A 144,179-nucleotide genomic window follows, 5' to 3' on the forward strand; every position below is an offset into this window, starting at 1 on the left:
TGACTGCTGCAAACAAAACTGAAACTTCACCCTACCTTTAACACAGTCATTTTAAAGGATGTGGGGAACATTTGAAGCATGTCTGAATCTGGCAATCTTTTCCATACTTTTTGTTTTATTCTGCATTTTCATGTTTAAAAATGATTTCTTCTGCAGGAGTGGTTTGGGGACAGCTTGCACTCCAGTAATAGCAGTCCTTGTTGGTATTCAGCTATAATCAGTTTTTAGGTGCTTAAAGAAGGGGGCAACAGTCCTACAGTGTAGACTTCAAATGTGAAGCAATGAAACAGTTTGTTGCTGAAGGTGGAAGAAAAAGTTAACACACAGAGACGAAGTATTATTCTGTTGAGTTCTAAGGTGCAAAAGGAATAGTGCTGTATCATACTTCTTCATTCACTCTTTCTGTAGTATAAAATGCCCTAACTGCTTCTCTTCTTTTTGGAAAGTATAAAAAGAAGAACAACAAATGATTAAAAGAGCCCTGGTGCACTAAATAAATGTCAAAAAATCCCAAATCAAAACAAAAAGCCCAACAACAATGAAAACAAAACAAACAAGAAAAAAAACCCAAAACCCAAACCAAGCCGAACTAAAAAACCCCCACCAAAATCAAACCAAACCAGACCAAACCAAACAAATAAAGAAACCCAAACCAACAAAACAAAAAAACCCCAAAACCCAAAACCCAAACCAACCAACCAACCAAAAAAGTAAAAATCTGACACACTAGGATTGTTAGGAGATTTTATGCTGCCTGCCTTAACATTATGAATACCAATACTTTCTGAATACATAGAGAAAGGCTAGTTACCTTCTTGTTCAAGTAATTACACAAGAAGCCTTTTGATTTGGCTGGATACTTAGGGTATTTCAGTCTTCCTGTTCTTAAGTGAAGAGAGTCATACACGGATCCTGAGAATTCAATGAAAAAATAAAGTTTGGGGTGACGATCTGGATTGTAAATTAAATCTGGAGTACCTGAAGAGTGAAAGTCTTGAGAGAAGCAGAAAAGCTGAATAAGCACACTGATTTCAGTCAGTAAATTTGTTTCTCATAAACACAGTCTTTAATACACTTTTCAATAGAGAGTGACTTCACATTAATGTCCCTCATCCTACTGTTCCTTTGCTTTATTAGTAGATGGTCTAGTCAGCTGTATTAATGCAGTAATTAATATCTTGTGTCTCTTGAGCCTGATCAAGCCTTTAGCACAGGGACTAAAACATCCAAAACACAATTCTTCCCTTCTGCTTGGCCCAAATACAGTCCTTTCCCATATCATCAGAAAGACTAGCTCAGTCCTCCTTTAGGAGTCTGGTCTTTGGGCTGTGTCCTCTTTCCCTGCAGCACTTTGCTTCCTGCAGTCCTGGTGAGTTAAAGGTTATGTATCTCAGTGAACCAGTGTAACTAGTGGCAAAACCCTTCTTAATAGAAAAATTGTCAAGCTGACAATAGGGTGATGCACCTGCTGCCTTGTGAACAATAAAAGATTTGTTCATTCATGTCATGTATTTTAGTCAGAAGACCTTTTTTAAAATGAAGTAATTAAAATGTAATAATTCCAACATGAAATTTCATTCAGAAATAGTGGTGTCCTTAGGAGACTTGTGGCTCCTAACCAAGGGTCATAATAGCAAAGAGGGTAACTGATCACAGAACTCAGTAGAAAGTTGGAACAGGCTGTGTATTATCAGGCTGAGAAATTGAAAGGTGAAGTATCCATAACTAATAAGGAGTTGGCAGTTAGAGATATGCCCTACTGTTGCAACCTCTCACTACTTCTAAGATGAGGAACATTTTGATCAGGTGTTTTCAAAATATAATTAATTCATTGGCAAAACTTCTCTCTGAAGGAATACAGGTGGCTTGGGCAGATGGGTGTATTTTAGCATACACTGGGAAGAGGGAAGATGCCTCCTCCACATCAGGTTTAGTTGAGACAGTGCTCTGCCTGAACAGGGCTGGGATGGAATCTTACTCCACGTGGGAAAGACAGTGAAGAAGTGGTCTGTAGACACCTGTAGCCATGGAAGAACAACTCAAAATGAATAGGCAAGTAAGAAAGACATTTTCTAGAAGAAAAGCATGGGTTCAGAAGAAGCACAGAAAAATTGAAGAAAAAAGTGGAAAGGGCATGTCTCCCTCAGCATTGGTATAGTGAACAGTTAGTAAGAGGAGAGAGGTATGCAATGAGCTCTGAATAAAATTCAGGTTTGGCTTTGCCAACATCCTGTGTGTAATAACACCCAAATAATTTAATCTTTCCTGTGTTTTTTTTTTTTTTTTTCCTTCACACTATGGTGATGTCTCTTGCTCCAGGTTTGCATGCGTCCTGGTTCCAGCCAGGATATAGTTAATTTTTTGCAGTAACTGTAATGGGGTATAGGTGGAACACAGAGGTTATTCCATACCATCTCATGTCATTGCCAGGAGCAGGGGAAAGGAACTCTCACTTCCAGAGAGAAGGGGTTGCTTCTAGTCAAGAAAACGTGGTGGAGGGAGATGTACAGTATTTTCTATTACTGAGGATGCTTGTCCATGTGAATACCTTATTTTCTTATAGCCTTTGTTAATAATATTTTTGCTGTTACTATTTGTTTTCTTATCTCATTGCTGTTTCCAGTAAATTGTTCTTATCTCATTCAGCCCATGACCTTTGCCTTTTGTGCCTCCAGTAGGAGCAGCATATGGTTGGGAGAGTCTCCATGGTGCACTGAACTGGGAAGTACCATTCCTAAGCCACAGCAGCATGGTTCCAGCACAGGAGAGCCTCAGGTTTCCTGGGGCCTCCAGAAACCATGGCAGTGAAATATTACCTTACTGAAACAGAAGTAACAGAAAGGAGGCCAGGTCCAAGTACAGGCCTGGAAAATGAACGTGGTAAAGCAGAAGAAAAACATAAAATGTCCAGAACCTTTTCTAGGAAGGAGGAGTGCTCATGGCCCCTGAAATGTCTGGATCTTCTTTTGTCCATCTTTTCCTTTTTGTCATTCCCCTTGTATTGTGCCTTCATTTTAAAGTTATCAGCCAACATCCAGCAGCTAAAATCTGCATGTGTTATTCTCAACTAAGACTCGCATGCTGCTAAAAACTACCTCTCTGTTTCCATGGAAATGAAAGCTAGCAGCATGACAATAAAATAGGAGAAAACTATCAAAAGAGAGCAGTTGAATACCTTTATCTTACTTTTATTTAGTAGTAGGAAGAAGGCAAATGCTTTCCATCTAGAGCAATTTCCCGTGTTGGATGTCAAAATTCTTTCCAAGAGTAACTACAGCTAACCTCAAAATGACAGTGAGGAAATAGTCCTCTCATTTCCTAATGGACAAACAGGCTTTTTGGGCTCCCTTCCCATGCAGGTGTGAACATCCTTGTTTGAGACTGGGCCTTTCACACACTACATAGCAATGTCATACAGCATGTGACATGACAGGACTATATTAATATGATCAGGAATAGATTCCTATATGAGATGCCTATCTCATCACATCACTTTCCCTCAAGAACAATCTTCTTCCTAGGTGCAGAAGGAAGCAAAATGGCCTTTCCTGGCTTTGTGGGAATACAAATTGAAATTAAATACCACCAAAAATAACACGTGAGGTGTCTGACTTTTATTCCCACCACAATTTTCAAACAAAAATTAGATCAGGGAATAATAAAGCCTTTCAAGCTCCTTTAAAACAATTGCCTATACCATATGCCTGACCTTCTTTCTCCCATTTCCATGGAAACAGAGCAGAAAAAATGCAATAGAATAGGACAGAGGACAGTTATGCCAAATATATGTAATAATTCTCACTAATAATTCTCACTGCAATTTCAGATTGGGAGCATTTTAAGGAAGGGGAAAGTTAAAATTGGATGGGTTTCTGAAGGTGGATCACTCACCAATACAAATCTTATGCATTTAGTCAAATCTCTTTACTTTGTCATTCACATCACATTAAACTTTATTGCACTGATGTGAGAGTGATTGAACACTGGAACACGAGGCCCACAGAGGCTGTAGAGTCTCCTTATCTGGAGGTATTAAAAATTTTCTAGGCACAGTCCTAAGTAATGTGGTCTAGGGGACTCTACTTGAGCAGGGAGGTTGGTCTAGATGACTTCCAAGGGCTCCTTTCAACTTTAACCATTCCGTGATTGATAGATCTCTTCAACTTAGTTCTTGTTTGCACCAAACTTGGCCTTGTGGAACAAATGTATTAGAATAGTCACAAATAAACACCACGTCTTCATTTTCTGTGTTCCCTAGTGCTATGCTGAAGCTTTGCAGAGCTTATCTGTGTTTTTCACTCACTGCATTACTTCTTATCATATTATGGGGACATAATAATTTCTGCATCTGAACAAGCAAAACATTAAATCCCCTCACTTTGGTGTTATTTCATCTCACTGCATTACAGCCAGAAGAAGGGATTTACTCACAGTTGCAGATGATCTTAGTAGCAGAGTGTGGAACAGACACCAGATCTTTTGAGTCACAACCCAACTAAAACTATTTTGGTAATCTAGCTCAATGCAAAAACTGTACAGCCCTGCTGATAAGATTACTGATGAATGTTTGGAAGCAAAAGGTAATATTTGGAAAACTGAACAACATTTCCAAGGTTACATTCCTGAGCTCATAAGCAGAAAAGTCAAAGTAATAGGGCTGCAATTATATCTTTTTAAGGAGATGATCCCACACCCACATCCACCATAGTCTGATAGCTGTGATTTCTGAGCAGGGCCATCACTGGTGCCACCTCCCAGCAGGACCACTCCACACTGAACCACATCAGTCTGGAGACACTGCACCATAGAGGAATTAGAACTGGGCTGGTCTCGGGGACAAAGAGACAGCACTGGAAACAGCTCCTGGGATCCTGAGATCCAGGGATAAGCAGGACTCTCTGTAAGTAGCCAACTCCCTCTTCAAAAGACCCAAAGGATTTCCTGGAAAAAAACCACTTGACTTCCAAAACTGAGTCAAGCAAAAACACCTTCAACTTTGCCATACCTCACTCCTCTGTATGCCTTCTTTGATGTTTTGGTGGATTAATTTCAGGTCATTAGAAGAAAGCAAGAACTTATGTCTGAGAATTTTCTGAGAAAGGGACCTGTCATAGGTTCCCAGAATCATGTGCAAGGCACAAGTGCAGAGTGACCTAGTGGGCCACGAGCAGCCTCACTTTGTACACAGAACCCACTGCAGGATACCCCTTCCCCACAGGAGTGGACCTGAAGTTGTCCATGGCAAAGAAGTTCATGCTCTCCTAAACCATAAGAGACACCACCATCTAGGTCTGAAGGTAAGTACTGCACCTGAGTATTAAGGGAAAAGAAAGCCCATAAGGGTGAACATCAGCCCTCCTCCCTGCGGTACTGGACTCCCTGCACTTTCCTCCTAAGACAGCTGGGAGACAAGTGACTGGGAAACCACTGCTGGCCCATGAAACAGTAAGTATTTAACTGAAAAATGGACATAGAGCCAGGAGTGGGGAAGTGGAAGCTGAGAAGCAGAGGAGTTATCATCAGCCACCCACCCTCATCTCTCATACATGAAGAATCTTTGTTACCAGACTTAAAATAGCACAGGTGGTGGGGGGAGCTACATATTCAATTCTGCGGTGAGTGTGGGGTACAACAACAAAGGAGGCCAATGTACAGGAGAGCTGTAATAATGGGAGGAGGATTAATATGAGCTATGCAGGCTGAAAGGCCACATAGAGAGCCTCAAGTACAAACTGGATCTGAAGGGGTGTTCTGGGGGGAGCTGTCCCTCACAGACATATAGGCAGGTCTAGCAGGCTAGAGGCAGTTAGCCATGGCAATCAGACCAAGAGCAAAGTTTTGTCTTCCCTTTCTCAGAAGCAGCAGACTGCTCTGGGTGGCCTGGCTTTCCAGGCAAAAGCTGTTTGATTTGCTATGATCTCACTTTATTGCAAAGTTAGATGGGGCAGAAAGTAAAGCTTTCCTAAACAGTTTGAAGAGGAAATGAATTTTAATGCTGCACTTCTTTTTTTTTTTTTTTTAAACCAACCTTGCTCTGACTGATTCCTAGCACCAAAGGTAAGGCTCTCCCAGGACAGCAGTTCTTTTTCTGTGCAGTATCTTAGGTTAAATAAATTAGCCAGCAGTTCCTGCTTTCCTTTGCTGGACTGAAAGGACACCATCACTTAACAGCTCTCTTCAGTTCAGATCAACCTTGCAAAAACATCTCACCTTTGTCAGTAAAGATACATCTGCTTTACTTTGTCTAAACTCAGAGTTTTCTGAGTAAAGTTCAAGGAGAGTTGAACTGGGTCTATTCAAGCCAAAGTGAGATACAGACTTTTAATTGTACAGGTAAGCAACTGACAAGGTTTCTTATAAAGGGTCAGAGCTAGTCATGTGGTTGTTTCAGAGGCACATCTGAATTATATCTTTGTGTAATGTAATCTTTGTCAAATGCCCTTGGGCAGGAAGCCACTGTAATCAAGTTGACTAATTTACCTTGTCCCTTTATCAAAATGCCTTACCTAAGTAACCAGTTCTGAATTTACCTGTGAGGTCTGTGAAGAAATACAAAGTGGGCTACAAAGATAAACAGACTTTTTAATCATCCAGGTAGAAAGAGTAATTCATGGTTAATAACTTATCCAGTTAAATCATCCTGTTTGTCTGCTTCCAGAATATCCATAATGAGACCACAGCTCCGCCTCACTTATTCTGTTTGCATTTTCCCAATGTATGTTGCAAAACTATACTCAGTGACCTGCTCCCTTCCTCCTCCTGCCAGGAGACTCTTTGTAAGAGCCTTAAATAGCTCTTCTTTCCCCAAGACTCTGCATCTTATGTCCCCAGCAACTCCCCTTTTCTCACTGAAATCCTCAGTCTCCTTTTCGGACTAATATTGGGTATTTTAACAAGAGACTTTGGAGCCTGCTACTGGCCTCAGGGCATTTTTACCTCTATTTTCTGACTGAATGGTCCATAGCGAGGACAGAAGAGAGTATGAAGTTGCTCTGAAGCAGCTACAATGAAGAATTAAAGCATCTTAGAAATTTTTTTGTTTAAGGTCACCCGGTCTTCTTGCTCAAACTCTTTCAAGATAGTGAGAGTCTGTTTAGGTGGGTGAAGTCCTAACAGTCCATCTCCTCCTCTTCCTCTGTGTATGATCATGTGGTTTTCTGGAGAATATACCTCTTTTAGGAGGGTTTAATTGGAAAACTCTTGACTAGTTTAACTTGTAAAAGGATGCCCACGTGCAAACTTCTGAGCCCAAACAGACCTTCACAACAGTCAGACCATGCAGATGTCAGACCTCATACACCTGCAGGACCACCTCCATGCCAGAATGACATCAAAAAGCTCTGGAAGGTTTTCCCTTCTTTTTTTCCTAATGTCAGTTTGATCTATTTAAAATATTACACCAGTATATTAATGACTACTCTGGAATTTTTTGCTGCTTCTGTAAGTGACACAAAATAAACAAGCGTGTGTGAATCCATGATCACCAGTTTCTCCTCATCTCTCTACCAAAAAAAGTAGGAAGTTGAATGTATTTTGCACCAGAAGCTAAAATCTAGAGCCTGCTGCCTCCCATGGAATGTTGATGGATGCACAGATTGTCATTTGTGTATATTTCACCAACAGGAAAAATGTTGCTGTGTTCCCATTAAGCTGCGGTACCATCCAGAATGATTAATATAATTCATTAAAGCATTTATATCCTCCAGAAAGCAAAGAGAATTATATGGAATTTGGCATATGAAATCAATGCTACAGGCTTGACCTCATGTGGAAACACAGAAGTGCACAGGTATTGCAAAAGTGCATGGACCCACAAATAGATAGACAGGCTTATTTCCAGTATGTCTGAGACTTTTTTTAAGGCTGTCACAACCTTCTAGAAAATTCCATCTAGTCTTTCAGCTACCTGGAGCCTGTTGAAATGTTTTAGCATTTATCAGATCATGCTAATATTTAAATTTGTTATGAAAAAGCTGTATCGTTATATAGTTGTAATTATAAACATAGGTTGCCGTTTTAAGATAGTTTAAACCTCAATAGTTTATATATGCATATAGCTCTATACAAGCATAACTGGAGAATCACACACTCTCTTAGATGTGTATATCTGTTTCTTTCTGTTATAAAGGAGTGAAGACCAGTATAATATTCTAGGATAATATATATATTCTAGTATATTAAAAGTCTTAACTGAAAAAAACCCCAAACAAACACAAAATCAGCTCAGGTTTAACTCTCTGCCTTTCTAAAGGTGGTAGAAATTAACCAATCTACTCAAAACATACTGAAGAGACAGCAGACCAACAACATAATCTTCATTACTTTAGAAAACCAAGCCAAAACTCAAGCTTAGACTTCCAAAGACTTTTATAGTGCTCACACTCTACCATTTGAATAAGTAATTATTTTAAAACAATTCTACAGAAAAAATGCTCTATCAGTTTGTTTACCTTTCTACACTCTAACTTCACTAGATTATTTATTGTGCTTCTCACACTTGTCTCCAAACCTCTGCCCCTTTACTTTTTACTGTTCAAAACAACTTATGAAAGAGCCCGTTAAAAGTCAGCATAGCCTCAGACTCAGGTTAGTGATACATTTGATCAGCTCTTCCCTATTTAGCAGCTTTATCTTGGTTTACAAGCAATTTTTAAATTAAGCTTGTCCACCTGGCTGGTCAGTGACTATACCCATCCTGTGAACTGATTATATACAGGTCCTAAAGAGACCTTATGTGTTTCCACATGTTTTGATGGATGTCTGTGTGCTGAGTCTCTCAGCTGCTGCTGTGTCTATACAAATGTCCTTGGCCTCTGACCATTGCTGCATCCAGCTCCTTGGTCTGTAGTATGGTCTCAAACATGACATCTCATTTTGGAAAGACTGCCTGATACAGGACTCAGCTTTAAATGAACAGCTTCTCAGTTGTCTTTCAGACAATACCGAGAATAATGGAATTATAAAGTTTGGAAAAGACTGCTAAGATCATCAAGTCCTAACATACAATAGTCAGTAAGGCCTTTCCTTACATTGCCCCAAAAATCCACCAAAGAGTACCATGAAAGTTGAGCACATAAATACACAAAAAGAGATTGTCAGAAACAATGAAGAATATGGGAAAAGGGCAAAATCATTAAATTATTATATTGTCCTGTTTTGTTTTGACACAGAGTGTTTATTTCTTCTAATTAATCCTAATTTCAGAACTATATTGCATTATTATCTACATGGGATAATTAAGTTTTTTTGTATTCTGAAGAAAAATGTGGACATATTACTTGCTGCCACTGAGGAAGCTTATCCCCAAATTCTTGCTCAGATTCTCTGTGAAAGGAACCAGAACTGTTCCCTCAGCTCTCCAACCCTGGACTGCTAGCACATTTTCAGCAGTGGTCATAGGACTGACTGCATTTTCTGGGGACATTCTCACTAAAGAGATACCTAGTAGTGTTACTTCTCCATTTGAAATTTTTATGGACATAACTCCCAAAAGTGGCCAAAGATGCAGGACTGAACTGTTACAGACAGACTGCTTGTCATCTTCATGTATTCCTGAGCACTATCCTTACCAAGGGCTCCAGCCTGACTCCAGTGATATTACAGAATATTGAAGGAATTCAGCACCTTGTATATATGGCTTGGCACAAATAAAGTATTTCATTGCCTTTGTATGAAGCAGTTTAAATTGACTTTTTTGGAGCATGAAAGACACACTCTAAACAGACTGCTAAAAATGATGCAATAGATACTAGACTAACTATGAAAACTGGGAAAAATTTTGTTTCAGAAGAATTTTATCATTTAAAATAAAAAAACCTTGAGGTATTAATGAAACTGTCAGTTTTGTATAACATTTTTTAGTGAACAGGGATTGAGAGTACCTATGGCCATTTTCAACAGGTTTATGTTTCTTGCTACCTCTCAACCACAGGAACCAGTGCAAAAGGTTCCTCTTAGTCCCATCCACACATGAGTACCCTTCCTTTCCTCCCTCCACTCCTCATCTGTGATCCTCATTATCAAATACAGTTTAATCTTCAAGGGCTTCTTATTCAGCAGCTACAATTCCAGAAATAGCTTCTGTTTTAGGTAGTTGCTTATATGCTGTGCAGGTACTGGCTTTTGGTCACATCTAAATCCTGTTGCAGCGGCATTTGTGCACTTTGCCTTGACTATGCCTCTTCTCTCCCTCTCCTCCAATATCCTGCCTCAACTCCAGTGAACACTGTATAATGACAGAAAACATAGAACTTACAAATATTTACAACACCTCACAATCTACTGTAGAACTAAAAAGACCAAGCACTTTGCTTGTTTTTTCCTGAATCCAATTTTTTTAGGTATTTCTGCTTTTTAAGTTACTTCTGTAAACTTACAGGGATAAAGATGGCTTTTCAATTCTGGTTTTGCATCTTGTTGATGTTAGTGGATCATGTTCTCAACAATTATATAGTAAATTGTTAGTGAGATGATAATGGTTTTATACACAATAGGACAAAATGAAGTTAAACAGTGCCAGCATGAAATAAATGTCATGATTTTTGGAGCTTAATGGTAATCTCTCATCCAAGTCATTAGTTGATCAGAACCACCAGAATAAATGAATTATCAGATTTTGTGGACTTCTCAGTGTTTCAGCGGCTATCCTGTCAACTGCAGAAAATGAACTTTTGCCTGAAGTTATTCAGTTACATAAAGAACCATTAACCCATCAGCATGCAGGCTGGACTACTGCAAAACCATGTGCCACCTTATTTTTGAGAGTATCTGCTTCTCTCATTCTCCTTGGTTGTACTACTAGTCCTCAATCTGACAACATTTTGTAATCCAGTCCCAAGGGGAAAAGCAAATAAGGATATTTTTACATCATACAATGTTGTGAATTCCTTTGTTATAGTCCTGTTTCTCCTTTTTACAAGAAGTCATCTGCTCTGATTCTGCTTATAAGCACCCATTTAAATAGAAGAAAACCCCCAGTGATCTCTAGATTCAGTTATGGCCTTTCCCATTATGTTCTGGAGGTGTTAGAGTATAGTTTATCTCCCTTTTATCTAGCTATGAGCCTATAGGGCAAAAATTTAACCATCTTTGAAATGTTGCGTGCTATTAGATGGATTTAGGACCACAATATTTAGCAAAATAAAGAATATCATATCAGATTATATAAACAGAGAATGAGGAAGGGGAGATGAGCACATTTTAACTTTGTAAAAGTGAAATACCTCAATCACTGTGTGGAATAGCACTCAATGGAATCAGCGTGCTGTTGAAGAATAATTTTTGCAGTGTAGCCTTAGCCTAAATACACTGTCCTGCTGCTGCAATCTGAATTGGCTGGACCCTGATTCTTCAAAGAAGATGAAACATTGTTCTCTCACAAATTTCACATTTATTAAAAGATTTCATCTTCCCCTGCGCTATGTTTGCATTGCAACACAAATCATCAACTTGCTTTGACCCTGACACCATTTTATAGGCTTAATAACAATAAATCTATGTCCTGAAATAGTTTCTGCAGATCACAGCAATCAATCAAAATTCAGGGAGCCTTAAACCATTAATGTCATTGGCAATGATCCAGCACCCTGGGAATCCATCTAAATCAGCCATTATTACTGAAAATGCTCCTTAAGAGCCTTAAGATAAAGGTAGTATTTGGGAGCATAAATTGCAGTTCTATTTTTATCAGCCACTGAGGGATGATTTTCATGGCAATGTTTTTTGTATCTGTTTAGAACAAGACAAAGCCAGAACAATTCCTTCTTTTGCCTCATGCAGCTCTTTTGGCTATTGTTACAGAAAAATAGAAGGCAATACATAGTAGATTGCTTTGCTTATGTGAAATGTGTTTGTTATGTAAAGGAGTCTCAGGATTTTTTGAAGGAAAAGGAAAGAGCTGCTGTCACAAGCCCTTGTTGTACTTCATGGAGACATTTCTGGTTCAAGGCAGAGTTCCTAAGAAAAGCTGTGCCCACTTCATGAGACTAAAGATATCTACAAGTCTGGTCATTTCATATTCTGAAGTTTTGTTATGCAGAGCAACAATGCAAGACTCCAGGACAACGCAATTTTTTCACTGAGAGATACATCTACAACTCTTTGTCTCAGGATTTTCTGTAGATGACCATTAGCAAAGTACCTGAAAACTTTTCATTTAAATCAATGGCAATTGTGTAACACTGCAGAACTCACATATATTTCTCTTTTATTGGTAAAACTGTTTACTTTCTACTTGGTGTGTAGATTTTTAAAAATAGTTTTCTTTTACCTGTTGTAACATGATTTTTAAAATATTGTTTTTTACTTAGCTGTTTCAATTGAGGGATTCTATTTAAAAAGAAGGGCCACATGTTTTGGAATAGGGTCTTTTGAAAGTGTCTAAACTGTGTCCTGCTTATTATTTTGCTTATTGTGCTCCGACAGCTTGTTCCCACTCAACTGTGAGCATACAATGCATCTCAAGCAAATCAATGGAGGCTCTGCGATCAGCATTGTTCTGAGAACAGCTACCATTTTATAAAGACCAACACTAGTGGGAATGGATTCAAGTCACCATTGAAGACTGGGCTGGGCTCACAGGTTTGTTAGAAACTGTCTGATTGCCCAGTAGCCTGACCCTAATGGACAGTGCTGAAGCAGTCTAGCAGTCTCCATGTTCAGCACACAGTCTGTCAGCAGAGATCCAGCCAGATAGCTATACAACATGCTAGCAAGCTAAAAGAAAAAATGTTTAAGTCATTTTGCAGAGGACAGGATTGTTAATCAGGTGATCAGACTGTCCCTAACATATGTCTGATAAGGAAACAGTTTTTCTTCCACTGATGGCCTAATTCATTCACAGGTACAGCTACACTGTTTCCTTGTTCATGACTTGAATAGAACAAACGTGAACTGCATGGACAATTTTGAATCTTCATATCAATGAAACAAAATAAAAGATCACAAATAAAATCCTGTGTTGGAAACCATGTTGTGTGAGACTCAATGAAAAGCACCTTAAATTTTTATCTAATTCAAAGGAAATATATCTATAGACACGTTTTAAGCTTCCCATTTCACAGTGAAAAGTGGAATATGTAAGGGAATAATCTTCTGGTTCCCCACTCCTGTCTGACTATTTTTACAACTGCTTTAATTCCTTGGTAAGAGGGCAGTTGAGTTTTGCACTTGAAATATGACATAGGTATTGTTGTCTAATAATGGTTCAAACCAAACTTCAAGGTGTCAAGGCAAAAAGATTTCCACAGCTGACCCATCCCCAGTGAGAAATCTCTAAACTTTGCTCCCAGTAACCAGGAGTTTACTGGGTCTATAAAATTCTGATCCCATCAGAAGTATGACAAGTTTCTCTACTTGAATCTGGATTATAGCTTGTGGAGTCTATGCAGTAGAGAAAGACAGTTGCAAGGAAAAAACAAACAAGTATTGTCCTTTCTCACCGGATCTGTAGTTAATGGAAGAATAGTCTATGAATATTATTACCTAAGGAGCATGCAGCTAAATCTCCTTCTCTGGTTCTTCCCTTAACCTTGTATTTCCTAAAATGGTACACTTGACCTTTTACATCTTTTAAATTTGATAGCAATATCTTTTAAAAACAGACAGGCAATTATGACCTTGTCAATGTCAAATAATTTTATCTACCATTAGATGCCAGCCCTTCTCATTTAACTGATTTACATTTGGGATTGCAGTTCTCCCTGAGCTAGGTGACTGTTAATGGGGCCTCTTGCTGTGGTTGGTGATGCAATGAGCTATAAATGCTACTTTTATCTAAGCTTTTACTATCCAAGTGGAACAAATTACTGGAAAAGCTGTTTGGTCAAATGGGTGACAAAGCCCTTCAACTGAACAGTGTAGCCCATCCTGCATCTGAAACTTTGCAACAGGCATTGCAGTTAGACAGCAAAGGTGGGGACTAAAAAGCCACAACTTCAAGATTTTGGAGATGGATAGCTGCTACTTTAATTGAACAGTAGAACAAGAGGCAAAGTTTTTGTTAGGTTATTTCTGAGGCAAATTTTCTAAATGCTTGAATGAAAGCACTGAATGAAAGCATTCAGCTAAAAAAAAGAGGTACATGAGAAGGAGAAATTTAATTTCTTGGAGTTCAAGGTAATGCCCAGTATCACAATTTTTGTCTGGTCTTGGTTATATCTCACAGCTGCTACCCACATGACAGGACAAATGCAGGTTTCTCTGTGTTCTTGCTCTTTTACATCTCTGTGTGTAACACCTATCAGGCTGTATGGGGTTTCTTCAGGCTCTGCTCTTCAGCTCTAACTAATGGTTGTGAAATCAGTATTTGAAGTGGTGCTGTGGTGTAGGAATGAGCCATAACAAATCCCCTGACAATGATGAAACCCATGGACCTAGGTAGTAACAGAGCTCAGGGATGTGCCAGGTAATGACCTAATCCTCAACTGACGGTAAAACTAGCTTCTTTCTGATTAGCATTTTATCTTCAGCACAGCAAGCAAAGACTAATGAAATCTGTATCTATCGTGCAAACAAATTTGGAGATTGAAAACCGTGGTAATTTTTGGGATGAACATTTGAACTCTGAACATCTAACACTTGACACAGTATCTCTGCTCTCAGAGGAGGGTTATTTTATCTAAAAGAAGTGTTAATTTGCACTGTGTTGTATTTCTATGCAATCTAAACAGGAAGAGGGTATTTCAGGACTGGGATGTCTGGTGTGTGTGGTCTCCCTGTACCTACAAATGTTTACTGTTTCACTTAATGTTTGACCTTCCAGTTCTGACTGTCTCGTTCTGGATGTCTGATCTATGAACTCCCATCTTTCCCCTAAACTGCAAATTAAGACATTGATACTACCACATCAAAGGAGAAAAGACGATCAGGATCACCTGCATGCAGAGTATCCTATATGGCATAGACGGTTTTTCTGGCAGCTAACTCAATTTCAGCAATTTGTAACCCTCTTGATTCTTTTAAGAAGCAGCCCAGATTCTGTCACAATGCAGTCTGGTGAAACTACATAAAGGAGATTTGCTGATGTAGTGACTGTGTTTATACTACAGTAGATAAATTAGATCATAATCTTACAAGTCTACATTTGATTTTGACAAATATGTACATGTATTCAAAAGAGAGTTCGTTGCACTTAGTTAACCATATGCATAAAATGTCTTTAAGAGCTGAACTTTAATTGTTGAATGTATTTCATCCTGTTCTACTTTCTCACAGATTTATACCATCAAGAAAGTGAAAAACTTGCAGTTGTGGGATACTCCTGAAGATTAATGAAGACAAATTAGTATAGAAAGACCTAGCTTTAAAGTATATATGTCTTTCTAAGTAAATCAAACATGATGTTTCTGACTTTGCATTAGCTCAATCTTAGCAGATTCCAACTTTCCCATTTACAAGTTTTACACTCCAGAAGACTAAAAATTGTTCTGTTGCTTCAAAGAGTTTTGGGGTTGTCCCAGTTCTGATGGTTCCAGTACCAATTAGAAGTTAAGCCGTAAGTGCACAGCCTTCAAGCGCACAGCCTAGTCTCATGTCTAGTGCAGGGTAAGAGGCTCCTTAGGAATATCAATTATCCTCTATAGCAGGAGTTAAGAGGCATGAAGTCTTAAGGAACTTGAAATAAAGAGTACAGATCAGAAATGGCACTGAGCTACCCAGTGATTGTTCCTGCCTACAGGAACTAGGTGTTTCAGATCTGCTACAGCTACAAAATAAAGCAATCAAGTGTACAAGTTGCCAGGGTGTGTTAAAGAGAAAATTAGAAAGTAGGAAATAAGCTAAGTATAGTCATGTGAAAATGTACATAGAAATAATCTTCAACATTTCTGGAGGCTTTTCTGCTCCTAATCGTCAAGCCTAAATCACGTCCTCAGTGAGCCGGTTCTCCCAGTACCTGTCTCAGTCCTTCAGATTATTTCCTCAGTGGATGAGGATCAGAGAGGAAAAGCAAAAGGTGGAGGCAGGGTGGTGATATAGGAGAGAGCAATACTTGCACTATTGGCTTCACTGAGAGGATATTTTAAGGATTAATGCTTACTGCTTATTGCGTTTGAGGCCATTTCTGAAGCTGAAGATGAAGGGAAGAATTATTATTTTAATTATTATTCTGCTAAATATTGTAGAGAGGCATTTAATAATCTCCAAATTGTCCATGAGGAGGTGCTGCTTCTCTCCAGATTTCCAGGAGATAAGGCAGGCTATCAGGTGTCTGTCTATTGTTTAAGACTTCCAAGGGATAGGGAAATTATGTAATGAACAGTAGGATTACAGCTCTTTTCCATTAAAAAAAAAAATGAAGATCTTACATTAAAAAGTTGTTAGAAGTGTCTCTGAGTCTTTCATTTCTGTGTAGCTATGGGCTGTCATTCTCATGGAGTCAAGTTGGAGTCTGGATGTGGCAAGAGAAAGCCGAGAATACAAAACAATCTTGTCTGCACAGTTGTAGAGCAATGGTCTACAGTTAGAAATTATTTCAAGTATTTCAGCTTGATGTTTTAGTGAGGATCAGTACATCCAAGGCCTAATGAGGCCTGTAGAACAGATTGGTCATAATAGACAAGAAGCTTTCAACATCTCTTTTTTCATCCACATTATTCTAGATATAATGGGAAACAACCTCAAGGAGTTACAGCTTTGAAGTGTCTAATAAAGACAAGTTTTTGCATCTTTGAGAAGAAATGTCAAGTGGAAGCATCTGTATTGAGGATGATAATTTCTGAGTGCAGTGAGTGAGCAGAGACCTGACAAATATGTAGTGAAGGGTTTCTGAAAACTAGCCATGGTTTTGAATCACCAATTGTACATTAAACTTATACATGGCCTGAAATTATGTGCAGCTCTTAGCAGAGGTGTAACAGAGAAATATTGAGCGTTTCCTCTTTTACACCTTGCCAGCTGTTGTGTAATTCCTAGTGGTGACAAAAGTCTTTGAATCCCAAGAAGTTAGAAGGATCAGTAGGTGCTCAGCATCTCTTCTCTGAGAGGACTGAATCAATAGGCTCACTGCAAATCAGAACCCAGGGCAGTGCTGGTAGAGAAGTGATAACCTGCTGGTGGGCAGAGGCTGAAATGTCTATAACTTCACTGATCAACACCTCTTCATTTAGGCTCAGATGCAGTCTTGAGACAATGCAGCAGTTTGGCTCTGTGTAATAGAGAGCTGGACTTGGCTGGACAGAGAATGTGTGATTGAAGTCCCATCCAACCATGGTGATCCTATGCATGCCAGCTACAAAACAAGTTTTCCAAAGTCTTCTTCGCTGCAGCATGACAAAATGTGCCACACTTCACTGGTTATCTAAGGATATGATATAAGGTCAGGACTAGAAATCTCACTGCGTAGAGCAAAGAGCAAGTAGTTTTTGCACCACATCTATATGACAGTTATGATCAAAACCTTCAGTTATTCACAAACCTTCAGGATCTGGCCTGATTATTTTGTTGGGCAGAAAAATCAATCTCCAGCATAAGTTTATCCTTTAATTTTGAACTCTGTTCCTGCTTCCCCAGAGATCCTGTTTCAGCTTGCTAAAAGGTAAAATTTTTCATTCCTATTAGCTCAAGCAATGCAAATCATGCAGTTCAAAGACTGCTATGTTAAGTTGCAGGCTAATATGCTCAAAAATTTGTTAGCTGTTCATATTTGGTTGGGAGGGTGGTGTAGGCTACAATTAATTGTACACCTTCAAACTTCACTTTGTTCTTAATGTAGTATAAATAAAACCAAGAAACAATATAGGCATAAATATGTTCCAAGATACTAAGTGTCACTGATATGTATGTATGCAGATAGATGTACATAAAGGTTCACTATCTAACTCCTCTAGCAACTTTCCAATGATATTCAAACAGTGATATGAGAGCCCACAAAAAAGCTACAAGATATAAGAGAGTTACTAAAATATTTGAAAGTTTCATCTGTGTACTGCACTGGGCTTTTCAATCACCCTAAGTTAACCTAGCTGCACCTTTTCTACTCCTAAAGAATGAAACACTCATGATCAAAGATACCTCTCCCTTATTGCTGACCTGTGATAAATGTCATTCATCTGACTTAATAGTCAGGGTAAATCAGATAGCTCTGTTTTGCTTGCTTGCTTTACACACGATAGATATTTTCCTATTGGTCCTAAAGAATAGAGCAGCTTGATGGAAGTAAACTTGTGCAGGGGTTTGCTTCCTGCTTTCTGATTTCAAAACCAAACTAAGAATCACACCTCAGTTGTCAAAGGATTTAGGATCATAAAGTCATAGAAAGGTTGGGATTAGAAAGGATCCTAAAAAATATCCTGTTGCAGCTCCCCTGCCATAGTCAGAGACAACTTTCAGCAGACCAGGTTGCTCAAAGCCCCATTTAGACTGGCTTTGAACACTTGCGGGAAAGGGGCAATATAAAGTTCACTGATTATCCTTCAAACTGAAGCTTTCCTTTGTGAGGCTAAAGAGAAAACGGAGCTCTTTGGCCCCACTCTGCAGCTCCTGCAGCTGCACAGACTGGCAGTGCCGCCCCAGCACTCCTGCCAGTCCCTGTCGTGCCTCCAGCTGCATCCTTCTCTGGGTCTCCACTCTGTGTCTGGCTTATCTGGGGCTTCCTCTGCACTTGGAGGATGTGTTGGGCAATGCAATCCTGTTTGGTGCCTCTGTTTGGGTGCTCACATAGCATCTGTGCCCATAATGTCCTACAGCCAAAAGGAAAGGAAGGGCTGTCCTCGCTCTGAGCTGGCCAGCCCTCGTGCCTGGACAGAGTGCCTTCCCTTGGCCTACCTGCTGCAAGGGGGCTCAGGAGGAAGGGCACACAGCCCTCATGCTCTGATGAGAAGGTATTCCTTGCCAATTAAGCCATGCTCTGTGTTGCAGCTGACTGCCACCTCGGTTTATGGACACATAACACAGGGCTTCAAAAAGCCAGGCCCAGTTAGCGCTGACCCTGGTTGCAGGAACAGGAGTTGCTTGGATGGTTTCCAGAAGCCCCCTGTGAGTGCAGAGCCTGCAAGGAATGCCAGGCGAGTCATGCTGGCCAACAGTGCTGGCATGCACCTGAGCTCAGAGGGCTCACTGCAAATTCAGTCACACCATCGCCTCGTCGCCACCACAGTCGGAGCATGCACCAGAAGCTTTCCTGCTGCACTGGGGACACGGCGTTGCTCGCCACCCCTGCAGCAAATTGACACTCTCAAGCATGGAAAGCTGCCACATCCTCAAGCTCCTTCCCACACAGTGTGTCTCCCCAGTTCAATCTAACCACTTGATGATTAGAGCTGCTCCAAACCACAGGTGGCTGCAGCCACAGGGCAGGACACAGTGCTGGCTGCTCTGTGTTGGCATCCAAGGCACAGGGCAGGGGGCTGGGAAGGGACAAATGAAATGCAGAAACAGCAACACAATTACCATCCATGAGACAGTCATTTCATGGCTGTCATTTCACAACCACACTGCTGTTTTTAAAAAGAGGATGTAAATAGAAGATCAATTCATGATTTATCCCAGAACGGAATTAGGTCTATTCCTTAGTTATAATGGCTCAGGAGGTCATCATGGCTTATGCCATATTCTCAATTTTTGTCTTCCTTGAAGAGATGCTCTATTGCAAATGAAGTGTCTAAAGTGCAGAATTTTATGTGATTATGACTGTGCATTTTTCCTGAGAGAGAAATGCAATGAACCTCTATTCTCTAAGTCCTTGCACTGCAAGGTTCTTGGTGCAGGGTTCCTCCCTCTCCACTCTCTCCCACCACCCAGCCTCCAAGAGAGTTTTAAAAAAACTACAAGAGGGGGCTTTTAACTGTTCTAATCACCCCTCATTTGTGCTGGAAGTAACTCATGGTCAGGGCTGCTTTACAGCAGGCCAAGCAGAGGTCAGGATCCCAAGCGAAGCATGGCTTACCTTTCCCTGGTGCTGTTACCTTTCTGAATATTCTGAGTTTCAGAATTCCCCTGCCCACTGCAACTATCATGATTTAAAATTTTGGAATTGCTAATGCTTTTCTTTTCAAAAGGAGAGCACTGCTACAAACCTAAGCCCCACCTGCAGCATAGCCTGACTTTGGCATGGTGTAACAACAGCTGAACAGCAACTGGCAGTGGTCTAACAATGAGCATGGTGATGGTGCCCATCACATGCACATGGACACCTTGTTCTTGTCCTCTGAAGGAATTGATTCCATGCACAAATCAGGAGAACAATTGCCACAGAGAATTTCACTGTCAGAGAAACAAAGCAGGGCTGTGAAGAGCCAGGGGCCCATGGAGGAGGGCAGGAAGAAGCTGGAATGTCAACACCTTGTGCATGGTCCCAGTTTCATCCCTGTAAAAGTAAGAAGCACTGGAAGCACTGAGGGCCTGGCAGGGCCCTGCAGTTTTGGACATCTGACTTGCCTGGTGTGGCAGGACTACTCTGGCAAAAGGCTCTCCACTGCTCAAATGAGTTCTTCTCAAAACTTAACTTACTCCCTGCCTCATTACACTAAAACTTAAATACTTCTTCGGGGGTTACTGAAGCCTGGGGCACAGTAACCACAGTAACTATTCTCTGATCACTTATTGGGACAATTTGACTGCCTTTTTTGCTCTCCCTTTTTGGTGATCTTTTAAAAAATTATTATTGTTTTTTAAATTTCTGTGCAGTTATAATGGTGGCAGATTGCCTAGTATTGGTACTGCTGCAAGCCCATTCCAAGTCTAATACTGATTTTGTGCCTCCCAGAGGTTTTTTTGACAGCTGATAGGGCTTGCTGTATCAGTGTTTCAGTTTCTGTTTGAGATAAACTGCAACCATAATACATTATTAAAACTAAGAAAAATATTTCCTAGTCCAAACTGGAATAATAATCCATATTTACAGAGCATTTCCTAAGGCATAGCTGGCCAAGCACCCTTTCCCATGAGAGAGACTCCTGCAGCAGCCCTTTGTGGTCCTGTATCCGTGCCTGGTCTCTTGTGCTCATACTCACATGATGTCCGCCTCAACACAGCCTTTGCCACCAGCAAATCTTCTTGAGTGCTTTCTTCAAAAATCTAACACAAAAATAATCCAGAACACTCTTTCAGTTTCTCCTATTAGTTATAGCTTTAAAATATCTAAGCAGTTTATTTTAAGCCACTCCTTCACCTAATTCCACGTCTCTAATCAAATTATCCTGCTGTTAGCTCTTCTCTCAGTAATCCTCAAAAAACTGATGTTTTTTTTCCCAGCTAAGCTGATTTGTAACAAAGTCTACTCCACAGGCCTTAGTACTGGGGACAGAGCTCTTGACTCCTCCACCCTGACCCAGAGCTTGTAATGGCTTGAATGTTTTCTCTTGGGTTTGTTTTCCCTGAACGAGTCGAGATGATGCCACACTGCTGAATTGCTCCCAGAAATAAAGCCCATTTCAGAGGACTTCAAAATCCATTTACAACAGTTCTTGACTTTGTGAGAAATGACTGCTCACTTTTAAAATTTTAAAAGGTCTATTAAACCGTAACAAAAAATACAACAAAAGGACTAAATAAGGAAAAATTACAGCACTGGGAGCCGAACTGAGCCCCACCCCACCCCTGTGACTACCAGCCACATGCTCATCTACAAAACAGATGCTCTGCCTTTTATACCCTTAGCCCCTCCCAAAGTTTTGTCAGTCAACTCCTTCTCTGCCGTCCATTGGTGCAGATCACTTTCTTACATCTTCATTGTAGGTCAGGTGTTGTTACGCCATGCCTCCTGGACACAAGCCAGCCTTCTCCAAATGTCCTGACTACTGAGGCTACTACAAAGGGAAGGGGAAAGGGGACTGTGGGAGGATATATTACCATAACATCACTATTCATTTAAACTTCCACCTAATATCTATCTCTTAATTGTGAGAGCCAACTGTTACATTACTCACCTATAACAACTTCCTTATATATTCCAGAAAAAAAGGTGACATGAGCAAACCTACCAGCTGGGATGCTTTGTTCTTGCCACAGGAGTGGCATTGTTGTTTGGTGGGGGAAAACCCAAGTGAAGGGAGAACAGTCTTCTGCTCACTAGAATGGCTAATTGCTAATGAGCTTCTGTCCCTGAGTCAGTTTAAAAATCAAAAAGCAGCTTGTCCACAACATAGTGGAGTACTCTCACCATGATGCAGCCACGTACTTGAAATAAGACTTTTCCAAATGAAAACTCTTGTTCGTATTATTAAAGTGCATAAATACTGTCTACTAGGGCTTATAAATTATTAAATGGGTGCTAGAGAAGGATCTTGAACCTTGTCTCCTATACCCCCAATGAGACATCTAGTTATTGTGCCATCATATACCTCCTAATTGCCTATCATTGCTCTGGGCCAGTGAATGTTTGATTATTTCCACAGAGAGGAATAAGTCCCACAAAAGAGACTGGTATTGGTGGAGTCTGGTAATGATATTGCTTTGCTAATCATGGTGTATGATTGTAATATAACAACACTCTTCTAGAAGTATTGTGTTTTTGGTCATTTCTCCCAGACATGGAAAGTGGAAGCTCTGCAGACACAGAGTCTGACCATAATGCTTCTTTTAAGAGGCTTTTTTTTACTTTTAATGTGTGTGTCAAATTTCTTACTTTTAATTTTCTATGGATTGAGTGTTCTCTCATGCCTTTCCTCCCCACTTCAAAGAAGCTTGTGGCAGAAAGCTAAGAGATAAGGCTCTGCTAAAACAGAGAAAAGAAAAAATGTGACCAATTGCAATAACAAGCTTGCACTGGGTAATTTAATACACACTCACATAAATTCTGCTTGCCTAATATGCTGTGTTAGTCAGTGCAGTAGTCAGATAGCCACAAGAAAAACAAAACAGAAGGAAAAAGAAAGAATTTGAGCAGGAAAGAACCCGCCCATACTCCCAGGGAGGGGTGAGTAAATTTTTAGTACCCAAATATTTTAGGTGAATTATGTAGCCTTCCCAGAGTCATCTAGATGAAAGGAGACAGGCTAATGAGAGTCATCAAGCTTTCCCAAGCAGCCTGGTCTGACAGAAAAGTGTCCTCCCAATTAACTTCTATTAACATAAGGCCAAAACCGAAGTATGGTGGCTCTAAGGCTACTGGGTGAGACTGAGGAATCAAGGGATAGACAGAGTTTAGCAGGCTCATGTAGCACAGTGGGTCCTCTGACAGAGATTTGTCTCATGCCTGGAATGAATTCCAGGTGTATCTGCATTCCACTGAACAGGAGGAATTGCAATATCTGCCTTGAAAATTATTCAGGATAATATAACTTTGTACTAGTATCTAAAAAGCTGGAGGGAAAAATTGGCTTGTCACTGTGTTAATCTGAAAGTTGTTACTTTTTTTTTTTTTTAGCTTTATCTAAATGAGGGTTTTTTTTAGTTTAATCTCTTTGTTATAGTTTTTTTGTTCATTTTGGTTTTTGGGCTTGTTTTGGGTTTTTTGTACCTGCAGTGTGTGGAAATAGAAGGAGATTCTATTTTCCTCATACTTGTTCAACTAATGAAGAGTAACAAAGGAGACAGAGGGCAGAAGGGAATAAAAAATTAGAAATTCATCAGGTGGAAACTCTGTGACTAAGCTATGATAATTCAGGGATTAATAGGTTTAATCCAGTATGATCCTAGGGCTTTTGTTTTATTTCCTTTCACTTCAAGACAAAACTTCCCCTTACAGCTAAACATAGGGAAATAATGAAAAAAAATCCTCTTATTTCTCCTACTTGATGAGTGTTTTCAAGAATGGAAAGGAGGAGGAAACCTTGTTTGAATGACTGAAAATTTAAAGGACTAAATTATCAGGAAAATGTTTCTAACCAAGTAAATGTTATTTTCATGCAGCATGAGTTCTGAATATATGGGCAGGCAAATACTAAATGTATTCTAGTCCAATCCATATTGGATGGCATCTAATGAACTCTTTGCTTCAACATGTTAGGATAGAGTAGTACCTTAATTCTTCTTCCCCTTCCTGTTAATGGGAAGAACAGCAGCTGGGAGGAACATTTGCTGTGGGCAGAGTGTAGACTGCATTAAGGATCAAACATTTAAGCAGAACATTTCAACAGGGATGCAGAACCCATTTAGATTTCAGCTGTGAACATGTTCCATCTTGTTTAAAACTGAGCCTCTTAGAATGCCTCTGCAAAAGCTGAGAAGTGTTAGAATTTAAGATTGTATTTACCCTTGAAGCAAAAGGTCATAAGAATGAAATAATAATATTGCCTTATTTCTTTATGTTAACAAGTATGTGGAGTGATTTTAGTACATGTAGTTACGGTACTGCACACTCCAGAGATTGAAAGTGAGTCTCACATCTCACAGTCTTGTAGAGATGGCATTCCTACAGATTTTTCCAGAACTTCTATTAAATTCTGGAAAAAAGGCAAAGCATAACAAGACCTGACATTTCTGAATGTAGAACTATGTGGAGTTAATAATCACAGGTGATGCTATATAGGGTCTAACTACCAAAACCTTAAAAAATTTGGCATCCAGGTCTGAATGATTTCAATATCTTTTTATTATATACTTGATTAGTCCCTGTAAATTAGCTTCTATGGTTTATCATTCCTTCAATTCTACCTGCAGCCTACAGATTTTACTACCTGTAATTGTAGCAGTAGTTTTTCATGCAGTTGTCTGGCTGTATTTGACTGCAATGAATTTGTCTATTCACCCCTCAGTATTCATGGTTTCCCAGGCTAAAGAATTTCATAGTTCATCTGTATATTATTTGTATTTGAGTGTTTTAAGTTTACCATTTGTTAAGTTTGTTTGATGCCCTTGTACCTTGTGTTCTAAGAAGCAGTAACTAAATTTTCTATTTGCCTTTTCTCTGTCTTTCAGAAGTGGTTGTACCTATCACACCTCCTCATCAGCTTCTTTGCTGAGCTAGAGGACCCTAGTCAAACTTATGTCCTCTTTCAGTGAAGCTATGCCACACCTTTGACCACATTTGTCATGCTATCTCTACTTTTGCAAACTTTTTCATCTGCTTTTCTTCTTGACAAAGAAGACAACAACCATACGTAGTCAAAGACTCCCACTGTCTTTGAAACAGCTGAGTTGTTTACCAACTTATGAACTGAGCCTCTTTGGGGTGGGTTCTATATAAGGGCTTTCTCACAGGTTCAAGTTTGATAAGGCAACACTGAAGTGTGAAGTTCCATGGTCAGCCCAAGAAAAAATAGGTGGGTCTGTACGGGTCTTCAGGCTGATTGTCGTCATGGTGCCAGGGAGGGCTCTAGCAGTGACATTTACCTATTCACTTGTCCTATGTGCCTGAATAAACACCTACAAAAAACCCACAAAAAACCCAAACTAAACAAACAAATAAGCACAACCAAAACCAAGCAGCTTTTAGAAGCATTGCCGTTTTAGAAGAGGAAAGGTACACCTCCCTTTGCCTTTATGACTAATGAAAAAAGCCACTTCCTCCCCACACCCCACCCCACGTATCTCCACAACGAAACAAGAGACAGAAAATGCTGAACCCTCCAAAATAAGGTAACCACCAAGAGAAAATGTTCTCACCACCCCCTGAAATTTGCTCTTATACCAACTGCTTGCCCCATCCTGAAAGAGTGGGGCTCCTAATGACTGGGTGAGACAAGCATCTGATCAGACTCTCAATTTGCACTCTCTCCCTCACTTCCACTAGTTTGTTTTTCAGACAGGGAGATGAACATGCAGAAGAACTTAAAAGGACAAAATCCACCTTGTGTGAACAATGTATAAAAAAAAATTATAGTTTAGATTCAAAGGACAAAGAGATTAAGAAACTTGATCACCTGTAAGAAGAGTCAAGCTTTCTAAATGGGAAAGACAAGTTCTCCATTGCAAATATTATTGAGGTGCAGTAGCTGCAATCAGTCAGGCACAGAAGGGGAAAAGGTTTCTATGACACTAGTACAAAAGCAGTCCACAGGAATTTGTGGCAGAAAAATTAGGTGAAACAGATAATTTACAAAAGCACTTACAAAAGCAGTATCATCAGATCTAGATAAATTATTGAAAAAGTTGTCAAATAAATAGCCTAATGGATATGATCACCATTTTGCTGGTTGAACAGCATTTGAACAAGTGCTCCTCCAATAATTTGTGAAAGGGATTGTCTGAGTAAAGTTTTAATGAGACTTTCCTTCTGCTAAACTTTTTAAAATTAATACCCCTGATGCAATTTTATCACTCACTCATAATTTTTGCACTTTGATACTGCTCCTGTGGAAGTGATAGAAGAAGACTTTCTCCTTAACAGACTATGCATGTTTTCAAGACTGGGAAGCCTGACCAGTGGTTTTATTTCAGTCACAATTAAAAATGTTGGTAAAGAAAGCAGAAACCATTTAAAAATATTCTGTGTAGCAGGTAGGCAGGGCTAATTAATCACTTCAATTTAACACCAAAAATAGTGACCTGAATGGCAGCCAGATCTACCTATAGGGTAGATCATTCTGGGGAGACAGTTTGTGCTGGGATTATATGGAATCAGTGAACCTAAAGAGATTTTTTGCACATGCAGCTCCATCATGTATATTTGTCCATTTCTAGTTCACACCAATTTCTGTTGTGATTGGAGTAGTCTTTAGGGAAGGGGTCTGAAACAAAGGGTCTTTTCTAACTTGTGTTTCCAATCAATGTAATAGTTAGTTATGCTTTATGGTTAGTCTTCTATGCAGCCATAAGAGATTCTAATGCATTCATTGGCCTTTTCTTTATTGCTGTGTTCAAATGTTTGTGTTTCTGATTGAAAAGACTAGGCAGCATTGAGTTTTTCAGTACAATGGAGCCAAACCATTGATTTCTGAATGGATAAGATATAATTATGAATATACCAGTCCAGTCAGGTTTCTGTGTTATACTCAAATCTAGCTAGGTTTGGTTTCCTGCTCTGTTTTTAAGTTATATATGTCCAAAGCAGCAGGTCTGTTGTTTCTACGATTGCATGAGATGGTTTCTCATGGTCGAAAAATCTCCCAGACTTTGATACTTTGGCATCCAAAGCCAGACTCACATTGCAGACAAATTAAGCCTTAAAATGTGGATATTGATCTAAAAATAGTTCTGATCCAGATATCACTTCTTGATCTGTAATACCCAGTAAAAACCAAAGAACTCAAACTGCCTATAGAAAAACATCACACCTTTATAACTATACAATTACCCATATCTACCCAAAGTCTGCCTAGTTTTCTTGCTCTAGACATGCAGTAGTCATTGAAGCAGGGATGTGAATTCAATCTTCCCTTTTATCTGCTGAGTGACAAAATAACCAGACCTTGTAATCAGTTTTCTTTATCCAAAGGAACATTTTTATTTTTTTTATTTTATTGGTGGGGTAAAAACCACCAATGAATTGAAACTATTTCTGTAGTGTGGTGCAAATTGCATAAAGCATTCCCCTAGAGCATCTTCTCTCTGACTTCAGCCTCTGCTCACTGAATACTCGCCTAGATCTCACATGTGCTAAGTGATTACTAGAATGGTCACTGTTGGTTAAGAGGCTTTATTAGATGGCAAATGAAGTCCTGCTTTTAGTTTTGAACCTCCATATGGGCCATTCACTTCAGAATTGGACTTGATGATCCTTGTGAATCCCTTTCAACTCAGAATATTCTGTGATTCTGTGATCTGTAAAGGAGTTCTGCTAAATTCATAACTCTTTTGAGGATTTCATATGAAATAAGTGACGATTTTAAAATAAGAATTTCCATGGAAGAATGTTTCTTGATCAACTCTAATTTGTGCACACTGAGCCTTTCCTTCCTAGGGTCTTTCAAGGTTCATGACTAAATTAGTTTCTAGGAAAGGACAGACAATGACCACATCTTGCTACAAAATGTGTCATTTATATGACACAGGCATATAACCTTGGATTATCAAATGCATCAGCACTAACAAATAACTTTGAATTGATAAAGATGTTGGGCTGGAAAACTTTATCCTCAATTATCTGCAGAGCAAAATCAAAAAGATAAGTCAGTCCAAGGTTTTAGAAGACTGTGTGTACACCTGGACATATTTTTGTGCCTTGACCCTTCTGCTTGTATTCAAGAAGATCCACCAGGAATATAATTCACTGCAAATGGGTAGCTCAGGAAAATACTGGAAGAAAACTTGTTTTTTCATGTCTTGTGGTCCTTCTCTCACAGTGGGAGCTAGTGCTCAGAGCTCCAGAGTTAGGTTTGCATCAGAAGCCTTAGAGGTGAAAATGTAGATAAACTTCAGATGTGAATTATGTGCTGAGACTCTGAAGATGTCAGTTCAAAGAAGAAATACATGTTGAATTGGGCATGAACACACACCAGTTAAGGGCTACATGTGTATTACCAGATGGGAGAGGATATTTTTTTTTTGTTTCTGGATTAGGCTTGTTTCTCACATGCATCCTGATTTCTTATTAGGGCATAAGTTAGCCACCACCTTCCCTCACAGCTCTGTTGCCACAGAAAAAAACCTAGGTGCATGGGTGGGAGTAGCTTTGGCTGCTTCAGGTGGTTTCCTGATCAGTGGCCAGAACACTAAAATTTGAGAACAGTCAAAAATAACACAGCCCTTGTTTTTTGACTGGAGATAAATAGATCAGATCTGATCTAGAAGTAATAAATAGTCATGGTTTGAAAGACAGGTGTCTTCCAAGGAAGGCGGGAACCTCCCTTGGAATGGAGAATATGAACCTCTTCCGTCCAAATTATTGTAAATTTGAAATTACAGGGCTTTCAGGCAATGATATGGAAAAGGAATGTATGTTTACTGGTATGTATGTGCATAAAAAAGGCAAACAAACAACAACAACAAACACAACCAGAAAACCCAATCAAGTCTCCTCCCTGCAGCTTAATCAGTTTCCCCTTTGGTGCAGTTCCGGTCACAGCCGGCAGGGGCGCTGCTGGCTCCCGGCCAGGCATGGGGTGCGGTGATTCCCCTGCGGCTGCAGGGGCCGCTGTGGCGCGGGCTCAGGGACCACACGGTAATGGCGGCTCGGCCCAGACAGGAAAGGATGGAAAAAAGGTTTTCTTTACAAATTCCCTGGGGCAGCCAATCCAGGTACCCCTCTGGATAGTGTAATAAGTTGTAGCAGGGACCTCGGAGCAGCAGCTGGAACGGCAGGAATGAGGAAAGTCCTGGAGAGGTAGACGAGATATATCAGAAACTCTGCAGCTGTAGCTGGAACCAAAGGAGGTCTCGTCAGGCACTAGGTGGGGGGCTACAGTGTAGTGGGAAAAAAAAACCTGGAGCAGTGGGCTGGGCAGTGGCAGCCTGGCTCCTGAACATGGCAGGGGGAGGTTCCCTTGGAGGGGGACGGGGCTCAGGGATCCCAGGGTGCCCGGAGGCACCCGAGCAGATAGCAGAGGGTCCCCTGTCTGGTGAGGTAGGGCATTAATAAAGTCCCAGTGCAATGGCTGCTCTTATGAGCAGAGTTCCACTCATGGTAGGAGGCAGCAGGAGACAGAATCCCACAGTGGTGGCGATTTTTTCTGACAGTGACCGCAGCCTCTTTTACCCCTGAATGCTGAGAGAGCAAGACAGAGCTAGGAGCTGCGCCCAGCCCTTTCCCCCAGCCCCAATCTTGTGGTATCTCTGCCCTTTCCAGGAGAATGTCCCTCAGCTACTATAGTAAAGCCAGCTGCACTCTTTCCCCTTCTCCACAGTTACTTCTTTTCTTTCTCCTAAGTACTGATTGTTATTTTTTAGCAAAAAATGGGAGAAAATGCCTTAAGAGAAAGAAAACAAAAAAGGAAAAATCCTCACCTCAAACAAATATGTACTATAGGAATAGGATCTATCAAGGATCTATCCATAGGTGTCTGTTCTGGAAAACCCCTACAGCAACATATGTAACTTGGGCAGCATAGTTACTTCTTCATAGTTACTGAGGCATTGACATGGATTTCTTGGCTTCCCCAGAGGCTTTTCCTCAATTTTATGCTAATTTCAAAAGATACTTGAATTTCAGAAATTTGGGAAGAGTGGCATTTTGAAAGGAAGACTATTCATTGGCATGGCCTGGCTAAACTGAACATATTTTCTGTAAGTTACCTTGTCTTCAGACCTGAGGTCATGTTATTGGGTGTATTCCACTAAGAAATGTCAGGTGAGCCTTAAGTCATGGACATTACAGTCACTGTGTCTCCAACAGAGAAATGTTGAAGGGAGCACGTGCATATACACTGGTATAGCAAAAATAAGGGAGAACTTGTTCATGTAATTGCCACAGCTAACCGCCTTCCCGAGTAAAAGGAGCTCTCTTCAAACATCTTAATAGAGGATGTGTTCTTCGGTATTTGACACCATAAGGAAAATTCTTACAATCAAAATGTTAATAGTACCCTTTGCTCCCTGTCTGCTCCCATATTCTGGAAATGGCTATTTGGAGTCAGGATTACTCAGGAGTTGCCTCACACAGCTGTCAGAAGGGCACACAGGCAAATTGTGTCTGGTCTCTGGCCACACCCTGCTGGAAGTACCTGGCCCAGCCAGATAAGAGGCATTTTTTCCACTGGAGAACCATGGACAAGACCTAGTTCATCCGTGCTTGCGAAGATTACAGTGCAAATTTGACAGGCCATGACAAGATTTCAGTTTTAGTAACACTATTATTACTAATGAAGATCAAGACATTTTGAAATATCAATGTCATTTAATTGTGTGTATTTGTATACAGGTAGCCTTTTTTTTTTTTCTTTAAATCAGTTTGTCCTCCCATTCTGTCTGAAATACTCACAGCCCTGCAGGACAGTGGCTGTACAAATTCACTCATTAACTAGGTCAGTCTGTTTTCACCTAGAAGCAATATGCGCTTGCCCACAGATCTGCAGTGTCTACCATAAAGAGGTGCAATGCTGTTAACCCACTCTGAGGATTTTACTGACGTATCCTGAGAAATCCTGGTGCTCAAGGGTTGTTTGTCAATCTCTGGCTTTCTTGTTTACATTGCCTCTTATCAGTAGAGCAACAGGCTGTTTGCATAGCAGCTTGTCTTCTTTCTTCTCAAGACTTCTAAAGCTTCTCCCCAAAATGCTCCTGCCTTTGACCTGACACTGGATCTGCTCTGGCCACTGAAGCTAGTCAAGGCCTGATCTTCCATTTCATTGGATGGGGAAACTCCCTAGGCTGTCTGCAGACTCTTCCCAGTAGAACACTCTGCTCTGGTTTGACTGGAGTAGGTATGCACACACTCATGTACCCAAAAACCACCATAGGACCTGCCATCTTGAATTTTTATGTAGTAGATGCCTGGGGGATTTCACACAGTTCTCTCGCCCTGAGATAGAACTCAGTCTGACTGGGAGGTAATTTGACTGAAGTCTTTCCTATCTTAGTTTTACTATCACAATACCCCACCCTCTGGTCTTGGCTATGAACCAACTGTAAGGAAAGAAAGTCAAGTTCCCTAGATTTCCCCTGAAAAAGAAAGGAAATATAGATGTGGTGACTAACAAACTGATCTTACTTGGAAAAAACAGCAGCATCTTCTTCAGCCATGTCGTTTCAGTGACCACATGGCTGGCAAGAGACCAAATTATTCCTTAAAAAACAGATCTATAGCCCTCACAAAGCCATGCTGTTGGGAGGTACTGATAAGCCAGGTCTGAGGAAGTGCCAGGGTTTGCCCTGAAGCAGTCAGAGGAGGTGGTAGTATCATTACTGCTTGTCTGGATTCCTCTGTGTGGAGTCCAGCATTACATCTCCAAGGAAGATATGGGCCAGCATGTCTTTGAACCTGTCTGTCACCCTTGCAATTATTATGAAAAACCCAAGTTCTATAAACCAATTGAAATTCCAGAGCAAAATTAATTGTCCTTTATCATTATGCCTAAGAGCAGAAGACAGTGCAGTTGCTACTGGAAAGACTAAAACTGAACTGCCTATCAGCAGGGAATAGACTGAGTTTGTCTAACCTTAGCCACATTAAAGGTGTATATCTAGCACAAGCTGTTTTCCTGTGCTCTCCTTCGAGTCAATGGAACAATTCCATGGAGTGAGTCACTGCATCCCAGGAATCGTGCCTGAGGTAGGTGGGGTGAATCACTCTGGGAAATTGCCTGGCTCTCTCTGAAGAGAGTTTTGCCAGACAGCTTTGATGACAAGCCTTTCTTTATGTGCCTAAAATTAGATGAGATTAATCCCACCTCTAAATGTTCAAACTCACTGTCTTTCTGAAACAATGAAGAGCTTCAAATTGCATGAGAATGCAAAAAGCTGATGTTCTAAAGTGACAGCCTTTACCCAAGGCCATCCTTGCATGGATTTCACAGGCAGGGTGGAAGGCAACTGGACGGTACAGTCTGGGTGAGAGGTGCTTGCTCAGTCTGCAGTAAGAGGTGCAAAGCTGCTCCTCTCACCTTTGCTCCCAGTCTGGCTCCAGTTCTGACACCTGCTGATTTGCATTCCTCTTGTATTTCCACATCATGCTCTATGAGGTCTCTACTCCCATTCAGCCTTACAACAAAAAGGCTATTAAGTGTTGCTCTACCTTTTAGATAGGTAAAGCTTATTGCTCATTGCTGTGAGTGCAGTGACAGGCCCATGAAAGCCATCACCTGTATGAACCACTGCCATGGGTACTGTGCAGGCAGGGGTAATGGATGACTCTGTCACACAAACAAGACACACAATTCCTGCGGAATTGACTCCAAACATTGACTCTCAGTGTGTCTGTTTCACCTAACACCCCATGGATGACTGCTGGAGGACTTCCACCAATTACAACATGAACAAAAATGCAAAAATTATGATTCCAGCAGTATTTATTTTATACTAAGCACAAGATTTTGGGGGGAAAAAGTAAACCATGTAGAAAACAAACATTATACAGGATGAAATGCTCTCAGGTATGAATTCATTATCTTTCTTCTCAGGCTATGGACTTCTAATGAGTTAGGAATACCAGACACAGGACAGTGAAATCATCATCTGAATTAACTATGTTCATGTCCAGTTTTGTCAGTATTTTTTGTTTCAAGACCTAAGAATGGTAGGCTTTATATCCTTTTATATGCTCCCTTTTAAATTTTACTCCTGTAAATATTTGCATATTTAAATCAGTAGCCCTAAATGCCTCCATTTTTAGTATGCAAAGGTAATTTCTTTGTAGAGGACAGAATGGCACAAGTGGTGTCCTTGCAATGCCATTCTGGCAGAAAACAAGCCCTGGAATAGCCATGGATAAAAGCCCGCTTTTTCAAACAAGGGCATTTCTAGTTATCTCATTGCTTGATCAGAGGTCAAAAGGCTTGTCCTGCAAAGATTATCCAAAGTTTAAATAGTGGCCGATCAATTAATATCCGTTTATCTAGAAGATCCCAACAGAATTTCTCTTTTTGGTGGTCTATGTGTTTGAGGACATAGGTCCTCAAAGAGATTAAAAGAGACACCAGAGCCATGTGGTGTTCCCACAGCTCCTGCTTTTTTGTTGTACCACAGGCAATAGGAAAGGCCTGGTGCCTCTTACACAGCCCACATCTGTCTGGAAGCGTGTCTGACCTCCCTCCCTTGCAAGCTGTCCAGCAGAGAAAGCAAAACCACTTATTTTTAGCCTTCTTTCCAGTCAGGGATGCTGGCAAGTCCCTGCTGTTTTCTATTTCCTCAGTTTGCACCCTCTAAATGAGGGAATGGGGCCCCTGTGGTAAATGTTAGGTGTATCCTAATGGCAATCACTTCAAAAGAGTCCATATGATCAAGAGCGGCTCTTCCCCCATGACAGCTGGGAGGGCCGTTATGAGCAGTGATAGGTGGCCCAGGGCTTCAGAAGAAGTGCTCTCCTTGCCCCTGCCCTTCTGTGCTCAGCTGCAGCCCTGGGAGCACCTGTTGGTCCATTCAGAGCCATGGAAATAGCAACAGTGAGTTTCAAAACTTCCCTCCCCTTTTTGGCTTCACAGCTCAAATAAAGGGATTTGTGTGAAGTTACTTGCACACAACTTTGCATGAATCAAGCAACTTTGGGAGAAAAATTCCCAACCCATGAGCATTCCCAGGCCTTTAAAAATATCACACCCATTTGTATCTGCACAAAAAAAAAGATTTAAGCAGTTTTCCTATGATTCTGTGACCATCAAAGTTTAGCAAGAAAGCAGAGAGGGAGAATGGGGGAGTATTTGTCTGCAGACAGTAAAAATAGAATGGCACTTTTGCAAATTACTTTTCTAGTCTGCCAAATGATTTCTATACAATGTATGATACTGGCAGGAAATCTGCCAGTCCATAGATTTTTCTGGATTATGATCCATCAATCTTAATTTCTCTCCAATAGATGATGATAGATAATTCACCACCTACCCCAACTTATTTTTTCAATGACAACTTTGTGGCTGCAGAAGCCTTTATGGACCCCAACATCGGAGTGAGATAAATTCAGTGTCAGTATGAAATAATCAGTCTTCTGAGAAAAACTGCAACAGATGCAAGTGCTGGAGGTCTAGCCCCACTTGTTATTAAGCAGGCTAAAAATACAGTAATAGCTGTTAGTCTTCTAAGGGCCAGTGACAATCTTGTGTGTTAAAAATTGTTCAAATCTGTGCTGAATATCTCAGTCCAGGGTATTTCCACATTAGTGAGAGAAATATGTAAGCAAATTTTAGAATGCAAACCTTGGACAGAATGGGAATAGGAATCTCTTTCTTCTTCCAGGGTACCTGGCTGACTTCCCTGCAGGAACTCTCTTGGAGCAAGATATGAATGAACTTGAAGAAGTCAGAGACCATATACCAATAATGAGGGGAAGCAAACAATATTCACAATTGCCCTTACCAAATCCCCTCGCCTCCCATACTTCCTCTCTCTTCTTCAGTCTTATGCTGGGTTTCACAATTAGATGCAGACAGGAAGCTGGTAAATGACTTTCAGTTGCAAATGCTGACAGGCTGGGTTCATGGAAATCAGTGACAAAACTCACACTCTTTTCAGAAGAATTATAACTTTATCTGCACTGCAAGAGACAGATCACAGACCGTGAGTATTTGTACTGTTTTTGCAATATTATGAGATGAGCAAAACTGTCATTTTGTCACTGTTTGACATGAGATTATTTTGGAGCTACTCAACTACCTCATTCAGTTCAAGACACAAAATGGCTGTGAGTCAGCTGAAATGATTTGCTCCCTAGTTCCTCTAATAATAAGAGCATTTGGGTATCATTTTCAAAGGCGGCTACATATAAACAGGAAGAGTTAAGCAAGGATGCTGGTAAATAGCTATCACAGTCCTTATTGAAGCCTCAACAACTGAACTGCAGTTTCAAAACAACCTTTATTCTGTTTAAAGACTTATTACAATTTTTAAAGCAACTCAAAAACAAGACACAGCTCCATCAACTCTACAGCTTGAACAAAATTTTAAGGAGGCATGTTTTCACTGTTGCCTTGTAAAGGCAATTTACAATCTGCTTTACCCTCCACCTCCTCAACGACAACTTTAAAACAAAGTAATCTTAATGTTTTAAAGACATGTAACAGAACAGAGCTTTATTTTCAAAAAACAAGAATAAAAAAAAAAATAGCAGCATCTTGGGCAGCTAATGCAATCTCATCAGGACAAGTGCAATGTAACCTTACCAACTCCTACAGTTTAGTCTCAACTGCAGTAAACAGAACATGACTCTACATAAAATGTTGCACTTTGTAACCTTGTCCCATGGGAGGCATTATGCTTTGAGCTGCCCATTTCTAAAGTGACCCTGAAAAAAAACAGTATCAGGATTCACTTTCCCAACTTTATACCATGCATAGCAAAAGCACTGTGTGAAAATCGGCAGTTTTCCCCATTAGAAGCATCTGAATGTTTTCCCAAGCATTATTATTTCATTGCCAATTACAAGACAAAGCCATTTTTTCACTACAGAACAGTTGACACCAAATAGAAAATCTGAAGATTTGGTTTTACAGATTGCTTGACAAGATAACGAAACCATACAGACAAGCTTTTTTTTTTGTTTGTTTTTTTTTTTCCTTTTTTTCTAAAAAGAAACTATCCAACAACACAGAAACTCAGTTTTCTAACTGTATCTGGAAACATGCTGCACCCACAAAGGTCTAGTGTGCATGTGTGCGTCTTTAAACAAAGTTAATGATATCACTTACTAAATTCAGTAAAATGATCATGTTCTGTAAAAATGCATCTATATTGGGAACTGTTCATACATAAACACAGCAAGTGTGTATGAGTATGCACAGATATGCATCCCAACCTGCAAATTAATATTTCAACTGAATTAAATCAGATACTCTTAATTTTGCCCGTGAGTTTTGGTTCTCTTTGCTATGTGTCATGCCTTTCAAAGGCATTGTGAAAGAGATGCTGCAGTGCAGCGTAACTCAGGGATTTAAAATAAAACAAAAAGTTATGCAAATCAAAAAAAGAAAAAAAAAGTAACAGAATAAAGCCCATTCATTTATTATATGTGATGAAAAAAATGATGCATCAATAGAAATACAGAAAAACACTGTGTTTCTTCAGATATATCCCCACGCTTTTTTTTTCTGTATATAGTAGTCTGAGATCAGATCAAAACTGGAGTGAACAATATGGTACATTAAAGACAAACAACTCTGCAGTGAATAGGGTCTTTGGCAGGACTTGGCTCTGTGCATTAAGGAGGAGAGAAATGCAGAGGCCACACAATAAGTAAGTACCAAAGAAAACCCACTCATGCCAATTTGAGGGCGTAAATGATCCCTGCAAATTGCACAGGCCCTGTGTAGGCAGAACATCCCCTTAAGAAGCCCTAAGCACTCATCCTTACAACATAGGGCTTATTTCTCATCGTTGCTTGTGCAAGGAAAGCAAGTGTCAAGTCTGCACACACACTATTTTTTTTCTGCTACAGCCACACACAAAGAGAAGTTGCGCAGCACACAGGAATTAATTATATTCCATACTGGGCTGGGCATGCTGAGGATATGGCCCACTGACATAGCAGGGGGTTTTCTTAATAAGAGGAAAATTAGATCCAAATGCTTTAACTATGATGAAATTTCTTGACAAATGCTACGTGAAACGTCATTTCAGATTACATATATTTTGCCTACAGAGAAAAAATATGATTTTACTCTTAAAATATTTACCATTCAGAAATTAATATATGTCTGAAGAATATCTTGGATTGCTATAAGCGTTAAACTGCTGTATATTGAACTAATCTGTAACTTCAAGCCCACTAGTATAACTGGCATGCTAGAGTAATTGTTGATGTTTCTTGTAGTATAAACCAGTTATTAGTATAACAGATTCACATGGTCCTACAGGCCTGAAAAAAGTGTGGAATGAGAAAAGGAAGGCATGAAGACTAAACTTCTATTCAGGAAAAATATTCAGAATAATTTTCTAAGTGATGGCTATCATGAAACAATATTTGCTGGATCTTGTTTCCTGATATAAATTCTAGTAAGAAAATACACCTATAGGAAAGCAAAGACAACCCACCCCCCCAAAAAAAAAAATAGACCACAAAGTCAAAATAAAATCAAAAGCCTTACAGCCTCAGAACTAAAGTAACAATGTGAAAATGAAAAGATAATATAAAGATTATTGGAGATTGGCAAATTTTTACTATTATTTCCAATGGCTTATAAAGCACTGCTTACTTAGAAATAAAACACAAGGATCTCTAACCAGAGCTATTTTGAGAGAACTCCACGGGTCTCATTCTTTTGATTGTGTGTGCAACTCTCTTTAATAGTAATAGATCTTATCTTTTGCATCTTGGGGGGAGAATAACTTCATAAGTTCACTTAGTCAAATCTTTTTCAAGATTTCTCTGAATGTCACTACTTTATTGATTTGCAATGTGTGAATTTCCTCAATGGTCAGGACAATAGATAAGCACTGCAAAGAATTGAACTATCTCAGGATTACAGGTAACTCTGTTTTAGTGAGATTTATGTATTTGTTTCCCTTAATTGAAACATGATTTTGTAAGTCTATGGTGCCCTGAAATTATGGAAGTGTTCGCTTTGATACTGCCTCAGCCTACAGACTTTTGAAAATACATATCATAGCCTAATCATTTAAAAAAAAAGATATCTTCCAGTCTTAATTAGTTCTATATTGTATCCAAATGTTCTCAGTAGAGGTGGAAGCTTTTTTTTTTCCACAATACTAATACAAAAAACAAACCTAGGCAACAGATTAGAGAAACTTCCTTCATGTGAAATGAAAATACCTTTACAGACTGACAAAAATTCTGCCACAGGAGGTCAAGAAGTAATTTATTTACTGTGAAGGTGGATTCATTCTGAGATCCAAACTATCTACACTCTACACTGCAGTAGCAAAATATCCCCATTCGTTTCTGCAGTCACTATCAAAGAAGGATACACTATTTTTCTTGTCTTCTACATATAAAGACAGTCATGATAGAAGTTCAAAATGCTTCAAGAAGCAAATGTAGCATGGTACCATATTCTAAAGATATCTCCGAAACAGTATTGTTGGACTCAGTGATATTTTGTAATGTTTATATAATTTTATTGACTTAAGCAGCTTTGACGCTTATCAGGCACTGCCCAACAAAGTATTTAGTAAAAAAAAAAAATTATGAACTTTTTAAACTTTGAGCTAGTAGCTCAATATTCTCTACAATGAAAATTGTAAAATATCTCATAGTTTAAATTTTCAAGCCAACTCTTGCTGGCTCATTGTACATTAAAACAAAACAAAACAAAACAAAAAAAAACCAAAACAAAAAAAAAAAACAAACAAGAAAATTATTAACAAAAAGTAATCACCTGGAAAAATATCATTAGGGAAAAGAAATTTTAAAAAATGAAGAAAAAAAAAACAAGGAAAACAAGCTTTATCTGTAGATATGCTTGAGAGAAGACTACAGCCTAAAGAAAATTCAGTATTGCATAGCATAGTCTAAAAATTCAGCTTTCACCAAACAGAAAAGGAAAAAACAAAGCAGTTTGGTATTGACAGTTTCCATCAATGACACTTAAGTCATCCAGTACTATGTACATTATTATACACTGTATGCCATTGAAAATCCTATTTTCTTCAGTCTTAAATATATTCTTAAAACAGGATTTTTAATCATCTAAACAAAACACTTCCTGGCACTTTGCTATTACAATTATTCTGAACAACATGCTGTAACTGAAGTCCTTTTAAAGTGTCCCTTAGAAATGAAAGTGCCACTCTGCTACATATCATTCACCAGAAACCAAAAGAGAACCACAATGCTGTATGTCTGGATCCACTGAGTGCAGCAACACCATTCCAAGTCAGACTGTGACCACAAAATTCCAATAACTGAATGACACAGACCTCTTATACCTTGTGTCCAGATAATCCAATGTTCGAGCTGGTAAAGCTTCAGAAGTGGTTGTAAACAAGCACCATGCTTAAAGGCCTCTATGTGCCTGCAGGGAGATCAGGTTTGGATTTTTCTCTTGTGTTTTTCTTTGATAATTACAAAAAAAAAAAAAAAAAAAAAAAGCACTTCAGATTACAAACATACATTCACAGCATAACACTGTGAGCTCTCCCACTGCAGTTGTGAAGGAAATCTTTAGTCCCATCTGAAGACAAATAGCTTTGATACTGCAAATTCTTGAGTAAAGCTGAAAGGAGCCTTTTCTCTCCAGAGGCCTCAATGTTGCCAAATCCTTTCTTTAAAAAAACCAACAAACAACCCAGAGGATTACAATCTTCATCGCCTCTGCTGTGCATATACTGGGTAGGCTAGCGTGACATTGAGAGAGTCATTGTGCTGCACAAGTGACGTGTGCTGGTAATGTAGCACCAGTTCTTTGAGCGAGTTGTACAAGTTATATGGCTCTGCAAATCCATACCCAGTAGGTGTTTTGTTTATCACACAGTGCTTTACTTCACCATCCACCCTAAAAAAACAAAAACAAAAACAAACAGTTTTTAGTTTTACAGTACAGTACAATTGAGATAGAAAATAAGGTATTAGCAACATATCTTAAGATGCTAATCAGTACATAGAATTCCTCTGTTTTGTGGTGGGATAATGGTGAAAACCTGTGTTTAGTCCAAATTTGTGAATGTCATTCAAGATTAGGGAGGAATGAGATAGGCAGGACTTAGCAGCTGCACAGAAAGGAGAGGACACATGTTTTGGTTTCCCTTCTGAATGAGACTCCTCTGTGGGAGTGGCACAGGTTGGAGCTTTGTAGGAAATGGAGCAGCAATAAGAATGGTCTCAGGATGCCTTGACCTGCTTCTAAGCTTAAAGGTCCAGGAGTAATTGTGCCTATTCAAGTGACTATCTGCCCCCAGCTGAGGGTAGCCCCTTGCATGTTGGTTATATCATTCACAAGTTAGGGTACATACACAACAGAGCAGGCATAGCAGCCTTGTTTGCTGCTCTCTCGAACAAGGAATGTTCCATCTCGTTTTCCCCGCAGCAGATTTTCAGCTTGGCTTCTATTGATATTTCCCACATTCCACGTTCTCTCATCATGATGAGGCAAGTCCTCATCATCTTCTACCATAGAGTATTGGCTGTTGGAAAGAAAAAATGTGTTTGTGAAACACAGAACAAAATCCACTAATTAAGTAGTCTTCCATATTACAGTGGTTAGCAGGATGCCTCCTTGGTAAAACTAGGGATTTAAACTAAGTAATACTGCACCATTTAAACCACTGGATAAAAGTAAAATATAAGCTCTGTTTCTTGTTTCTTTGAAGAACACTCATGTAAATTTTAGGAAGAATATAAAAAGATGATGTGTTATTTTTCAGAATATGCTGTGAGCACTTTAGTACTTCTGCTATTGCTCACTGTTTTGGTTAATAGCCAGTCCAACAAAATCAGTACCCTCTGAGTCAGCTTCATTTCCAAAGATCAGAACACTTGGTCAGCAGTGAAAAGTCATGCAATGTATCAACTACAGCTGCTGCCTAGAGAACCTCTGAGCAGTTGCACAGGGAGGCATTAATTATTTATAGGGGAATGGCTTTGTGAAAAGGTGCAAGAGTGCTCTCTCTCTCTCTATCTCTCTCTCTCTCTCTCTCTCCTTCCTGTCCCTTATAAGGAGATTATGAAAATAGCATGCAATACATGCTTCTCTGCTAAATCAGCCACCAACTATAAAGTTGATTCAGAGTTACAGAGAACCTTCTGAGCTAAAGCCCACCATGAAAAAAGAAGCATCTGGTTCAGCTGTGTGGATATCACCTTGGAATTCTGCAGTTCCAGAGCTCCCCAATCCTACAACAGCCTGCAGTAGTTGGCCCTGCCTCTCCTGTTCAGCTTGCAATAAGTACTGTGTTAGGCTAATGCATTTATTCTCTCTGTAATGGGCTTTTAATTAGTTTTCCTTGGTCTAAGAAAAGATGACTTCTCACTCATCCATGGTTCTGTTTTTCTGAAGATTCTCAAAGTAGCCTACAGAAATCAGCAATCGCACACAGAATTCAATTTTTCATGAAGAGAAAAGGTTCTTTTTTTTTCAGATAACACTATCTCCAGGTCTCTTATCCCATCACTCTTTTGACCTGCACGACATTCATATACATTCAGTAGTGGCTCTATTTCCAAACAGCATCTAGAGAAAGCAATTCTTGGTTTTCATCCTGCTTATTATATTGGGGGATTTTTTTCTGCAATACAACTTCAGAAGAAAAGCCATATTCTAAAAGTTTAATTTTTCAGCAGTTACCAGACTTGGAGCAAGGAGTATCAAAGTGAGAGAAAAATGAAGATTTTCTTCAAACAGTTTCACTTACTATTTTGATGATACACTAAACCCACAGAGTATTCTTTGTCTACTGTTTAAGTGGTAGGAACACTAGTGGGAACAGGTGCCTACATATATTACAACATCTCATCTTTGAGTTGTGCTAAGACTGAGAAACCAACATGGCTTTAAAATATGTATGTCATTTTTATCTCCTGCTTCTACCACAGTGATAAGCACAATTTCCAGGATAACAGTAGGAATTTATTTGTTAATAATAAACCAAGCCAAACTAAAATAGATATGGACAAGGCCAGAATGCAAGGCAGAATGCACTATAGACATTGTCAGTCTGCTGCTTTCACATTATATTCAACCAGGCAGCATAAAAGGGATGTACAAGAAACTACATCGGCAGAAAATGTTGATACAAATACTACTGAGACAATTTTGATTTTTCTATTTGTTCATTTTTCACTGTTACTGCACTTCAAATATTTGGTCTATGTTTACACAACCCAAGCACTTTTTACCTTTTTCCCCAGGAATGAAATGAAATGTATTCATCAGCCTAGCCTCTGTAAGAACCTACAGTAAACTAAACTGTTTGAAATGACAGAATACTACCCTGCTATTTTCCAGAAAAACAAAACAGACCATAAAACCAGAGGATATTCCTCAGCACATACAAATTTATCATCTCTAACACCAATGTGACACAATGATGGGGTACCCCTGTACTGGATAGCATCATGGTACCCACAGCTGAGATATGGAAAAAGCCTGCTCATGCCTAAGAGACCTTCTGAATAATTTATCCATTGTATGACATCTCTCTAAAATACTAACACCTTAAGAACTTAATTTTGCTGGTAAGAAAAAAGACACAGGTTACATTTCAGTTCTTTGCTACAGTAACTTGATTACGCACTTCCCTGAAAAAAGGAGGAGAGTAGAGACAGCATCCTTTCTAATACTTGCATTATGTAGGCTGTCATGTCTTAATAGTATGCATTGTTACTGAAGACCTAGGCTTGAGATTTCCTCTGTGTGGTCCAAGACTTAAATATGCCTTATCTCACTTCTGTAGTTAGGTGATTTGAAACACCAGAAATATCTAAATCTCTCAATACTTACTCTTCTGCATTTTCATTTCCAAGCCATTCATTTAGCTTCTTTTGCCGAACGCCTTTTTGAGTCAGCCACCTGAACAATAATTGCAAATGAAATTAATTTTTATTCACAAAAGTTGGATACCATTAAAAACCAAACAACTCAAAATTTGTTAATTCATGATACTCACATCAAGTACTGATCTCTTGTCTTCCTCAGCTGTATGAGGTCTGGCTTAATGCTGTTCATACGCTTGTCTATCTCTCTATATTCAGCTGCTTGCTTTTTTAAGTCTTCTTCTAATCTACGCCTGCTGTCCACAATTTCACTTATCCGAGACTTCAGTTTTTCATAGTTGTGCATGATTCTAGATGGAACAATGTGGTAAGTTACACTCTGATTTCTTATTCATAACTTTATAGTCTGCTATTTAGAGGTGTAGACCCCTAAGAGAACAGATTATTTCTCTAGATGTAGTTATACATTTTGCTAGTTCATGTCTACCGTATTTGAGGCTTCTTAGCTTACAACTGAACAATATAAAACTTGTAATCTTGCTTAAATTTTAGGCAGACCTATACTTGGCATTGTTTGTTTTTTCAAAAATCATACAATTTGATATTCAAAATCAAATACTGACCTTTGTATTTCTTTTTCATTTCCTTCCCGTTTAAATTTTTCAATGTATTCCTTACTGTATCTTTCTTGTGTTTGGCACTGCTCTTCAAATATTTTTATTGTTTCATTAAATGCCTCAATGGCTGTTCTTTTCATTTGAATTTCCTGAAAATAAAATAATTGTTATTACAGTTGTTATCAGATAAAGGGGAAGATTTATTGGCTTGTGTTACAGAAACACTTCAGTACATTGTAGAAGAATCTCCTTTCAATATCCCTTTACCAAAACATGTTCTGTCTGCTGAGCCTCATGGCATAGAGACAACAGGCCTGTGCAAAAGTTTACCATAAGATTTCCATTATGAGGTTTATCAAGAAATAGAACTGCTAAAAAAAGAATCAGTTACAATCTTTGCTTTGTATAAATAAATTGATGCTTAGAACCTTATGGCAGTGCAGTTTGCCCTTTGTATGAATATGAGTTGTTAGAGGCACACCTGGCTTTCTGAAATAAAGGAGGCCTTGACAGGTCTCAGGAGGTTATCTAGTTTACCCTCCTGCCCCTACATACCTAGTTGGTAGCCAAGTCTTAAGTCATTAGTTCAAGTTGGCAGCAATTCTCCAATTTTCTTCAATTCTTTTTAGGTGTAGTTCCTGCACACTTTAAGAAACAGTCTTGATACTGGGACTTTAAAACTGGACTTTCAGTGGCACTTCAAGGCATAGCTAATAATTAATTAAGCTGAAAGAGGCAGATTTTCATTCCTGCATTTTATCTACACACATCATCTCTTTATCCTGCATAGGTAAACCAGACCTGTCAAAAATTCAAAATAAAATGCAATACTTCCCTAAAAATGTGCCTTGAAAACTGTAACTCAGGTTGATGAGGTCAGTATGCAGAAGTGGTGGTAAATCAAGACAGTTATGTAGTTGCTTTGGATGGAGCTGTAAGACTTGGGCAGAGGGTGGCTTAGTTTACAGGTGGTGTCTGTTCAAACATGAGTAAGAAATTGCACTATTCTGAGCAAGCACATCAGGGCAATGCAGTGGTGGTGGAAGAGAGGAGTAGGAAGATAACAGTATGAATTCACAATAATATTCTTCACAATAAAATCTGCAAAGACTTCCATTCTCCCTTTGGTTCAAATCCAGCTTACCTGAGATGTTCTTGTGTAGTCTTCATAGAGTCTGTCATATTCTCTGCTTTTTTCTTGGAACTGGGTATTATATTCATGTAATTTCTTTCCTACTGCTTCAATGCTATCCTCTTTTACAACTTGATCCTGGAATGATGAGCAGAAAGAAAGATATTCTGAAAGGAAACAATTATATTGCACAGCTTCTCTGGATAAAACTGCTTAAAAATGCTTAGGTAATTACATGGAAATGTGATTCCTCTTTCACCAATATGGAGATACACTAAATGCATAATATGCAAATGAGATATTAAAGACAAAAAGGAATTTTGCATTGCAAGTGTTTAGCTTTATAATGAAAACTACATATTTCACCATTGAGTGGGATAATTATTAAGGTGTTTATTTCCTAACAGTATATCTGCATTATTTAAAGTTTTAAATATTTACATGCAAAGCATGGAGTTGGTTTTAAACAAAAATATCAGATTTTGTACCCACATGATTTTTTCAAACAGTAACAGAGCTGAAGTTCTTCATCATGTTTGGCAAGTTTGGCAAGAATTTCTCTGTATTTAAGTGAAACGCAAAGAAAATAAGCTAAATTACCTGCTGGTACTTAGATACTGGATAGAGTAATTTTACATCCAGTTTAGGATTATACTGGGCTAGAGATTCATTCCGGTAGTGGTTTATTAGCTCAACCACAGAGTTGAATGTTAATGGGTCAGAAAAGCCGTATTTTCCATCTCGGTGAAAAATTTTGATTAATTTGTTATTTCCTCCTTTCCTGCAAATAAAATATATTGAAAAGTTAGGCATGCTTCAAGTACTCTTTCCTGAAGAATACACTCATTAAGAGCTGTTATTGCATTTTACTGTCAAGTATTAGAGACCCAGTGTAACTAGTCTTACCTCAGTGTCAGTGTGTAGTCCCCATGCATTTTGGTTGAAGCATCTCGTACCAAAAAGGTACCATCAGCTGTGTCTCGAAGCTTCTCATTTACTTCTTCTCTAAAATGAAAGCAAAAGTAGCCAATCATTTCAATCAGTTCTCACACATTTATTCTTCCACAGTGCTCTAAATTCAAATTCAAATGCTTTGAAATAGGTGTGTTTTAGAAGCCTTCTATGTCTCCATATTAACACAACTATATATTACCTTATTTGATATTGTTAGAGAACAAGTGGGATAAAAAATGGCATACTCTGTGCTCTCACTACTGGACAAAATTATTATTCATGCAAAGCTCTTTCTGCTTGTTCATACAAGCCTATGCAACTGGAGCAGCCAGTGCTGGTCTAATATAGCTATATATAGTACAGATAAAAATGTTGCTAATATATGGCACTTGTTAATCTGACTTGCTGACTATGGTGCCTACAGCTGAGGTTCTGAATGAAAGACAAGAACAAAATTCTTTCTTAGTGCTATCTTTTCATGCTAGCATTTCATATAAGTCTTAAAGTAACAGAACAATCATTTTGCATACTACATTCTAAGTGACTGCCAGTAACTTTTTAGTCATATTTGGAATAAAACCAACTGTAATATGTTTGTGGTGGAAACTATCATAAAATTGCTTTTACAACTGTGAATTTTCTACACTCAAAGCCTAATACATATACTCAGAATAGCGCAGCAAGAATAGCACAAAGCCAAACATAAGAAATACATGTCTTGAGGTGATTTACCTTGAGATATCTCCCCAGTACCATTCAGCGTCTTGTAATGACATGTTGTTATTCATGCTATTGTTAGTTACGGTATTAGGTTTCGGTGGCTTAGGAGGCAGTGCTGCAAATTAAAGGGGGGAAGAAAAGTTGTAACTCACTGAAAACATGACCATATATTCCTTGAAATTACACATTATTACATAAATTTTATAATTCTGAGTGTGTTTAAAAAAATAACTAGTAACCAAATAGAGTTGTCCACCATTAACAGAGTCTAAAAGACACTGCAGGAATAAAGAAATTTGAAAACAAACAATTCAAAATAAAGTTTTACTGTTTCAAAAAATGATGTTATCTTGCAATAATATATTTTAAGGAAAATATAACATCATGCTCAACTCCTGCCCCTGTGAAGAAAGCATTTGAGAAAAAAAATCTGAAGTTTGCTTTTACCTTCCTTCACCATCTTTGGGTGAACACAAGTAATAAAACATGCCACTTTTTTTTATCCTCCTTTTTATCTATCTATCTTAGAGGAATTTTGCTGTTTTCTTACCTAGATGTTGAGTAATAAAAGATGCAAACCCATAGCAATACAGTATATTTGAAGAAGAATCAGGGTTTTGTGATCCTCAGCATTATGTGCAATGATTTGCAAGAAAACAAAAAAAAAACCCAAACCCACCAGTTTAAGAAACCCATCTGTGACCTAAATATCCCTTGTGTTAATCTTAGTATCCTACAGAATAAATTCTGTTCCAAATGCCAGGACTGATTAGAAAAACACCCCCCCCCCGCCCCTTTTTCAATGTCAAAGCTGCATATGTATACAGTGGGTGCCAGAGAAGATACTGCAGCACTGACTTAGTAACGAGGGGGACTACACTGGATCAGGATTAAAAATCAACTCAGCTCTTTCAGTTCTCCAGTAAGTACATAATTCCTGTCCTGTATATTATGACCAGGCTGAAAAGACAATGTCTTTAAAGTTGCAAGGAATATCAGGATAGCGTAATACTTTCATATGATATGAAAAAAATGATGCTACAACAGGCATTCAATTAGTACTGCTAGATTTTAAAAATGTTTTTTCCTTAAACAATCCAAGCCAATGATTTGTAATCACTGTTTCAGGAAATATGAGTGTTACTACAGCATCTCCTTTTAGGCACAGTGTGAAACAGAGAGAACAAAAATAGTAATAAAAGAAATACAATTTTTACATTATAAAATAGCAGGACATCTAACATAATAAAATCAAAACAGAAACAGGTCAATTCAGTACAAATTCAATTAAGTAAGCAATCAGGTATTTTATTATGTTAAGATTCTAATTACTACAACCATGCACTAATCCACAATTTTATTCTAATTTATGAAAAAAGGAAAACTATTTGTATCAATAACAAAGTAAAGAAATCCTACATATCCAGTAAGAATTTTTCAGCAGCTATTGTAAAGACCAAAATTAATTAAGTCTTCTATAATAAGACTGCAGTTTTACCTGGTGGATCCATTTCTATGTAAAACATCAAGTCTGTGCCACAATTTATATCTGTCTTAGGATATTCTATATCCAGTTCTTCCATATTCCAAACAGTATTGTACATTTGTATGAGTTTCACTGAGTAAGCTCAGATACGAGAAAAGAGTCAGGCTGTCTTTGTAATGGTGTCTTGGAATTCATTTTAAAACCTATAAGGGGCTGCACTGTAACCTATTACATCATAATCCTCAGCCAATCACATCAAAATAATGTCACCAAACCACTCCTGCTTTCTCATTTTGTTCTACATTAATCTTAAAACCATTTCAGTTTTGGGAAGAATCTACATTTAGCAGAATTGCAATATAAAACTGGTATTACACACAAAAGGAGCAAGTGGACTCTCCTTGCCCATATTTCCTGGTTCATTTTCCTGACTTTGCAGCATGGTACAGTCCAATTCTGGCAGGATGACAAAAGGCTGATATGCTGCAGCACGTAGCTCTTAGACACAGGCACACACCACACTCACACACAGGGCAGCTCCCTTCAGAAGCAAGCTGGTCACATCTCAGGTGCATTCTCCTACTTGAATGCCTGAAGTTTGCCATTCAAAAAGATTTAAAAGGCTACTATAACTACTGCACATATTAGAGATGCATTAAAGAAAAACATGACTGTGTGTGTATATCTATTACACACTCATTTTACACAAATAGACAGAGACATGTATATATCCACATAATGAAATATGGATTATGGTTTTAAACTCTGCATATTTCTACTATTTTTATGGGCACATAGGTCTGATAGAGTTTATATTACAATATAAACGTGCTTACTGCAGTGATGTCTTTCTCTCTTACCATTATGTAATAAAACACTATTCAAATCAATCAATATTAATTAAATTTTAAATCTAAACCTCAAATATTGTAATCTTACATTCAGCTGATTCACTCAAACAATGGAAGAAAGTCATAACTGAGCAAGATCATCAAAAATGGTTTTGCTGAACATAAAAAAAGCTGTGAGGCTACAATAAGATTTAGTCTGCCTTTTCACACAGTTTCTCTTCCCTATTCTCATTGATATATTTATCAAGTTAATTGTTTTTAAAAGCAAGAGTCTCTTGTCAGTGTCTCCTTTGCCCCTTGACTTTATGTCAGCAGCATCTTCCAACCATTTATAAATATCCCATCTTAACTCCCCCCATCACTGACTGTAACTCTCTCTGACCTCTTGGAAGAAACATGGACAGAATAGACTATTAACTTCAGAGCAGAATGCTATGTAAAGCAATATACTCACTATAATCTATGGGGGGAGAAAACCAGAGACCAAAAATAACTACAATGAAGACTAGCTGTAGCAACTATCTGTGCCTTACATCTTAAGAAATTGTGGAACAGCTGAAATGCGCTCTATCTCACAAATACTCATTTAAAAAAATTAACACAATTTATTATATTTCCAAATATGTTGCCCCTGCCCGCTCCCCTCTCCCCAACACTGTCTGTGCCCCTGAGCAGGTTACCCCTGTCAGCAAGCATCAATATACAAGAACATGTCTGGAATACAAACATATACAAAAAGATGCAAGCTAATTTGCTTTGTACATTACAAAGCTTCATTTTGAAGTAGACCTTTCCCTTCCTGTTGAGATAGATATGCTCCAAAGATTCTTTTAATTTCCAAAATGAAATAGGATACTTAAAATCACCCCAGACACAAGCCTAAACACTAAACTTTGGGGTTTAGCCTACCTGCTACCCAAACAATTAACTTGCCAAGGTGATTATTTAAATTCACTTACAAAGATTTCCTACAAAAACTGCATTGCTGCTTTTAGGTCTCATATGGGATCAGTAATTTCTTTTCATTCCATTGAATAAAGACTTTCAGGAAAAATTACTTCCCTAGAGTTTCACTGGTGGCCAAATCTAGGACTGAGCAAACTTGTATAATCAGGTTAGCGCTCAGCTCAGACTAGACTAGCCTGCAGGCAAGAAAATACAGAGGAGTCAGATAGGCTATTACCCATTTCATATATAACCTGGAGAGGTACTGAAGTACTTGACTTGAATTCATGTATCTTAAAGCTCTTCCTGGTAATCAGTTACAGTATAATACTTCCACAAGATGATGAAAAAAACATAGAAATTCAAAATCACTTACTTTGTAAATTATGCATTGCAAATGATCGCTCTTGTAAAACAGTCGAAAATACAATCCAATATTGGTTTCCTCTCATAAAAATCTTGCTTAAAAATAAACCCTAAAACCTCCATTTACTAGGAAGTTTATCTGAAGCAATGAAGAAAAAGAGATTGCTCTGCTTTCCAACCAATGTTCCATAAAACTCCCTAAAAGAGTTGTAACTTGCAGTGAGAAAATCCAAGTCTTCTCTCTCAACTGCTTAAACTTACTCTGTGCTGTGCAGAAGGTATCCACTTACTCTGGTTCATCATTAAAAAGTGAACCTGACTTCAGTACTGTGAAAAAAAAAAAAAAAAAGAAACCACCACCCTCAGTAGCTTGCACGTCTCTCTCAGATAAAGATCTCAGTTTCATGATTAACTTGGGTAGGTTCAAATATTTGCTGAGCCAGGAATTTCAGTTAGGGGATGGGAGCCAGATTCAAAGTAAAAGTTGTCATCAACTAACAAGTGGCCAATGCAGAGCTAACTTTTTCATTTTAGCTAAGTAAATGAGAAGACCATTGTAAGAAGCCTTAAAATAGTCCCTATCACTGTCTGCTGCATTCAGCATTGAAGATGAGAAAAGCACCATGAACAGCCAAATACAGGAAGTAGCTAACTGCAAAAAAAAAAAAAAAAAAAAATAGAATAAAAATTTTCCCTGAAAAGAGCTACATCTCTAGAAGCAGCCTTGTGCAAACAAAATAGCCTGCTGGCAAGCACAGCATCACCTTGTACACGCTCATGTTGGATCACAAATATAGATGCTGCTTCAAGACCCTTAGTCTGAGGCTGTGAGACTTTTTATTTCCTATATACTAAAAATATTTTTTAAAAAATCTGTCTGTACCCATGGTGGTTTTCAGTATATCAGGATTGTTCATTTCTTGGGCAGGCAGGTGGGAAAAGGAACTGTACAGAAAGGGAGGAGCTTAGGTTAAATCTATTTTCCTTGCCTTAGTGTTTGATAGAGATCAAACTTACTAAAAGAACAGAGCAACAACTAAAGAGCCTACTTCCCTCCGCCTACAGAGATTATCTTCTTTGCCAATTAAACTTTTACAAGGAAATAAATTCAAAGTAAAAGAAGAAGCAGACACATTAAGAAAAGGGGAGGAGAGGACTAATATTTTCCTCTCACTTCTTGTAAACAGTGAGAATTTCTAATAAAAACACTGAGAATTTCTTTGAGATCTGCTTGTTGCTCCTTAAGGCACTCAAATAGTATTGAAAAGTTTTTGCCTCCTTAATACTTCACATATGAAAATCCTCCTATGCTGTGAAACACCACTTGCACCTGAAATGAAATCTCAGTACATTTTGAAACCTGCAGTACATTTTGATGTTTTGCACTTGATTGGCTAGCTTTACCTATAACAATCCCTTGCTTCCCTAGTTTTAGCCTCTGCCTACTTGAACAATCGTCAGTTCAAAATATAATTTAAATCAGCAGAGTCATAAAGGTACAGCCTACTTCAAATGTAGATGGAAACTTGTGCTTCGGAACTAATTCAGCTTCAGACTGTACTTGATATACTTCTTTACTGTTAAAATTACAGAAGGAGTTGAGAACATTTCTTGGTTTTTAGGACCACAACACAGATGTATATAGTCAGAGGAGAAAAGACGATACCAACTTGGTTCACTGAACTTTTTTATCAATTAACAAAGCACAGATACCCACACAGAGATAATGAGTTCCTCATTATCCTGCAGGAGAGATACAAGTGTCTTGTCAAAAAGAGATACTGGCATGTACACATCTGTGTTTTCAAATATTGCCAAGTCTTGTCTTTTTATCTAAATTTCAAAATTTTGAGTGGTGCCCATTTAGTTTGCAGTCTACTATTCCTTGCAGTTATACTCACAGTGTTCTTCTATTAACATAGCACATTTTTTTCTAAAACATTATGTCTGAAGCAGGAAAATAATTTACCAGATTTGACATGCTTCCATGTGTTTTACACATACGTACCTGCACATGGACATAACAATCTGTAAAAACGCTAATAATGTTGTATGTATTGTTTCACTTTTATCAAATTCTTGCAATTAGGTATTGAGAAATATAAAGCACTGGCTTGTGTGAAAACTTAAACCAAGGATACAGCATTCCAAAGTACAGTGGTTAGGCAAGCATTGTGGTTTCCATTAGGTCAGGGATAAAGCATAACTTTTATTAGCTTAGAAGGGGAGCCCTCTGCTGGGTAGGACACAGATGCACACGGTCCCCCTCCTGCCGTGGGCACCGCATCTGCTGTCCCTGGCACTCGCAGCCTTCTGCATGCTCCAAACCCCGCTCGGCGCTGATGGCAGCCCAGCCAAGACTCTGACATGATGCAGATAAGTTCTGACAACTGATAGCATTCCTACACATATGTTTATGTCCCCAGGACACTTCCGACAGGACTGTGGTCTTAGGCTAATGCCTGCAACAACACAGGGTATCTCTGAGGAGGAATCAAATTCCAAGAGGAACTGGATCAGCCTTTACATTGCCCTGCTCTAGCTGTTATACCACCACTCTTGCAAATATTTTTTGTACCTAAAAGCAAAGTTTCTGCACCTTGGCAATTCTACCAGCACTTTCACCTCATCCCCAACAAGTGAGCAGTTATATATAAGGCAGCTTTATTACCTCACTCATTCTTACATATGATGCTCTGAGTAATAAAAACTACTTCTTCTGGCTGCAGTATTTCAGTCTCAGCTGTTATTTACAATGAGCTGTTATTTACAATATAAGCCTTGGAAACAATGGTAAACTGGGATAGACAGCCCAGACAAAGCAGCTCAGCTCTAGTCAGTGCATAGGCTATTGGAGGCTTTGATTCATTGATACAAGGCAGCTCTTTGCTGTAGCTCCTCTTCTGCTCTTCACCAGCACTGCTACGAGCTCCCCACATTCCCTTGCTCTCTCGCCACATCCCACTACCTCTTTGCCTTCCTTAGACAGACATTATTCTCACATACCCCAGCTCCAGAAAGGACCCCTAGCTCCCTAAACCCCCCACCCAAAATGACTTTCCAACTTTCTCAGTCTGGCCTGCCTTTGCAGCTACGGGTGCCAAACAGATCCTGTTGCTCTGAGCATTTACTGCAGCTTACTACTATGGGCAAGCTTTGGAATCTTCATCCAGGGCCCGCTACCTCCAGGAAGAAAAACCAGGAGCCTTTCAGATCCTTGACAATTAACTGAAAACCTACCCCAATCTTCTATATCTACAAATATAGCCTAATATAGCCTATTTTCCACTATTTACCTTCACAAGTCTGTATGATGTGTGAGATTCTGTGAGACCTGAGCATTGCTATTTGCTAAAATCTGTTACAATTATGATATTTTCTTCTAATAATATTTTCTGTTTTGGATAGCACATTTAGAGACTCGTACTTTGTTTATTACTGTACTCTATAATTTAAAGTATGTGCAGCTGTACATGAAGCTGGGATGTTCAGATGGGATAAAAAAATCACCTACCTTGCCACCAACACCATTTTTTGTCTCTCCTGACAAACTTGAAGAATGAGACATGAACCAGAAAATTGATCTAATTCTTTCCAGCCTTATTTCTCCTGCAACATTACTTTGTCTTCATCTGCTACACAAAATTCTATGATTCTATTAATAGGTATTGTTAACTTTAGTATTTTTGTGTAGGACTAAGCACTATTTTAATCCACAAACTAGAATCTATAGTTTGTGGAGGAAGACCATGACAGACAAAATACCCCAATCCATATATTTTACATATATTTTATACTATTTTTTATATATTTTACATTTTTATTGCAGACTTACTTCTGCACTAAGTCAAGTAATGGTTGAGGAGTAACTCTACCTTTTGTGCTATGACATCAAGAACCATCACTCTAGCTAAAAGATGTCCAACTGAAGATGCCTAATTTAAGACACTAATTTTAAAATACAGTAAGATATAAGGTCCAGCTCCTTACTTTCTACTGTTTTCAGGTAAGAAGTGTAATTAGTAGGTGATGTGGTAAGGAAAAACCCCACAGCTGTGCAAAGATCTGCCTGCTATTCAGATTGGTTATCGCTTAACACTACATTTAAGGTTTTTATGTACTTCATAATATACTACTAGAACATGCACAGCTTGATTTAGACGGAATGTTCTCATCTTAACAAAAAGAATTAAGAAGGAAGGAAGCTATCACTCCAGTCTGCGAAAAAGAGAAGAAACCTGGTAGCACTGGCTTCCCTGTTATCACTTATTTGTCATGACATTATTTTCAATAAGTAAACTTCCTTCTGCTTAAGACCTCTCAAATTCTCAACTTGCAAAGTTCTATTTAAGATTGTAATTCTCAAAATACTTCCATGATAAATAAGATATATTTTATTGGGATTTTCTTTCTATTACAGTCTATCTAAACAGTCTTTATGGAAAATCAAGCCACTAAAAGCAATAATCTTAAAGATGACAATTCTGAAAAACACATCTTAGAGTGCTTTTTATAGTTATATGAGAACAATAAAAACAGACCACTCCAGATGTTCAGGTCACTGAATGATATTGACTGGAAATGGACTCATGGCCTAATCCTGCAAACTTACAGAACATATTAGTAAGATTCAACTTTAGAAAATTATTCAAATTCTTTACAGGCCTGAGGGCAGAGACTAGCTAACCAGACTCCAGAAAGCCTGAAAATTTGTATCTGAGGTTTTTTTCCAGCACATTAGTACGTGTGCAAAGTTCTACTAAAAAACATTCTACTAGACACGATGGACTTAAATGCACAGGGAAGAAGTTCTATTTTTGTAACAGATCACATGAAAAATCCTAGAAGGACTGTCAAAGTAAACTATTGCATCATGCTATATTAATTAATGCAGAAGTAATATTAAAAACAATCAGATGTTTCATTGTAATTATTAATGTAGTGTCAAATCATATAAATCTGATGGATACAAAGGCATTTCTTCAAGCACCCTAATGACACTCTCAAAATGACTAGATTCCTTGTCCTCATTAGTAGTTCTAACATCAACACCTTTCACTTTTATACTTTCCTCACATGAAGCAACTTGGGCAGATAAGCAACCAAGTGATCTCTTAAATGAAACTTTTAAAATTCTTGCTTTGGAACTGAAGAAACTATTAACCTTACCTTTGTAATCTCCCAATCAGTGCTTCTAGACATATATGTACATATTCCAAATCATTTGCAAACGTGTAACTACAAAAAATGCTACTAGCATCAGACTATTAGAATCTGTTTTGCTTTTTAAGGCTTGCAACATGTGACAAAGAAAATAATTCTAAATTAGCAGCTATTTGCTGATTCTTAGTAAAACAGGACAAATACTATAAGTTCGGACTCTCCTAGTTGTTACAAAGCACAAAAGGCAGAAAAATGCACAGCAGTTTTGGAAATCCCTGTTAGCTACTTCACCAAAATTGAACAAAACTAAATAGCAAGCTGAAAACAGATGTACACAAAATGTTAGGGAAAGTTTCCTAACTAACAAAATTGATAAGATTAGAAAAGCCTTTCAAACAGAGCATTAGGAACAAAAATTCTAGCCATTTAAAATTACTCTTCATTAGCTGATGAAGAGGAATACACAATGTGCCTACCTGAAATACAGCAAATAAAGCACTTTTCTGCTGTGTTCTAGCTCTTCAGATCTTAAGTAACCCTACAAATCCTACTGCCTTGAACTTTATTTTGTCCCTTGACTACAGAAATGGGAAAGATATAGAATGTCCAATGTTCTATTCACCCTTTCCTTTGTTAGGTTATTCTCTGTTAATAAGCTGTGAAAGGAATTGCTTTAAACTAATATGTAAAGTTCTCTGCATTAATAATTTCCTTTGCACATAGTTAGCAACTCTGCCTTGCTTCTACTGAATACTTGATTCAAACCCAGGGATTTTGCATAAATTAGAGATGTGCTTCACTATTTGTTGACTTAATTAGATGTTAACTTACAGAAGCAATACAAGTAGGAACTAACTTTCCTGGATGGGCTCTTAATATTTTTCATATTATGTATTGATATTGATAAATAAATATTTAGTGTATCTGTATTAAAAAACACATATATATATAAATAATGTCTCCACAGGGTATAGCAAACCTAAGAAAATTTGCCTGGGAGTAAATTGAGAGCTCAATAAAACCCTGAGAATTAGCCCCCTCACCTCTGTATAATATGAATTCTACTTGTTCACAGGTCTTAAAAACTCACAAAATTCTATTTCCCATTTACTGAAAGAGAACAAAAGTCCTAAGGCTACAGATTATTAGCACTAAAATTATTTTAATGAAAAATACTATTTCTTATAAAATAAACATTGCACACCACTATAAAACACACAAACAACTTGTGCTTAGCTCTGTAATTGTGCACTTTTGTTTCGCACTAAGTTTGATTTAAATAGAAAAACTGCAAGCATTTACTGTCATTAAGTTGAATTTTAATATTTAAGAGAGCATATAACTTTTTAAATTAAAAATATTTTTTACCTGGTACGGGCTGTCTCTCGTTCCATTCACTTGTGATTAAAACCTCTAGGATTTTTATGTGGTGTTCTGTATTATCAGAGCTGCAAGAGATGGATTAGGCAGTAAGAACTAGGAGAAATACAAAAGTTTATTTTAAATTACTAAAAAAAATTGAAAGAATTTACTACAATGCCCTTACATCAAAAATAAGGTCAGAAAATTATTTAGTTAATCTTATTTTGTATATAACTAATTCATATTTACAGTACAAAATATCGTAAAGATGATCCACATACCTTGCTGTCTGGAATTTGAAAAGCAGAGGGCTGAAAATTTCAGCCAGAGACCTTGCATTCAAGAGATTTTTGCTGGAGGCTTGACAAACTCTGAGGAAATGCTTGAGCAAATACTGGAGTGTGAGCCAATACTGAGGAGGTATATTTGGAGATCTGATCAGTTTCTTCAGCAACTGAGCATATTCCTCTGAGCTCTGCACTTCTGCAAGCAAACAGATAAATGGTTCTAGAAACCAGCACAGGAACATTCAAGTAAAATGAAACTATATGTGACTCCTTTAGAAACACCAATTTTACAGAAAAAAAAAATTCTGTCCTTCATTAGAACCAAAAGATACCCTTCTTCTTTTAAAATAAGAGAAATGCTCAGAGAAGAGTAAAGAACAAGTATTTAAAAGTCAAATGGAAACAGATATGCATTTTGGTAAAAACCACAATGTGTTCAGAGTGTACTGGTAGAAGTCTGTTTTGTGTTTAGCGTCACACATGATTGGGTAATTCTGAGATGCACTAGATAAGTCTCACAGGTGCTGTTCTAACTTTGAAGGTTTCCAGTAACAATATCCTGTCCTGAGATATATAATAGAATACTTGGCCCATGTGCTTAAAACCTATAAGCTGTACTTGTTTGAAATGACCACTGTAGATGACGAATCTCACATGCATGTATTTCTCACTTTATAATCTGCAACTCCAGTGTAACACAGCACTACATGACCTCTAATACATTTGCTTTGTCAGCACTGATAAAAAGTTAAAAATTAGCTTTCTGTATACAGTTAAGTCCTTGATTTTTTCCCCCAGTTCTTCTATAGTAATTCTAGTTACTAAAATGAAGACAACTGTGATCCCTTGTATTTTATATTCTTTGCCTAAATAAGTAACCGAATAATGCAAATAATGTCTAGATCTGAACTGAAACAGCATTCATAGGAAAGGGTAAAGGTACATTTATGACTTCTGAGATGCTACCAGGTTGTGTAGAATTTTTGCTGTTCTGTGGGTGACAGCTGAACCACCAGATATCCAGAATTCTAATAAAAGCCTTTTTGTTTGACATTTGAAATAATGCAATAATCATACCTTGAGCTAGAGAAATCATATCACTGTAAACAGCTGCTGGAATGATGGGATTCGGCAGGTCCAGGATATACCTCTTGAGGGCATCTGACAAAGTGTGAATATCAAATGTCTCTAAATCTAACGTAGAGGCATCTAAAGATAAAGAGCAACATGCTTTTTAGACTTCAGAAAGTGGAAAAAATATACAAGGTTATAACAAGCCAAAATTGCTAACTTATATCTGGTTCATGGGGAACAATTCATAAGAATGTAAGACACCAAGGAACATCTTTGAGATGAAGAACACACAGAGTTCAACACCATGCCTAGTCCCTTGGCATCTGATGAACCAAATAGTTTCCATAACTGTCTTCTGTCACATACAGTTGAGGGCTGAACTCAGAGTAATGGTAGTGACTTGATGCATTTTGGCAATGTTAAGGAACATCGGAATATTTTTACAGGTCTCTGTTTTATGTGTAAATATTTTGTGTAAGAAGTAAGTATTAATCAAAGGTTTGGCCAAATGCAGCTTCTCTACTTCTATTATGACTAAAAGTTTGATTAACATCTTGGGAATCCAAGTCTGCAAATATTTATGTAAGTAAGTCGAAACAAATATACACGTGCAGAACTGTTTTCTTGCTGTTTTATGCAGCTGTTGAGATTTATCTTGTAAAACTTGATACCCTTCCAGGATAGTTATGACTCGGGATAAGGTTTGGGAGCGTCACATAAAGGACTACTTGTTAGTGTTAGAGCAAAGAATATCGGCAGCAAAAATAAAAATAGGAAAATACAGAAATCCGTATTTAGTGAAAGCAAGGTTAGGGTTCATCCTATAACATGAAACTCTGGCACAGTAAAGTCCTAAGTGTATACAAAAACATCCATATTTTGTACAATAATTTAGAGGCATTAACACTGATCAACCTATCTAGCAAGGTTCTTGGTAAAATAACTATTGAATCTGCTTGTCTACTTTAAACAAAGGGAACAGGAAGGTAGAGGACTCAAATAAATGGTGTGTCTACCAATACTGTGAAATAAGGCAGCCAAGAGGGGATAGTGAGAAACTTAGTGCTCCTCCACCTCCTTTGTTTTCTGCAACAAAAAGCTTGCAGTATGAGCTCAAACCTTCTCAGACATGAGAGAAAAAGCATCATAAATGTCTTAGATGATATAAAACTTGAAGTGTGGGAATGATTTCTGCAAGAGCAATTATGTGTCAGAGAATCCACAAATTCTTAAAGAAATAGCTGTTATTACTTTTGCTTCTTACTGACTGCTTTTTATTTCATAAGCCAAGTTAAATCATGCATCTTCAGTGTTGACCATTTCTCTGAAGTATGTCCCAAATTACTATAATGAATACATGAATAAGAATATACTTACTCTGCAACTCTCTGGGTGTAATATCATAAACAGACCTAAACTCTTTCATCTGCTGAGCTGACAAGATGTAAATCAGCTTTGATTTTGGAGCTAGATAGTATTGTGTTGATGCTAACATACAGTTATCCAATTAAAAAATGGAGAGCATTTTAACCACTAGGAGAACAGCACACAAATGCAAGTTCACAAAGCTGACTTTGCCCTCTGAATTAGCATTCTGTTAATTCAAGGAGAGCAGGCAGAGGAAATCAGATCTGTCTCTATCCCTGCACCTAGATACTCACTGCACCAGCTCTGTCCTGAAGATCCTAATCCTATGTTAAAGAGAAGTCAGAAAGAGACACTGTTACCAAAGGGAAAAATTCTGTTTCTGTTACTCAAACCTAACTACATTTTAAGTAGGAATACATGTAAACCATGAGTTTTTAATCTCAAGCGACAGATAAACCTTTCCTAAAATTATAGCTCAGTTTAGAGACTTAAGAAAGGATTCAGATAAATCAAGAGATGCAATCATATTGGTGCCACCAAAAATCTGTATTTATGCGGACTGGAAAACATAAATGCAACACTAAAGAGGTGACTGCTATCATAAGGCTGCTAGCACCACATGCCTCTCTTCTCTCCCTGCTTGTACAGATACACTTCTTCACTCCTACCACAATCAGCATAGGACAGGATGCTCTTTTACTTTGAAAAAAACAAACAACTCAGAGTATCATCACTTATTTGCTTTGTTAATGTTTGCAGTTATTAAAGATAAGGAGACTAAATTACTGAGTGAGTTTTCTTTCTTTGACCCTTTAGCAACAAGGCATGTAACCATTTTCATTTTCTACCCCTTGTATATTTGCACTCTTTTAGGCAAATGGATGCTCACACCACACATTGCACCCCAGCTTGCCAAGTTATGGTCAAACTCTCCTCCTACTCTTATACTGAAACAGTGCTGCCATGCCAGTATATTCTGGCCTGAGGGAGAAATTAAGTATACCAAAAAAAGAAGAGGAAATATATTTCAGGAAACTTGAACGGGTATGTGGTATAGTTGCGTTTTACTGTCTGAGAACGCAGCCTACAATATTAAATCAATTGTCTCTTTCTCTGCAGTATCACTCTGTAGCAGGTACATAACGGGCTGCTATTGACACCCTGCCTACTGGACCAAAAAAATGCACCACAGAACTGTATGTAAACAACTGGCCATTTGTTTACAAAATAATAACCTGCAGCCTTTCAGGACTAATGTATTTTTACCTTGATTCTGAACAAAACATCTCATTTTTCTCAGTACAGCTAGACTGTCAGTCTTTGAAAAAGCAAGACAACAAGAGATTAAAATAAATACTCTTAGAAAAAAAAATGTACAGTGGAGCCATGAAAAAAGGCAACTTGTAAAAGTGAAAAATACTTTTCATATCAAGTGTAAAAGTTAGAAAACTTTTTTATTTATATATGTCTTTTTAATAGTATATTATCGAGAACCAGCACATATGAATGAGAGTGGTCTGACCACAAAATCTGTCCAGTGCTTTAAGGAAGAGAATTGTACTTACCACATTCAAAAATTTGTCTTAATTCCACTGCACTGCTTGAGCCTTGTGTTCCATACAAAGTTGAGTACTCCAGACCTTCAAAACAAAATCGACAGGACATGTTCAGGACAACATTAATATTTCGGTGACTGTTGCCCTGATGCAACATATTTCTGTTTTGTTCAATAAGTACTTACAGTATAAACTAGCAACATTCTTTCACCTACCACACTATAGAATGTGATTGTTTTTTAAGGCTGTAAAACACCTCTTTGTACACTCAACCTGCTGTGTCTGCAGAAAGAGATAGCCAAAGAAGATCAGAGATGCCAGTAGTCCCACATATTCTGTAGAACTGTCCACTGGCCAATTGTAAAAGGCCAGGACTAAGAAACACATTCACAATGGTGTCAGAGAAAATATCTGCATGTATTGCATAATGTGTCTAATAATTCACCTGAATTGTTAGAAAATATATCAGTGAAGAGTTTTCACATGAAAGATATTGGTTACAACTTTCCTACATCAGTGAAAATAGAGAAGACACAAGGAAAGATACTATATGCAGGGATGCAGAGCACTGATGATTTAACAGTATCAGTGGTGTCCCCTGAAAGCAGCAGCTCCTTATGCACACTTGGGCTAAATACTGGCCCTTCACATTGATATCAGCAAGCTCCTACTCTTTTAGGAAAGGCTTACACTCTTTTAAAGTGCCAGAGAAGTATGTTAGAACCATGTCCCCAAGGACAGCAGCCTGATTCTCATCAGAATACAACTTTTGCTCTTATTCGCTAGCTTAAGGCCGCTAAATGAGCAGGACTCACAGAGCTACTCCTTACCTCACCAGGACTATGAAAGACACATCAGAGGAGGTGCCAGGAAGATATAAATAGGGCAAAAGAAGTATGACATCTTAAAAGATGGAGGAAAGCCTCAAAAGGATGGAGAGATATCAGCACAGGAAAGCAGGTGAGGGAAAAAAAACCATAAAAATAACACTGTCTGGCTCACTATAGAGCAGCAATAAAGAATTGGCTCCTGAAGAATAAAACCAGTTCTTGAAACTTTTTAGTATTTTATTCTTTTCTTTTTTTCCCCTGCTTTGGGGCAAAACATTACTTTTCTCCCTGTGTCATTAATTCAATATTACATTAATTCAATGTTATGTTGGCATTTACATAACCAACTAAAGGTGCTTCACTAGAAAACACAAAACAATACCAAACCCTTCTCCCTTACCTTCCAATAATACTTACATTAATTATTAAATGCCATTTGAGGCAAGCTTTGGTTTTGCTCTTACACTCCAAACAGCCTCTAATGAGCAAAAACCAGTGCAACAAACTTTAAAGGAGATTATTTTGGATGTTAAGTAATGCAATGCATTATCAGCTCTAGAAAGAGGACATGCCAGCTCTGGATCCAGTTCTGCAGTCTTGGTTCACATAAGCAACAGAACACTTTGGTAAATCATTCTTCAGCCTACCTTTCTTTTCAATTGTCTCTACTATCTTGACAAGAATTGGAGGAGCAACATCAGGAGGTGTGAACTGCTCTGTAAGGTCTGAAAGTAAAAAAGCTGGAAAAAAAAAAGAAAAATAAGCCAAGCTGCAGATGAATGCAATTACCTTTATGAAAATCAAGACATGCAATGCAACTAGTTAATTTTTAATCACAGAACAAAGATCCCAGTTGTCAGGGCTATATGAGAAAACTCCATACTTAATCAAAAATGGAATAAAAATTATGACAATTGCATTTTTTGTAGCATTTTCTTTCAGGGACCTCAGTCCTAGATTCACTCTCCATATTACCTAGGAGAAGAAAACACAATAAAAGTTTGCAGTCTATTGATGTGGAGAAATACAGTGCAAGTAAGGAAAGAAAAAAATCTTTCTGTCTCAGATATTTACATACACTGTGCACAAATGTCTGTGAGTGCCTGATCCTCTGGGTAAAACAGATTTAAAAAGGCCTGAAACAGCAGTAGAAACAAGTATTTCACACTCTTACACAAGCCCAGTAACTTCTGTGCATTTCAATTTTCAAGTATCATGCTATTAACAGTATTGTTTACTTGAAGCAAAAACTTTCTTTTCTATATGGACTGGTTAGGAATAAATAACAGTATAATTGGAAAGGGACACTTTGCAGATTCAAACAGAACTGCACACAGGTTTTATATAAAGTCAGTTTTCATGCAATCTGGTTTCTTCATGGAGAGAACATACTCCTAAAGGCATGTTCTGGCTCTGTGAGGAAAGGTCTATCTCTAAGTACACAATTTTTGCCAAAAGAATAATTCAAAAGTTTTAGAGTGGACCTTTAACACTTGGAAACAAAAATGTTTACATAAAGATATTAAACTACTGGCAGAACCATCTGGCATAGTTTGATGGATTATGATTGATAAACAAAAATTAATTATTGAAGCAAAAATTGGCATTTGCCTAAGCAATGGTGATCTCTGCTCAATTAAACTCACCATGGACAGAGAGCAATTCTTGAACACACATACACAAAGATGCCTGTATGGATATGTATAAATACATATATGCACACCCTCCACCCCTATTTTCAGAAGACTGAAACAAAATTATGATGATAACTAAGTGAAGGAGAAAAAAAAACCCAGAAAGACTGAAACAAAATTATGATGATAACTAAGTAGAAGGAGAAAAAAAAAACCCAGAAAGAGTTTTTAAATAAAAACTTTGAGATTAAAAAGAAAAAATAAACTGAGAAAGAATATATATCAACAGAGAAAGAGAGAGCAGACAATTTTGGCTGGTAATTCACCCTATTTTGAATTAACTTCATAAAAATGCAAACAATTTTGCTGTGCTTTAACCCCAGCCAGCAATCATGTCCCACACAACTGCTAAGGCACTCTCCTCTGGCGGAGAGGAGTGAGAGTCAGATGGGTAAAAGTGAGAAAATTGATGGATTGAGGTTTACATAATTTAATAGGGAAAGCAAAAGCCACACACAAAAGCAAAGCAAATAAAGGTATTAATTCAGTACTTCCCATGGGCACGCAGATGTTCAGCCACCTCCAGGAGAGCAGGGTTTCATCAGTGGGTAATGACAACTTGGGAAGGCAAACACCATCACTTTGTACATCTCCCACTTTCTTATTCTTCCCCCAGATTTACTGCTGAGCACAGCAGTATGTATGTGGTATGGAATGCCAGTATGTATGTGGTATGGAATGCCTCTGTGTCAGTTGTGGTCAGGTGTCCTGGCTGTGTCTCATCTCAACTTCTTGTGCACTCCCTGTCTCCTCACTTGTGAGGTGGGGTCTGAAGTGGGAAAGGTCTTCACACTGTATAAACCCCACTCAGCAATAATTAAAACATTCCTGTGCTATTAGCACTGTTTCCAGCATGAATCTGAAATGGAGCCCAATGATAGCTACTATTAAGAAAATTACTTTTACCCCAGTTAAAACCAGCACAAATTTAAAAACAGTACGAGTCAAGAGAATGTTAAGGGCTTAAAATGGATCCCTTACATGGTAGCAGAGGAAGAGCAGGTTTTAAGAACAGAGTTTACATATTTTTACCTATGAAAGTAACTTTCTGGTCCCTGAGGCAGCTAGTTACATTAAATTCTTCCCTCTTTCATAACATCAACAAAATTGCTGAGCAACATCTCTGAACAAAGATGCTAATTTCCTAATTCCAGATGGAGGCAGCATGCAGCCACAGTCTACAGCCTAAACTGAAACAGAGGAAAAAGACAAAGAAGGATAAATAGAGACAGAGGATGGAAGTCAAAACTAACAGACAGTTGAACCTCATCAAGTGACAGCTTGGCAGTTCAGGGATGGCTCATCTAGGCTACTGAGCAGCACAGTGCTTTCTTCCATTAACCAAATTGTGCCTTGAAATGATGGCAAGACATCAACAAATACCTATCAACAAGGTATATTTAGAAAAATAATTCTAATTTCCACTGATGTAGACTTTCTACACGAGGGATGGAGTTCAAGGAAAGCAAAGAGGAGAAGCCAGTGTAAGGGGAAGAAGCCCCTTGCAAGGTGAAGACAAGACAATACAGAAAACAGTTTGTCTCTGTAGACTTTACTTAAATTACCTCAGCAGAGAGGACCTCTTCTTGCAGCCTTTTTGGTGCTCCATGCTTTTCATCTTAACTTTATTAAAACCAGGTTTGTATCATAATCTGTTACAAATATCTTTGTTGTAGAGTATTCATCAATCAGTAATATTCTTACTTATTGAAAGCCTTTGGGAAGCGACACCTTTCCCTTTATATTTATACAAAATCTGTAATGTATCTACAAGACATGTGTATGCAAACAAAATGCCATATTGCTTAAAATGAAGAGTTTACAAAACTTCTCTGCTAGCCTAAAATATGCATTTTAGGTGTTCAGAGGATTTCTGATGTCTCTTCCTCTCTTTATCCCAATCCTTTCCAAAACTGGAAACTTATATAGCCAAAGACATTGCTGAACTTTTAGATATGACATGAGAAGTGAATGACAATCCCTTCCATAAATGTATAGTCTGTAAAATACTTGTGTATTTGACTGAAAACTCAGGATATTAATCTCTCTTTTAAGCTCTACAGCAAAAAGACACAAACGACAGAAAGACACATAAAGGCAGGTCCAAAACCTGCAGTTACCAGCAACTCCAAAGTTACAGAATAAAATATCTAAGTCACACAGTTACATGCTCAGCAATGTAGAAGAAAAGCATTCACTTCATCAGCATGTTGAAGACAGCATGAACAAATTAAAATCATTTAACCTCCAACCTGTTCTAGGATTTCCTACTCACTGTGTCAGCTTCAATATAATTAACACATAATATCACACTGACTTTTGCTTAAAATTTCCCAACTTTTGTACAAAATAGAAAATTACATTCATTTAAAGGCAAAAGGCTTCACAAGACATACATAGTCAGAAAAAAGACCCCCAAAAAATTAACAGTACCCAAAGAACTGAAGCCACTTGATTACATTTATAGAGAAGACAGCCCAATTTGGGAACAGTGTGCTCCAGTTTCAAAATGCTGAGAGGAAATCTCAGCGGCTAAACTGAAGAAAACTGCACCTAATTTTTGAAAAAAAAAATTTACTCCAAGAGCTAGAATACAAGTTATGATTAAAGAAGTCCTGATTAAAAGAAGTCTAGCTTACATGTACCAGCATGCATGTTAAGATTTGCAGTAGGAAAGGAAGACTTTTTAGATAGGTCAGTTTTAGTAAAAGACAATTGAAAAAACCCTCACATGCAACCTTCATTTTCCCCCAAATGCCTCTGTTTGTTCTTTTTTTTTTTTTTCCCCTTAATCTCAGAGTCTCCAAAATATAATGGTTCTCAAAACTGTCTTCTTTCTAGGTCTAGGAGTGGGTCTCCAGATAGTAAGGAAGCTTCTGATGACACTTGATAAAAGCTGGGTTTTCCACTAGCTCTATTTTTACCTTGCCACAGTGAGAATCAAAGAGATGAACCACAAATCAAGGGTTCTCTCCAATCTGCAAACTCTTCCTTCTCCCTGTTTACAGACAGGACTGAACAGCTCTAAGGCAATGGCAATGTGTGGGAGATGAGAGCATACCTTACATTCAAGGGCTGCCAGCACAGCTACAAAGTGCAAGATGAAACCAGCACACAGCTGCACCTTTGGAAGGGTTCTCAGTAAAAAGATATAGACTTAGTACCTGGCAATGACAAATGGAAATTTAAAGCTGGCTTCAGATGATTCTGAGACATATCTTTCATTACTGCTAGAAGAAGAATGAAATTAAAAAACATATAATAAAACCCATTAAAGTGTACAGTACATATCATGAAAGGGAGTTTAATTTCTAAATGTTTACAGGAACTATATACTACTCTACTTGAATTTAACTTTGAGTTAAGATTACTCCATGAATGTTCTTATTTATCCAGAAATGGCATTAATGTTTGTACACACATTTTGCACTTTTGATGTCAACACAGCTCTATATAAAAGTCTACCATTTGAGAGCTCAGGTCTTAAGATGATCATAACACTTATGGTGCATGCAGATATACACTTTATGCATACAACTGTATCCACTAACATAATGATTTTCTGTAGCTTTTCACAGGTCCTTGTTTGGAAGTCATACAATAACCCCAGACATGAAAGGTTCTACCAGTACTTAAATCAGCTATATTAAACATAAGCATATTAATTAATGCAGAAGAAGAAATGCCAAGGTAAGGATCATGGTCATGCAAGTTGTGATAATGCTCCAACAAGATTAGCCAAAAAACTGTAAAGGAATTATGGCTGCTCAAGCACCTAAAATACTTAAACCAGTGGCACCATCAGTATAATGCATTACCAGCTGTGGACACTGTGGAGGGGTCCTACATAGTTCAACACCCATGCTTGCTATTGAAAATTCTGGGGAACACAGGAGCTTACTTTCTTCATTGAAATACTATTATTTCAGCAGTTATGTACTCTACTACTTGTGGGAAATGGAATTCAAACAACGTTCCACTATTATCACCCATCTTCCTTGAAACAGAATCTGAATTTCAATAAGGATCCATAATATCTGAATTCAACAGCTTATCAGTATACAATGTGTTGAAAATGAGGGCAGTTAGGCAGTCCTGCAGGGCCTTTCAGGCAGTGGTATGTATTGAGCTGTTCCATGTACTCCTCCAGGGTGCTGGCTGCTAGTGACTCCCACATTAGAGACAGCAGAGCTTGAGGAGATTGTGCTGGGAACACACCAAAAGTCATGCCTGTGGAAATACAATTTCAGACCCTGGAAAAGTAGAAAGCACTAGGAGGTACATCATCACATAGATGATGGCACAACCTGAAGCTTTTCTCCTGGCCCTATGGTGGCAGCTGGTACAGATACTGAGCCTCAGCCATCACAGTCCTCTCAGCACCTGTTGTAATCAGCTGGAGAAGGCCACATGAGACTCACAATACATCAGAGTGAAAGGAGTCTTACTGACAAAAACCTCTTAACTCTTAGTGAGAGGGAATTCTGTGATCCGCTGAATGTTTCTTAACAGTCTAAAAAATAGTGAGTTCCTGCAAAAACTTTCAGTACAACAGTATGAAAGACTAAAAAAAAAAAAAAAAAAAAAAAAAAAAAACCCCTAAACTCTAACTCTGGAGAAATTTTCCATAGAGATCAGTGCTTTGGGTTCAGTGTCAGACCAACACAAAAGGTAAGTCTGGTATTACTATTATTACTATTAAATACCAAAGAGCAACTCACCCTGAGATTTGAAGACATTTGCCTTGACATTTGCATTTTCAGATAACCTAACAGTATTTACCAAAATAACAATGTTCAGAACTGCCTTACTGCCATTAGCAAAAGGTTTTCACTGGGCAAAGATGAAAGACAAAAAGGCGAGAGTGAAGAGAAAGTCAGTGTTACTGTGTGTCTCAAATAAATCAAGCACTGTAACAGATAGTAAATTCAGCTGCAACTGTTCGTAGAGAATACCTCTTCTTAACCCTATTGAGATTATTTAGTTTGGCTATAGTTAAATGTTACAAGAGGTGGAAAGCAACATTTAAAGTGTCAGAAGGAAGAGCTATTCAGGGCTCAACCACTTTCTCTAGTACTGGTTCCATTAGAAAGCTATTAAAACAAAACACCATTCATGGAAAAATATAAAAGAGATTTAAGCTTCCATGAATTTGACACATCATTACAAGTGGCTTGATAAGTCTGCCAACTATTACTTGTCTTTTACTTTTGTGAGATGTCATCAGTCAGGCAGGTTGCAGACTCAGACTATCACAGAAGCCTTGGCAGTAAAGAAGACTAGATTCAGGAGAACTGAAGACAGGTAAAGAGTATTGCAGCACTAGAAAAAGAAATGGTCATGCCCATCAACACTATCAGCCTTTGGGCTCAGAAAAAGTCCATTTATTATGGAGGCAAAAAAATGTCTGAGACTCAGGATTTATTGTAATATGAATGACCCCAGAGCTATGAAAATAAATATAGAAATAATGCCTGCTGGTGACTTTAAATTACTGGGGTACAACTGGAAAGCTGAATGAAAATACTACTATTTTATAATCCTTGAATATTATGTACCCAGTACAGTCTGCTTCTTCCACTGGCTAACATGTATTGGGTATGAACTGGAGGACAAAGTAGTACCTTGATTTACATGTTTCCTGTTAACAGGACACTGAAGATTTCAGCCAGGATATACAGATCTGTACTGAGAAAATAATTTATTACATCTGCTGTCATTTCTCTTTTTACTCTGTCTTCAGTGATGGAACACCTGAATAAAGCAGAACTGAATAAAGCCTTTCAAGGGCAACAATGGCAACATTTAACCCTCATGGCAAAACAGTATCCTGGCAATACACTTTCAGACCTCAAATACCTTTGTAAAGCATTCACAGTTCTGCTGTGATCCTACATCAGTAACACTGAGTGACAACAACTTATCCAAGGGGCTTATATCAAAAGGATGACAGCAGCAGCTCTCATGAGCATGACTTGTCAGTCCCAGTTTACTGCCCAAAACAAAGCCAACATCTCCAGATTCCTCCGTGTTAAGTAGGTACTAACAACATAGCCTATACAGTTGAAAAAGGGATCTCAAACCAATTTCTATAGAAAAATGTACAAAACTTATCATAATATTGTGACACTGAACAGAATAAGGCAGTCATTTTTTCACAAGGACAAACACACGTATATTAAGATGGGACCATTCATAGTCTAACCCACTAAATCTAAGAGGGTCAGAATAAAAACTGAATGTTGCTTCATTTGTCCTAATTATACATATGACAAAACCACAAAGTTACCTGCATAAATCAATGCTGTAACTGAGACCTACTTTGCCTAGATGCTTCCCAGGGTTATCAGCACACATGCAAGCAATGGTCTGGTTGATAAAGTATCATGTGCATGGTGACTATGCAGGGAATTTTGAGGGCCAGGAGAACTTATTCCTCTCTTCATCCCAGTTTATGAAATTGTGCCAGCTGCACTCTCAGGGCTAAAAAGAACACGGGGCAACTATGTGAAAAAGGGTGAAACAAGCCCTGGTAAATACAGATTAGTACATGAAAATAATTAGTAAACAATAGATGGCAGGACTAGGCAGAAAAAAGCTCTGATTAGATGTTGAAAGTCCTACTCAATAAGATACCAATTCTCTGAAAGAAATACAGGATCTTTTTACCCTTCTCTGTCACAAAAATTGTCCTAAAGCTGCTGCATTAATCAACTAAGACAAAGCAAAATGAAAGTAGGGTAAGAAAGAACAAAGAGATTGTGTCCGGCTTGAGGAAAGTTTAGTTGCAGAGATAAACAGAAAAACAAAACCACAAAGCAACACAGTATAGAGAACTATATTCCTTTATAAGAGTTTAATACTTTCAATAGTGGCTGATAATCATGTTTCACACTTAATAATTTAATATTTCATAAAGACCTGTTTCTATCATCAGTTGAAAGGGAAGTGATAATGTCTGTACTGGAAAGAAACTCTGTACATAATATTCTATCAGATTAAACCTTAATAACTTTATTAATTATGAGCTGTCAGACATTTTTCTCATTTGCTACAGAACATACTTCTTAGAAATAGAAGCTATAATTAAGACAACAGATGTTCTTTGTTGGATTCATCTGAAGCATGGATAATTTTTTAAAAGCAGCCTGTAGTTAAGACAGTATTCTGCTTCCCTCTATGGGTGAGCTTTTGCAATACTCTTTTTCCAAACAGAGTTGAATTTAATGGCTGCAACTATTTACAACTATTATTAGCATGATTAGAAAACATGAGCAGTACTATTCTGAGGAAAAAAAATCATTAACTAAGTAAAATGTTCTGGCGTGAAGTACACTGTGTAATGCCATACATAATGCATACACAGTTCTTCTAAAGAAATTCCCTCCCCCAAAAAGCAAGGAAGAGATGGGAAGACCACCTGCTTATTCAACTCTTCTTTCAAGGATCTGTGAGACAAACAGAAAGAAAAAAAAAAGAAATAAGCAAGAACGTACTAAAAGATGTCTTTCTGCTTCTAAGTAGAGGAGGCACTCAAAAAGCTGAGGAGAATAGAGTCTGGGTCAGGATAGACTTAGCTGGAGCTGAAAACCAAGCAGGCTAGCACTGGGACTTTGACACTGCTGGCTTCCAGGAGAGGCACATCTCACCTCCCTCAAGTGGTCTGGAGCACTGGCACAGCTTGAGGCTTCTCATGCTTTTCTCAGGAGTGGCAAACTTTCTTACTCTTCACTCTCAGGGATCAACCTGACACAAGCCCTGTGTGACATGCAGAAGCACAGCAGTAGTATTCTCACATTCCCTATGAGCATCACTTTAAATGGAAGGACAGGTTAATGTCTCTAAATAGAACAAACTAGCATAGATTTCATTGCATGATTCCAGTGACTGAGAAAAAAAAATATTTTAATAAGCCAACACCTGTTTTTCATGTCTTGTTGACATCTGCAGGTTCCCTGCCAGCAGTTTTCAGTCAGAGAGATACTAGCAGATGAGAGGTAAGCTGTGATGTAGGTACCAAGTTATTGCATCACCACATACAAGAAGATGACGACAGATGACAGAAAGGAAGGAATACAACAGGGTCAACCAAGTAGCTGAACCAATAAAGTGCAAAACTGCCTTTTTCATAAAGTGAGGCTTGTTATATTCCCTCCCCTTCCTTCAGGATTGCTGTTCCAGGGTTAGAAAAGAGCTGAGATCTGCAAGAATTTGAGTAACTCAACCTGTTCAGTTCTCCTCAGAGACACTAAATGACAATTTCAGCTTCTGGCAGTGGTTTGACATGAAACCATACATGCTATCAAGAAGGTAAATATATACCACTGAATGTTCAAGTGTAGCGTGGATAGTGCTGGCATGAGGACAAACAGCACATTCCACTGGCAGCTGCAACTTGTGACTTACTTATCAAGTTCCTGGTGTTTCAGTGTTATTATTGCCATTAAACATCCAGATTTTAGTGGTGGTACATAGAAGTCCTTATTAGACAAAATTTTGATAGTTCTCAAAACAAAACCTCCCTCACTGGCATTATAATTAACTAAGCATTCCCTTAGAACTGTTGCCAGCTGCCTTCCCACAAACTACCTCATCGTTCCCAAGGATACTTATGCCATGATTTCTATTAACTTCTGCACTCTAGACTTTTTTTTTAATAAAGCAAGAGTGAAAATTCACTAAAAATATAATTTATTGTAAGGTGACTAGACGTATGCTAATATGTTTACAAGGTACTTTTGCTACAGTCACTCAATAAAGAATGAGCAGCAAAGCTCCCTCTGATGCCTGCTATACTACACAGACACATTAAAAAACTATATTGCAAGAGCACCGAGACCACCACCAAGGTCAAGCACTCAAAACTTAAGACCACAAAAAACTAAGGCTGCATGTGCAATTTCAGTTCATGCTTTCGTCTCTTTTCATATAATGACATTGAATTTTCCCCATGAAATTACACTGCCCATTTCAGTGCACAAAGACCAGAGCTCTCAAGGGATAAAACTCAGCTGAAGAACTGAATACTTTAGTACCTGGAATATTATCTAGATTGTACAAGGACACATGGTCATGCAGTAGGCTTATATTCTCTTGTTTACTTTCCTCTTCAAACCTGAATCTTCTATCATCTCATCTCAGAATGGCTTCCCATGTAAAAGTACTTTGGTCCACAATTTGTTTTTGAGTTCTTCCTAGCAAGAGGGAGAGGAAATACGTATTTGGTTTTTCCTGGAAACATTTGAAACATAGGAAAGAGGCAGTTACCTATCTTTTAAGGGAAGGAATGCTGAAGTCCATCTCAAGAGGCACTTGAAAATTTTGGTTCTGGCCAACCAGTGGAAAGTCATTGTGAGATTATTTCAATGACCTCTATCAGATAAAATAGAGGTATCTATCTTCATAGATAGAGCAAGTTCATGTGCTGGAACCATTTTAATTTAAGAAGCAGTAACATGTATTTTCTTCTGAGTAGTCTGGTGCTATCCTACAAAAGATTACTACAAAGATTACTAACCTCAATTCCTTTTCCACATATAAATGGTGATGGTTAGAAACAGTGCTCCAGCAGCATCTCCTCATTCTCTATTGAGAATGACCTGTTCCATCTCTGAAGGATGCTTGTTCCTTATTGCTGTTTCCTTTTTTCCAGTAACGTAAAGTTTCTTATGCAAGGCAAACACTGGTTTGTGTAGTATCTCTGCTTGAGAAGAGCAGATTTTAAAGCATTCACTTTTTATTCAATAATCATAATACATAAAAATTCAGGGCAGTATGTTGTTTTGCTCTGAAAGAAGCTTTGTTTTGTTACCTTTTTGCTGTAGAGAAACTAATGGGAGAAGAATGCAAACAAATCCCTGTCAAACTATCCACAGACAAGAAATCTAGAAGAAAAGAATAGGCTCTTCACAGCTGCAAGAAAAAGATAATGCGTATTACTATACTTGAGAAGTCAAGTTGTTTAGATCTGGAAGATTTACATAAAAGAACTGGCAGAAGCTGCTGACAGATAAAAGTCAACATTGCTCCTTCATCTTTTGGGAATTATGGGAAACATTTGTAAGTACACAGAAAGTTAAAAATAATGAGTGTATAGCAGTCATCCAGAAAAAAATGCAAACAGTGGCAACAGCTCTCCAGCACCATGACTTTTATTCAAAAAATTAATGTATTTCAAATCAAACATGTTTCCTCCTCTAAAAAAAAAAAAAAAAGAAAAAATGAAAAGCTTAGAGCTGTAGCTGTAGCAACAGAATACAGCAATGCTGAAAGACAATCTTATAAGAAAGTTAAACTGGGTTAATCCTTAGAGCCATTAAAACATCGGGTGATCTGACATAGATACAGAAACAATATTATTAGGAAAATCCTGGACTGAATCTACAGAGAGGTAATCCCACCATCCTCTTTACCTTCAGATGAAGAAGAAAACTCTAAGTCTATATGTAATAAGATTTTTTGACCCATGGTATGATATGATATGATATGATATGATATGATATGATATGATAGAGATTAGAAATCCCTAATGTGGAGATTTCTCTGCATAGCAATATTAGTGTTATTTTCTTATTCCAATATATTTCACAATACCAAGATCCTAAACAAAAAGGATGTATCAAGTACATGTATTTAATGCATGAACCTAAAGATCTCTCTTTCATAAATCATTGTTTGTTCACACTCCTCTGATGAGGTAGCTTTAATTCAGACCTTAGCACTTAAGGAGATGAATGAATTTCATGAACCTTTAGAGAGCCGCCAGGGTCCCAACTGGTTAACTAACTCTAGCGGCAAAAAACCTTCGTTTGTGTACTGACCAGCACACTGTGTTATGAAATTCATAAAATGTAAAACCTGTTTATAGGAAGTGTATAAGAAAATTGAAAATGATGGTGTTCATGAAAAACTGGCTGTTTTTACATCACCATCTGGAAGCCAAAGATTAACTGAAGTCAGGGTAAGAAGGTATGGAACAGGATTTCAGTTTGCAGTGGGAGCATTCATTTGCAAAGAGACCAAAAATAAGAAACAAAGCCTCTCTAATAAAATCCAAACACTTCAAATCCAAGAAATCCTTTTGTAACCTTACAGTGTTAGAGTGTTTTGTGGTCTAAAACAAAGAAAAATGTCTCACTCTTGAAAACCAGTGGTGTATTGTAAAAGAGTGAAACTGAGCAGAATAGGATGAAATAACTGAAAGAAGTATTTTGTAAGTGATCTTGGAAGGTGTAAGCTACAGAAGGACAAAATTAGAAAAAACATAAATCTGGTTAAGAACTGACAACATGTTCTTTATTATCTTTAGCTCATATGAATCAAATAAAAGCAGCTCTTTCATTAAATAAATGAGGGAAGCAGAAGCTCTTTTTACGTCCTCTACAAAGACCCAAGATGAGCAAGAAGCATTCTGATCCATTGCTTCCATTTCTTACTTCTGCTACTCAGCAGCTGCCCTTCACTGACCTACTCCATCACAGCAGAATATGCTGTAGACATTCTCTAGCTTCCTTGTAGAAAATTCATGGGTAACAGGATCAATGCTATCTCTGAACTTAGAGGACTACTAAGTACATGACAAGAAAAACTAATGACAAGAAAAAATAATGTTGTGAATATTTAAGTATTGCTAGTGTATAGCTCTTCTAGAGGTCACACACATAAAACATCCAAATCAGTTTTTCCATCATCCTGCTCCTGCTCCTCTAACCCACACATATCTGAAAATATAGTGGCACTATCTATCTATATATTTATCTCCATTTCCACAGAGCTTGAAGCAAAAAATCACTCAGTTGACTTGGAATGTTGCTTATGGGATGCAATAAAGGAGTAAAAATATGTTCCTGACTTGTGCAAGATGTGATCAAACATGTGAAAAGGCCTTCTAGCTATGATTCACTAAGAAATGGGTGAGGGATTGAGAGGCTGAAAGGCTGCTGGCTGACTGGAGTAAGCCTTCTTCCACACTGGCCAGCAAGGACTGAGAATTGACTGTTCTGCCAAAATGCCAGGTATAGCCTGCTTGTTTTCCTGCTATGCTGCTGTGTGTGGGGTGGTGTAGGGGTTGCGGGGGAGAGAGAGAAAGAAAGAGAGAGAGAGAGAGAGAGAGAGAGAGAGAGAGAGAGAGAGAGAGAGAGAGGAAAGAAAGGAAGTCTTGCATTTATGGTCTTTTCATTATTGTGCTCCAAAGGAATCCCTTGGTCATCTTGCCAGAAGAAAGAACCAGTTACCTTTATCTGGCCCTAGCAGAAGGAAACACCTTTTCCTCATTTCATTTGCCTTTTCAAATTTATTTATTTATCTATCTATCTATTTGAATGTCAGCCACGCCAGAAAGAAAAAGGGTATCTCACTTGATTCCCAGAAGGAAAATCATTCCAGAAGAACCAGTTCTGTGCTGTGAGAACAAGAAAAAGAGGAATACATTAATTTTAAACTGACCTGATTTTTCTAAAATGCATATGACTCCTTGTTTTTAAGCGCAGTTCACGTGAACTGCCTGCATGAAGCTGGAAAAACTTGTCTCCTAAATAGCTCAGATGTGGCAACTTCAGAGAACTTCACTGAGGATTTTACAAAATAAAACTCCTCAAAAATGGCAGCAGACAGCTGGTAAAACTCACCTAAGCTCTGCTATGCTACCACCAGGTACCTATTTATTGCAGGACCTATTACCTCTCAAAGGATTCTAGTCCTTCATGGTAAATGTGCCACTAGTAGCCTCTAAAATAATTTAGACATATCAGTATGAGCAATCATCTAAACTGTGGCCTTATTTAAAGGGAAATTCCCATTTATTTTTGCTTTTTTGGTGGTTTGGGTTTTTTCAAATAGCATATTTCTTGACCTCTCAGGGGAGCCAGCCCTTCTGCTTCTCTTTTTCTTGTTTCAGTACATCAGTCTGCTTTTCACCTGTCAGCTTCCCATATTTCAAACCTTCTCTCAAACTGAGAAGTAAGGCTTAGGAGACAGAGCAAGGTGGCTGGTTATTCTATAATGGCATTCAGGTAGGCGTGAGCAACGCAAAGGACCAAGTCAAAATGCTAATCTGTGTTGCCTGAGGTTGAGGAGCAAGACATCAAGAAAGTGCAAGGCCACAGGTGTAGACTTCTCTAGCTACACATACTGAACTTGTTTGTCTGCTGATTACAAAATGTTGCAGGATAGTTTTGTTCTAAACTTGTGTGTCTAAAGACTGGGTTGGGGGTTTATTTTATCCCAGAATTGCTACAAATTACATATCACAAAATTAAATGCAGAAATTTAACATATACTGGGAGGCAATAGTGCAGTTTTGAGTCATACTAATAAAGACAAGAACAAAGTTTCATAGCCTAGTATAGTGGCCACTTATGTCACAGTCTGACAGTGCTCTGTAAATATCCAATACAAGCTGTGATGTTTTTTATAGAAAACAGAAAATAAGCATGGATTAAAGATTTCTGACAAGCTGCAAATAGGTAACCAAATAATACTTAGCATGATAGAAAGCACAGTATTTTCCAGAACATTAACTTGATACTTGAAATAAGAGAATTTCATGTTTTTACTTCTGCATGGCTATCAACTTGAGCCCAACAGAACAAATTGGAACCATATTCAAGTCTATTTTTTCCTGCTGGCTTTATAGCTTCCCCATGCTTTCTGCACATTACACGTTCCCTCTCTTTTGCTCTCAGCATTTGGACTCTCTCCTTCAGGCATTCTGTAATCCTGCCAACCAAAGAGCTTTGCTTTAGTAAGTAAATCTGCCAACTTAAACACCAGTCTCCTAAGGCAATCAAATAATGAAACACACATGTATGTACTTGCACATAATCTGTCAAATACCTCTCTAGCCCACTACAAATGATTTTTGCAATCTGGGGTTTTTAGAGGAGCATGCATTCATACATAGTTTTCAAAGATCAAATGCCATGGCTCTCCAGAGTTCTCTGTCTTGTCTGTACACTCAAACTCAATGACCCTGCAATTTCCATATTAGCATCTAAAGATATGAAAAATGAAAAACTTAAAAACACAAAGGTTTTTGTGTAGAAAACTTCATATGGAGTAAGAGGAGAAAATTTCATTATCCTCCTTGAAGGATATACTTCAAGGAGTAATATATCCTTCAATTTCTCCAGTTTGGCAGAGAGGTCTCCTGCAAGGACAGCACAGATTCCTCCATGGCAGAACACGCTTTCCACGTTTCTAGTGTGTCTAGAAAGTTAATGAATAACCATTCCAGGTGTCAAGAGTATTCTTCATACTTCCCCCATTATTCATCTATCATCCACACTTGATGTCTTGACTTCCACTTTCTAAACTAGTGTTTCCTGAAAGAGGAATCTAATGTATGATGCTAGCAATAGAGTAACCCAGGAAAAACTTTGAACTTTGTCATACTAGGATAAAATTGTGTTGCTGCACCTCTTGATTAAGTTTGCAGTTTATTACATGGCAAGATAAAGATGGGAGCAAAAGCATCTTTCAAGGAAGTAAATTATTGATTAGTATTAGAAGAACAAAAATCAAGTTTCAAGAATGGTCATTTACTATGTAATGTCACCATTTGCAAAAATTCCTGTACTGTGAATCACAACTATGATACAACAAAAGCCCCTCAAAATGAATAGAGATGCACCATAAAAACCTAAGAGGTGCTTAAAACATGTGTCATTGAAACATTCTATTGAGAGACATGTTTAACATGTACAACAAAATACTGAGAATTTGAAACTCTGGATTTACAAAATCATGAAACAAGGAAGCTAACACTAAATTATGTTACCATATTTGTTGAATCTGTGCACTCACATTCTAGAAATTATTTTGATTTTGATGCTTATATTTGGATTCCAGCTGGTGCAGGAAGAGGTATGCCAGGAAGATTTGTTCTGCAAGGAATTGTTTTGGACATCCAAAACATATTAACTGAAGCCAGACACAGAGTGAGAATATGGTACTCACTCCTTGGGACAAATAAAGATTTACAGAGTCAAACCTAATCCATTTCTGGTTCCTGGCTTTATTTATCTAAATGAAGTGTAACTGCTACAGTTCTCATATGCTTAGAGTTTTAAAAAGTTACTCCCTAGGATCACCTTTTTGAAGTGAAATCTACATGGCCCCCCTATGATGAAGAGATTAACCTTAGACTATCTTAAAGCACTAGGTTGTTTGCTTGGTTGGTTATTTTAATTGTCTGTTTTGTTTACCTTATTCCTTATAGGAGCAATGATAGCAGCTTTGCTCACAACTTAGTACTTGTCATTATGAAGTTAGGAAGTTCTATGAAACACTAATTAGTCATGTCATGTCATGTCATGTCATGAAAGAGCAGAGGTATCAATGAAAAAACCTGTTTCCAGAGAGAAGGCTGAAGGCTGTGAAGAACAGGTGGCTTAATACCACAAACTGATCAATCTCAATGAAGCAATTTTAATTCAGTGAAGATCTTGAAAAACACAAAGCAAGAATAAGTGGGGGAAAGGGTGGGACAACTATATCACTAAAAAAAAAAATTCTATCAGATGGTATACACTGAAAGAAGTCGTACTTCTATGTATAAACACAAGATTTAGATGCAGTTTTGAAACCTTAATGTTCTATTGTTAGCGTGAAGCTCACTGTCAATACATACATATATCAAGGTGATAAAACTCTGTATTTATTCTAAATAAAATAATTTGTTACAGTAACAGAATATATAAATAAAACTGTCACCATATCACTTCCTCAATTATAAGAAACCCCTAAGACTGTCACATTAGTAACCCAAACAGGCAGCCCTAAGGAAAATATCAGCCTTGTCAAAGTATCTATCAGCCTAGAGCAAATTTTTAACATGTATCAGTGAAGAGTTCTGAATATATTGAGAGAAAATAACCTGGTGAAAGTAGTTTCCATACTGTCATCACCAAATACAACTAAGTATATGTAGTTTCCCAAATGAAAACATTTTACAACTAAATTCACAATTCTTACCATGTAATGGACATTAAAGGGATAAAAAGTTAAGCAATATACACTAAATATGTACTAAAGGAAGCAGTTTGGACTAATTAGTAACAGGTTTTAAATTCATCTAGAAGTTAGGAGCTCAAAACAGGAATAACAGGGTGAAATTACATGCCCTGCATTAGCCCAGGACCTCAGAAGAGATGCTCACAACAGAGTTTCCCTCACATATATTCAAAATTTATGAAAGGACAGTCAGACTCTGTTCTTTATGCCAGTGTTTATGGTGTAGTATTTCATGCACATTCATATGCTATGATTCTGTTATACTGGAATCTCTTCCAAAAAGATATAAGATTTGCGCTCCCAACCCTAAAGATATTGTGAATTTTGCCAAACAGAACTAAGAATAAGAACTATGGGATTTTTCCCAATGCTGCTAAATCTTGACTATAGGTCTGATCCTGTTCCTTCTGAAGTTGAGATGGGTTTTGTCACCAATTTAAGGGAAAGTAGAATCGTAACCTATGGCTTCTCGTATGAGCAAGTTCTTGAAGTAAAGAAAAAAAAATCTCAATCGTGTATAGCAATTTTTAAGAACATCAATACAATTTACAATAATTTTATTTTTAGTTTGCATCCAAAAGGGTTTTGAAGAAAGCATTTTAATACTCTACTTAGAAGAGAGCAGCTCACATTAACAAGCATGGGCATCTTCCATCCAAACTACTAGACAATTTACCACCGTATTTTATTGACTGGCTGTTTAGTTCAAACAGACATTGAGAATTTAAAAAAAAAAAAAAAAAAACCCAAAAAAAACCCCATTCTCATCTAATTGGCAAGTTCTTACTGTGTCATAATAAAACCCTACATATTTGTCTTAGAGGAAACATCTGGAGAAAAAGCATAACAGTTGGTAACTGTCTTCCCCTTTTTTGCTATACTGTTCATGCAACTCTAAGTCCTGCATCCTAAATCACTCTGGAAGGCACCAGCAGCCCACTAGTTTTTTCAGTGAAGGTTTTAATATCAAAAATAGATGAGACTTTCACCTTGCTAAGAAGCAAGATTTTATGCTAGTTGCTCTGTACTAAACATTGTTCAACCAGTGGTTTAATATTATCCCCAAATCCTGACAAAAGTGGGATTGTGAAAATCTCTTATTTCATGTAGGGGACTGCAGTTTACACAGGTACCAGAAAGTTTTTAGAGTTGTAAGCACTAAGTTTGAACCAAGAGGTAGTCAGAAAAACATGGAAGTTGCAGGGAACGCACACTAATCTTTCAACCAACAGTAATTAACTATAAATACAGCAAAGACAATTCAAACATTCATCACTCTGTGCCCTTAAGAAGCCCTCATTCAATGAACAGAGGTCCTATTTTCTGTTATTTCAGAAAAAATTTTTGCTACTTGCTGTCTAGAATGTATTCCTTAAAATTCTATCAATTTCCCAGGCCAGATTACAAGGATGACTAGAAAATTTTTTATGCAAAGAACTGGCTTGCACTGGAGCAAAAAAGCCTCCCTTAATCTTTTTCTTATTAAGAAAATTGCTTATTTAAGCTACTGACTAGATACACTATTCTGGCTTCAGAACAATTTAGTAGATTTGGACTGGCCAGAATATATTTTAAATTGTACTTAAACATCTGTACAGATTTTACTCCAAAGTACCTAAAATAAGCCTTCACAGAAGACCCATGTACCAGCAGAGACTGAAAGGCCAAGGAACAGATCACACCTCGCTGCACCCCATGGTGTCCTGGCACCTCACAGCTCTTTGCAGACCACATCAGGGCAGATGTCTCTCATGCATGTGCCAGTAAGCCAAGAGCAAAGCAGGAAATGGAGTGTTTTGCCACGGTCTCTGTTGCTTCTCACCTGTGCCAAGCAGCTGTGTCTTGGCAAGGAGACAATTCAAGGGTAAGGTCAAAAACACAAGAGACATTTTCCTGCTCCCTCCATCAAGCGCAGCACACAAAAAATTGCAATGAAATTTGCATGAAAAAATAACACTAGAGGACTGGAATGTGTGCTCACAGTGTTGAAAACCATGTGCAAATAGGAAAAAGACTGAATTTTTTTCCCCTTAACTGCTTATTTCTGGAATGTTCCTGGGTAGAGAGATAATGAAACCACATACAGCTGTGCAGCCTTATCTATCATGATGCATAATTAGCAGTTTCTTTCATTAATTCCCTAATTTAAGTGCCTTCATCTACCTTCAGCAAAAAAGAGCTGAGGAAGAGGACTGGGAAATAAAAAAGTAACCTCGCAAACTAAGAGGCTTCTCTTTGAGAGAGACTGCTGGAGAAGCCGTAACATGCTTTGAAACATTGATTTGCAGTGTACCATTTAAAAGTTTCTTTGCCAAGAATAGTCCTCCATCTAATCTGCTATCTACCAATGTTATCCAAACAGGATGAAGAGATCTTGGAAGAAATAGAAATAGAAACTTAAGATATCACTTAAGTTTTCTCTCCTAATCCAAACAAATAAATTCCACTGTTATATCTGTAAACAAGACATACAAACCTGGTGCAGCCATGCCTTGTGCTAGGTTGTTGTGGTAACTCTATCCCAGCAAAAACCAGCTCAGAGGTGCATTCCCTCTCAGACTACAGATCTCAGGTTGCACTATGCTTCCTTCCTTCCCAGGTGGTGAGCAGGAGGCTATGGAATTGGAGTGTTCAAACATGCTGCATCCAGCAAATACAACCCCAGAGAGGAGAAAGAGCAAGGTAGAGACCAGTTGAATTATACCAATCTAATGTGCTTCAGTGGAATAATTTGGCTTTTTGCCACTACCTTTACAACATTAAATGTTGTAAAGGTTCTGTGTACCCCAAGTGATAAATGTGCATGTGTTTTGCAAAGAAGCATGCAAACATTCAAGGAAAGCAGAGTTAACTTTGTTTTTCTAAAACATAGACAATAAAAAGAAAAAAAGGCAAAAAACCTCTGTGAAAAATCAACCCCATCTATTTTACTGGAAAGATACAATAGCTGAATCCTGAATGGACTCAAAGTAACTGACAATCCTGCAAGAGGTCTCCCTTCTGGAGGAGCATCTTCCTGTCCCAGATGCTACCAAGTGATTTGCCAGCACAGATGGAAACTGGCATGTTTAGACCAGGCAGATCTTACTTCTTGCCCTCAACATCCATAATGTCCAGTGAAGAAATTATCTCAGATACTGAACTCTGGGAAATAGCAAACATAGCAAATGATAAATAACAACATAGCAAATGATGAGGAGCATATACAAACAGACTTAGTGGATCGTACAAGAAAATTATCTGACAGCTAACTGAACTGTTAAAGACATTTTTCATCATTCATGTCATAGTTTACACAGAAATAGTTTACACAGAAAAAGAGGCTATCTTGAAGTATAAGATAGCCTCAAAAGATATTTTTGAAGTGTATAAACCACATGCAATCACATCTTTCCTTGGATCAGGGCAGTAGTGGGTTTTAAAAAATCTGCCTTGAGGCTCTTGTTACCTGAAAAGCCATCAGCTTAAGTATAATTTTTTAATGCTGTCTCACATACGAAGTATTTTATAAAGAGGGTCAATACGTGAAAATAAAGAACAAAATATAGGTGCTATTATTGTGGACTGTGGCATACAGCATTTATAAAAGACTGAACAAAAAGCAGTCACATTAGTACAAAAGGTTACACCTGCTAACACTTTATGAAAAGATTTCAGGCAATGTCCAAGGATGCAGGCATTTCTACAACACAGTGGAAAAAAGAAAGCAAATAAACATCAAAACCCCAACAAAAAATCCACACAAGCACCTTCTCTTAATGAAACCATCATAAAATAGAATTGCATTTTAGACATGTATTTTGCTGAAGGCATGAACAAAAGTTAGCAACTATTAACTAGAGTTACTATTGTTTTTTCTTTTAAAGCCAGAAATTCTCTCTAAGTTCTCTCAAGTACTTAGATTCTTACCAAAGTATTCTCAGGACTTAATATCCTTCTCCAGTTAAAATAACCATGTCTTTAATATTGTGTAATTCCCTTTGTCATTCTTAGCTATGAAAATAAAGAAGTTCTTTGTATTCTAGACTTCAGATTGATTTCATGGGTGTTCATCATGGAGAGTGGGTTTGGTAAGACGCAGATGTGAAACAGTGCACAGCCAGCTGCAGTTATAGACCTGTGTTCTTTCACACAAGAGAATCTGGATGCATATATAGCACCACACAACTATTTAAGTGGGCATGGTTATGTGCTCAGGATGCTGAATGATCCATTCTTGGCAAACACTTAGTACCATGTATTGCAAAAACTCACAAACTGTTGTTATCACGTGCAAGCCTAAGGAAGTACTATTTGCTAACCAGTGAAGGTTTTTTTTCAGATGTTCCTGGATCACAGCTGCAGGACCAAGATGATTCCAATAAGAGACGTAGCCTAATTCACCTTTGCCATGCTTTACATCTGCCCCAGCTTTCATGTCAGCAAAGGTATCAGCAGACTAAATCATTATAACAGAAGGCTAAGAAAACGTAATCAAAGTCACTCAGCATAGTGCCATAGCTGTAATCATAGAAAGGCATAATAAAATCAGTAGGATACAAAACAGATAAATATTTGTTACAGCATCAAAATAGGAAAGTCTTATTATTTCAGCTTCTTAATGCAAAAATGTGTAAAATAAGGCTTTAAAAATTTTTATTAGATTAATTAGATTGATACAGTCAGGGAAAAGAGATTTACTTCAGTTACACATGCCTTTTCAGTCTAAGATCACCTTTGAGGATTAAAAGTGGGTTCTGTGTACCCCAAGTGATATATTTTTGACAGGAATATCTATTTTTCAATTCAAGTGTTATTTTAAAAAGCTTTCTCTCTCACTTTAATTTTTATCCTGTGAGGATTAAAATGCAACATGGAAGACGCCGCGTTTAAAGGTCCTTCCTCCCTCTTGCTTCCTTCCTCCTGTACCAGCAGGTGGGGCCACGCATCAACCATGAACTTGCCCAGGCCCTTTACCCATGTGCAGTTTGTACTCGTACTTGCAAAGCCTATCCCTGTGCTTCCTGTGGTGCTTACAAAGGCTTTTTTAGTTATTATCAACCCTGATACTATCGCTGTGAAAAAAATGCTCTATCTCACTTTAGTGGAGCTTGCAAAAATCTTTGCCATCATCAGTGATAAAGCAGTTGGCAAGGACTCTGTTTTCAGATGCATGCACTTACCTGGCAACTAGAAATTTACCTAGAAATACTATCACAAGTAGCCAGCAAGGCTTTATGACAGGAACTTGCCCTATTTCTCAGTACAAGTCAAACTCAACTGTCATGAAAATGACTGCAACGCAGTTCTGACAACTGCAGAAGGGCAAAGGCTTAGACTGGTTCCAAAAAGAAAGAATTCAAGGGCTCTGGTTTGAATGGTAAATATATTTACCATTTGTATTTGTCATGAGATAGTGACTCATCACTTCATCCTATAATTCCCTTTTTCCATTTGCCTAAATCAGGCAAGATGACTGTTTTCTAGGCAATGGAGGCTCCAGGTTCACTGCATTTCACTCACTGTAATGTCCCTCAATACACAAATCCGAAGAATTTTCACAAATGGATTGCTACACTGGCTTTACAGCAAAATTAAAGGAACAGTTCCTACAACACATTCAGTTAAACCATGCACAAAAGGTTTTATGCCCTCTGTCAGTTTGGAGCTCTATCAGATATTGCATAAACTGGTTGCTGAAAGGAAAGGGTTTCCAAACGTTACGTGTCATTATCTTTGTGTAACTTGCTGATCTGTATCTGTTCTAGGACAAGAGTGAAAAAAAGTTTGGGCTTTTTCTTAAAAAAAAAAAAAAATCTGTTTTATAGCTTCATCACAAGAAGGAAGAGCTTCAGATTATTTTTAGGCCCAAAGTCAGCTGAAATAGTACAAAGTGTCAACATAAACAACCCTTTTAAGTTACACAGGAAGTTGCAGGAAGTGCCAAAACATCAAAACAGACAAATTATTCATATAAAGGTCTGGTTTGCCCTTCTGTAATCTGATCTTCATTTCAAACTGAGAATTTAGCATTCCAAGTTAAATCTGTAAGTATTTCAGTCCATCAATGAAAGCTTTATGCTCCAAAGCCTGCTTAAGATCAGCCTTCACAAAGCAGGTAGGGAAATGATACTGTATGAATCAACACTAAATGTATATGACCGTATCAAATGAGTAGAGTTAACATTTGAAAAACGTATCTGGACTTTGTACAGCTTATGCACTTTCCATTTGCAAAGAGTTGGGCTAAACGAGAAGAACCAGCCTAATGCAGTTTCAATTAAAAAAAAAAAAAATTCCAAGAGAAAAAACCCCAGTCATGTAAAATATTTACTGCTTCATATAAACCTCAGATATCTAATGGCGGGAATAAAGATGACCTTATGCTGAGTCTCCACTGTTGTAAGTACCTCAATCTTCCCAGCCAGGCACCCTTGCCTGGTGGGATTTTTTAAATTTGGCATGTTGGATCACTTGGAACCTCTCAACAGTGACAGAAATTACATCTGCCTTGCCATAGCTCTGACATTGCATCAGGCCTGAGACTGGAAGCTTCAAGAGACTTCTTGGGGCCTTTGTTTCTCTTTTCTTTTCATATCCTTTCAGATGCAATTTAAAAAAAATCCCCAAAAAATCTACTAAATACAGTTCTTTATTGACAAAGACAAGGGGAAGACAGGCAAAATGTAACAGTCCTAAAATTTCAGCCAAGGAATGCCAATTGTTGTCTTCACCAATGGTTCAACAAACTTAAATAAATGAATAAGTGATGAATAAAATAAAAATATGGGGAAAGAGTTAAGTGTTTTAATGGAACTTAAGACCACCAGCAAGGGGGGTTTTGTTTTCAGATTGGCTTTTAACATTTAGGAAGCTCCCTGTTTCTAAGACTGACTGCATAAGACACAGGCCTGATGAGCAGCTCTGCCTATGTCACCAACCTCATTGACTGCAAAGTGTGTTCAGATGTCTATGATTATTTGTGTGTGAGTAATACGCCATTGTGAGTATGGCAGCATTGTACTTAAATACTGCAAATTAGATCTAATACAAAGCAATGTGGACATTGATGAGCAAGTCATCAGGCTTAATAAAGCCAAGGGAAAAAACCATTCAGAGTGAATAATTAAGTATTAAAGAGTATTGAAAGTATTAAAAAAAAAAGTATATGGCAAATTAAGGGAACTTCTTTCATTATGCATATATATTCTTTGAAATCGCAAGTTTCTGATACTCTTATTCAACATATACGCAACAGGAGTACATACAGAATTGACTCTTTACAGAATTAAAAAAGTTTACAGATTACAAATAAATGAGGTACGTTTAAGAAGTCTTAAGTTACAGTTCCCCATTAATTTGTCATTTTAATCCACAGTACTTTCAATTTATCACGTAGTGAAAATGTAAACTTGAATGCATTTGGTCAGGCAAGCTTCACACTACACATTAATTTATTTGAAATACATTCTAAGGGTGTAGAGAGAACTATCATCTTGGCAAGAATCTTTTGGCCTACTGCCCATTACATTGGCTGCTGGACAATGTTAACTGTGCTATTCCCTGCCCCAAATAACATACACTGAAATAGTGAAGCCACCTGAAAGCCAAACATATATTGCTACATTGTTCTTTATCTGAACTATATTTCTGCCCTCACCTTTGGTTTTACCCTAATTTTTGTAGCATTCTGTTAACTTAAAAATTTCACCTTCATTTTGATTTTTATAATATTCTTTCAGTACATTTCTAAATCTGTTTCTAAGATTCAAAGCACTCTCTGCCTTAAATCTCTTTAGAAAAAAAGATCTGTAAAGAGACTACTTATAATTACTTTTCCTAATTTCTTTTAGGAAAGCATACTTTATTTTAACAGTAATTAAGCCTGAAGTTCAAATTTTCATTCAGAAGAGTCTAATCCCTGGTCTTAGGGCATTATGGAAGTGTATAGCCTCTTGTATGAAGCTTAAAATCTTTAATTCAAAACCAGTTATGGGAACTCTTTTTTTTTTTTTTTTTTTTTTTTTTTTTTTTTTTTTTTTTTTCCTTTCTGATCAGAAGAAAACAAAGTTGGACTGCAAGCTGATTCTTAAACATTTTAGAGCACAGCGATTATGTGTGCAGGCTTTGAGATGAAGATTCCCAGTTGAATCAGAACATTTTCTTGTTTCCAATTCCCAGAGTCCCACAGTATTAAAAATAAACACATTTCATGTACATAATACTTTGTCTAAAGGCAATAAATCTCACATAGGAGGTTACATATAAGCAGAGCCCCCCCCCCCCCGCCCCCAAATCTGCAGCAGAATTTCCCAAAGTAACTCCCAGCAGCTGAAATCCCCATAAATGTCTGTTACAAACACAGTCCTGGCGCAGGCTTGGAAATACAAGATTAACACCAGGACTTCCCAGTGCAGTGTTGTGGCCAGCTCACAGCATGGTGCTGTGAACAGAAGCATCAAGCAAGCATGTGTACAGAAACCAAAGAAGTTACAAAGTGCTACTTTTTAAACTAATAAACATGAAAGTTAGGATGCTGGTTGCTTCACCACAGCATGCACATGTAAAGAATGGGATTTTCTTTCCACTCTCCGCTGCTCAAAATGACTTGTCAGCATTGAGGTGTCTATCCAAAAAACCACATTTCTTCTGCAGTTACATAGGATGGTGATAACTATCTCCACAGGTGGGTTAAGAAAAAAGCCAGTGTCACCTGAGCAGCATAATTAATATCCAATACAAGGAATTATAAAAGATGTAATAGTTTTTCTTTAAAAAGGAAATACTCCATTTTCAGAACTATGCCACTGAAAGAGAAAACATGAGGCTCTAATGACTAGCAGTTAAGAGTTCAAGGACTTCAGAGATAGGGATGGTATAACTTAAAATGCCCCTACAGCCTCATCTGCCCTCAACTTCATCCTAACAATGATTTACATCTAGGCACTGCAGACTTGTAAGCAACACTTGCTACAGTGCTTCAGAATACTGCTATATAAACCAGTGCAGATTCATTCTTTATTAAGTCCCCACCAACCAAGAAATGCTTCCACCAGGTTAACTTAGTTGCCACATACATTTTTGTATATTTCTGCCCTTATCTTTGCTGGTTATCAGCAGAGCTGAATATAAACTTATAATAGGCACAGAGGGATGAAAGTTGATAAACTGATACCACAAATTTGCAAGAGATGCTGAAAACATTTCTGTGTAGGCAGTGAGATGATACTATTCATTATTATGGTGTCACTGTGAAAGTCATGACCACATACTACAACTCTTATTATTTACAGTTAGAAACCCAGAGAATTTATGAAGTATTAGAAGTTGAAGAAATACAAGCCACTCTAGACTTCTCCAATAAGCTGTAAAGTCTATTCTAAATGTACTTGGCTTATTGATCTGTAAAACCCAACTATCTGAATGTAAGTAGGTAAAAGAGACAAAGTCACTTGGAGGAAGAGGTTTTTTTTTGTTTCTTTTGGTTTTTTACCCCAAAGCTTTTCCAATTATAAAAGACAAGACTTGTTTCTTAACAGAAGAGCTCCAATAAAATTCTGAGTTGTGCCTAACATACTGTTGCAAATACAGGTTAAAAAGCAACTTAGGAAGGTATTTCCTCTGTTTAACCTTTTTTTATATAAGGCTATCTTTTTCTACTGCATGCCATACCCCCGAAATGATAAATCTGAATTTCTCTTTATTATAATTTCATTATTAATTTAAAAATATTCATTTTTACCTTTAATGTCACAGGTAACCCCCCATGACCAGAATATATATTTTGCTGCTAGCAAGAGATTTGTGGTAAAAACATCTAGAATGCATAGTATTGGACTCACCGAGAACTTTCTCAATAGTGAGTTTGATGAACCACAAAAGGAAACATTTCCATCAGTTTCTTAGAAACCTAAAATAAATGTTAACCGGCTCATTTTCCACTTAAGTTTTTACAGTGGAGAATTAGAAACATACTTTCTGACCTGTGAGATGTACCTCACAGGTAAGTCACTGGTCCCTGTGCCTGAGACAAACCACACTAAACTACAAAGAGTGTGAGCTAAACATTACCATGTAGAAACAATTCTTAATTGACTGAAATGAGCTGTACACTAAAAAAGCTAACCAGCAGGTGCTACACACATGAAAGTATACTCAGACAAAACTGTGAAACAAAAATACCTAAAACCATGCACCTTCTGAATACTGACCTTGTTGCTCACTCTCTGATTCAGCTTTTGCAGGACTTGGTGCTACTGGAAGAGGCCGAGGAGGACGAGGCTTTGGAGTAGGGGGAGATATTTTTTTTCTTCCAATGTACTCTACATAAGTTCCTGGGAAATCCCCCCTCTCCCCTGTGGTTTCATTAAAGCCATTCAACCAACCAATTTCCTCAGGCTTTGCTTCTTCCCCTTCACTGAATCCAAGTGCTAGTAAGGTACCTTTATTCACAGTTAATATATCTCCTAAGTGCAAGTCAATATCTTCTTCTCGCTCTTTTTTGTAGTCATATAAAGCTCTGTATTGATATCCCTCAGCACTCATCTTGGCAAATGACTTAACATTCAAAAGTGTTACTAAACAGTATTAAAATGTAATTGTCCAGTTATAGTTTTATGTACAGAGAAATTCAAGATGAATTAAATGGGATGATAAAAATGTCTCTTAAGTAATAAAATCCAACAGAGAATGAAAAATGACAGTCTGCCTTTTCACTGCTGATGTTTTTACCAATGTATTTATTCTTAGTCACTGTCTGTTGCAGAAGTTAAGTGTTCCAATTCTTCTGTGTCTAGCAATATTCTTCCAATTAGTTCTTTTTCTGGGCTTCCCAGCACTTCTTTGTCTCCATACACAAGTTCAGCTGACTCTTTAGCTGGTCACTCTTTCTTCAGATGTATTTGCCACAAACTGCCCACATACCTTAAATATCCTGCCACCAAACTCTGCACACATGCTTTTCCTGGAAAGAGAAGAGAAATCTGATGAAATCATTTCACATTCTTTCGATGATTGTGAACTTGGTATTCTACCTACGATTTAAGCTTTCTGCAACTCTGGCAAAGACTGTGTCCCACACAAGAATCCTATGTGACAATAAAATCAAGCAAGAGCACAAAAATACCTCCAACTAGTGTTTGCATTTTTATAAAGGATATGTGTCAAATTACTTGAACCAAATTTGAACCCCTGCAGTATGAGGCACGCTTCCTCCTCTGTGACTTACGGCTACTGAAAAGTCTCAGAGTGAGAGGGCTGGAGCTATTCCTGGAGCTATTCCTCTAGTGTAGTATCTAACCTGGCAGCAAGATTTTATATATTATCTCCCTGAAGCCAGACAGCCACACCCCTTCTGCACAAGACAGAGGAAGAACTTACTGCAATTAGCATTGACCACAGGGGTATCCAGTCTCCTCTTGTTTATGACAAGGGTGAGGATGGGCAACAATCCCCATCCTAAAGCCTGTACTTCAAAACCTTTTGGAGGAATGTGTCTTCTTGTAATTGGTTGAAGAACCAAAGACTCAAAAGAGCTTTTACTTGATGACTACCATATTTCCCCTTTTTCTTTTTAAAAGAGGGACTTTACCACTCCCCCATTTTCCAGATGTCTTTTATTGTGTTTATGGTATAATATTAGAAAAACAATCAGCAACTGAAACAGGCACACCCAGACCACCTAAGCAGCCCTAGCAGGAGTAAAATATAAGGGTGCATGCTTAAATTACATTAAAGGCAAGAGAACACAAGCCTGAACTTTTAGCTCAAGGTTGCCCAACCATAAAGTTAAAGAAATAATATGACTAAAACCCAAATCTATTTAGAGAACAGTTGCTTGAAGACATATAGAACATTGAAAACTTTCTAAATATTATTTCAACTGTTACTCATTTTCATCTACTTAAAAAGACAAGCCAAATCATAATTTGAAATGCTATACTGGAAACCAGAAAGTACTAACTACACAAAGCTGCACTGAAAGTCCTAAACTACATCTGAATAAAAGACCTGAGAGAGCTATGTAATACCAGCAGGTAAATATTGACTATGTACTATGTATTCAATGTATAGAAAGCTCATTTTTTTTTGTGAAACACTCCCTTTTTACACTATAAAGAGACATCAGTAGACAGGGCTGGAACAGCTCTTTTCCACACCATTTTTTCTAATGCCTCAGTCATCAAGTCCTTTGAAATGTGACTAACTGACAAGCTAAGAAGTGTTTATAAGAATGCATATGGGCTTTCTGTGCCAGTGAATGAACCTGATCCCTAATTTGTCTGTGGCTCCTCTTCAGCCCATCAGGTCCCTGCAGCATGTTGCACAACATCTCTAGTGACAGAACACAGAAGAAAATTTTGTTAAGTTCTCGAAGAACTTCCTCATCATCCCTTGCAACCAGTTTTTGTTGTAGGAAAGAATTATGTGATCCTGAAATAGACTTCCTATTTCAAAAAGCTTGCACATAAGGATTTAACAACTTGCAAATCTATCCACGTGAATTAGGCATCCAGCTCCCACCAAAGTTTTAATTAGAAATTTCTGCAGGCACTTCTGAAAAACCAAACTATGTTGCCTATCTGATGCTACCAAATATCACAGACTTTGTAATTAGCATGAATAGTTTCACCGATATTTAATTTTACATCTTCTACCAGAGAAAAGTCTACCAACAAAAACTGGGGAAAAAAGTAAAAGTATCGGTGTATCAACTAAATAGCAGAAAAGCCATATGAAAGCATGGATTTCTCCTGTTTCATGTAGCAAGAGAAAAAAATGCACTTAAACAGTTTTGATCCAAATGTTATGATTAATAGAAATGTTTCCAATCAAAACCAACTATGCACACAGCAAAGCCTGCTAGAAAATTACCACTTTGACTACTTTAAATACTCTGAAATATTTATTTTCTTTTTAAGGAGGGTTCAACAAGTGCTCTGCTACAACTCCTTATTTAACTCCTACTGCCTATGGGCATTTTGGCAGCAAATGAAGTCTTCTAAACACTGCATAATTCAACTGACTTGACCTACTCCTCTGATCTTTTATTTTTAAACATATGATAGCAACTTTATGGCCATCTATTTAAAATGAGTACTTCTGTCTCTTATGCATCTCTTGAAAATACAGAACTGGAAATGTTGTAGTACAACTTCTTATGACAAGTTTAAAGCATATTTTAAAAACTCAAACCGTTAGCAAAACTCAATGAAGTTATGGTAGCAAAGTTTCCTTAGATTCAGTTTCCCTGGGGCTCAGAGCTACAGTACCTCTTTATACACACTTATCAGCACCACCCTCAGTACAGAGTACCCAGCATCTGACCTCCTGATCTATGGTTCATGTACCTGGAGACACTCCTGTGAGTCAGCCATTCTGAACTCCTTGGATTTATGCCTTTTTCTATTGTTACTATGTGTCAAGTTCAGGGATGAACTAAGACTCAGAGTTCAAGAAACTTGCAGATAGATCTAACACAGGGACAAACACCAGTTTTCCACGCCTGCCCAATAATGCCTCAGTGTATCCAAAATGCCCTCTTAGAGTGCTTGGTTAAGATCCTATATAAAAAAATTCTCTTTACTCCAATTGAAATTATACAGCCTCTACATTCAAGTATTTTGACTCAAACTGACTTAAGCTAACTGGTCCTAAAATATATAGCTTGGACACCATCTTAAATAGATTAAAACAAACAAACCAAACACGTCAGGGAAGAAATACTCTTATATTTGAGATGATTTTATTACTGGATTTCCATTTGGCTAGTCAAATGGAAAAGGAGGAAGAAGTATTGTAAGAGAATAAATTTTCATTTGTTTTTTATTTACTGTCTAAGAGCATGATGCCACTAAAAAGATTCCTGAGTTCAGGCAGAATTCTGGTCTCTCAGCAGAATGGTCTACGCTGAGCATTTCAGTAGGGATAAAATTGAAAATTCATCAGAAAAAACTCAAGACATTCCTAAAAATTAAGGTGGAAAAAGAAGGGGACATGAAATCTTTCCCTTCACCCTCCCCTTCTTCCCCTGTTAAAAATGACGTCTGGCTCCCACTTCACTGGTACCCAAGGGTTTCCTCCCACACAAGCTATCATGCCTTTGGTGCTGGAGAATAAAAACTTCTACACTGAATATACATGCACAGTGATACCAGAAGGGTGGTACAGGGTGCCTAGGACATGATGCAAAGATTTTCTTCACCTTTATATTAACAAATTTAATAACCATATTTCCTTGCACTGCAATCTCTCTAATACTAATTCCGAAAATCCCTAGAGAAATAGTGCCTAACACAAGCTCCCTTCCACTGCAGGATAAGCTTGATAGATTGAAGAGCTGACTAACACACTCAAGGGGACACTGAAATAATGAGAATTGAGGGATAAGCAGGGAAATTTGCTTGGAGACCAAGTCTTCTCCCCACTAGGTGTCTACACACCTGTGACTCAAACTACAGCTTTCTCTGAAATATGCTCTCCAAGTGGAAACCACCAAGTTCCACATTAGAACACTATTTTCTGCAAGAAAGTGAGGTTCGTGATGTACCACGAAGTAATAACTTTATATCGCTCCCAGTCTGCAATAATTATTTTGAATCTGTGAAGATTCTATCACAAGTCTTTGGACGAATCCAAATATAAGTAGTCTAAGCACTGTACACCATATCTCATTCTGAAACATCTCAAAGATCTTATAAAGGCTGCAAACTATGGACGAAGGCCGGTGATAATTAAAAAATTTAGGAAAGCAGTACAGTCTGAACTTCCGTCCCGTTGAAGAGGCCGGCAGGTTAACCACTCCGGAGCCCTGCGCCGACATGCAGTCCCCGCCGCAGAGCAGCCGCTCTCCGGGGGCCAGTGCCCAGGGGGTTGCAGCCCCTCCACCGCCGGGGCAGGGCTGCACCGAGCCGGCGCTCCCCGGCAGCGCAGGGACGATGCCGGAGCCCCGGGCACGGAGGACGCCGCGCCGACAGCTCCCGCGCCAGAGCTCCCTATGGACACCCTTCCGCCGCCCTCTGGGCTGTATCCCGGGGCGGGCACCAGCCTGGCTCCCCACGCCACTCGGGGCGGGGGCTCCCGGGCAGCCCCGCGGTGGCCGCGGCGCGCCGCTCGCCCTGCCCGTCCAGGAAGCGCCGGGCCGAGCCGCCCCCGGCCGCGAGGGGAGAGGCTGCACCATCCTGGGACTCGGCCTCGGCCGCAGCGGACGGCCCTCCCCGGCACGGGCGAAAAAGTTGCGCGGGGCGGCGCTGCCGCTCGGACTGTCACCCCGCAGGAGCGGCCGGTGCCCGGGCTCTGGGCGGTGGCACGGCCCCGCACTGTCCCCTCCCGTCCCGCTCCCGTGCCCCGGCAGCCGCCCGAGGGGCAGCACCAGCTGCAGCGGATGCAGCGGGACTCGCTTTACCTCTGCGACAGCAGCGGCGGCAGCAGCTGCAGCAGGAGTAGCAAGAGCAGCGGGGCCGTCACCACCTCCCTCCCACCGCCGGGCAGCAGCTGCCGCCGCGACGCCCCGCTCTCCGTCGTGCGCCCGTCCCGCCGCGCTCCCGACCGCGCTCGCCGCTTCAGCGCCTCGGCGGTGCCGTGCCCGCCGCCGGCTCTGCCCCCGCCCCGCCCCTGGCCCCTCCGCCAACCCGCTCAGGCACCGCCTTTCGCTGCCGCTGACTGACGGCGGCACCGCCCGCCCTACGCTCAGCCGGGGCCTCGGCACAATCTGCCGGGGCTCGGGCGCCGCTGGTCTTCCTGCAGCTTCCCGCCGTGGCCTGCAGCGTTTGGGTCGCCGTCCTCGGGCGCGGCACCCAGAGATGCCTGCAAGCCTCGGGCGCCGCCCTCAGCCCGGGGAGACCAGTTCAGGCTGGGAGGCAGCAGCGAGAGGAGCACGTGCTTCTGCCTAGTTCCTCGTTGGGGATTTTCCTCCTCTCTTTTCCTTCTCGCCCCCCTCCTCCCCGTATTAACGAGGTGTGTCACATTGGTGAAGTGTGAAGTTGGTGAAGTCCAGAACAAAACCAGCCACCGTGGGCCGTAGATGTCCGGCTGTGTGTGGAGCAGGGCCGTGCAGTACAGCCGGTTGTCCTCCTTCGATAGACTCTCTGGGGCTCCCGCCGCGGGACTGCTTGGTGACGGCGTGGATTTGACCCCATAATGGGGTCAAATAAGATCATAAGGGTGTGAAATAGCCCTGCAAGGCTGTATACTTGAAGGTCCAGGAAGATGATAAAAATGCCTTCAGCAGTCTATCTGGCAACCTAAAGATACACAACATTTACTTTTTAAATTGATACTTATTTTGGAGAAGAGACTGCTGTTTGTACACAAGTAAAATCATTGCTATAATTTAAATAGTGAACAGTAAAAATTTTGAGGAAAATGTCAGCTTTTACAGGGTTTTTTTTTGGGGGGAGGGTGGTGATGGGGGGTGGAGGGGGCAGGTTTGTGGAATTGAAAATGCAGGCAGAAGCAGAATTAAGAAATAATGTTTCATTTCTTCTGTCCAGACTGCTGTCTCTGGCATTTGCTATTGCTGAAGGCAAAAACAGCATAGATTTTGGAGGGGATTAGGCAGACTGGCAGGTTCGAATGCCAGTCCTGGGCACTGATCTACCAATTGGTATTTAGGGGAACTAAGGATCTCTCAAGTAGTATTTCCCAGCTGGTGAGTCTAGACTTGTCCCACGGTGAAATGCAGTCGATATCTGTCTCCCTCCCTGCTGGCATGGTATCCGTCAGTGGAGGGAAAAGTCTTCAGGGGAAGTTCCAGGATCACCTCCTTGCTTCCCCTCTGCCCCTTCAGGGCATGTGGGTCTCTGCTTTTTTGACAAGTTTTCTTCCCTGAACTTGACTTTTGATTTCACCTTGAGCATCTTGCTGCTTTCTCTGTCAGTCAAAGAAAGAAAGGGACCCAAAAGAGAAAAAGTAGGCAATAGCAGCATGTAACTTTAATGCCCCCCTTGCTGGCTTTGCTGTCATGCCTATTGTGACTTCAGTCTCAAGGTCACCCCAGCTCTTTCACACCTCTTTCCCCATAGATCCCAGCAGTATCCCAGTGTTTCCAGGAATAATTTCCTATGTTTAATCTTGGTAGGTGAAAGTTATACAACAAGGTTTGCCCTAGGCATGTTGCAAAGCAGTACCCAGGAGACAAAAAGGACAACGCACAAATTGAAAACCGTCTTCCTTCTATCAGATACTTTTCAGAGAGTCTTAAGGACTGCATAAAGCTTTTGTATATTCAGTTTTCAGTGGGCTTTAATGAATGTGTTTGATTAGTTCTAGGTTTGTTGAGAAGAATATTCTTGAGAAATTGAAAGGTTAAGTTATTGAGGCAGCGTGTAAATAGGAGGGATTTTCAAGGCAATGGTCAATGAAAAGCAGAAGACAGAAGGGTAAAATATGGATAAGAGGGCAGGATCATCAAAGTACAGGCCACACACACATGTTTTTGCTAAGACAACTGTAGTCTCCATCTGTCAGGAGACCTTTTGAGCATTTCTGCTAGAAGCTGCTTAGGACAATGCAATAAAAAAGTGAGCAGGTCCTTTTTTCAGTACTAGTAGCAGCTGGATGATATGAGCCTTTGCATCTTATGTCTGTGTAAGCTTTCTGTGGTAAAGGTCATGCAGTACTGGAGAGGATCTACACTGGAAGCTCCCTTTCCTCTAGGAAAAAAGTTAAGCTAGATCTTACAAAGGAAATCTTAAAGTATGGAAATTGAGAGGAAAAAATATGCTCATCAGAGGATTTATGGGGAAAGCAGAGTTTCGAGAGTATAGGATCTCTTCCACTTCAACTAACTTATTTTTTTCTTTACTGGCACATTTTAAGCAGGAAAATTTCCTTCTGTTTCTTATAGGATGTCAAGGCAAATCCATTTGTAAAGTAAGATGCCTAGATTAAGGGACAGTGTTAAGTTCATGGTTGGACTCAATGATCCTAAGCATCTTTTCCAATCTAAAAAATTCTATGATTTTATCAGTGCTGAATCTGATCTCCTGGGACAGATAGACAAAGGTGGAAGAGACTGTGCAGAGGAGTTTTATTGCAATATACCTTAGGTATGATGAATGCTAATGGCACATTTACTAAGTTCAGAAGAGGGTCCTGTGATTTATGACATATTATCATACCATCCTGCAGCAATGGGGTTTTCAGGCAGCTGATTTCAGGGAAGGAATTGGAGGAGAATCAATGCATATATCCATTTTACTTCCAAAGATGAAAATTATTTCATACAGTGTAGTTTTACTGTTCTACTAGCACACATTGCTAAATGACTCATGTAAAATTCCCAAAGGAATTTTACAAAGGGATTCACGAAAACAACAGGAAAAACTATCCATAGTTATTGTAGACATCCATTAAATGCAAAATAAATACATTGGATCACAAGAAGGACAAGCATCAAAGACTGGGGATGGTGTTGTTTTCCTATCATAGCCAGGACAAAGAAACATTGCTCTTCAGAAATGTAGCTTTAAGTGTGTTTCAGAAGTCAAAACAGCAGCCTGAAAAGCAAGTTCCTTCACTGCTTAAAAGCTTTCTAGCATGTAAGGGAAAAGAATGAGCTAAAAATAAGAGAAATTCAGGAAATAAAGAAGCAAAACTTGCTATCTCGTTACGAATCAGAGAAGTAAGCCTGACAACTTTCATTTTAAAACTGGAAGGAAGCTGATTAGCAGCATGCTAATCATGCTGGGCATCACAATGTGATTTGGTTTGAATTTATTTCTGTTCTGTGGGAAGGATAGAATGGTTTCTCTCTGGCCAAAACTCTGACATCAGCAATAAGTTTTGATATCTCAGCTAATCAGACAAATCTGCCTTAGACATTTCTGCTTTATATTCATGTCATGGTTGACATCTAAGGCTGTTTTCTTGTATCTTCAAGATACAAGGCACCTGAGGAGGCAATGGAATCTCTGCCATTAAATGTTTTTTAGGAAGGTAGTCAAATATCTGCCTGGCTGAGACACTGGTTGTCCTGACTCAGCCAAAGAGGGGTGGCCACTGGAGGCCTTCTGCGATTCTGTAAGTGGACATATATATAAATTATGAGAAGGAGGCACAAACCCTTATATATACTTTCTCTTAAGTAAATTTTCCAATGAGAACTGAAGCGGCCCAAATATGTTCCCCCTGCTCCCACCTGATATCTGAAAGACAGATGACTGCAGCTGTAAAAGAAATAGGGCCTTGCTTCTGCAATATGATCTTTTACCAAGGATTTTCACCAGTCTGCTTTAGATCACATTTTTAGAACACAAAAGTAGTGGAAAATAAGATTTTTGTGTGCTAATCACAGCTAGGAAATACTTTATGTTTATGAAAAGTCTTCAAAATATTTTGCTTAAAAAAACCCAAACTACTTTCAGTTATCTGAAAATTGACTTTTGATTTAATTTTTTTCTTTAGTCTCATAATTTTGACTAAATGTACGAAAATATGCATTTTGTCAAGAATTTTTTAAAAATCTGTAAGAATTAAGAAATATAAATATACAGTGTTTTTCCATGTCTGAAGCACAGCATAATTGATAAAATAATATTATAAATATAATATCTGCAAATGCAACATCTGTGTTTATCTTTCAACCATATAAAATTACATAAACAAAGATTCTGCTTTTTATGAAATCTATGAGTAATTCCTCCTCTGCTCTTTCAGTGCTTGTATGCTCAATGATAGAAAAGTCAGGTTTGACAGCCATATAAAACTCATGTCTTCTGTGTAGACAAGAAGTGATGCAGAGTGAACAAAAATTTTAGGAGTTTTCTTGGGCACTGTATCATTTTTGCACCGACATCTATACCGACATTTCAGCTCTGTCTGAGTAAGACAGCTAGGAATAATAAGACCTCCATGTGTAATAATGTATCTAAATATCCAGGGTCATTTGTAGCTGCATTTTCTATTGGGACTGTTTTCCTAAAAATGCTATTTGTAGTTTTCAGTATTGACACTGATCTCAGGGAAATTTTAATTCTGCAGAAATAAACTCAGAAAAGGATGATGCTCAACTTAGGTTGAGACCATTTAGTCAATTTTTATCAGTTTTTACAGAGTAAGGGTTGTGTAGTTTCTTCCAATAACATCCATATTGTTACAATTTTCTGAGATATCCTGGCCTCTTAAATCAATTATTCAGAGGAGTCACTCATCACAGTACATCTCAGTATGGATATTTGATAGGTGGTACACTCCCTTCTCTTTCAAAGTGGGTAAGATGCAAGACCAAGCGTCAGAAAGCTTGCCAATTTAGATGTGTTTTTGTAGAGCCTGTGAAACCCACTGCAATATGTGCATGAATAATCCAGATTCTGCCAGGCAGGAACATGTGCTGTTGCTCCTACATAAAATGCATCTAAAGTGACATATTCAGCAATTACAGTGCTAGGAAGCAAATACAAATTTAGAACTCATCCTGTGATGCTAGTAGGAGTTCAGGGCCAAAAGAAAAGTGTATTTAGCATCCTCTTGCTTCCTGGACTAGGAAAGGAGGTGGTTTTTTTGTTTGGTTGGTTGGGTGGGTTTTTTTGTTTGTTTGTTTTTTTTTTTTTTTTTGGTTTTTTTTTTTTTTTGGTTTTTTTTTTTGGTTTTTTTTTTTTGTTTTTTTTTGGTTTTTTGGGGGGGGAGTTTTGTTTGTTTGGTTGGTTTGTGTGTTTGTTTTGTTGCAGCAATAAATACATGATTTCTTGGTGTTTAAACTGATGGGTCAGAGCTATCATATTTTTTAATTATGAGAGAAATTTGCAGTGTGATTTATTAGATATATCAATGCATTCTACTGCTAACTAAGGGTACAGCCCAAAATGTCAAGCTTTTTATTGCAAATACTATCACACAGCATGACAGCTGTCCTTTGAGCAAGCTCAAAATGATAATGCAGGAGCTATGAGCTGCACCTTAGAAAGTCAGGCTTCCTTAAATCTCAGTTAGTTGAGAAGGCTGTGAACATTTGCCTTTCAATTTTTTGTGGGAAAATGCATGGCAGCAAATTGCCTTTATTATTCATACCTAGTCCTCTTCCAAAGGAATGGCAAACAGAAGATTTTCAGTCCTACCTTTCAGCTATAGGACAGGATGATTCATCATGGGTCTCCTCAGTGCACATGCATACCAACCAACACATATGCACATATAACTGATCATTATTTATGCCTGCCATCTGAGTAGGGCATTTGTGTCATTTTATGGCAACAGCATAGCTGCTGTACTAAAAAAATATATGTCTTATGTAAAAATGTCACAAAGCTATTAAATTAATGTCACTGTAAAATAAGCAATTATAATAACAATTAGTGTTTGTAATTTTTTTCTGTTTGCACGATCTAAATTTGAAGCTAGCCATGCTTGGAGCAAATTACAAAGAATGGACTGAATAGCCCCCAGTGGTCATTTCCAACCTAAATTATTCTTTGAGTCAGTGATTCTATGAAATTTTAATTTCTTTCATTTTGGCTTGGAGTGTAGTAGAGTGAATATATTATATGTAACATGTCTAGAAGAGTATTTATTTTGTATGTACTACTAGGAAATATTTTAATGAGATAAAAATAGGATTTTAAAATGCATGGGAGCTAATATATTTCAATATAAATGGAATAAATGTTTAAATAAATGTTTAAATTGTAAAAAATTAGGGAAAAGAATATTTTTTCTGAAAGGCTCATATCAAGACAATTGCACCAGGAATTTACTAAACTGAAAAACCCAACCAGAGAAGCCCTCAGTTACTAGCAGAAAAAGAAAATGCTATCCTTGGTGTTCAGTTGTCATTTTCATACTATCAGCAAGCCTCAGAATAACAGAATTATTTAATGTTTTTTACATGCAGTGAAAGTGGTGAAACCTCCTCCTGTTCTGACTTTTATCTGTTAAGCCACAAAGAAAAGCAGGCGGAGCCTTGGGGGAGGGAGAGCAAACCAGTTTTAAAGCAAGGTTTTGGGTCTAAGAAAAAGAATGTAAATTCAAAGATAAGGATGGTAGTTTCTACCCATTACCCACCAATTTGTACATTGCTGTTGCGTGTTTCATATGAAAACAAGTATTTCACTTCCCTGTGACTTTGGAAACAGAATGCATTTGGGAAAAAAAAGCACCTCTTGATAACCTTCACAAGACAGGAAAATGAACCTTGAACCAATGAACCAATGTAGTCTCCAGCAGTATTTGTTACTGGTGTATGGGGTTTGTTTGATTTGTTGGTTTTGAACAAGGATAGGTTTAGATGGCAAACAAAAATCAATGTCTGCTGCAAAGACACCATAATCCTCTGCAAATCATGATGAAAATGAGTTATGTTGTTGCTCTCTCCATCCTTGTTTGAGTGTGCCAGCTGCCTGAAGCAGAAACTATGTTACAAAGGGAAATGTATACATGCAACTTTCTGCTGAAAAGTACTCCCTCCACGTGATGCAACTGGAGCTTATGGTAGGGTCACCAGCCTCTTAAGAGACACTACTGCTCTCTGGCCTGTTTTCTTAAACATAGCTTTCTAAAGCAAAGCAATTTTGGGAACTTGTTTCAACTGTGTCATATCGTAAATCAGATCTCAGAGGGATCTTGTGATAGCCTTGAGGATGTAAGAACTGGCTGAACTCAGTACAGAAGTGGATTGAGACAGTATCCACCATAAAATGTGACACAGAAAAAAACTGACATTTATGAGTCGTACTCAAAAGTCTTAAAAGAAGCAGAAATGCTGATGGCTTGAGTTTAGGAAAAACTATGTAAAATGTATAGGCTGTGGGAACAAAGGGATATGGTGAGGTAACCATAGGAAATATCATGGTTAAATGCAGGACAGAAGAACTGCTGCTGCAGCAAAACATTTTCTTGGAAGATGATGAGAGGAAGTGCTATTAAAACAGTGTGACATGTTCTGAAACTGTGGCTATTCTTGCATGAGTCTGAATTGAATTACTGACAAGGGTCTGAACTGTGGGAAGATAATCTCTTGTTTCAAATCGAGCCACAGCACCTGAGGACTACAGTATACATTTTTTCTGGGAGGCCAGGAAGTAGAAAATGGTGGTCCAAGGAGGGCCAGTATCTCTGCAGAGTTGTCTTTTCACAGTGCTCACTCAACACAGATGCCTTAATAGATTCACAACTAAAGTGCCACACAGAGAATCTCCAATATGAGTGAGCCCGTGGTGTGCCTTGCTCAAATTATGTGCCTTAGTGTAGCCACAATGGTCTCTCAAAATGGAAAGAAAATGGAAGAAGATGGAGAGCAAAACTGTGGCTCATACAGGTCCACAGGAAAATTGAGGTACAGGGATAAATGTGGTACATTGTTCTCTGAAAAAAATGTTGCAAGCAGTTGTCCTTGGAGAGCATTTCTTCTTTGAGTAGAGAGAGACAGAGGGAGGTCTGAGTGAACACTGTGTATAGTGTTTCATGTACTGCTCTACAGTGTTAAAATCAGGAGAGCTGGGGAAATATGGGGCCTGTTGACTTCACCATCAAATATCTCAGTTTTACTGAAAGCTTCCCCTATTTTTTCTCTGTGTGTGTGTGTGCATGTGTTGTTGCTAATGGTTTGCAAAATGTTGCAAAGTATGCTAGAATAGCATTTCTGTGATGGAGAAGGGAGCAGGAAGAAACCTTCTTCAAAAGAAAAGTCAAGGAGCTTATAGTCTACAAGGAGCTATAGTCTTTTCTGTGAGCTAGGAGTCCTCCTTTATTTCAAGCTGGACAGTGTCATATGTACTGAATTTTTAAAAGAACATTTCAATTCTCTGCTTTCATACAATGCAACCTTAATTTGCTTCCACTACTTGTAGTAGGAACAGGGTCAGGCTGAATCATCTATGTATCAGAGTCACATACATTAATGTAAAAATTAAATGGGAACTAAGTAATTCCATTCAGCCTGGTGAATTTGTTTTCTGCACAGTGCTAATTTCATTTTTATGGCCACTCCATGGAATCTCAGTGAGCCTTGGCAAGAAGGGGAGGCAATTTTTGAAGGTAGGCTGAGATAGACGTCTCTTTCAATAGGAGTATTAATTTTGAAGCCTCAGTATTTCTCTAAGAGTTCACCCTTCTTCCATGAAGACAGTAGGATATTCAGTTTGTTGCCATGACTGTCTCTGTCAAAGGACATCTCATTAAGTCAGCTTATGCTGGTGATGAGGCCAATGTGCTTATAGAAAAAGAAAAAATTTTTCTTTCGCAAATTCCGAATGAGATGAAAGAGACCTCTATAGTAGCTTTGTTGCAGGGGTGTCTTCACAGAAATATATGTGATACGTAGCTCTTAATTTTTGTTGGATTATATCCTGTAGTTAGATGTATGAGTGGAATCCAAGCCCCTGCTATGCTTATCTTTGAACAGACATTGCAAAAAGAGGCCCACTCTGGAGAGTTGTATGATGAGAGGCAGGTAAAGGGCTTAGATCAACCAGTGCCCACTTCTGTGCTCAGTACTGTTGGAGTGCTGCTTCTCTTTGTGGCTTCATTCTCCCTCTGTTGGCTTGCACACCTTGACCTTGATTCAGTGTTGCTGTGTGGCAGGGCAGGGAAGCATGGTATCCCCTCAGGGTTGTTGCTAGGACTGGATAGTCAGGCTTAAAATCAAGTTGGGGACTTCCATAATGAAAAGCCTGAGTCTTAGTGCTTTCCCTGCAGATTCCAGCTAGTGGCAGTTACTTCTGTTCCATAATGCATCAAGAAATACACAGACCCAATGGAGAAGAGTAGTGCAATGCTGAGAAACCTGCTAGGATTCTACAGAGCCTGGTCTTTGACCAGTGAGTTCACACTTTGCATAATAACTTTAGCATATAGCAGTAGAGTAAGTCTGCAAATTCATTCTTCCCACATGTGCTCACAGCACGTAGCCCTCAGTTAGCAGGTCTACAGCTTTTCCAATTCAACAGTCCTAATGTCTCACCAGCCTTTATTTTTATTATAATCTGAGGAGAAAGCTTTAAGTTCTGTGCTTGCAGTCCATCATGTCCAACTCACCTGGCTACTGCTTATATGCTAGAGTCTTCTCATCTGCAGAAGAGGTGAACAAGATCCTGATGGGGTACTGTGATGCATCACTAATTCAGTCCATTAGGACCTTGTTTCATGTGTAAGAAAGAAAAAAGAACATTCTCCAACTTTAATGTTCCAATACAGTTTTTAATTCATAGATCTAAACCCCTAAGAAGCAGGTGAAGCCCTCTGTCATGCCAGAAAATTGCTAGCTGATTCTATTTACATATTTACATATATTTACATATATTTACATATGTCCACTACCTTGCGTGATAAATCTGGATGGAGTACATTCCACTGAACATTCCTTATAATTTCAGGACCTACTTTACCTGTGTGAAAAGTTGTTTTACTCCTTAGAAAATTATTGTCATATCTTGTCCCACAAAGGAATCAAACCTCATAGTCCCATGTCCTTGTGTTGAGTCCCATCAAAGCTTACTTGTAGGTTTTCACCTGAGGTGAACCAGCACATATTTATTGAAGCCATTATTTTATTTATGTATTTGAGTTTATTGATAGTAAAACAATGCAGACAAATCTATTTAAAGGATTCCCTTTCTGGAATGTTATGAATTAAAGTGTTAAATATTCCTGGCATAATTATTCATCTAGTCAATAGGCAAGATTTAATAGAATTTTATTACCACACAGGTAATTTATTACCTATAAATTACCACACAGACCTATTAAATAATCACAAATGCATGTAAACATATTCCTGTATCTACAAATAAAAGTACTCGCCACTACAGGAGGTAAGAAAATACCTATAAGCACTAAATACCACAGAAATAGTATCCTAAACACTTTGATCCATTTTTATACTACTAGGTAGGAAAACGAAGTCTTCAGCAAATCTTTTTTATATTGAGAGTTATTCCTTTGAAGAATTATTCCCCAAATCTCCCTAACATCGTTCCTGGTAGAATCCACTTTATATAATTGAGTGCTAAAATTTACAGTGCATTTTCTCATTTGTTTATAAGGCATCCTCAAATAAGCAATTAACTAAAATAGTTGCTCTTGTAAATGGAGCAGTAGTTAATAATTTATTTTTTCTGATTCCAGTGTGCAAGAATGTGAAAATGAATGACTAATTTGTTGTTGATATGGGAGGGAATTTTAATCTTTTATGAGAACATCTTGTGTTGGTATGCTTATCTCTGAGAAAGAGAGTTGGAATTCTTCAGTGGGCAGTCTGTGAATATTATTGAGGCAATGTTGAAAGTAAAAATAATTGAACAAGGATCTAGTAATAATTTCCTCTTCTGTATCTATGATCCTTATCAAGAACTCTCTAAGCAAATTGTTAGCCAATATGAAACAGAGTATTATTTCAGTTCTAAACCATTTATTTATTAATTGAATATTAATTGCTTCTGTTATAGGACACAAAAGTCCATTGTTACAAACAAGCTAAAAGAGCAATTTGGCTCATTTTTATCAACATTCTCAAAAAGGTGACTTAATGACCAATATAAGCGTCATTGCTACTTTAATTAGGATTTCAAAAGAGGTGGTTGTCTTTTTGTATTCTGGGGCCATTTCCCTGTGCCCTACTCTTAGGTTCATGCTTCCATTGAAAAGTTCATCAATGTGATTGAAAATCAGACCTGGTGATTGCAGGGGCAAATTAGTGTTCTGCCCTCATCACCAGCACTGCCTGCTGCAATACCTTAAGTTGAAGGTAGGCAGAATAAAGAATAAAGCCCTGGTCATCTCCAGCAGTCTCAGCTCTGTTGGTCAGATGTGTAGTCCAGGAACATTCTTCCATATGTGTACTTCCAAGAAATAATTAAAAGTCATTGATATTGGATCTACTACCTATCTCACTCAGTGAATCACAGCATATAGAGGTTAATTAATTTAAAGAAATACCCCTCAAGGTATTGTTTTACTACTGTTGATGATATAGTAGTCAGTAAAGAAATAGTAAGCAAATCTTCCTAGCAAAACCCAAGAAAAATGACATGACTTGCCCCTTATGCACATGCATACTCATCCATACTACCTACATAATTTTCACACTCTGCCATTTTCATGATGTACAAGTATGATGACTTCACCTGTACAAGTCACTCTTTTGTTCAGACAAGAACTGAAATGACTAAATGTGCTGCTAAGGCCCATTTAGAAAATGAGACTAAAAATTCTATTACAATTGGAATTCCAATAAGAAAAGTGGCCATTATTTTCTAAGGCAGAAGCAACAACTAAAGAACTGTTTCTCAGCATCTTTCTTTGGTGTGATCTAGCTACTGTGTCTCTGTTCTTCTCTTGCACCTCACATTTTCAGAGCACTCATTCTACCTTAAAATTCCTGCCCCAATAAGAGGATACCTTTCTTTGTGCTTATATAGCACCTAGGATTGTGAAACTTCTGTCCACTCAAACCTTCTTAATGATGTTTTAGTGTGAATAAGTGGTGAGTGCTATCTTAGCCAGCCACTGCACTAACTCCAGTAGCTGAGGCAGATTTCCATTCTTTTCATATCTTTGCATCCCTCCTATAGTGACAAAATCTGACTTTGTAGATCCCCAGATACAGCGACTCATGAAAAGTAGTTTCTTGGTCCTTCTCGTTACAGTTTCTTCTTTTGTTTGCGGTGCAGCAAGAGCTGCAAAGAGGAGTGTGATGGACCCACTGGTGGCCAAGGCCAAACCAGCCATAGGAGTTTGTAATGCCTCTGTGATATCATACTTAAGAAGCAAAAGAGAAGTAACAGTGCAGATGTAATTTGGCTCAGAGAAGAGCAGAGTTAGAATAGGTAAGAGGAGCAACCCTGCAGACATCAAGGTTGGTGAAAGAGGGACAGAAGGTGCTGCAGGTGCCAGACCTGAGGTTCCCCTGCAGCCTGTAGTGAGACCATGGTGAGGAAGCTGTGCCCCTGCAGTCCATAGAGGTCCCTGAGGATGCAGAGATCCATCTGCAGCCCCTGGAGAGACCTACACTGGAGCAGATGAATACCAAAAAGAAGGCTGTGACCCTGAGGGAAGCCTGTGCTGTAACAGGCTCCTGGCAGATCCTGTGGATAGAGGAGCCCACACAGCAGCAGGTTTGCTGGTAGCTGTGACCCTGTTAGCCATGAACACTGGAGCCAGCTGTTCCTGAAGGACTGCACCTTCATGAAGACCTGCAGCCCATGGCAATGACTCACACTGGAGAGGTTTGTGGAGAACTGTCTCCTGTGGAGGGACCCGATGCAGGAGCAGGGGAAGGACTCCTCTCCCTGAGAAGCATCAGAAACAATCTGAGATGAACTGATCTTAACCCCCATTCTCCATCTCCCTGCACCACTGGAGGGGAGGAGGTAGATCCCAGGGAGGAGGTAGATCCCAGGAAGCAAGAAGGGGTGGGGAAAGGTGTTTTTAAGATTTATTTTACTTCTCATTATTCTGCTGTGAATTTGATTGGTAATAAATTCATTTAATTTCCCCAAGTCAAACCTGTTTTGCCTATGACAGTAATCTGTTTGTGATCTCTCTCAGTTCTTACCCCATGAGCCTTTTGTTATATTTTCTCTCCCCTTTCCAGTTGTGGAGAGGAGTGATAGAGTGGTACCTGTCATCCAGCCAGGGTCAACCTGTCCCACATGATCTTGTCAGCTCTTTATGACTGACTTTGTTTTCTCTTTGGAAAATAATACAACTGGAAATTAAAGTCATTTTAGTAAGAAAACTATCAAATTTTAACATTTGCAGTGGCATAGATTTTTATTCTTCCCTTTCTTGTTTTTGGAGGAAAGTCCATTCTTCCTTTCTTCTTGCGGTCTAACATGACTACTTCTATATTTGTTTGGCTTTAAATTTAGTGTTTCCCTTTACCGATTTCATAGAATTTCATTTTTTTACAGAAATGTAGAAAAATGTTTTGTACTTTTTCAAACAATGTGCTTTCAACTATGTTAGATTGTAGTGAAAGTGGGAATGGAAATGCCCCATTATAATTCTAGTTGATGCTCTTCATACCAAAATTGTTGCATATAGATATTCTCAAGTGCCTTGAGTAATAACATTGCAAGTGGTTCTCCCACTCTTTTATGAAGGTAGCATTTACATTCCTGTAGACTTCCCCACTAAATACCTTTCTTGATATGTCACAATAATTTAGATTCACTTTTGACAAGTCATCTACCTTTGTACTTACAATAGGCAACTTTCTCTCTTTTTGTTTTAAGGAGTCTTATTCCAATAACTTTCTAGATTGGTGCAAAAAAGCCCTGAACAGTCTAGTTGTTCTTTCTGTTTGCATGCACCAGAAAATGGCATCAGAGCATGTAGAGTATACATGGTTTTTATACTTGTAAACTAATATACAAGTAAGTATATGAACATTGCTACTGCCCTGTTGATTTTACACTGCAGAGGAAATGCTATTATTGGCTTCAGACTCAAATGTCATCTGGATTTGGAGTCTTCCAGATTATGATTTCATCTCTGTAAATTCTAGTTTTCTTAAGGCTGCTGTAAACTGAAATATTCAGTCTGAAATAGTTTCAGACATAAAATGCTAATCAAAACATTTTATGGTTGAGTTATGCCTGCTTCTACTCTTTTAAAAATTCTGCCAGTGAAGTCACATAATTATATTTTAGATCAGATGCCTAACATTTCCATGTTTGTGTACTTCCTTTATTCAGACAAACTACTATAATCAGTTGAGCAGGGCTTAGGACTCGAAAAGGGACGTTATTTTTGGAAAAAAAACAAATAAAATAATGCCATTTTTATTCTTTCCAAGACAAGCTTATCACTGGGGATTTTGTTAGTTTAAATCAGTTGCCGCCTTGAATTTGCTAACTACCTTTAAAGATCATGCAATTCCTTCAAATTCCAGGATAAATGGCATTATAAGATGGTACAGAATGGGGATTGGTGAGCTTTTGTATGTCTCAGTGAGCAAAATAGGTGACAGGAAGCAGTTCTGCCTGCTTAGACATTCATCCAAGTCCTGCTATAAGGACTGGAAGGATATCCATTGACTTCAGTGGGAACTGGATGAGTCTCTAAGCGTCAATAAAATCAAAGAATTCTCACAGTGAATTGGCCTATCTGGCACACATTAAAATAAACTATTGTAAATTTTGAAAATGACTCTTCTTGCAGCATAGGCCAATTGGTCAGCTGCAAATTTGGCACAGCTGTGCAGCATGTGTCCTGGGCAGTCCACAGGAACATTATGTTCTTTTTCACTCCTGAGAGCTTTGGAGAATGAAAGAAAGGACTCAACCCATTGCTGAAGACTAAATGCTGAAATAATGGAGCTAAATAAAGAAATCAACAAAAGGTTTACAAAGGTAACATTTATTTTGGAAGAAACTAAATCAACAAAACCCCCAAAAGATGAAACATTTTAAAGGCAAGTGTACTGCTTAATTTGGTGTTCTGGAAAGAAAAGAAAAAATTTCAGAAAATTCTCTGGCAGAAGCTGATGGAATTTGACCTTTATATCAACGCACTGTAGAAATAAGGCGGAATTCCTGAAAAAAATAATAAGCATGTAATTTTCATCCTTTAACCATCTGTGAGGGGAGTGAAACTCATCCAAAGAGAGGAGAAGCTACTGAGCCCTAAGCATCCACACTGCTGTGAAGAAATGCTGCTGCTCTGTCTTCAAACAGAAGGATGATTTTGCAGCACAGACTCCTAGAGGAGTCTTTAAAGCCTTGTGCAGTGGGTATGAACTCTAGAAAGAAGAGGTAGATAGATTTTCAACTGCATATAAAGACAAAAGAGCAAAAAATTACAGTCGAATATTGTTTTTCATGTAATGTGCGAATAAAGAACAGCACATGCAGACTTAGGCTTGAAATCAGCCACTGAAAAACTGGTTTTGCTTGCCCTGATTTCCCAAAAAGTAAGCTTCTCATGCTTAGAAAACTGGATGAATGTCATTAATAGAAAAGGATCTTCACCACAATAAAAGAAATACAAGGTTCAGTATCTGTACCATGCTGTTAAATACTAATCCCAAGAGACTTTAAATCTAGCTCAGCATTTTGCAATTACATAGCAAAAGATACTTTGGACTTCCTTATTTCGTGTCTTTGGGGACAGTCTGCACTGGTAAAACAAGATATCACAGAATGTATGATTAGTAACTACATATCCCTGTGACCTAGACATAACTACTTCTCTCCAAGATAAGTGAATTCCTGAAGAGTCTCTTTGCAATTGTTAAAGGGTATTAAAAAGGTCACTATTTTAAAAAATGGAATTTTAAATTAGCATTTTAATTCTGGGGGCCTTAGAACCCCAATGTTTCATGTGTGAAACATTTGTTTTGCTTTTTACTTCCAGCTGTTGCATGTGATCTGGAATTCTCCTCCTTCTCTGCTTCCCTGCTGGCTCTGAATGATTTGTGACTGCATTCCACAAAGACCCAGTGTGACAAGAGCAGAAGAATACATTAAAAGACTTTTTTTTGAGGCAATCTTAAAACTCTCTTTTTTGCTAATTCTACCTTTTTTTAAAATGAAAAAATCTGACCACAGGTAGTTTAATTTGACTCATTGATGCTAATGGTCCATGTACACCTCTATGTCTATGGAAATGGATGCCATCCTGAAGAGCGGGAAATGATTTTAAACATATTCTTCATAGAAGCTGTTACTTATCGGGTGTCCTTTATCACTAAAATCTGACTTAGAATGGTTTCTGGTAGCAAAACAAAAGCACTGCTAAATGGTTTCTAGTTCTGCTGTTGAGGACCAAATTTACCAAAATACATTTTTCAAGTATATACAGAAGAAAATCCCAGGTTCACTGGCTTCTTGATCCTGATTTGTTATTGTTTTGCATCAAATGCAATAATTCACCAGATCAGAAAGAGTATATCAAATGCTGTGAAAGTAGGATGGGTGAATAAAGTGTTATCAAAATGGGACAAGATTGCATCATTGTTCTCTGTAAACAACCAGGCAAAGTGAGAAGGAACGAAGGGCGAAAAACTGGCAAATTTCAAATATCTGCTCTTAAAGGGAGCATAGACATTGTTCTCCCAAGGGAACATTGGCTCTCCATAGAGGTTTTGCAAGTAAGGTCTAATGCAACATTTCTTGCTGAAAACTATCACTTTGCAGGAGCATTCCCTTCGGCTGAGTAGGTTGGTATTGTGTAGAGGTTTTTTTCTGATTCATGGGTAAAATTACAGTTGGTTCAATAGATAGTAGCATTTACAGCTGAGAGCAAAATTGTTTCTAAGGATATAGGGAAAAATTAAAAGCCTCTTCTTTTTCCCAGCAAAAGATTGAAAGACTTCATTGAAAATATCCTATTCATGTCTCCAATCTGTATATACATGTGTACGCATGATCTTGGTCTCATATAAAACAGTGAGGAAGGATAACACAGAATGAGTATTTACACAGAGTAATATAATGAATACAAGTCACTTCCACTTTCTAATTCACTTCTCTGGCACACTGTGTGAAGGCAGAACACAGGTCCTGGCATGTATGCTATTTCAGCAGATTGTGGAATATTGCCACATGCTTGTTTTCATGACTCTTTTATGGGTTCTCCCATTGGCTATCACCTGGTTTTAGGTTATTTGAGTCAGATGTAATCTAACATGCAGCATGTGTATTTTAATGTCTATAACTGGACATACTGTAGTGTCTCAACAGCGTAGTCTCTGATAGATTTAACATACTGATTATTTTGTATAGTGCATGACCCATGGATTCCATATGTGCTTCTCATTGTCTGATGTCTTGCCCTTCATGCCTCCCTTATTGCGTACTTTGTCCATCCACTCCATTGATCAAGTGGCAATGGGCTTCATTGAAAACAGTGCTGACCAGTTTGCACCTGGTTTGAGCAGCTGGCTTAATATTGATCTTAAGACAAAGAAATCTTTTTGACAATTTGTCCCAAAAGCTTTCTCTGAATAGGACTTTTGTCCTGGGACAATTCCCACCTAGAACAATGATGTACCATTATGTGGCAAGTTTGGATTTTCAGATTCACTGGATGGACTAGAGAGAAATTCTTTTCTTGTTGAATTTTTTATGCTTTCCGAAGTGGAGTAAGAAAAATAAACGTGGTGGGGCCTTTTCCCCCCACATGCTATGGAAATTGTAGGTCCTGTCACAAGCTACAGACTCTTATTTCCCTCACTGAGCTGTTAGGATGTATTACAAGAATCCCTGATCATAGTACTGTGGAGAAAACTGAAGTCACAGGACATGAACATTAGCATATATCAGATCAACCAAATTTGGCAATGTTGACAGTAGAAATATTCAGCTGAAAACCAACATTGTGTTTAAAAAGTACTTGAAAAAACAATTTTCTCTTGAAATGAAGTTTGCACAAAAAAAAACACTCTCAACCAATAATATCTGAAAGGCCAATACTCTGCTGATGGCAAAGTATTTGGTTGCTACTTTTGTACAGATGGCTGCATAACATTCACAGAAGGAATGATTCTAGAAGCCAGTTTTTCAAATGTCATATTCTACATATGTAAGTGAAAATGGGTCCCTGCATATCACTTGTGCATGCAAATGATAGACCTAGTATTTGCACATCAAGCGTAGATCATCTTTGGGCATTCTCCTACAGATGGACAGATACAGTGTGAATCATATTTATTCAAAGAAATGCAAGCTAAAATCCCTTTATAAAGGCAGTCCCTTGGTTTGTCTATTCCCAGCAACATACAGTTGCTGAGTTAAGCAGTTACTCCTACACAATTTTGTTAAGAGAACTTTTTCATCCTCTGAATATGCTCTTATTAATCCTATTTTCCAAAGGTATGGTACCATTTTGTGAGGCTGTGCACTGCAGAAAAGAAGGGAATTTTTAAAATTAATATTGGCTTGGGCTGTCAAAAATTACACACTTACCTCTGCACAAAAATTGAAGGAAAGAAAATATGCTGGGTCAATATTAGAAGACTGGATTTTTTTTTAAATTTGTTATATCCTGTCTTTAATCTGTCATATCATTAATGATGCCTCTTTGGCTGAGGAGCTAAGGCACATTATTTATGCTTCTGATTAAATTTAGCCATGTGAAAGTTGTGGTTTTTTTTCCAGTCTATTTATTTGTGAGAATAGATCTTTTACCAGAATAGCTAAGACTAAGAAATTTTGGTCTCATCAAATCTAAGCTGATTCCATTGGCTTCTATACCAATTATTTAGTCATAGATTGGAAATAAACAGCTTCATTGAGACTCACAGTAATTTGGAATGGTGTTAAATTGCTAAAAGTATGCTATGTATAGATGTGCGAATACAAATGTGATAGCTGGACATGCATCATATATCATCACATTGAAAGTTTTATTTCTGCTTCATTGAATGCTAGAGAAGTAATGAGGTTTTACTTTTACTGAGAGTAGGAGCAGTTCTCCCAATAGTACCATTTTAAATGTGCAACATGGAATAAATTACTTTTTGTCTGTATTTCTATTTCAAAGAAAAAATCACAAAGCTTTTCCTTATTTAAACACAATTCTTTCCATGCCATCATTCTGAAGGAAAAGGAGGTCGAACATATAATTTTAAGCTTTTGTAGATATTTATTGTTGGTTTTGCTTCAGTATTTGTGATATTTTTTAAGGAACTTAGTTAAGTGTGCCTTATTAGCTCATTTGTCAGCTACTTGATTTCAATAGTGTTAACACAGGTGAAATAAAGTTCATGGAAAGTATTGTATTTCTAAAAAACAGACAGCTTAGCACATTCTGTGTTGGTCTGGTTATATGACAAGGGGACCTTATCATGACATGCTTGGTTTTATTACTAGAGGTAAACCTTTTTGTATGCAGTGAGCTGTTTGACTGTTGCAGTACTGCATGTTGGATAGTGAACCATAAACATGTTTGTGGGCTTTCAGATGTATAAAAAAATCAAGGACTTATATAAATCGTCCATGAAGAAGAAGAATTGAGTGCAATTTTTTTTTGGATTCTGTAGGGAGTACAGCTCAGATGAGTGTTAGCTTTCTGACGGAAGGCAACACAATTTTTAACTGATTTTAGATCTTTGCATGTGCGTAGCTAATTTAAGAGGGCTTCAAAAGTCTTTCAGAAGTCATGGAGCTTTTTTTTGTTTTGTTTTGCTTAATGATGAACTTACAGCACTTAAACAATGTAAGGTAATAAATAATGTAAGAAGATACTGGAGAAAATCTACATCTTCTGAGTCCAGGGAGAAGGACCAGAAGACCCAAAATAGTGGACAGTGGGTGAAGTTTTCCTAGAAGTAGTAACACACCAACAACAAAGCAAGATGTCAAGCTGGGTTTAGCAATAGCTACATAACATTAATATTTCCTTCCTCTTCTCTCCACAAATAGATTCAGAAATAAAGGACCCTGTGACTTCTTCCCCTTTGAACTTAAATTGTTTTTTTCTGTCTGTCAATTTCTGTAGCCATCTGTAAGGTGAATATTACATAAACTCTGCTAAGAAAAGTGCAAAGAAATTGAGAAACTGAGTCACATCTTCAGTAATGAATAATTTTGAATGGGAAGGGAATGGACCAAAGAAGTATGACAGGAATTAGTGTTAAGACATAAGATTAATGTTTTACTACATAGTTATCTCTAAAGATAGAAATTTATAGTGGAGTTCATTCAGTTCTTAGACAGCATCTGAGAAGAGCATTTCTTTCTGCTATTCTCCTTTAAGTCCCACCATGTATTTTATTGAACATGAAAGACAAACATTTGTTATAAACAATGAAATCATGTTTCTCCTACTTTGAAGCAAAATACCGGACCATGTAATCTATTGAGAATCCTTTCCTATTTCCTTTTTGTTGATTATATTGTTGGAGGCAGCTTCCCTGTGTTCCTACAGCTTTCTTTGATGAAAAAGCAAAAATACAATTAAAGTACTATCTAATTTTCTGTCAGAAGTTCATTAATCAGAAAGTAAAATGCAGGAAAGAAAATGGTATCTGTCTCTTCTTGGATCACTGTCACTCTATTGCCAACAAGTTAATTTGTTGATGTGGAGATGCACTTTCTTCTTTCCTCAGTGCAAATCCTAGTTCAGGATTTTTATTGTCTTGCCAGTAATAGAGGTCTGATGAATTGATATTTGATATGTTTGCAGCTAAGTAAATTCAAGACCAGTCTTTACCAATAACATGGAACTGTGCAGCAGATTTGAATTCTGTGCTGGGCATAACATTTCCAAGATAGGTGACTCATTTCACTTTATTCAGTATACCTTTTACTTATGAATTCTAGGCATCCTCCTGTCAAGTATCTACAAAAGATGGAACTGTATCCAAGAACTGACAGCTATTCAGAATGGACAACAAACTAATGTGAATTCACTTTGAAGTCACCAAGTGCCAAGAAAATTTATCATAAATCCTGCGAAATTTTCTGGATGCTTTATACATGTGATAAACAAAACCAGACAGCATTCTGTGGGCGGACATGAGCTCAAAAAGCAAAGTCTGCTCCTCTTCTTTCCAGCGCTGTTGCTCCATATAGTGGTTATTGGGCCACTGAACTCTCTGTCGCATTTCAATAGCCTTTCCACATACTGAGCGTCAGGTTTCTTACACAGAGTTCTTAAAATTACAGGTATCCATGATCAATACTTAACCATCCAGATTTCTTGAACTCAAGTTTTTTGACTCACAAGTCACAGTTGAGATGGACATGACATGACATTCCGTGGTTCATGCAGCAACGGTGAATTTTTACTTATTATAGCTCTCTTTTATATGGTTTTCAAATAATCTCACAGTTGATCCCCATTGACTAAATATTGGTTACCACTCAGCTCACTGGCCAATAGCTGCCTGCATCCATGCTTGTCAGGGATTGGCTGGTGTTGTTTGAATTTGAATCTCCCAGCTTCTCAGTGTCTTCCTCCTAGGGATGTTTACTTCTTTTCCTTAACAGCATAGACTGGTTGAGTTATAGGTAGGGCTACCTATGACTGTGAGGCGGCCTCCAGGCCAGCTGTTGGCCGTCACAGTTCTCCCTTTTTGTTTTTAAATACAAGGGCAGTGTCTGTCACCCTCTGCCGGGCCCTTGCAGACAGGATGACAAATTTTCGCACAGCACAATGTGTGAAATAACTATGATCGCACAAATGATAAGCCTAGTTTGAAGGAGGCTCTTCACCCAACTTGACAAGCCTAGCCTTACCAGCCATTGGTATATCCCACATACCATCAAAAGTTTTTACAATTGTGTCCAGGAGCTATCAAAAATGAGCACCGTTTTACAGGGTGGTACGCTGCACACTGTTCACATTTATGGCTGAACTGCTCAAACTAAAGGAAGTTACAAACAAGTCAGTTCAAAAAACTGCCCAAGGTAACATTCAAAAATGTAAGAGGTAACATTTCACTGTCTTGTCTCAATTTGGTCTTACAGGTCATGTCCAGGTGTATAATTAAAATTTACATGTCCTTTTGCTAGTAGTGTCCTTAAATTGTTTGATCCTTCAGGTTTAAGTGTAGTAATGGGTGAATTGTCTTCCAATTGTTGACAACATCCAATGACTGTGGGTTTGTTGGGTTATGTTGATTGAGATTGAGAATTTTAAGAACATCCAAGGCTTTTATGGCAGGTATATACCATCCCCACACTCCCCCTTCTTTGTTTTTTCAATAGTATACTTTACATCTTTATTCAACGGCAGCGACGCAAATAATGAATTTTTTCCATTTTCAAACATTGAATGTCGATGTGTTGAAAGGGCTTTTTTCTTTTGTTACAGCATTAGCTTAATTTCCTGTTGGTCCATGGATATAATAGTGACAGGTATGTGCCAGCTGCCTTACCCAAAGATGAAAGTAGTTTTTCCAGTACTGCACGTGTCTGGTTGTGGAGCTGTCCAGGCTAGCTAACCCATCACATCAGGTATTTGAATCCTAGTCCTGAGCAGTATACACAGCTGCACAACCTTGGTCAACGGCTTTTCAAATCTGAGAAAAAAATGGTGTCTAATTCAAGTATTATGAAGTAGATGAAAGTATCTGAATGAGGTGGCAGGGCTTGTTTTGTCATCTAGCCTTGCCTAGGTTCCTACACACTTTGGAGTCTTAATTATTTAGAGAGACCATAGACCATATCCTTTAAATAAGTACCAATATCCATTTAACAAGCTCCTTGACAACTTAACAGTCAAGTGCCATTACCTATTCAACAAGTAAGTTAACTGAGATGTTGCACACAGGGCAATCCCCCTGTAAATTCAATTAATCCCTCACAACTGGCTCAGACTTGCTGCCCTTCAAATACTTGCACAGAAATTTAGGAGAGGTAGCATATTTAGTGAGGAGATGAAAGGGAGGGAGAGATGACTAGTCTCTTGCTTTGGTTAGTGTTTGTAAATTGGTCATCATGCTTGACAGTTTTATACATTGCACTGTGTAGGATACACTGTCAGGCTGAGCACCTGAGTATCTCATTCAGGCACATGCAGTTTGTACCCATGTCAGTTGTAATTACAGTGGTTTTGTGTGGATGGATATATGTACAAAGCCTTGAGATAGAAAGTATAACTTCAGACTTTGTTAATTATTACTAATAGATTAGAAGTGCCTTGGTTGATTTGATTTTGTGGGGTTGTGGTATCTCTTATTTTTAAGGCAGTCTGTAAGATAGAAATTCTGTACCCCACACATAACATCTTCAAATGAAGCAAAACACCTTGAAGAAAATTCTAAGTTTTTTGAGAGTTATAGCCCATACTTTGTTTATGTATAGTAATTATTTATTGAGTTAACATTACCAAAAGACAGATTTGGATACCAGGAAAATGCATTTGATAATTGCTAGTCTGTTTGCTCTCCTGGTATTTTGTGGTATTTTATGCTGTCTTAATGGCATCACCTGAGATTCTTTGGGCACAAAAATATTTTAAACTGTGGTAAATTTTCAGGAAATGCTTTTCAAGTTCCCACAAAGAGAAGTTCTTTTGAAAATGTTGAAATGACCAGGTTATAATTTTGAGGTGGTCATTAGAGAATACTGAATTCTAGTTAATTAAACTGTAAGTATTATATATATACATATAAATTCAGCCATAATATATATACATATATGTGATTGTAGAGACTTAAGCATGCCACTGAGAGGTTATTAAATACAGCACACATTCCAAGGACAGCAGGTCCAGTGGAAGAGTTCACGCATTTTCAGTCCATTCCAGTATGAATAATGCCAGTGCTTGTATCATCATTATAAACTGGTTAAATTGCCAAGTCAGGCTAAAGAGAAACATTGCTATGAATACAGCCATGAGTGCCTTTCTTGAGTAGGCTGTAAATGAGTTCTGAGTGTGATGTGATGGCTGCTAGCTGCTAGCTGAACAGCAAAGAATGGCAATGTCCAGTTTTCCCTTAAAGCGATGGTGAATTCTACTGTTTATAGGATCTACTCTGGCTCTGAAAAGAAATCACTATGAAGGTTCTGCAAGTTATCCATTGTTTCTGTATCTCAAATGGCATACTTCAGCTTCACTAACTTTGTTTGTAATACACCAACAAGCTGCCAACCCTGAAAGCCATCTTCTACTAAGAAGCCAGCTTGTTACATACAGAGCAATGACCTAAACTGCTTGAAGTCCAAACAAAGTGTAGATATAAAAGTAAACAGGCACTAGACATTGCTGAATTGGAAGAATGCTAAACAGAATGCTGAGAAACATCTTCTGTTAAGCATTCATTCTTTCAAGTATGTTAATTATCCTCAGATTCAGTTTTATTGTCATATACTAAACCATGTAAACCTTGCTGTATGGAAGCAGCCTGAATCATCTGTTTGTAGTAGAAATAATAAAGTCCAGAGTTGGTTCTGAAGGAAATTTCTCTTGATGTTGGAAAACCACAGGTCATTTTCATGCAGTGTAGACACATAAAGAGAAGTAAGAAGCCCAAGAGGGATAGCAACAATTCCACAGTTATTGAGAGTATCTTCCACAGCGTGATATAGGAGGTTGAAATTGTCAAGACCAGGATAGTGTAGTTGCAATATTTAATTTACTACATTATTTGGATGACACCCTAAAGACATAATCCCTTGTCCAGTTACCAGATTCCAGACTTTACAGGTATGATCTGTAGATCAGTGAGAAGAAGATCACCAGTTGCATCAACACAAAGCACAGTCTTGGTATATTCCTCAGGCTTTTTGAGCCCTGGCTGTGGACGCAGTGGGATGTGGTGTTCCATGTCTCTGTGCACTAGCAGCCCCTGTTTGGCTTCTGGCTTCTGCTTGCATGCCAAAGCTGTGAGTGGGCCTGCCAAGTGGTGGCTGGGCTGTCCAATCAGCCACAGGCAGGTCCGGGCCAAGCATGTTAACAGCGATATGGGGCCTGGAACAAAGCAATGGCTTGAGTGGCCGCGGCGTGAGTGAACCCATGTGTGACACAGGCACACCCGATGGCAGTGGTGGGAGAGCTCCAGCAGCAGCATGGCAGGATGGTGCCACAGGGATAGGGAGCTTGGATAATGGCCACTCCTCCCCCCCAGCTTCTTGCCTGGCCATTCTGCCCATGCACCTGAGGTGGCATCCACTCCCCACATCGTTCCCCCCGCCTCCATTCTTGCTGGACGTTCTGTTGGGCAGTGTCCATGGAACCTCAGTTGTGGCTTTCACACTCCAGTCAGCTTTTATCTGTTTTAAAGTGTCCAACACCAGCCACCAGGCCATTAAAATGTCTTTACCCATGTTGTTACCTCAGGAGGCTGACTTAAATATCAGTTCACCAGCCCGCTCCCATGTTTGCACATTAAAAGCAACATCTGCGGTTGTGCCTAGTCCATGGTTCTTACACCATGACAGTAAGGTTTGCAGAGCATGTTCATCATATTTTATCCCTCATTTGCATAAAAAGAGGGTCCATACCTGCACTACGGCTTTTTCCTCTGTCAGGACTCTGGTCCCCAAGTCCCCAGTGGATACTTTCTATTTACAGTGGTCTGCACTCTTGCAGCTATACACACCACCAGCAGCTGTCCAGGTGTCCTCTCCCATGGGCTCCATCTCCCACTCTCCATGTAGAAGGCTGCTGCCAAATCATGTCAGGACCACCACTTGTCACAGTTGAGATGGACACAACATAACACTCTGTGGTTCACGTGGAAACAGTGAATTTTTATTTATTGCAGTTCTCTTTTATATGGTTTTAAAAAAATCCTGCAGTCAATCCCAATTGGCTAAATTTTGGTCACCACCCAGCTCACTGGCCAATAGCTGCCTGCATCCATGCTTGTCAGGGATTGGCTGGTGTTGTTTGAATTTGAATCTCCCAGCTTCTCAGTGTCTTCCTCCTAGGGATGTTTATTTCTTTTCACTGATGGCATAGACTGGTTGAGTTATAGTTAGGGCTATCTATGACTGTGGTGCCTCCAGGCCAGCTGCTGGCCGTCACAACAGGTGGTTATTAATGGCTTAAGGAGAATTTCAGAATAAAACATTTGTAGTTAGGTAAGGAAGAATAATATTTTGAGATAAATAGCTCCAGAAAAATGGGTCTATAGATTTTTTGTTTAAACATCAATGCTCTTCATATATAATAAAGAAAGAAAAGCTTTAGCCTGAGAATTTGAGCTAAGTAGAAAGAGTAATAGTTATTTTTTTCTTTATTGGATAAGTAATTCTACCATTGTACTTTTTTGACTGTATACTGAGGAATAAATGCAGGTATGGAAATTTTAAGTTGTCTTAGAGAAAAATTCAAGCATGGATATGTGGCAGAATGGAGATTGTTGGTTTAGAGTTTATTTTTGTTTTGGTGGGTTTTTTTGTTTTGGTTTGGTTTTGTTTGTTTGTGAGTTTTGTTTTGTTTTGTTTTTTGTTTTTGTTTTTTTTTTTTTTAATATTTCGAATAGGTCTAGAAGGTCCAAGAAAAATGACATATTTTGCCCTTGAATTGTTAGGTGGATCTCTGCATACGGATGAGAGAGGCAGCAGGCAGAATGTTTAGGTTCTTAACTGGGATTGGGCTTGATCCATACAAGTGGTCACATATGCCACTTAATGTTTTTAGCACCCACTTTTACTACCAACTTTTGTGACTTGTAGCTCTTATTCAGACCCTAGTTTTTAACAACTGCTTTGGTCCTTTCTCTCATATGTGTTTTTCTGCATTGTGCCTCTATCTGCAAAGTGAAGAGTTCTCTCCAGTACTTGACACCATATCCTCTTTCAGAGGGTAGCACCACACATTCAGTGGCATGACTTCATAGCCTCCATGGTCAGTCCAAAACAACAGCCTCCTTCATATTTTTCTGTACTTCTGGAGCTCTTTGGAACTTGTTCCTGGGAGTGGAATGCAGACTAATAAAATTCCAGAGTACATGAGGTTTATAAATAAATTAAAGTACTCTCATCTGAAACACTTAGAAGGGTATTTGTGAATATTAACTGTATGAATGCATAGATATATACCCTACTTTTTATCTCTTGTTGACTTTAAACTGGTATACATGTGTAAAACACCTCTCTTCACAGCATGCATTGCTCTGCATTTTAGCAAACACCATTTAGAATCCCATTGGCAGATGCTTCTAGAGCCATATAAGCAAGAAAATTCCTACAGTATACTTCAACTTCTCCAAAGAATATTACAACTTTCAGGTACGGAGTCATATGTAACTTCCCTGCTCAATGTCTAGTGTTAAGAGTATTTCAGTAAAAGAGAACTAAAAGAAATATACTTATCCAGTTCCAGTCAAGCACATACAATTAAGTCTATCCAAATCTTTCAACCAAGGAACAAGAACTGTCATTTATGGAGTGTTATATACTTCATCTTCTAATTGCTATCCCACAGCTACTTCAGTCTTATAAGCCTGTTTATGGCTCTGGAGGAAAAAAAAAAAAGAGGTCAAATTGCAGATAGAGTAATCACTGAGTGATAAACAGATGTTTTTAATGCCTCAATGTTGGATAAAGAGAAAGCCTCTCTTCCTCTCATAAAAGACTCTCTTTCTTAGTACCAAATTTGTGCCAAGGCTGTGTTTTTTGTTTGGTTGCATTTTTCCTGTTCTAAGTCAGAAATGTGAAATGATCAGTGTAGTCAACTTGATTTGATTTTCTAAATATGTTTATAGTTTCTATTGTATCAGACTTTGTGATCCTGTTGCATGGTCATAGGTAAAGCAGAATGAAGCCTCTGGACCTGGGAGACTGATGAACTGTACTTGTGCCCTACTGGACAGGTTGTAGGCCAGGCAGGTTTCAGGGCATAGAGAAGGTAAATCCCATGAATGTTCACTCAGGATTTGTGCATAGAGAGCTGGATCTTCATAAGGAGTAGATGCTGGCTCTAACCTGAATTGTTCAACCCCATCTTCAAAGGTAAGGATGTTTTTCAGATACAATGGAAGGACACTAAATCTCAGCTCCCACTGCAGAGCACTGTACATCTCAGTACACTGCTGGCTGTTTTTCTGCCTCAGATTTACTACTGCTTCTTGAGCAGATACTCCTCTGTTTAGATTTTTTTCTCACTTGGCTCCATCATCAGGAGTTTCCATTTTCAGTCTGTAGAAGAAAGCTGCTACAAAATATGTTCAGTTTTCAGAACACATTGAATGTTGAGCTTGTCAGATGGAAGAATGTGACTTCAATAGTTTTGATAGATGCTATAAATACCACTTATAAAAGAAGCTGCTCTTATTTAAAAAGTCTGTTTGAAAAATGCCTATGATTTACTGGCACTAAAAAACTAAATTAATGGAGATTTACAATTCCAAACCAAAATGGACTTTTGCCTGTTCCTTTCTGCAACAGAGTAACTGTAAGATTACAGAGTTTTATTCACTACAGAAACAGATGACAAAACAAGATGTACTAAGCAACCAACAAGAAGATGGCTTTTTAAATGCTGACTCAAAGTGAGTTTGGAAACATCCCCAGTGAAAAAATGATGGCCAGAGGCCAGAAGCACAGCTCATCAAGAGAGGTGGGAATCAGACTGTAGAATGAAATAAAGTAAAATACTTTAAATTTCTTGTGGAATGAAGTCTTAAACCCCAGATGATTGCTTCTATCACTGTGTAAATTTTTGTGTTGTCATGATACTTTATTATAATTTGGATATTTTTTTCGTAAATAGAAAGTAGTAAATATTAAATGCTTAGTACAAAATCCAATTGTTAGAGTAGAAAACTGCAGAAGCACAATGAAATCCAAATAAAGTATCTTGTTTTAGTTGAATCAGCATGTTTTGACGCAGCATAAGTCAGCGAGGAAACTTCACATCTTATATCACTATACTAGGAATAATTTTTGTCTTACGTACCCTAAAAGACAGAAGGTACAAGTGTGACCTCCTATTTAACATATATCTTTTTTTTCTGGATCAAACTACTTGGAAACCTTTGTGTCAGCGAACAGCAAGTTCCAAAAGAAGATCTTTAGTTTCATTTAGTAAATTCATTTCTACTTTACTGAAATAACTTTTGAAAGTCAATCTCTCTAGGCTTTTGAAAGGTCTTCCATCACTGAGCTCTTACTGATATCACTAACAGAAGAGCAAATTGATGCAGAAGGCAGCATATTCCCTTGGCAATACTAAACCTGTTGGTCTTGTTGGTACTTTGGCCTCCCAAATGGAATGATTTTTGTATCAGTGAGCTGTCCTCTATGGCATCAGCTATCAGAAGTAATTGCTCCCAGAACAGTTAAGGTGTTCTATAGCAAATATCTCTTTGTAGTTATGGATGCTTCCAGTAGCTGGAAACCCTGTTTGTAAAAGGCAAGGCAACTCTCATTATCTTCAAAGTGTGATACATCTATCCTCCCTTTGCATATTAATCTGAGTGGTGGATTTAAAATATATAATCTCCATTATATGGAAAAAAGAGTTGCAACGAGAACTTGAGTTCTCATTTCTAGGTAAAGCTCACAAATTTAACTGAAGAAATTGAAACTGGAAAATGGGGATTCGGGGTGCATTTCCCACCCACTGAAGTCATTGGCATATATGCCTTTGCTGTTGGAGAGCATACAAAAAGACACTATCTAGCACACTTTATATTGCATTTAACTTGCCCAAATGAATGAGTAACAATAAATGGCTTGAGTCCCTGGCTTAGTCCGTTCTGAGGTAATGTCCAAAATTAGCTTAATCTTCCTGCATATCCATAAATAATTAAAGAACAGCCACATCAAATCTAGTCCCCATGAAAAACTTGGGATTGAATCTGCAGGACCTACATGGCTAAGTGGATGAATCTGGCTATGCATCTCGACAATAAACACGGATTGCAGATACTTATATAAGTTCTCATCACCTCTAGGAGTGTGAAGTACTTCTAGCTCTGGGCATCTGGGCCTAAGTTATCTAAACTGGGAGTTGCAGCAAACTTTGCGTATGTAGCTAAGGCAGAGAACCTATGCTAAGTAGGTTATTACACCTCCACCCTTAGTACAACTAAATTCAGTATTTGCACATCTTCTTTCTCCTGATTGAAATCAAAAGAAACAGCCTTTTAAAATTGTGTGGACATAACTGAATCCATCTTGCAGCAGGACATATGAATTGTTTTGTTGACACAAGGCAAATCCACATCAATTACTCTGTCCCTGGACAGAGGCAATGCTAATTAAGCGACGTGAAGTCCAGGTATAGAGCCCTTAGCTAGTTTCTTTGTAAGTACCACATTTACCCTAGCGCAGATGTTAGTCTCTTTGCATTCTTGGGTGTTTTAAGCTGTAACTGTAAGTGGTTTGAGCTGAAGTATTTTTAATCTTTTTAATACTCAAATTAAAAGTTCTTTGAAACACTTTTGGATCTTTCAATAGAACCACCCACCAAAGATGTTCATTGCCTAAAAAAGAAGAAGGTCTTAAGTTTTCAAAGCCCAGAGATACATTCACCAAGAGAGAACCTAGTTTAAAGTTTCCTATTCATGTTGTTTTCATCTGCTTTTCTCAATATGTCTTATTAAAGAGGTATTTTGACTACTATAATTTATCCAGCTACAAGAAATTTTTGAAAGGTAACTATAAGAAATTATACTTGAAATTTCCAAATTCTTTGGAGTTTTTTTCATGTTATGACATTTTAACATGATCTTCAATGATAAAATAAGGCCAGCATCGAAGTACAATTTGCTTATCATACTTCTATATCAACACTGATATTTCTATTCCTCCTTCCAAATATTTGGCTCATTTTTATTTCTGTTGAACAGGTTAATGAACCTCTAGAAACTCAGTACTGTCAGCTTTTTACCATTCTTTGTCTGCTGTGTAATTTTAAATGCAGAATTTCAGAAACACTATGAACTGTTTCTTACTACATAAGCCAGTCATAATGTTATAATCTTTTGGTTACTTATTAATACAATTCATCAGCTACTTAAATTCTTTAGCTTTGTTTTCATTGTAGCAACAGTAGGATTTTGAGTCTTCTTTTGGTGAAAATCTTTGGAATTTTTTCTGGGAAACAAATACAGCTTCACTTCTCAGTGGATCCAAAAAGTGGATTTCACAAATGCTCTGAGCAATGAAGTTCATTGGTCATTATAATGCTTAGCATTTATTTTAGCAGAGAGCAGGGTGACAACTTGAGGCTTGTTCAGGCAGAAATGGATGGAATACAAAGTGTTCTTCCTCACTTCATATCACATATAAATTATTAACATTCCTAAAAATTTCTCTCCCCCTCAGTCACCTCCTGTTATGCATGAAGAGTCAACTTTTTTCTAATGCTTTCCTTTTTTATACAATCCACAGTAAGAGGCTTAGCTGACAAAATGGTGGAATTGTGCCAGCAAAATTGCAAGTACACTAAAGTTTCTTCATTTGAAGAATAACCCAAGTTCTCTAACCTCTTCTATATTGTTAATTCCAGTAAAGAACTCAGGATGCAATTCAGGAAATAAAAACCATGCCCTAATAGTGAACTTCCATCTAAATCATAAGCTACACTGTCCTCTTCCCTTCTCTTTCTGCCCACCTCCTGAAAAAAACAAAAACAAAAAACAAAAAACAAAAAACAAAACCAAAATGAATGGGAAAGACATAATACTACTTCTCCATTATCAGCAGGCACTTGTGATAAGCATGTGCATCATTACGCCTTGACATCCTCTTATGTGGACAAATGTTAACCTAATACTGGATGTCAGTTACTTGTCCTCCAAGTGACAGATCCATGTAGCTGAGCAGGTACCTCTTGTATGGCAAGGGTTTCCAAGCTGGCAGTGTACCCAGTGGCACTTGCAAAACAGAGTCTAAAAACCATTCGCCATTGCACTGTCAGTGCTTCTGTCCTGAACTAGCAACTGTCTTCCATTCTCAGTTCAGTGATGTGTTTAAGTCACTACCTTACCCGACCTGGAGTTTTCCTACTGCTGTTGAGGTGATAGTGCTAACTGCATGCAGTGTAGTTAAGCAGACAGTTTTAAATGGGACTTAATTACCCCGGAACCAGTCTTCATGTAGTTCAAGAGTACAAATTACAAGAAGTGCCTTCATCACAGGCTTGGATGTGTAAGATGAAAACCTCTACAGAGCCAGAACTGCAGCTGAAACTAGCCTCAGGTGTATCCACCAAAGCTAAGGGAATTCTGGATTGAGTCATTCCCTCTAAAATTTTGTTTTCTATTTGGCAGCATGCTACTCAGAACCTAAAGCAATACTCCCCAAGATGTTTTGGTGTTTTGCTGTGATCAGAGTTCACACTGCACTGCTTCTCAGCACAGAAGGAAACTCTCTGTGTGCCAGCTGTGATGGTATCTGCAGCAACACTTCTCATTTTGCGGGCTTCCTATCAACAGCTAGCAGTTGCCCACTGGCCTCAGAACAGACCTCACCAGTTCTCAGCCACATGCCACCACATGAATACTGCTGATTATCTCAGCAGTAACGGCAGCTGGTTTCCCAATCCAGCTGCAATCAAATAGTTTGCTGATCAGGTGTTATAATCATAAATATGGCAGTTAAGGCTGACAGACACTGCAGATGCTGCTCCTTTTTTTCCTGTGCCACAGGGCAAGGTGACTTTTTCCTCAAAACACTGTGGATCACCACATCTCCATCCTGTTTTCTTTACTTCATGCTGCTTCCTTCTTCCCCTGCTTACCTTTGCTCTTGTTCAATACCAACCAGAGTTATTCATTTATCCTTTTCTTCAGCTGTTCTTGTTCCTTGAAAGATTCCTGTAGAATTGAATATATCTCTCTGAGTTTGTCATTAAAGGGTGAGCAATTATTTTCCTGAGCAATCTGATCTGTAAATAAGAAGCCCTTAATGCCTTTAAGGTAAGCATGGAGATCAGGCTTTCTTACCTGACTAAAATTTGTCTATTATTTTTCGTTTCACATAAACTGTGTGAATTTTTCTGTACTACTCTTCTGTCCAGGTTCACAGTTTGCAGACAGAAAACTATATTTTCTCTGCTATAGCCTGAGGGCTCTAAACCAGGCCCCAGATAATTCACAGCTTTTTCTTGTCTGTGAGCAAGATAACAAAATCTTTTTTGGTTCTTACTTCTTATCTTTCAAATATGTCCCCCACTTTGTTTTGTAAATAGGCTCTGATCTTGTTTCACATTTCTACGGAAGCATGTGCAAACGACTTGAGATGACCACAGAAGTTTTTGCCCAAGTCTTTGCTTAGCAACAGGTAACTTAAAGCCAGAAAAACAGACTGAATTTCAAAGGGATTGAGTAAAACGGACCTGTATTTATGAAGTGGGTGCAGACTACATATGTGAGGTGTTTTGTCTTTCATAAGTTCGCACACTAATTTCAGGCAGAATTGCAATAAAATAATATTCCTAACAAAATTATAATCTATTTTATCGGTATAGTTGCAGATATTTTCTACAACTGTGTCTGTACCAACATGGCTGGGAACAATTTTCAATATGCACCTCTGTCTACCTGTTTTCATCCCATGCCAAGACAAGACACAGACTTTTATGAAGACAGCTCCTTTTCTTTTATCTTCCAGCTCTTACAGCATACTTCATGCTGTTAAAAACAGGTTAGAAACTATTGTAAAATAGTGGATAGTTGTCAAGCATGTACTGTTAGTTTGGTTATGGTAAAAGGGGTTTGAAGGGATAGTTGTAAGAAATACCGTACACAACGTACCGTACTTTACCTAAATAAAGTGCATCACCCCCCACTGGACAGAACTGTAATGGGCCAATCAAGCACCTTAAACCTCCATGCAAATGAAGGATCCAAAAAGAAACCAATCCAAACGGACAACAAACAGGATAAAAAGGGGGCTTCTCACCCACTGAAGCCATGCTGCTTCACCTGGAACACTGGGGACATCACTGCTCAGAAGACCCAGCACTGGCGCTGCAGCATCCTCGATGGGAACACTCCTGCTCAGCCCGCGGGCCCCCTTGCTTTAGGCCTTTCTTTTTTATTACAATAAATGCTGAAATCACTTTTAGTACAGGGAGTGTGGTCCATTCCTGACAATGCTGTGCTAGTTTGGTAGATGCCAAACTCTGGCATTTACTAAAGCGTTCCCTTATATTTTACTTGGTGGCAATGGCATAGTTGAACAACAAGCATGATATGCCTATACTCCAGCCATGTACAGGGTTAGCTCAAGCAGGCTCCCAAGATTCTGGATGCATTACAGCCATCGCGCTACAGCATTTATCAGACTTCTGCTTGCAATGATAGTATGATGTGACTTGCTACAGATCTGTGCTACATACTTACTAAAAGCATTCTAACATAAAAGTTGCTACATGCTAACTAAAAGTTGCTGCTAATTATTCAGGTTCTCTCAGGGAATCACAATCTCTGTAAGTTCCTTCATCTGCTCTTGCTAGGATCTGCATCCATTCTCCTCTGCAAATGTCTGCATCCATTCTCCTCTGAAGAAACCACCCCCAGAACTCAGCCTACAAGACAAATCTAGTTGCAATCTACTAATACCTTTGGTTTTTGGTGAAAATAAAGTCTGCTTCTTTGAAGACCTCCACTTTGAATCTCCACTGTAACAAACAAGTCTTGAAGACATGATTTCTATACAATACTTCCCCTCTCTTTTTAATCATAATTGTAAATATCCAGTTTGGGAAGACTAAGATTTCAGAGTAATGATCTGAAACCTGTAATATCCCATATATTTTCTTATCCATATGGAAAAATAGTTCTCTGTGATTTTTGCCACTAAGTTCTTAGAAAGCCACAGAAAGATAGGAGTACTGTTTAAACAAATTTTTAATTTAGAAATAGTATGAAACAACAACAACGAAAAATTTTTAGAAACTCTTAATTACAGTTTAAGATCAAACCTTACCCTATGAATTTCACTAGGAACTCCCTTCCCCTTTTTCTCCTTCTCTGCTGCTGCAGGCTGCTTCCTAGGAGGCTAATCAACTGTGTGCAACCATGTCCTTTGCTGACTGACCTTTGTCTCTCCAGACTGTAGCCCCAAAACGTTTCACCCTGGCTGTGACCTGGCAATAGACCTTGCCACATGTAGTTAACTCATCATCCCTATCCTGTATTTGAAATCCCATTATTAGATAACAGCATTAAAACCAGCACCAACAACAAATGAACTATAGATTCACTTTTAATTAATATCTGTATTTTTATAGGCAAGAGTTTAATTATTCATGGAGTAAGAACATGCAATGGTTGCAGTTGCAGCTAAGAAATCAATTCATGAGTTGTAATAATATATTGGTGGGAAAGGTTCCTGTTGTTTGTGCTTTGGTAGACATTGTCATGAGATATGATATACTTCCTAAGTCACATATGGTAACCATAATGTACTGGAACAGAGCTGTATCTATTTTGGTCATCCTTTGTGCTTGACAGCATTCAAGGTGACACCAAATTATTCTTCTGATCTTACAGATTCCTGTGGAGCTTCTTCTCTATGTTGATTTAAGACATGTGAGAAGAGTTTCTCTTGAAGCAGTATTGTCAGACAGCATATGGAAGTTGGACTCAGTGTAGCTCAGCTTTACCCCATGGAATCAGATTCACTAAGGGATTATTGAAAAACCTTAAGTATCTGAGTTGCAGGTGTTCGAGCTTTCTATACATGTTCTGAATACATATGGCTAGCCAGCTTCCTTCACAGAGACAATTTCTTCACAATTTCTTCACACGTTTCTTCAAAATACAGTATCTAGAATAACACGTAGTCTTGAAAATATCTCAAGTTAATATTTTCAGAAGACAGAAGTGATATATATGGTGCACCCTCTGATGAAGCATATGTTTGAGCAAATCTTACTGCATTTCAGAGGTCATCTGTGACAAATAATAGGTATGCACAGAAGGCCTTAAATATATTTATTGACTCAATATATTTATTGAATTAATATAGGAAGGAGTTTGAATGAGAATAAGGTCAAGTTTTCATCTCAGAAAATGCATCATATGAAAAAACTGCAGACCTGACAGCAATCCATGTTTGCTATTTCACATGTGTTGAAGTGTGTTGGGAAATTTAACTCAAATGGGGTAAGTTTGCTGATGTCAGGTGAGGATTTCTAGAAAACCTGCTTTAGTGTGGAAAATCAGGACATACCACTGTCAGTCACTGTCAGCCTGTGGATAATCAGAAATTGTTTATTAGAATCCCAAGGGGGCTTCAGCCTTTTATGAATGCTAGTCAGTTCAGAACATGGTTCTACATAACCCAGTGCACAGTAGGCAGCTTCAGCTACATCTTAATTAATTAGGCATCTCTTAATATATTTTAGAATTGCTTGAACAATGTGTGTTTAAAACTAGCTGCTCTAGCAAACCAAATTCACTGTATGTGAATCTTCCTTTCTTAGAAAATATAAAAACTTCTTCACAATAGGAAGGGAGGTTAGTACTTTCAAGAAGCAGCAGAATTAATCTGGAAGGTTAGTGAGGAGAAAGACCTTTGGCTGGGAAAGATCAAGCAAGTGGCTGCAATATGAAGGATGTGACTCAGAACTCAAGCTCAGTAAGAACTGTGAACTAAAGGATATGACAGGTAACAGGATTTAATAGGTTGTCTACAGTGAAAATGAATTCACCAAAACCAAAACCATGGGAATCTGAGATAAAGGGAATAATGCCTGACTATATATATTATATATTCTGACAATTACCAGCTGTTACTGATGCCTGATTATATGTATTATACATTCTGTCCATTACCAGCTGTTGCTAGTAACCCTAATAACAAATTTTACTAGAACTGTTCAGAAATGTCCAAATAGATTTTCTTTTTCTGTTAAAAATGTGAACTAAGTAGCATGAAATCAGCTCACAAGAAAATACTAACCTGAGAATCTTGGGACAGACTGAGAACACTTCCTGCAAGGAGAACTGCCAAGATTGGCTGTCAGGCAAATTTCTATCAGGGGCTTGCCAATTTGCTCAGCTGTATGCTTGGCATATACCTATAATGTATCCTCAGGTTTGTGACCTAAGATTTAATGGGTTAACACCCTGAAAGCTCCTATCCTATGTGTTGCCCTAGAAATCAGCAGTCCAGGAGGGTTTTCAGGTTTGCCAAGTCCCGTAGAGTAGCACTTAAGAGCTTTGGTTACTTCTGTTGTTGTTGGGAGTTTGAATTGAAATATCTGAAATGGAATCTCATTTCAGAATGAAATCCAGTATGAATTTTCCCTTTCCAAAGAAATGTTGAAAATTCTGAAACATGCAATATCCTTCTCTTCCAATTTTGTAATGCCTAGCAAAGAAGAAATTATTACTTTTCTTAGCTCTAGCAGCTTTATAACAGAATAAAAAACAGTCCCCCACTCACTTGCTCCAGCAAAGAAATGGAGTTGTATCAAAAGATAAACTTTCAGGGTTAGCAACTCAGGCCATGCTTGACTTCACGTAGCTTGCCTTATAGTGTTGTGTTTCAGCTCTTCACTTTTTTTTTTTTTTAATATGCTTTGGTCATGTCAGATTAAAAGCCCTCCTGAAAAGTGAATGCATAGCCATTGGCCAGCAATTAGCAAACACAAGAGAAGACAAAGGCACCAGAGTAGGGAAAATGTGAATTATTCAGAGCAAATATAGGCCAAAAATCCTTTTGAAAGGATGATCTCTCAAGCTGAAACTTTCTGTCCATTACCAGCTGGTACCTCTTTTAAGTTCTAAGCATAACTTTCTTTCCAAGATCTGCTGAATTAAACTTAGAGACAAAAAAGCAAGGAGATTTTGAAATGCTGAATTGTTCTGGATGGGAAGAGTAAAGAGATAAATATTATCACCAAATTAGTTATTAAAAAAAAGCCCTGACAAAACAAGAAACATTTCTACATAGAGAACCTATAAATAGTGAAGAAAAGCAAGTGAAATGCTAGGTCAACATAAATACAACTAGAACTCTCTCACTGAAAGATGTCATATAATCAGTCATAATATCCCATTTTGACTAGGATAGTGGAAAACTATTGTATTTCTTTGTGGTGAAACCATAAAATACATGTCAAACATGCTATGTGCTGATGTTGTGGTTTAACAATGAGGACAACTGATTACTCAGGAATGCATGAAGATTTCTGATACATTAATGTAAAGTTGTTTACCTGTTTGGTAAACAGGATCGAGGATCGAGAGTCTTGGATAGATACTCCTCTTACTTACATTCAGGCTTTGTCATACAAATTGTTAGGAAAACAAATGTTGCAAAGGGGATGCACTCCAACAGCTGTGCAATTGCCTTCTACATCTGGACCCCAATCTGAAACATTGGTGTGGAATTAATTCACCTGATTTCCACTTGTCCAAACATAAATAAAAACACAGTGAAATATAGATGTCCTATGCATTGCTTTAGCCACATATATTTCTCCTGAGGATAATGCAATGCAATTAGACTTGTGGTTGAAAGAGGAAACAGAGGTTTACTTCTGCTCTCTCTGATACACTAAAGCATCTTTCTCTCACTAAAGCTGTGAGAGCTTGTCCAAACAAGATGATTATTGTTTCATGTTAAGAGAGTAATTCAGATGCTCATCTCTTTCATATTATCACTGATAATGTTTAGAATTAAATCATGAAGTTGCCAGCAATATAAATGTTTGCAATTACAATTATTTTAATGAACTTTCATTGTCTAGGAAAATAGATTTGCTCTATATTCCCTCTGCAAGAATTTTTTTACTCTGTGTCACTCATTCATGATATTGGACATAGGAATGTGTTGCCCATCTTTTTGATGGAGAACAACATCAGTATTCTGGGATTCTGTACTCTCAGTTGGAGAGAGAAAAAAAAGGCTAGAGCTGTTACCATTTCTAATGTTCTGTTGTTTTCAGCTTTGAGGAAAACAAATCCAGTATCAGTGTACACAGGCAAAATAACATTCACAGCATAAAAAAGACTTTTGCTTGCTGTTCTATTCAGCTACTGAGCACTACTCTAGGACAGTGCAAATATAGGCTCTGTGTCATATCATTGGCTTTCAAGGCACGAGTATAGGATTCCTCATAGTGTTAAAGCCTTTCACGGTAAATGTCTGTGCTATAAATTTTGATGTACTTCCCAGCTGAATGGATGCTTTGAGTGGAGACAGACTGGCTGGAGCTAAAGTAGTTAGGTTTGATTTACCTCTTCTTTATTATTCGTTCTATTGAGAATTTGGAGGAGTGATATCAAGGCATGTTGATTGACTTCAGTTTGTAGATTGAAATAAAGTGAGTGCTATTTAACCTTGGCCAATACCATACAACCTTATAATGACATTATCAGGATGAAGTAATGTGTAGATTTGTAAGATAGACAGTGAAACCTGATCTTTGCAAATAAATCCATTGACAGATGAGTTTTTCCTAATAATCATTCAGTGTGTATTTTTTGTGCAAGTCCTTATGGGGTTTCCAGAATTAAAAAAGTACTTGTGAAGAGTCCCTGTGTGTGCCATTTCTTAAGCACTATTTATATTTAATTTGATTTGTAAAATTTTATTTGCATATGTTGGCCATATTAATGCAATGCATTTCATCTGCTGCTTTTTCTAGAGCTAAAACAGTTCTTGCTTTCCAGCACTTGCAGAATATTCCTCCTTACTACAAATTTTCAGCTGCAATTGTAGTGAGAGTGAGATAGCTATTAGTGTGCCTAAAATGAGTGATGTAAAAGAATTGATCCATTTTCTAAGTCCTGTTATGACACTCTATAGGCTTCTTTGTAAATATCTATGTACTTCCAATATTTCTTGTCAGATGGAACAGTAGGTATTAGTGGAGTCAAGTAATTCCCTCACCATTTTCCCTCACCTAGCTTCCTCACTAAAAAACAAAGTATGATGTCTCTTTTCTTCTGGAATCAGGCAATGATGTGAGGATTACTTTCCAGCTAATTATTAATGAGATTCATTAACAGTTTTCAAGTCATTAATCCTGTGAAAAGCTCCTGTATTCTGCTGCAAATTATAGGTGGCTTTTAAAGGACTGCCAATACTGACAGTTTAAAGTACCATGCAGTAAAAAGGACAAGCAATGGTGGGAAAAAAAGCCAAGACAGATGTGCAACCATCCTGAGAAATACTGGGGGTCATAAAATTGAATAAGTCCTTGCCAGCAATATTTCAGAGGGTAGTGCGGTAGTTATGTGTGAATCCCTAGGGGCCTTCTGAATGGGATTGCCTATCAACTGTGTCAGCTGTAAGTTACAGTCCTCCAAGCACATGTTTGGTTCTCTGCATGCTTGTCATGCAGTCTGGTGGCCCAAGGTTAAGCCAGAATTAGGATATTTATATCCTGAATATTATTGTCACTAACCCTCACCAGAGTTAGACACAGTTCAGCTGTATTTGGCCATTGCATTAGACTCTGCGCACTCGAGGGAAATGCCCAAAAAGAGGAGGGGAAGGTTTGAGTGGTATCAGCTGTTACTATGCAGCAAAGTGACAATTAAACACTCTGTGTGTACAGATCTGGTTAGTGTCTATGCATGCAGAAATGTGACCAGCTCTCACAGACATATCTGCTGTTACTGTGTAACATGCTGTGCTGTTCTTGCTCAGACAAAACTGTCAGCAGCTGAAGGTGGAGCATGATCCTGTGATCCAAGGCCTTACTTTTTGATCACTGTATCCTATAAATTAACTAGTCTAAACAAGGTGAAATATAGAATCCTTGCAGCCTTTTACCAAAATAGAACTCTATAAATGAATCTCAGTTTATTCTTTTCCATCTCTGTCTATTTTCTGAGACCAGCCCTTCTCATAGATGACAAAAATGCTTAGCATTCAACTGAAGACCTGTATCAGACTTCAGCTGAATTTGAAATAGTTGAAACCCTTAAGCATCCATGTCTTTCAGAGACTATGAGAATCCAAAGAGTGTGTGCAAAACAGACCCTGCAGAGTGAAGTTGCAATAGGAGATTTAGTCTATCTCACTGGGTTTTTATTCTAGATGAAGAAGTCTACATACAATTGGAAGGTTATGGAGTAAAACCACATATAGCCTCACTGAGTTATCAAAAGAGTGTGGTTCCCATTCATTAATTGTAATAGATGGGAATTCCCTTTGAAGTTCTAGTATTACAAGTTCTAAATTATTTGCTGTAAGTGGCTGGCTCTGTGTTTTGAATGTTGTATTTAATGCCAGGTAGAATATTCTTATGATGGTACTTAGGGAAAAAAATGTAATTGTGCCTTTTCTGTAAAAGAGAAAACCATGCAGCCAAGTTCAATATTCATCAGATAGCCCAGCACAGAGTGGATAAAATGAGAAGGAGAGACCTCACAGATGCAACTCCACAGATGTAAAACCAAGAGCTGTGCTCCTGACCACATCCTTTGAAGTGGTTTCTAAACCAAATCAGTTTGAAGGAGCCTGGGAACATCTTTGATCATCTGTCTCCTTGTTGCCCTTCTTTGATTAGTGTCAATGAGTTTGAAGGTGAGGGCTGAAAAAAGCTTGCCAGTGCGGCGCTCCTTGTTCTGTGCCTCAGGCAGAATTCAGGGAAACACATGCAATGAATTGTCTTTACTTCTAAGCATTTTTCAGGTGAGACTAATATAACCACCTGTCCAATGGCTATATACAACAATGAAACTGACACAGTTTTGAACTGGCAAAGTGCCAGTACCCAGTATAATTTAAATATCCTGGACTCAGTGTTAATCAGTACCTTGTCTCTGAGAAGACTGTGCTGATATTTCTAGTTAGTTCTTGCTACAGAATTGATTTTTAAATCTAAAGTGGCCTGGTTCTATGAATCAGAGTATGAATATGATTTCTTAACATTGCCATTGTCCATGATTTTGTCAATTATATTTCAGAATTAATAATAATTATCCAGGAGGGCAGTTGTTCTCATTTATTTGTATGCTTCTGAATGACTTGAAATACATCTTGGAGTTACCAAGTCATGGAGATGTAGAAGACAAGAGCTAGACTGTGACTCTATTATAGTATGACTCTTTGGATTTTGTTGGACTATTCTGCTTGTTTTACAAACTCTGTTTTCTTCAATGTCATGCTTTTTAACCTCCATAAATAATTATTCTGTGTCAGTAGCTGAGGTAATTTTTCTAAAGCCCATTCAGTTGCCCATATGCATGAAAACCTTACTGCTATTAGGAGGAAAAGCATGGCATCATATTGAACCACTTAGTACATAATTTCTAATTCCACATCACATTCCATAGCAGTCTCAGTGTTCTACTTAGTAGGTATTTTTGTGTACATGTCTTTCTAAATCTGGCACTACAAGTTTCAGAGGCAATTGTTACTGTACTTTCAAAAATCTACACTAAATGTCAGAAGTTCCTCAATATATGTTCCAAAATCTACTCTCTATGTCAGAAATTCCTCACATCAATGATAATTGGACACCATTTTGACAGTTCTCACAGTTTTACATGTCTCTTAAGGAGCTAATGACTACATCATAATCTCATCTTTCACTAAAAAATATGTACATAAATAAATACCACTCCAGAACCTGGCCTATTGCACAAGACATGAAAGAGGAACACTGCAAATCCAAACATCTTTAGGTAAATAAGCAGCTCTCAACATGCATTTTTATTTAATTCTCATTGTTTTTACCAACACCTTCAGCTTTATGTGATAAGGATTTTCCCCCCTCTTTTCCTTTTTCTTCTTCGGTGATCACTCAAGGTTGGCAACACAATCACAGAACCATGAATCATTTAGGCTGTAAAAGATGTCTGGTATTATCAAGTCCCACCTTTAAAGATACCACCCTCTTAACTAGGCCATGGCACTAAGTGCCACATCCAGTTGGTTCTTTCTTGATCACCTCCAGGGATGGTGACTCCATCATTTGGATGGCAATTCCACGGTTTTGATGGCACAAAATGTGGATTTGGATCCACATTCCAATGTTTAACAACCCTTCCCATGAAGAAATTCTTACTGATGTCCAGCCTGACAAGCAGCACCTCCTCTGGGCACCTCCTCTGGTGCAGCTTGAGGTGATGTCCTCTTGCCTTGTCACTGGTTGCCTAGGAGAAGAGACTCCCAGCTACAATTTCAGGCAGTTGTAGACAGTGATAAGGTCACTACCGAGCCTCCTTCTCTCCAGGCTCCCTCAAGCCCATCTCATAAGATTTGTACTCCAGACCCTTCAACGGCTCCACCACCTTACTGTCCTTGTAGTGAGGGCTCAGAGCTGGACACAGTACTCAAGGTATGGCCTCACCAGTGCAAACACCTGATGCTACTCTATGAGGAAAAAATTCTAAATCCATTCCATCTCTCTAGTTTTAGAAGTGAAAAAATCATCATCAGTCTTCCAGTAGTAAAAGTTAAATGCAAAAAATGCAAAAAATTTAAAAAGTTTCAATACAGAAATTTCATTTTCTGTTTACCAAATACATCTATGTTTTCTGTATTCTTATAGGCCTAATGTTAGGCAGTACCATTTTCGTTGGAATGGTATTTTGTGATTAAAGTAAGATTGTTTAACTGTGGGCAATTCTGAAACCTAGACAAACACTGCAGTCATTCTCCTTTGGCAAAGTGACCTCACAGTTCTGTGGTTTTAAAAATGCAATGGTAGAGTTTGTGCTGCTTGATGTGGAAGAAGTAATACATCCAAATTTTCTTCGCATTAGGCAAGGCAATTCCATGAAGTTTTTAACAAGTCTCATGTCAATCACCAGAAAGAACTGAATAAGGATGAAGAATCAATGGTAAGAGCAAGCAAACATTTTGTGAATTCACTGTAAGATTTTTACATTTAGGAAGTTAAACTTCAAGAGATTCTTCTGAAATTCCTTTAATTCCTTGTTAGTTTAAATTGGATATTTTCAGAATGTCCTTGATATTTTTGGTGCAAAAAGATACAAAGGAATGATATGCAGCTAGTAATAAAAAATATGTGATGTGCAATAGACTTTTTTTTGGCACAACTGTTCAAGATTTTCTGTATGTGGAAAAGCCGCAGAGTACTTTCCAGAACACAGGAAGTCACTCCACACTAAAATTTCTTAGCACCTCATGCCATCAGAAACGCTGTGATAAAACTACTTCACATTTTTAGAAGAAAAATGATTTTTTTGTACTTGGATTATGAAGAATTTAACCCTGTGACTATAAGGTGTGACTATAACAAAAAGATCCATTGAAAATGACTTGTGAGAAATAGCAGCTTAGTATGGAGTAAAGAGGAGCTATAGGCGTGCAATGTGATGCAGTCAGAAATAAAGGCAAACACACTACTGGCGTGTACTAGAAGTACCTCCGTCAGAGATGGAATACTGTTACAATCAGACCCTCTACTTATCACTTGTGAGACCCCACCTGGAGCACTATACCCTGTGGGATGATGGTGAAAGATCCAGCAAGGCCCAAGGCTTGCTGCCTATGGCCTGCACTGTGAACCTGCTACGTTACCTTTGCAGAGAGAGAGCTTCATAATGCACAAGAAAGGATGGGATGGCTGAAGGAGAAGGCCCTGTGCAGATAGGATGGACAATAGCTCCGATGAACTGTACAGAATGCAACAGTCATGACTGGAATTTCGAAGGGCACCATCACCAAAAATATAACTTTTGGAATCGCGAAGTCATGGAATGGCTAAGGTTTGGAAAAGACCTCCAAGACCATCCAGGCTTTTGACTGATCATCACCATGCCAACTAAACCATAGCACTAAGTGCCACGTCCTGCTGTTTCTTGAGTACTTCCAGGAATGGTGACTCCAGCACTTCCATGGATATTTTGCTCCAGTGCTTGACAACCTCTTAAGTGTGGAAATTCTTCCTGATGTCCAACCTGAACTTTTCCATGGTGCAGCCTGAGGCCATTTTCTCTTGCCCTGAATTGATGCATTAAAACATGTGTCCTGCAAATACTAGTGAGCATGAGGTACATGCTACCATGTGTATGACCATATTACTCAAAATGTCAGCTTAGATCATGCTGTATGTAACAGAGAAGGAGGGGATAAGACTGGGCTGTATATATGGGTAGGAATTTCTATCTGAGTTAGGAGAAAAACTCAAAATCACCTTACCAACAGCTGACTGGCTACCTTCCTCTCCCTCCTCCCAAGGAGAAACACCTTCTTCCTAAGCTTCTGAGTAGGATGGTTGTTACTATCACCCAGGTTAGCACAGTGTTATTGTTATTAGAGCTCTATTGCAGCTAGTGCATTCAGCAATGACAATGCTGAATCTGTATGTCTGTTGCTGCAATAAACCACAGTATTTGTGAACCTGTGATTGCAAAGTTCTTACTGAAGTGACTGGATCCAAAGTTTCTTACTGGTTAATCACACCATTTGTGAGTCTATGATACCACAAGCTCTTACTGAACATGATGAGACTTCTAGTGCCAAATGGGTTATAATCAGAGATTAGGCCTAGTCATACCCAGCCAATTTGATCTCTGAGGACTAGGTGGAATGCAAGGGGGATTATGTCCTGGCCAAATTGCTTAACCTTAATGCAACAGGCCCTCAACATACAAAGGGAATGGACTCATTGAAGTAGGTCCAGAGGAGGGCGTGAATATAATCAGAAGGATGGAGCCTTCTCCTATGAAGACTGACTGAGGGATTTGGGCTTATTCAGACTGGAAAAAAAAAATTTTTGGAGACACCTCTCAGCAGCCTTTCTAAATGAGGCTTACAAGAAAGCTGAAGAGGAACGTTTTAAAAGGGAGTGTAGTGAAACAGTAAGAGTTAATGGCTTTAAACTGAAAGGAGGCAGGTTTAGATTGGATATTAGGAAGAAATTCTTCCTTGTGAGAATGGCAAGGCACTGGAACAGGTTGTTGAGAGAAGTTGTGAATGCCCCATCCCTGGAAGTGTTAAAGGCCAGGCTGGATGGGACTTTAAGCAACCAGGTCTAATAGAAAGTGTTCTTGCCCAGGATAGGGGGTTTGGAACTAGGTAGTCTTTGTCCCTTCCAGCACACACCTTTTTATAATTCTATGATGAAACATCTTTTGTACAATTAGTTTCATACTTGGATGTTGTATTTAGGAAAGGTTAGTTTGGATTATAATGGGAGAGGAAAGGAGGAGAAAGAAGAGATTATAAGTTGCAAGACATTAGAATAGTCAAGTTTGCTTTACATTGTAGAAACACAAACTATGAAGGGATATGTTCATTTTCTAAAGCAAGGAGGAAGAAGAGTTGTATATAACAGAAGTTTATGCTGGCATAAACCCAAGTATAGCCATGCTCACAGCTTTAAATTACAGAATCTTTTCAAACAGAACAAAGGAACAAATCACCTTAAACTGGTACAGATTACTGTGCATGCAGTTAGAGAAGTCTGGGGTTCAGCACTTAGGAGGTCAGTTCTGGCATGGCTTGCTATGAAGACCAAACAGGGAAATGGGAGCTGATTTTGAATTTTAGATTTTTTTTCAGTGAAATCTGTTTCTCGTGGGAAATTCTAAGCTATAAAACAAAAAAATTCCCACTCTGGCTTGAAATTTCTTTTTACTTGAAACTTTCAATTCCTTTTTTTTCCTTCCCCCTTCCCAAGATTTCATTTTTCACCTTGACTGGGCATAAGCATTTTTTGTGTGAAAGGGAAACACTTTCCTTTAGGGCTTTTTTAGCAGGCATACTTGTGCATTTCCTGGCTGTACTGAGAGGCAGTGATTTACATCTCTATTCTATTTGCTCTTCAAGATTTTAATTCTGTTTCCCTCTAAGTACAGCACTTCTTTGTATCCTCTGTAACAGTAAATACACTTTTTCTGCTTTATTCTCCTTCCAAGCCAATATACATGAAGGAATCAGATCTCTATGTTATCAGGATTTGATCAGTGATGATTGGATATTCAATATCAGACTTGAAAAAATATCTAGAATCATAAGTATAGTAGCTGATAAACCTCTCAGGTTTAGAAATCTATCCAAAAAAAGGATGGAAGATTAACAACATGCATGGAAACTTTACTACACATGGGAAGACTGCCCATCAGTCAAGAAGAAGTAATGATGGAAGTTTTTTCACTAAAAGCCTTTATTAGGGATGCAGGAAGTGTGGTTTAGTACAGGTTATCTGACTCTTTTCTTATTTTTTGTTTTAGAAGTAATTTTAATGCATTTTAATTTGAAAGACTGAAGAGATCTTCCAGTGATAATTGTGGTAGGCTACATGACAGGCTTAAGAATTGCTGGACATGGCTGCAGTCTAAACATTTGAGCTGGTGTATAGCTGCTGACACTAGAAGCCCTGGATTTCTACATTTTGGCTCTAAGTAAGAGACTCTAGGCCCTGAAATTCCTAGTAGCAAGGAAGCTCTGTGGCAGGGGCTGTCCAGCTTCCCTGCAGGGCAACTCCCCTGGCACATGCTGGATTCTGTGACAGAGACAGCCCATGTCTTCAGGATATGACTGTATGTGCTGGAAGAAGGTTCTCTGAAAATATAAATTATTTGAAAATTCTATCTCTAAATTATATCCAATTATATTTCTGTGAAATATTTTGGATAGGGCTGTTCCCGACCACAGTTTTAAAGTAAGCTCTCTACCTGACTGGAGAATGGGAAGACATGAGGTCATCCCAATGTACAGCCTCAGACATTAACACATTAGAGAAACTGCACTAACTGTAGTTTACTTGCCTTTCTCTCTTCATTCCTTCCATCCATCCATTCCACTTCCTCCACAAACACAAAGTTCAAAGAGATCTTCTTTTGCCCTCCTCAGAACTGCAGTTTTTCTTGGTGTAAAATGCTTTCACTTGCATTATCGGAGAAGTACATGGGGAAGTTCTGATTTGCAGCCCTTTCTGGCATGAAGAGATAACATACTGAAAACATGTTTAATTGCCTAGTTGAGTTGGAGCTGAAAAAACTGAAAAAACGTCACCAATAGCTCTGTTAGATATCGTTTGTGCTAAAACATTGCTACCTTCTAAGCACACATTAAGACAGCTGGCAACAATTAGTTGAGCAGTAACAAGCAGTAAAATCAGACTGGCAAATGAAATACAATTGGAATTGCCTGCCCTCTTCTTTTTCCAGATTTGGATTATTTTTTTTTTAGCTGTTAATTTTTTGTATTTTCCTGCACTTCAATTCTTCCGCCCATTTCAGCATGGGAAAAAATATTGCAATATCTCAAAAACTCCTATGGAATGGAAGGATAATTTTTGATTTAGATTTGGAGAGCAGATATAATATGAATAATATTGTTCTTTCCTCTTCCTTTAGTTTGTCTTTCCCAACTTTCTTTTCAGTCATATGAATAGAGCTAGACTTATTACAGTGTGAAGTGTCAGAGTTCACTGACTCAGACAGAAACATACATCTTCCTGCTACATGATTGAAATATCCTTTTAATATCATTTCTCAACTAAATATCTGGGATTACAGCACATGCAGAGCTTGAAAAGTTTAAAAATGAATGAAAAGCTGGGAACACATCTAAATATAATGTTCTGTTCAATGCCAAAATGGCAGATTTTAAAAGCCATCTCACCACATCCCGCATGTTTTTTGTTACAGCTGAAGCCTTTTGGTTAATGTAAATGACTGTGCAGCTATTGAAACTAGTGTACACAAAACAAAAAATTAATTCATGGTCTGAAAGAAGAGAAAGCTACTGCATTTTTCTCCTCTGACTAAACTGAAAGTTGTTGTTTTATTTACAATATGCACCATTCTGGAGAGAGAAGGAGGTTTGTGTGGGACTGGCCTCCCAGACAGATCAAGCAGCAATGGCAACAACAACTTTGTTGTTTAGTGGTTTTCAGAGGCACATTCAAAGCCCCTTACAGGAAGAGCACATAAAAAACCTTTAAAGAAACACAGTCAAATACTAAATTTAAAGCAGAAGTGAAAATGTGGTTTAATATAGACTAGGAAACACATTCCAAAGAGACACCCTTCAAGGCTCTTGAATGATGTTAGAGAATATATTTGCAAGCTAGGACTGAGAATGGTTTTGATAGTAATACAATCAAACACTATAAAAGTGATTCTTAGAAAGATTTTTAGGAAATATATATACATATATTTTTTTAATTTTGCATGACACTAAGTACTTCTGTACAATGCTAGAGTGTGATGCAATTGCTAATTAAATGCTCTTAATGAAACTCACAATAGTCACTTTGGCTACATTTACATTATTACATAAACAGGGGTCAGGCAGCGAACAAGAGCCTTGGATTCCAGATAGTTGACAGATTGATTCACCTCCTTTGCTCTACTTGACTGACCTTGTCCAAGATGAAGCTACTCTTGGTTCTGGGGACAGGTATCTTCAGGAAACATTCCCACCAAACCACAGTGTAGGCGTTGCATCAGAGTTGGCTCCCTCTGCTCTACTCCATCCTCCAAAGCAATCCTGTCAGGCTTTGCATCCCCTTATATCCTTAAATACCTCCTTTCTACACTCAGGGGCATACAGCCATTATTACCCTGCGTGTCAGCCTCTAAAAATCCACTCTGGCATAGCATGTTTTTCATGATGTCACACAGTCCCAGGCCCTCTTTCCAGAAACCTTGTTCACTGGGCCTCTTGTGTTTAGTTGCAGTGATGTACTATCTGAATCAGGTGAAGGTCTGCAAAGCACAGTGTCCACTGGAAATACTTGCAAACAATTTCTTTGGCTAAGAATATTGAAATAGGAATATAAGCACATGCAAAGCAATCAGGGAATGATACTTCTTGTGCCCTAATACTTTGTCCTTGGGGATTTTCTGAGGTAGAGGTTGTTTACTTCTGTTTAATAGCTCC

General features: G+C 38.3%; 1 protein-coding gene across 2 annotated transcripts; it reads right to left on the reverse strand.

The window, feature by feature from the left end:
• Positions 1-35,177: 35,177 nt before the first annotated feature.
• PIK3R1 (phosphoinositide-3-kinase regulatory subunit 1) lies at positions 35,178-94,619 on the reverse strand. 2 transcript variants are annotated; one of them, XM_054003063.1, is made up of 16 exons: positions 94,523-94,619; positions 89,331-90,082; positions 62,083-62,175; positions 60,615-60,689; positions 57,685-57,816; positions 56,602-56,803; positions 56,327-56,406; positions 46,160-46,262; positions 45,380-45,478; positions 45,074-45,254; positions 44,486-44,611; positions 43,348-43,490; positions 42,898-43,074; positions 42,732-42,800; positions 40,246-40,416; positions 35,178-39,788 (listed from the first exon to the last, which is right to left on the reverse strand). In XM_054003063.1, exons 2-16 carry the CDS (start codon positions 89,662-89,664, stop codon positions 39,599-39,601), a joined length of 2,175 nt encoding a protein of 724 aa, XP_053859038.1. In that variant the 5' UTR covers positions 89,665-90,082; positions 94,523-94,619; the 3' UTR covers positions 35,178-39,598. The 2 variants fall into 2 exon arrangements, with proteins under 2 accessions (XP_053859038.1, XP_053859039.1); XM_054003064.1 differs by lacking the exons at positions 89,331-90,082; positions 94,523-94,619 and adding an exon at positions 72,165-72,224.
• Between the last annotated feature and the right edge of the window lie 49,560 nt (positions 94,620-144,179).

The sequence above is a fragment of the Vidua macroura genome, chromosome Z, assembly GCF_024509145.1.
Source record: "Vidua macroura isolate BioBank_ID:100142 chromosome Z, ASM2450914v1, whole genome shotgun sequence".
Lineage (NCBI taxonomy): Eukaryota > Metazoa > Chordata > Aves > Passeriformes > Viduidae > Vidua > Vidua macroura.

Coding starts and splice junctions, on each gene's coding strand:
- PIK3R1 (XM_054003063.1), bottom strand. CDS start 89,664: ATGAGTGCTGAGGGATATCAATACAGAGCTTTATATGACTACAAAAAA. Junction 56,804..57,684: donor TATGATTTCTCTAGCTCAAG/GTATGATTATTG, acceptor GTTTGCTTGCAG/AAGTGCAGAGCTCAGAGGAA. Junction 42,801..42,897: donor ACAAGAGATCAGTACTTGAT/GTGAGTATCATG, acceptor ATTATTGTTCAG/GTGGCTGACTCAAAAAGGCG.